The sequence below is a fragment of the Rhipicephalus sanguineus genome, chromosome 2 (assembly GCF_013339695.2).
Source record: "Rhipicephalus sanguineus isolate Rsan-2018 chromosome 2, BIME_Rsan_1.4, whole genome shotgun sequence".
NCBI lineage: Eukaryota > Metazoa > Arthropoda > Arachnida > Ixodida > Ixodidae > Rhipicephalus > Rhipicephalus sanguineus.
This window is the reverse complement of record NC_051177.1, coordinates 197,120,788-197,248,511: the sequence shown is the minus strand read 5'-3', so window position 1 is coordinate 197,248,511 and position 127,724 is coordinate 197,120,788. Positions and strand designations below refer to the sequence as shown.

Sequence of the window (127,724 nt, the reverse complement as noted above, 5' to 3'; positions counted from 1 at the left end):
TGCAAATTTGAATGACGAATGCATCTTGGTGTCGCCATGCGAGTTGCAGAGGCATATGCTGTGTGTCTGCTGTGGAGTTGGGAGATTTTAGACTGGGCTTGCTTCACACGGACAAGGACTACAGTAGAGATGCCAAATGTTTATAAAGAAGAGCTGCCATATACTTGCTGTTGGTCTTAAAGGGACAGTAATGTGAAACATTAAATCAGCTTAGACAGATAAGCTTTTCTCTAAGAATTGTCATTAATTTTGCCATAATGGGTTAATTATTAGAAAAAGAAATGAAGGTCAAACTTTCATTCTTCAATTTTGCACCAAAACTTCAGCACGTAAACGTCAATGTGATGCCACAAATTCCAAAGTCTTGTTGCTTATTTTGGCCAAAGTGATTCAATGAAGTTTTCTGAAACTTGTTATTTCGGGGCTTTTTGTCCCTTAAAAGGCAATGCAAATCATTTTCAGTGACAAACCATTACGTAGGCCCTTGTAGAGACCATCAAAGGCTATGGCATCGCAGGGAGCTGATGTGGGAGCTTCAAGGCGGTGTGTCGCTACCATATTTTTTTTTTGCACGTTTTGCATCCTTTCATGGTAAGAGTGGTGCTTTCAGTATTGCGAAATTGTCATTTACTGGTACCAGAAAAATCCTTTTTCTCTTTAGTGTCCCTCTGGGTATGCCAACAACTGTATCCAAGAAAATGGCACATTTCTGGGCAGTTGGGATTGTAGTTGGTAAAACCACACATCGTGTAGCTTGCACATACTAGCTTGCACATCAAGACAACAGGTTGCATACTGAGGCCAGCATAAATATTCAGGCCTTTGTGAGGGCCCGTGATGTATAAACAGGTATGTACAGTGGGGATGGAAAGAAATGCGAACAGTGCGCCATCTACATTATCTGCTGTTTTGAATTCCTTTTCAAGCAGTTGTGGCCTGAATGATAAAAAGCCGCTAGAGTCATCCATAATGCAATCAACAACCATCTAGCATCTTTTCATTGCCACCAAGGTCAGAGCACATTAAAAACAGTGCACTTCACTGTTCACGTTTCTTTCCATCCCCCCCCCCCTGTATGTCGACTACGTGTTGCATATTGCATACAACAGAATCAATTCAAATGTGAACATATTTATACCCACTGAGATTCCTTAGTGTAATTCTCTTATTTTCCCCTGATTGAGTAAATGTGGACTAATTCTGGCTACATAACACGTTCGGAATCTTTGTGCAAGAGAATGGTGCATCTGCACCATTCTCTTGCAAGACGAAGCAAGACGAATTATCGCAAGACGAAGCACATCGCGACTTCCATCATGTGATTTTTTTTTGCACACCTACGACTGTTTGGGTAAACAGCTGGCTTGAGTCATAAGAATGGTCATGGCGTGAAAGCAAAGCAATGCACGTGTAGTCACATGCAGCTGTTACCTTGAGTGATGACACACACAATCATATAAAACTGGCTTCACATCAGTGGCATGCACACAAGTTCTTAATTATGCATTATGAAAATGCATTCAAAAACTTATTTCAAACCTAGCCCTCCATTAAATTAATTACACAATCAATAAACAAAAAAAAAAATGTTAGGTAATACTGTCACTGGCCTTGCATGCTTTCGAGCGCTGCATCGTTCTTGCTGATAATACATATCAAGTAGTTGTTTCTTTCTGCTAGTGTTTTTGGTTTTGCTGTAGTATTGTTTAAGTTTCATTTCCTGACAAACTTTTCTAAGGTGAGTGCATCTTTCGTTGCTGTCTTGCTTAATTGTCTGTCATTTCCTGGATAGTTGCAAGACAGCATTACTGTCATTGATTCTCTTGTTAATACAACTGCCTCGTGCTGTTATATCTTATCATGCATCAATGTCCTGTAAGAACACCTTACAGTGAGCGAGGCAGCTTCAAGAAAGATATCACTAAAGAAAGCCCAAAGAAACAATACCAAGTCCATTAATTCAAGATGGTTGACTGATTCAATGTCCATAGCAACATTGAAGAAAAAAATTCAAGGATTTTTAAGGCCTTTCAAGCACCTAACGTCAAATTTTCAAGGACTTGAAACAACACTTGTTCAGATCGTAGAAAAAGGCAACACCAGCTTTTACAGCATGAATCACATCTTTCACTGCACACAAGCCACTATAATAATAATAATATTATCTGGGGTTTAACGTCCCAAAACCATTGTATGGTTATGAGGGACGCCGTAGTGAAGGGCTCCGGAAATGTTCGACCACCTGGGGTTGTTTAACGTGCACCTAAATCTAAGTGCACGGGTCTCGAACATTTTCGTCTCCATCGAAAATGCAGCCGCGGTGGCCGGAATTCGATCCCACGACTTCACACAAGCCACAGCAGGTACTTTTTCACAATTAATAGCTAACTAAAGGAGTTTTCACAGTTCATTTCTTCGCTCATATTTTGTTCACTGCAGGTTTTATTGCATTATACTGTTTTCCACAGGTTTTCGGTATTCTTCTGCTAGTTTGCTTAAACTGATTCACCTCGCAATATGGCTGTCTGACGTGAGCATGCACACACGTGCACACACATACAAAATGTGCATCGCCAGCCTTAGAATTCTTTCAACTCATATGAATATATAGATGACATAATTGCCGCTAATATAACACAAAAGCGCAGGAAAGAAACAAACATGACAGCACGGGCAGCAGTTCCAACTTGCTTTGTGTCATTTTAGGGGCAATTATGTCACATAGCAAGTACCAACTAGGCCATGAACACGTTCAGCTGATGAGTATACATGCACACACACTCACACATTTACAAAGGGGTCGGGCACCCTTCCCTCTCCCATTGCCACAAAATAAAATCCTCGTTAACCTTCTGATCAAAAGTAGGCTCGCGCGAATGTAACTTTCTCAATAACATCAATGAAAAATGTCAGGATATTCATATACAAATGACTCATTTTTCATTCTCTTAGTCACTTGAACACATTGTATTGTTCAAATTCATGTCCCGTGAATAAGAGTTGATAGGAAGCCCTTGAATATCCATGTCATCCGAAAAGCGTCTGCAGCTACTTGCGTGGGTGGATCACGCGCTCATGCACCAGACGCAATCTCAGAAACGAGACACCAGCAACTGCGCCAGCCTTCAGACAGATAAACTTTATCGTGACATCTGTCAAACAAACAAAGATTGCCTAGAAGTTTCAGTTCAGTCAGATTAAATGTAGATAATGCTACGGGTAAACATAGGTATCAAACTTACAAAAATTATCTCTGATAAGATGGGAAGAAAGTGGAAATCGTAAAGCAACTTAGACTGGGCTTTGCCGGGGCACTTAAATGCAGGCACTCTGGCAAGTCTGACCCTAGGGCACTGGCCCGGTGACTGAAACAGTCCGGTGACTGAGGCAATGTGGTTTAGTCAATGCAGGCAGGTAGTATACGTGTCGGAAGCCTTCTGCTTATGTCAAATTTTGGTGGCTACATTCCATACACATGTCAAATAACGTGCACTGGCCAAAGAAAACATATGGTACCAACACCGATAAGCATATGTTGACAAATATTTCTTTTGTGTGCTTAAAGCTTACACAAAGGTATACTGGGAGTGGTTGTTGTCCAGCAGGCACTGGTGCAAATAAAGGTAGGTCTAGTTCTGGACAAAACAAAGGGGTTTCTTAGAGAAAGTTAATTCCAGTGTTTGGTGTGCAGAACTGTAACACACTAAATATGGGGCATGCGAGAGAGTGGATTCTGACCACCATGGGTTCTCCAATGTGAAACTAAAGAGAAGTATGTGACTGTTTTTGCATTTCGTCACCATCTAAGTGCAACTACTGTGGCCAGGAATTGAGCTCAGCAGTGCAAGCCACCTTGGCAGGCAAAATGAGTCGCTCAAATGACTCAAATCATCAGTGATCAAACGAGGATTGTCGCCCTAGATTCGTCTCCACAAGGGCACTTGGATTTTTTCATGCAATGGCCACTTCTCTGAAAAGGTGTTTTATACAGACTTCCTCTTGCCCAAGGATCGAAGAATTCAAGGACAGGAAGACATTTGCTTTTACTAGTTGCAATCTGTTAAAAGGCCCTATAATCTACCTAAAACAATTAAAAAAAAGCATGTTCCTCTTCTGCTTTTTTTATTCTTTCTTCACGCGTTGTGATGCCAACAGGATCACGCATGCAACGTCACAAGTGTAAAGCGATGTCACTTGGTTGATGTACAGGAGACACCAGTTCCGATTGGTCTGCTATACGCCTTTGCTCTAAGACGTGCTTGCTCCCTTTGAGATTCATCTTGTCTCTAAACAATAAGCGTAAACTATCTTGCATTTTGTTGAATGCTGCACACAAGGTATTTCCGGGTCAGGAACATTATCAGCATGGCATGGCATTCTTGACGGGAAAGTAGCAAGCACAAAGTTAAAAAAAAAAGGCAATTAATGATAAGCAAGAGAGCAATTATTATTATTGGAAAGAGCATAAGCACCAAAGGATCTGGACATTTATCAGCATGTTTGCCATGCAGCCGCTTGCCCACCATTCTTCATATTGCATGTTGTGCACAGTGCAAAGTCAACAGAGCTTTTCTTGTGCAGCGCATTTTCCACTGCACGTGCAACACACCCACCAAGAAGTGGTGGGGTCTTGATATGCGGAAGTTGGTGGGCTTTTCAAACATGAAGAAAGTGCCAAAGTGTTATACATTCACATATTAAGCTTAATGTAACTTCTAGAAAAGTATATGGCAAGGACAAAAGAGTATCCGCAAGGAGAGTAGAAACAGAAAAGAAAGCACCAGCTCTCCTTCAAGCACATTGGCGTCTAGGTCAACATTTATTTATCTTCAGTGAACCTTGGTATTGTTTAATAAATATGGTGTACTCATTCACACCTTTTACTCGGAGCCTGACGCCTTTTGATATTCCCTTCAAGCTTTTTTCTCTTTCATTCTACCACGTTTTCCAACCGTTTGGAATGCCCCCACCTTCTGGCAAAATTGAATGCACAGCTTCTACTTACCCTACATACATTCATGTCTAAATTATCATTTCCCTGCTGCTGCTTTGCTTTCTTCCTTCAATAAAGCACGTTAGACCACAATCACCTGAGAAGCACCCACCTTTGGTATCGCGACTGACTTCAGTTCCTCCAGTATCAAGATGCTAAAGCACCATCATTCTTCTGGGGTTCAGAAGAGGCTCCAGAAATGCATCCTGACAATGCGATGTGACCAAGTAGTGAAAGCACAGAAGACTGCAGGGTCCCATAAACCACACAAAACATTCATTTTATGCTTTCTGCTATTATGACCGATGAGTGGGGTTCAATGAATCTTTCTTTGCACATGACTAAGACACAGCTTTTCCAGTGAAAATTAACAACTGATGTGCCGTATTTTCTCGCATATAACCCACCCCTGCACATAACACGCACCCTTAACTCTACAAAAAGAAAAACAAAAAACATGCATATAACCCCCGCATATAACCCGCACCCCCACTTTTTATTTTAAGCACATTTTCCAATTTTTTTTCTTCAGCTTATATGCAAGAAAATACGGTAACTTTTATCAGTGACCAAAAATAAGATACTGTACTTAAAGTATTAGCAGAGGTGTTGGCAAAAGCAAGTCTTCAAGGGACCCTGAAATGGCATTGACAATTTTGTAAAAACACTCTAAATTAGTAAAGCAAATACATTGAATGGTTAGTTTACAGTGCAGTGCACAAAGTAGGTATTTCATAACAAGGTTTTAAATACACTGGTACAGATCACAGAAGCTAAGCGACTCCACACCTGCGACTGACGTCGCAGGTAATTTTTCCAACCTAATTCTGAACAAAAGTTGTACAAGTAACAACTTGATGCTTGTACGATGGTCTTCATTCCTTTGTTGTCCTTGTTCTAATTGCGCTATTTCATCCACGGCTCTAAAAGTTGTACGTAGTAGTTAAAACAGCTTTGACTTCTTGTATTTACAAAAACAGTAACTGAAGGGAGTGCGCTATCACAAGTTACTACAACACATGGGAATGTCTGGTGGACAGCGAGCACAGTCTGCTATGTTACGTGCTCCACACTGATGTAAGCTACGAGACCAGTGCTGATCTCGAGGTTTATTTTCTGTGGAACCACGAACCTCCCTCGCTGCGTAATGGGCTGCAAAATAAGCGATTGGTGACATACCACCAAGTTTCAAAATCGTGCGCCTTTGCTAGGCAACCAAAAAGCGAAGTGACTGCAGCGCCTCAGTACACCGACCATCAGGTCGAGTCTGATCGACACAAGAATCAGTGCATCGGTAGCCGCAAATTCACCCCGGAACGCTATTGTCGTGATTCCCATGTTTATGCTTACAAGTGATCGTAGTCACTTTAGATCGTCTGCAAAAATTCTTAGCTTTCATGGTTTGTCGGCTCATTGGAGAAACATGGCCGTTTGGCCGTGTTGGTAAGCCTTGACTAATAATCTTGAAACGTGCAACTAGATGAGGTGTCTCATGTTGCCTTATATATTCAGCCTTGCAGGTCTCAATGAAGTGTTGTAGGTTAGCACCTGCGTCCTTGGTCTCCACCGTCCTTGTATGGTTGTGCGCGTAAAGATGATTAGTTACTGGAGAGGAAAATGTGAGTGGTCAGGATTATTTGTGGCACCTGGCGGTGCAGAGCTTGACTACGTACAGGCCGACAGCTGTAGGAGGCAGAGCTTAGCCCCGACCCATTGATCTCCAGTGAACCCAACCACTCGGCTAGCTCTGCAAATAAAGTGAGGAAAAGCAGTGCAGAAAGAATAACGGCTAAATGCTTTGAGCTCCTTTGATGCAAGCTTATGGTGTAAATGCTTTGATAACTTATCTTAACCGCTTACACAAGCTTAAAAAAAAAGAAAAGAAAACGCTTCAGGGATCCTTTCAGCTTCCATTCAATCTGGCATTTATTGCACAGTGCACTCCATAAAGATGTTTCAATGTCTAAACACAGTTGTATGATGACTTATGTAGCAGTGAGTCCAGAGAACTTAGGTACTCTTCAAGCTTTTTATGACTGCCTTTTACATTACTGCCATATAAGATGGCTGCCGGCCTGTTGGTATGCTCACAACATACTGCAAACTGTAGACGTCTCGCATAAATGTTCTAGGATGTGCTACGCTGTATTGCACAGAACTGGAATACAGTGAATAGAAAAGTGAACTGCCACTGGCACAGACAGTACATCACCGATACGATCAATGGTGGCTTCAACCGACCACTACTCTAGCAGTCCTTCTGGATGCCACTTTACTGATATGTTTCGAAATGCAATCACGTTATTGGTTCTCGTACATCTTACAAATGAACTCAAATGTCAGCACTACGTACACTTTCCAATTGCTTTCAGTTTAAAGACTCACTGGGCACACACCTGGTACACAGTCAGCAGCAGTAATAATGACTAGAGACCAGATTTTAGGCAAATGCCTATTTTGTTCCTTGCGTTCCTATCTCCCCACTTTGATATATGAGCATGAATTAGAGGTTAAGAAGGGCTTTTATAGCGTTTTTATAGTGCCTATAAATGCCCCTTTTTGGTGTTTGTGCCTATACGCCTATAAATGCCTATTTTCAAAATCGGCGCCTACGCGAATGCTATTTAGCCTCAAATTTCTCTTTCGAGTGCAGTTCGAGACCGTTATTCATGTTATTGAGCAACGTGGACTCTTCGGAGCTCTATGGTGTTCAACCTAGTTCTCTAGTTCAATCAACTTCAGGAAAACAACTGCTAGCAGCAGTGAAATGGGACGCACCAGCCACCATACGGCGCCGCGCTGACCTGGCGTGAGTGGTTGGCGAATGCGAAACGGTGGAGAGCCGTCAGGGGGAAAGTAAAGAGCAAAAGAAAGAAAAAAAAATATGGCAGCTTTGCACTAGTGCTGCCAACCCTGAAAGGAAAGCGGAGCTGGGCGGCCTTCCTTGTGTCTCTCTATGCGGAGCTGGGCGGCCTTCCTTGTGTGTCTCTATTTTTCTCTTTTTCTTCTTCTCCGTTTCTTGTATCTGTTTCTTTCTCTCTCTCTCTACTTATCACTTCCTCTTTGTCTTTCTCTCTCTCTCTATGTCTGTTTTTCTGTCCTTTTTTCTTTTTCTGTCTTTAATCCCTTTATTTTTCCCTTCCTCTTTCTTTCTCTCTATATTCGATCTCTTTTTCTCTCTTTTTCATGTGTTCCTTTTCGTTTGACACTCGCACATGCTGTAGACTGTAGTGGGGCTTGCCCAATATCTGTGGCGCATACCCACCTGAGAAGTTTTGCACAACGAAGCACAAGCTACCAACAGCTCAAACAGCTTTGCTGTTAAAATGTGATGTGCACGTGGCTCTTGTTTTGTTTGCGATTTACTTCTTAAGGTGTTCACCGGTGGGAGAAATTGGCCCTACGTAATTAGACCCAGCCAATGCGAGGCATCCCTCCCTTATGGTCTTTTAGCGGTCTGTATCTGCTTCTGTGCTGCTCTTCTCAGCCATGCCAAAAGAGAGAGAGGCCTAAAATGTTGTTTTGCCTGCCTATTTTTTGGCGCCTAAAACAGCCTTTTTTTAATGCCTAAAAATCCAGCCTCTAGTAATGACACACCCATTACAGCTTAATGCTACTCATGATTGTGCGTTAGTTTCAGCCTGGCCACACACTGCCACACAAAACAAAGGTATGACAGAGGTGGCTGTCACCTACGTTAAGAACACAGAAAATGAAGGCTTTTGAAGATCGACAAAGCATGTGAAGCTGCTTTAGCCAAAAGATGACAAGCAAAGCCTCACTTGGTTCATCTTCATGGGTGTATATGCAAAACTTTCACTTCTCTTTGGTAGCTCTTAAACATAAGCTGAAAGCACCAAGGAAACAGGCTTTCTCGAATAATCACTTCTCGTAACAGTTGTACAGGAGGGAAGTTACAACATTCGCAAACTCATGCTCAAGTTGCACACTAGCCTATCCATATCAGCGGCTCATGTGAGTCAGTGCAGAAGTTGAAAAGAATCTCTCGAAACCAGCAGTGACGTCCCGGTGCACTAAAAAGATTTAAACAGCTCCTTCAAAGAGTAAGGTGATCACATTCAACAATTATAGAGACGAAGGTCAAATTGAAGAGAGAAACGGACCAGCAGCTATGGTGTCGTCGACAATCGGTACGCTTTAATTTAAAAATGGGCAACAAGAGGAATGTACATTGGTGTAAAAACAACCTAACAAGTATGGAACATTTCAACATTTTAACACCTTAACACCCTAAAATAAAATAAATCTCAGACTCATAAAAACCACTTTCCAGAGAATAAAACATCAACCACAGATTCACCGGTATGCGGAACAGTTGAAGAGCATCTAAACTGGGCCACTCTTGAGCCTCATGAAAGACTCTTTCCGAAGATGCGCAAGCCTTGTCCGACATTTGAGCTACATTTTCATGCCACGCAGATCATTTACGCCACGTGACACGAGAATCTGTAAACGTGAGTGAAGCACCGTGTAACAACAGTGGAAGTACTGGAGATTTGAAAGCACCACGCATCAGTTGACTGCTGTCATTGGAAAAAGAAAAAGAAAAAAAAAGAAATAGAAAACACACGATACTTGCAAGGCATTAGCGATAAAAACACATCCAAATATTACCAGGAATTCGCATCACCCCACTCTTTGTTCCATGTTTGTGCAAACCCATAACAGAACGCACTCCACCGATCAACTTGTAATGCCGCATACGCTAGAAACTCAACAACCTATTGTGTTTCAGGGTTTATGTTTTCTGCACAAAGGATTAGTCAAACAAAAACGGTACACTTGATCTTTCGTGGTCCCACACCATAGAATGCGATACATTTAGGGGGACAGGGTGTAGCAAACGCTTTTACTTTCTTGGAGTATTTTCTCAAAGCAAGATAATTTGTTGGTTTAAGAAAGTTTCCCCATTTTTTCACTTGCCTTGACAACTGAGGGCATTACTGCAAGTTCACATCTCACACTGCCAAGCAACCAAATCAACTATGATACTACAGAGTCCACAACAATTCTATGGAATCATCAAACTGGGCAGTTTTCTCCATATGTCACTCCTAAATTAATGTGCAAATTGTGCTGGATCACTGGGATAAAAAATAAAACGAAATAAAGAAAGATTAGGTGGGATGTACAATGAGACACCTTGACTGACGAGATGTGCGGTGACAGCGGTGTGCATCGCAGAAGAGGAACCAAGTCTGTCGGTGTTGGACTGCCAGCTAGCCAGGCAGTAGACATGTCGTCATGCTGAGAGCCAGATAAGGACGCCTTCGGTTCGCTCCACTAAACATTTCGTATACCTTTCCTGCAAGCTTAATGTTGCAATATGACATGTCTAACCAGCCGGCTAGCTGCAGTTAACTAGCAAGACCGAGCACGATTTGTGCAGTGTTCTTAGAAACTTCCATGACATGGGAAGAATCCAGATTGCCACGTGTGCGACGTCGCGTTGGTGCATCACAGGAGGCCTTCGCACGCTGACTATAAATAGTGCGTTGCAGGTATTCACCGGTTTGTAACAACACATGTGAGGAGAACTCGCACGTGACAACGTGCATCACAGGGTGCAATCACATTAGGTGCATCTCGGCAGCCACGGCGTGGAAGTCCTCGGGCTCTTCTTCCGAGTCTGACTCCGGGTGTGGGAAGCTCATCAGGCTGTTCTTCTTGGTGGGTGCCACACCCCACTCTTCCACTTTGGCAGAGCCAAACAGCACGAAGCTCACCGCACCACAAGTGTAGATGGCCGATGCCAGCAGAAATAGCTTGCGCCACTGTGCCAGGCTCTCCTGCATTTGAACGCGTGATTCAAGTATGGCTCTACTTCCAGCGATCAGACTCGCATAAAATCCGATTACCGTATTTACCCGCATAATTTGTGCCCTCGCATAATTTGCGCACCCCTAATATTTAGCCAGCTTTGCTAAAAAAAAATATTTACTCGCATATTTTGCGCTCCCCGCCCCGCTCGAGCCAGCTCACCGGCGTGCGCGCACGGGGAAACTTTGGACGGCCGCGCCCCCGCGGCCCTCACCGAGCAGGCGAGCGCAGTCATACACAAGACAGGCTGCGAGTGCAAAGTCCCTTCTTCCGATTACTTCGTTCTATTCTCCAGAAACCGCCGAGACCGCACCAACCGTACCAGAACACCCAAACCTTCACGGGTTGTCGGAACTGTTCGAGCGTTCTCCCGCCGTGAGATTGCATGCACGCGACACGGCACGGACTACTTTCTGCATCGGAGGCGTGCGAGGGCCAGTCGCGCCAACATTTCCCCTCGCTGACCCTCCTCAGCCTTCGTTGATTTCGGAAGTTTAGGTTTCACGATCAGCCAGTTGCGTTTTCACTGTTCTCTTGCGCTGGACTAGGCTGGGCTACAATAACTATTCGGCAAAATTCAAGCTCACTGTTATAGAATTTGCCTAAGGAAATGGGAACCGTGCCGCAGAAGAGTTCGCTTTTTAATACAAGACCGGGAAGGAAACCGTTCCGAGGACCGAAGCATGGAAAGTTTCCTGCCGTTGAAGAATACCTTTTCAAATATGTGTGAGAGCTTAGGCCCACCGGTATCGCCGTGCCGTGGCACCTTGTTACTCTCAGCATTGTCCCGAAGAGCTTCAAGAAGACGCCTCAACGCACTCGACGGGACCAAGGACGACGTGCTTTGGGAGGGCGTTGACAGCGGCCGCGGCGATGATTCTCAGTCGGACTTCTCAACCAGTGATTCTGACTAGACCGTGCATGACCGAATCTGGCTAGTTAAAGTACGTGCTAATTCTATTAAAAACCCTTCGTTTGCGCTATAATTTATTTTCTTCTTTAATGTATTATATCGCGCGTGTTAGGACTATATATTGTGCGTTCTTTCAGAGGTGCTCGCGAAATCTCCGCGTAATTTGCGCACCCCCTTTTCGGAGCTTCAAATTCGCGGAAAAAAGTGCGCAAATAATGCGAGTAAATACGGTAAGTCAGGTGTTGTGTCAAAACAAACAAACGAAAGAAACTGCGAACTGGGAAAAAGTGCACTGTGCTCTGAACCTGATTTATACCTCCAATAAAAAAAACTGCCAGGCCTGCGCAGAAAGCACAGCACAGTCACAGCGAAAGCTGAAAGAGCGGCATTTGTAGAGCCCGTTGTAAACTCTCTTGTGGCTACTAATTCAAGTGCACTAGCAATGTACCCACTACGCCACAAATAACTTTTGTGACGTTGGGAAGCACCCACCATGACATTATTCGTCATTCTGCGGAGAAGCGATGTACCATCTTTAAGGCATTATGTGCACTTTGTTGATGCTACGGTTCATGACGATGAAGAATTATGGCTGAGCCCTTTGTAATGGGTTGAAAGCTTCAAACAACCCACCACTTATGTAATTCACATTGTGTGAAGCCCGCTCATTATTCAACTCTATATAGCTTTATGACATACGTTAATGTGAGAAAGAGAGAGAGAAAATTAACTTTATTGAGACCCCGAGGAAATGGATCATGGGAGCCTTATGGGCTTCCTTGGCAACCAATAGAAGTGCACTTGCGACGAACCCACTACACTATAAATCATCATAATTTTTTTGAAGTAGGAAAGCAGCCACTACGCAATTTTTTGTCATTCTGCGAAGGACCGCGGCATCTGCTAAACACCTGTAAGGCATTATGTGCACTTTGTTGATGCTGTGGCTGATGGATGATGGATGGATGAATAAACTTTATTTCGGTCCCTCGGAACGCGCCCTAGCACATTGCGGGCCGCTCCCACGTCGGAACAGAAAGACCAAGTCTCTCTGCTGCGTCGCGGGCCCGTTGGACTGCCCATAGTTGTGCTTAGAGTCCGGAGCTTGTATAGCATCTTCCCATTTTAACGGCGTGATGACTTCGCTGCCGTGTAACGCGGGGCACCGCCAGAGCATATGTTCGAGATTAGCAATATCCGCACATAATGAACATGCATTAGTTGGCTGTATTTCAGGATAGATCTTGTGCAATAGTGCGAGGTTAGGGTACGCCCCGACCTGAAGTAGCCTGAGTGTCAGTGCCTGTGGTCTGCTTAATTTTCTGTGTGGCTGATGACAATAAATAATTATGGCAGATAGCTTTGTAATGGGTTGAAAGCATTCAACAACCCGCTCCTTGTGCAGTTTGCATTGTTTGATGCCTGGTTACTGAATTCGCGTTGTGTGACGCCTGGTTGTTATTTTATACTCTTCTACCACACTACATTACATATGTTAATGTGGTTCCTTCCCGGTATGAAGCCTGTACAGGGTCTTTTTGCAAAGCAGTTTCAAGCAACGGCATGACTCTGAGGTAAATTACTGGACTCTCACACAGAGGGCCCAGGTTCGAACCTCGTTCCATCCCAGATATTTTTTAAAGATGATAATCTTTCTTGGGGAACTTAAACGCAGAAATTCTGGTCTGTCTGTCTGTCTGTCACCCGATTCAGCCACCCGGCCAAAGTTGAACCACTTGCCCAAGGGCCAGCCAAATTGAACTAATGTGTGGGTTCATACTTGTGTACATTGTCGATCAAAAAGCAAACATTACGCATATCTGAGGCGCAACATCACTACGTAACTATTAGGTGGTGTGTTCCTTTATGAGAAAACACATAGATACGTAATTCTAAAGACCCTAGTTTCTTAATTAAGCTGCGCTGAAAATGCGGCTGCATTGAAAATACAACGCTATGATGGTGACGAACGCCCTCTGCCACGAAAGAAGGAAACCCTTTGCACAAGCTCGTGTTTCCCGATGTATGCCAGATGGTGCTCATATCTCACGTAGCGCTCATATCTCACGTAGCGCTCATCTATCGTCTTTCGGTGGGATTTGCAGCGTAGCACGCAGATAGGCGGCCAATTTTTTATTTAGCTTTTTTTTTTCTTATTTCGCGCGATAGTGGTTACGGACATCGGCGGTGGAGGCGGCAGCGGCAGACAACTACAGCGCCAAAAATGACCCTTGTTGTGATCTCAGAGCAGCTTTCACTGTAATAACACAGAGGTCGTGCCAGCATTCAAGACCCTTGGTGTTTGGTTTACAGGAGGGAAGCTGTGGGATGAGCATGTTGGCCATGTGTGCTTAGCTGTCTAATGTTTTACTGGTCTCGTATTTTAATAATTTAGTTCTCCCTACTCATGTCAAATTCCTGCTTTTGGAATTTTTGTTTATGTCACAGGTGAATTACTGCTAACTCATATGGGGCACTCGCACAACCTAAGGTTCACGAACACCAAAACAAAGCTTTAGGCATCATTTACAACTTATCCAGAGGTCATCCTTCTATACAGCTCTTCCAAACTGCTGAAATTTCAAAGGTTTTTAATATTTATAAATTATACCTAGTTATTCAACACAAATACGAAATAAAGGATAATATCTCAATGCTTACAGAGATGGCAGAGTTATGAATACACTTCTGTGTGTGTCCCTTGTGGCTCATTAAAACACTCAAAACATGAGCACCATGCATGAATTACGGAGCCCAAATGCTAAGAATAGCTCTGCTCTCTGTATGAAATGTTTTAAGACAAAATGGTTCTGATATTACTTTATGTTGCAGGTTCATGCTTTCTTCATGTTGCAAGATTTGGCTGAGCTGTTCAAAGTGGTGCCTGCTTTCCGCTGTAAGGGTTTTTTCACCAAGCAAGAGGGGTGGTTCAGGTCAAAACACTGGAAATGCATCAAAGCTCAAATACGGAAAATGTTTTAGGTGTAGCGTCTTCCTTTTAAGTAGTTTCTTTCTCTCCTTCACTGATTTGCCTGTACGCTGGTCATTGTTTTGGTGATTGCATACAAGCATAATATAGTATGTCTATTTCTTGTGCTTATTTTTATGTGCACAAGCTATGTATGCTGCCACTGCATACAGCTAAATTGTGATTTCCTGGAAAGCCTAGTCAAAATCACCACAGCATTTTCTTTTCTATGCCCTCCGCTCTCTGAAGTAATAAATAAAATGATCAACTGATTGACTGAAACTGTGGGTCTCATGCCTGAGCCTATGCTTGACAGACTGCACAGACTAGCGCTTTTTAACATACAGTTTGACCTTGTTATGACGAACACTGATATAGCAAACTAAATAGCAACTTCGGTTCGTCACACTTTATTTCAGTGGCAATTATTCTTGTTGTAACGAAACTGAAAGCATGAGAGCCGCTGCAGTATCGGCTGTAACGAAGAAATATTTGGTTTGCATGAGACTCAAAACTAGGAAGGTAGCATAAAAAGCAAAATAAATGTTGAAAGACAATTCACAACCACATTTTTTTTAATCAATTAAAAAAGTTACGAAAATTTTGGTAAGCAAGTGCAAAAAGAAGTGCATTTGACTGGTTGCGCTACTCTATGAACGCAATGGGAAAACTTTGGACGCTCATCTGACAACGAAGGGTGACGCCACTTGTACAGCGTTGAAGAAAGGCACATGCAGTCACAAGGAGAAAGGTAAGGTAAGGACCTCGTTTGTAGTGGGTTTGAAGCATAGAATAATGCACTTTTATTACTAGTAGTATTTTTTTCCACAAGCCAGATTGCCGATTTGTTATAGCTGATTTCTACGTCTAATTTTGCAATGGATATTGGATGTAACAAACTAATTTGGTATCCTGATGCTAATTCGTGATACTGAGGTTTGGCTGTATGTGCTTCTATGTAAACATGTAATCGAGACTACCTCATCACAATTATAAGGGCTTTGAAACTGATCAGCACAAAGTATTGTACCACTGATCTCAAAGGCCATGCTGTTTACAAAAAGGTTTTATTCGCACCTTTTCGTGGTTGTCATATCTGTGTGGGGTGGAGAATATTTAGCAGTCTTTAAGACTATGTAGATTTTTCCAACAGTAAACGTTTCCTCTGCAAAGGTTGGCCTTAAGAGAGTATATTGCAGAGCAATCCGTGATGGTTTCTAATTCGTATGGATATCAGCTGCAAGTGCCACTGTGTTTCATTTTTGCCAGCTATTTTGCAATTATGAGCTTATACATGGCTGTGCACTTCCCAAAGAAATGTTTACATGAAGCACAGAGCTTGTCTCGTGTTTTTCGTGCACCGATGTCAGATGCAGTGTTATGAACAGCTGAGTCAATATTTTTCTAATATGCTCAAAACTTTATCAACAAAAAGGAGCTGTATCACTCCTACCATTGAAACACAAAGGTTGTAGAAATGCTTAACCAATTCAATGCGTAGCAGCAGCACTGCAAGAAACAGGTTCTGTGGCCTAAAAATTTTTCCAAATATCTAAAATGTATAATTTTGTTGAGGTGGGATTATTTTCTGCTATGATGAAATAATTAGCAACTATAATTATGAAAGAAATACAGTTAAACGTGCCTATAACGAACCTCCATACAACGAATTCGATATTACGAAGTTTTTCTATTGCCTGCCGTTACTCCATAGGAGCACATGTATTTGCGACCTCTATGTAACAAAGTGGCAACGAGAGACGCTCTTGATATAACGAATTTTTTGCCGTTGACAACCCACAGATTTTGCCCCGAAGTTTGTCATTTTGTAATGAGCAGAAGCTGCATGCATCTTCTGCAGTTGCCCCGCCGCCAATGGAGCGTGAAGTGGTGGCGGCACGCATGGTGCGCTTGAAGCCTCGGCGACTGCAAGGCGAGAGTGAGCGCTCGTTTGTGCGTGCGGGTGTGCGCGAGGCGGGCCTGCGCCCCTCGAGCCAGCTAACTTGCCACCGTGGGCGCATGTGCGGACGTGCCCCCCTTCTCCCCTCCTTTCAAACCTCATCCAGCCGCTCGCGGGTGCTGCCACGCTGGCTTTATTAAAAAACAAAAACAAAAACAAAAATGGGCTTTTGCGTTGGCAGTGCCACTCTTTGGTTGTTGCAGTAGTCTCTGCACTTCATTAACGTGACACCAAATGACGTCACTAAAAAGAAAAAAGAATCTTGCTCCGTGTTGTTACGCTTCTGAGTTCACGCCGCATATGTAGGGCCGCGCCACTATGGAGAACGCTTTTCCGAATATTTTGTGGTATCCGTATTTTGTTGTGACGCCGTGTGCGTGTGCGTGGTTTCACTGCGTGCGCATGGAGCAGCCCAACAACGTGCAGCTTTTGCGATATTTTTTAATGCCGACAACTGTGTCGTCACTGCCGAGAAGATGTCAGATTAGGCGCTGGTGGAAACTGTCTGCGACCACGGTGACAACAACGGATCTTCGAAGGTCGACTCGTCACTGTTCTCACACATTTTGCCGTCTTGCGCCGCACCGTGGATTCGCGAGACTGTGGCGTCCGAGATTGGCTCCAGCAATGCGCAGTTGTGTTGCTGTATTGCCATCCCTCACAAACAAGCAATAGAGCAAGATAACACAGTTTTTTGCCGCTAAATAAATGTTTTGGGTGAGCTCTGCCTTCAATCCCCCTTGTGTTTAATTTGTGCGTTTTTGTTTTTTCAAATTTTCGTGCTGAAATTGGATATAACGAAAACATGTTTATAACGTATTTTTGCGGTAATTTGTCAATTTCGTTATATCCAGGTTTAACTGTACACAATTCACAGATTTTGTGCAGAGGATTGTGGTGACGCTGAGGCCAGTTGTCACAGTGTAATTTCTTTTGTTTTTTTAGACGTATATTTTAATTAGGTAAATAGCTTGCTGTTCTGTTTAGTTCAGTCAACTTGTTGCCAACATAGATAGAAATGGTCAGCAAACCAGTTAGCGTCCACAAGTGCAGAAATGAAGGGTGTTGTTTAAAACAGAATGATAAGTGATGAATACCCGATTGCAACTACACTGAAGTGGACTGGCACTGCATTGATTTCCTACTGTTTCTATTTGTCAAGTACAAGTTGACTCTAGACCAGCGGGAAAGCTGCTACAAAGGTGTTTGACACCTGCACACAAGTTAGTGAGTGATGCAGCTGCCAGAAAGGAGCAGCAAGTGACTCACATCGTGCTCGATGATGTAGCCAGTCACCAGGGGTGCCAGCATGCCTGACAGGTTGCCCATGCAGTTCACGATGCCCATCACCGTGCCTGCATAAAAAGGTGACACCGCTCTTGGTGATGCAAACACTAGAAGCACAACACACACACTTTTGTAGCCCTCCTTCGAGAACAGTGCGCACCGTATTTTCTCATGGATAACCTGCCCCTGCATATAACCCATACTCTTAACTACAAACCATGAAAAAATAAAAATAAAAAAAAAGCAAACAAACAAAATAAAACATGCATTGACATGAAGCCACTTTCATTGCATTATCTGGAAACAGTTCCGTGAAGCCAACTTGCACAACGAAATTCACGTATAACCCGCGTCCTGACTTTAGCTCCAAAGTTTCTGTATATATTTTGTGCAGGTTATAAGTAATAAAATATGCACTGGTGCCATGCCGGTACTGCAGAGAAGAATGCATTGCCATCATTACCGCTTATTTGTACTGCAGCTATGCTTGGCTGGTGTTAGGTGGCAGATAACAGAAGTATGAATTAAATCTGGCAACCCAAATTCAGTTAGAATCTACAATTACGGAAAAACACTTTTCCAGTATAAGCTGCTGCTTTTTATTTCTGTTTACCTAGCACAGTTTAGCAAGCTGAAAAAAAAAAAAATCTATGAACTTGTCACATTATCACCAGAAAAAAAAAAAAGGTAATGTGGCCGCATATTCTTTCAATCAAATCAGTCCCAATGAGAACCCACCTGCAAAATCTGGTGCAATGTCCAGGGCTAGTGGGCTCTGTCCTCCGACAGTGAACCCGTACAGGGCCATGCCAGAGACCAGGCACACGATTGCTGCCCTTGCATCGCAGCCCACCAGGGGAACCAGTGAGAGGCACACCGCTGGGCCCAGTAAGCCTGCATGGGTGAGTATGCCCCTTAGCAGCCACCACTTTACACCTTTCTATGGCATAGAATTCCGATTCAAAAACGTTCTCTGTGTGAAAACCATGCATGAGCTGATGGACGAACATACTGCTTTTGTGTATCAGTGAGGGCTTGCATTCGTTTCGTAGCAGGCACCACAGTACACATGCCGACACGGCTTAGTGACTCGTTAATTCATCAATTCATGCTTTACTATAGCTACAATGAAATTTCGCAGCTAGTTAGTTGCAGCCCATGTCTCTGCAATGCTGCTGTGCAAAAAAGAGATACTAATTCAAGCCACGAAGAGGTGGTGTGCTCTCCTTTCAACACTGTTCTTTGATCAATGCCTAGCCACTTGAACGAGACCATTCAACCCTACCAACAGGATCAAGCTTGCTACAACAATAAAAAATTTATTTCAACACATTGGCTATGTGATGACGTTTGCTCTCACAGTCAAGTCCACTTATGACGATACTGATTTAGACAATGTACTGAACATAACAGTGAAGAGCCGCTACATCTTAAAATCTTGTGTCTTGTACGGTGAAAAACTGCTTACTACATTGTTCAGATGCTGTGTTATGGGCCATAAGAATTATTTCTGACTCCTGGGTGTCTGTGCAAAAAAGGAAAAGCTTGTGTGTGAAATGCCAGAAAGGGATAAACAAACAAACAAAAACAAACAAACAAACAAACAAACAAACAAACAAACAAACAAACAAACAAACAAACAAACAAAGCAACGCTAGCAGCCACCACACCCATCTGTGGCATAAAATGCACAACACACTCTTAGAATAGAGCATGTTTTTGAGCCTTCTCTGCACCACCAACCTCACGTGCCTGTCTCCCTTCCACCCCTCAAAATGCAAATGAACTCCGCTGTCGACATTCTGCTAAAAAAATCTAATCATTTCCCATGAGCTACAAGTACTGGGTGCAACAAAAAGCATGCGAGATTGAGCTGGGAAACATGCTAACAACAAGCACCTAGGAATATTTGAAGAAAGCATTTTTGACACAAACTAAACATGGACGAAGGAACACAATCAACAGGATAGGTGCCACCTCCAACAGAGTTATTCCACACGCGATTAAACTGTGCATGCATCACGATAATGTCCAACCAACTGTGCATAATAATCAAAGAATGCGTAGTCTGTTTCTGAGAAAACCACGTTTCTTATTTTGAAGGGATGAAGACTGTAAACTGACATCACCCGTTTGCTTTATGTAGAATGCTTCTGCGACTTCCCTCTCTCACTCTGGCTACCAAAGCCACTCTGAACATGGAGGAGGTGCTGTCTGTCTAAATCACTGGCCAGTCTGTCCTATAATGCATACATGCTAATCTTTGAACTTCTAAGTTTGTGAAAAGTCTGTGTACAGTGCTCGTACAGTCAAGCATGAGGTCACACACTAAATACAGCTGAACCTCTTTACAAGAGACACGCACCAGGAAGCGGTTCATGCCCCTATATGAGGGGTCTTTAAAAGCAGGTTACTGTGTTCTCATTTTCTCATCAACCTGCATTTCAAATTAAGCATGCTATGACTAAAATAAGCATAAAAGAAAGGCCCATTGTGAAAGTTTAGTACTTTAATGATATTTATATGCCAAAAGTTCTGCTATTATGCGATTTGCTTGGTGGACTGCTTCACGGAGAACACAATGTTTTCTCGAGCACAGCTTTTCTGCACTACTTGACTGTTGTGCCGCTTTCTTGGCAGTAGGCACAATGGTCTGTTTTTGCTAGTAATGATGATGCCGATTGCTTTGCATGCATTTTCAGCCTTGCAGACACACACATGTTGCACTTGGGGTATGCGCAGACAGTTCCGTTCATACCCTTGGCAAGCTTGAAGTGCTTCTCTTCATTGCACTGCCATCACAGGGACTTCTCGTCAATGTTTTATAGCCCACTCTGCATTCGCTGAAGTTATAGTAAATAGTGAGTGCATGCGGAGGCATGGGTTTTCCATTTGCGCCAGGAGGAAAGGGGGAGAGCAGGGGCAATACAGCCAGACTAAATGTGCAACTGGGATTGATGTACACAAAAAAAACCCGTCACTGTTGTCATAAAAATTCATGATGTCACCCAGCTGACGTTATGAACCACCTATGATGTCACTTGGCTGTGACGTCATAGGCGGTTGCTAGGCAACATGAAGTGAGGTGCAGCCGGGCTGAGTTTCTGTTCTCACTACCCGGTGCAACAGAATGCTTTAACAGCTCCGCTGCTAAAAGCATGCTTTAACAGCTCCGCTGCTAAAAGCATGCTTTAGAGTACAGTTATTGTATTTTGCCAGCACCAACACACGGAACAGCAACTTGGAGGATAACGAAGAAACCAGAGGCGAAGTTAAGAACTATGCTGCATGTGACAGAATAGAAAATTAGAATGGTCTAGCATTAAGACATAGGAATAGAAAGCAGTGAATCAGAAAACAAACAGCGGTGGCTGATATCCTAACTGACGTTTAAAAAAAAAAAAAGAACCTGTTTAGGTCATGTAATCTGTAGGACAGATAACCAATGGTCAGTTAGAACGACAGGATGGTCATCAATGGATGGAAAACACAGCTGAGAACAGCAGAGGGTTAAGTGAAATGATGAAATTAAGAAATTTGATGGCATACAACGGAGTCAGTGGGATGGAGCTCACTCAAAAGGACCTTCACGCGACAGTGGTCTTAAAGTAGGCTGATGACGATGATGATGAAATGACACAGAATAATGTGTGCACACCTACCAAAGGTCTGGAACAGCTTGCGAATAACAGTGACAGAAAGCGTCTGGCGCTTGCGAAGCAGGTCGGCTATGGGGGCACACAGCAACATGCTCACAGCACCAGCTATGTGCACAGCTGCATTCTCGTAGCCATTCTGCAAAGGAAACAAAATGCCCTCTCGTAGTGGTTGCTTTCCAGAGCTGCTAGCAGGTGGGGCGATAAATCTGTGCAAGCACCATCTTTGCAGCAGACATTTTCTTTTGTTAACAGATGTAAGTACACATTTATTTTCTTCAAAACAAGGCAAGTAACTGCCCAAGTGTCACACTGAATGATAGCTACAATAGAATATGAGCCTTCTGCAAAGCTAGAGAAAGGATAGAGCAGTGGTATTTGTGAAATCTTCTTTATCGTAACATTGTAAGTGTAATATGCATGCACAGCTGCTACTTTCAGGATTGCTCTGTAGTGTCTTCCCACTGCTTTTCACTGCTGCTATATGCAAAGCGAAAGGTTCGCGCTAATGTTGGCAACATGTTATGCTTTATTTCCTCCCCCCCCCACAATAGGTAAAGCAGAACTGGCTAAAAACTAAAATCCTGTCCATCTCGTCCCGACTAGTTTACTGCAATGTGTATAAAGCCACACAACATTCACAGCTATTCCTCAGAGAAAATGGCACATAAGGTCAGTGTTGCCAGATCCCCAGGCATCTTAATTACACCTGTACTAAGGAAGAACTTTTTGTAATGGCTTGCACAAGGCTTTTTATGCCGTGTATATGTGTTTTGCGCTCCATGCTTAGACCACATGCCTGTAGCACTCATTCATTCATTCAATAAGTTAGCTTTTAATTAAGAACTATTGTTAAGTGTCTGCATAATGTTGTCAAGTTACAAAAAAGTGAAAATGGTGCAAAAGCTTTTACTTTTGCAGCATAAAACTCTCTGCAAAACAACCCACTGTCAATTTCGCTAAGCTCTTCGTCCACAAGTAAGTCCACTCCTGGGTAAGCTGGCTTGATCAAACCTACCCCTGGATTTAGCTAAAATCAGCCCATATTCACAAGAATGTTCTCACTGGGCTACAACTGTCTGAAATAGCAGGATCGTGCCAATGATGGCACCTGCATTGGTGAATGTGATTGGCAGCCACCATAGTAGCTTAGCAGGCAAGCTATGTTTGAGGACGTGGGCTCTCTTCCCAGACACAGTGGCCACATTTCAACAAAGGGGAAATGCAAAAACATCCGTGTACACCCCAGGTGAACAAAATTAAGCCAGAGTGCTGCACTATGGTGTGCCTCATAATCATATTATAGTTTTGGCTGTTTTCACATGATTTTGGCAGAACTTGGCTTAGAGTGGTTGGCTGATTGCAAACCGTTTGCACGAATGAAAACCTTTGCGAACTTGACTCCTCGTTGTTCAAAATGCGGGTGCAACGTGCAAAAAGAGAACTGTTGATGTTGCAACCTACGCTTCCAATGGGCCGGTGCAGGACTCCACGAAGGTAGTTTGGCAAATCTATGAGCAGCAGGTAGAAGCCCCAGTTGCCACAGAACATGGTCACACCCAGGGCCCAGACACTGCGCGACCTCAAAAGGCGGCCCCATGGTACTCCATGCGGCTGCAACAACGACAGCACACAAGGCACTTCAAGACAAACCTGGGTGATTTTCGCAAGTGACAAGGCAAACTCGAACATCAAAATACAAACTCATCTACACAAGGAACTGTCGGCAAATCAGTTCTGCAGAAGCCTGCAGCACGTTTCCATATCATAAAAGGCACAGCAGCAAAATGTCCAGTCAGTGTCACCTGCGAGAGAGTCGAGTGACCTGAGCAGAAACGTTGCGTATGATGTCACTGGTAGAGTGGCATGCCGCTGTCGACTCTGGATCGGGCAGCAGTGATTCTGGCAAAATAGTGAGAACCATGAAACAGCACGGCGTAGGTTTCTGGCCCCTCAGTGACAGTGGCCAACCACTCACACTGGCAAAAAAGCGACACTTATGCAATGCCAGGCAGAACCTTTTCCTTTCATTCAAACTTTGGCAGTGGTGCGACATCATATGCAACGTTTCTGCGTCTTGAAAGGGAAAAGCTGTCATCCATCCATTCAAACTACGAATTGCAAAGAAAATCCATACAGATTTCTTAGTTGACAAAAAATTCATACTGTCCAGGATTCAAACCCAGGACCAACAACATTCTGGGTCAGTTGCTTTACAGCATGAACTAATGTGGAGACTAGCAGATCACAGCATGAAAGTGAATTAACCGACCACTTGATTCACGGGCACATTGAGTATCGCAAATCAGTTCTGTGTAAACCTGCAAGATGGAGGACTACACGACTTCTTCACAATATTAGCACGCATGTCCATAATGAATATACGATACAGTGAAGATATTTTAATGCCAAGCGGAGCTTAACTCTTGTGTACGGCGTGCAGGAATAAGGCACTGCACTGTCATGCAGCAGAACAATGCAAGAACTGTGACAAATTTTATAATTACACCACAGGATGGCACAGCAATTAACTACAGTAAAACCTCGTTAATTCAAAGTTGCTGGGACCGTGAAAAATCTTCGAAATAAACGGATTTTCGAATGAACCAAAAACACAAAAAGAGGTATGCAAGGAACTTTGAATTACTGAAAGTAATCAGTGGTGGTCGTTTGCTGTGCCTGCTAGTTTGCGGCTCCAAGGGTTATGTTATCCAGCAATACCCGGTCCCAATTTTAGCGCCAGACCAGGGAAACGGCGGGCCCCACTGCTGGTAACACAAAGGGGGAAAAAAAAGTCAGTTTCGCTGCAAGGGTGAAGCAATCAATGCGACAGCAAGAAAAGCGGCTCGTGATGAACGCGCTGCTATGCTGCAGAAACACCTACCCCCCTGCAGCAACTACCGCGCGAGCAGACAGCGGAAGGGCACGGTTCTAAGCGAGCGAGCTGGCCGACGACTTTTAAATGCGCCCGTTGCACTCCTCGCGCCATCTCGCTGGTAATGAAGAAACACTTACCGTATTTATTCGAATCTAGGCCGATAGTTTTTCCGGAATTTCTTTGTATAAAACTCCAGGGTCGGCTTAGATTCGAGGATTTTGAAAAACGCGCCATTTTTCACCGAGAAAAGTGTTGCAAAACTAGCGCCACCTAGACAGTGTTGTAGCCGTTAGTAGCCGAGCCAACACCTGGCTTAAGTACGCACGCGAGGCCGCCATTTTTATCTTTGTGGCGAGTGTTGAGGCGAGCCGTTCGTCAGTTCGAGTCTTGCTTCGAGTGGGCTGTGTGTGGCGTAACTCAATGGCGCCAAACGAGCGTAGTCATTATAGTGCGGCGTATAAAAGGAAAGTTGTGCTAGCCACGGAGTCGTCCTCCAACGTTCAAGCCGGGCAGGACTTTGGAGTGGACGAAAAGAATGTTCGTCGCTGGAGGGGCCAACGGGAGAAGCTCTTCGCGTGCGCCACAACGAGGATGGCTTTTACCGGTCCACGGAAAGGCCGTCACCCTGAAATGGAGACGGCATTGGCAGACTTCGTTCGGACGCAGCGAGCAGCTGCCCTTCCAGTGACAACGGAAGTGCTCCAGGCGACGGCGAGGGCGCTTTCAAGGGAGCAAGGTGTTTCGGCGGCAGACTTCAAAGCCAGACGAGGCTGGCTGCAGAAATTCATGAAGCGCTTTGGCTTCAGCCTCCGTCGTCGCAGCTCAATCGCCCAAAAGTTACCGGCTGACTATGAAGAGAAGTTGCTGGAGTTCCAGCGTTTCGTGCTTCGGAAGAGAGAAGCGAGAGTGTATCTGCTAGGCCAAATCGGCAACGCGGACCAAACGCCGGTGTATTTTGATATGCCGGTGGCGTACACAGTCTCAGAAAAAGGGGCCAAGGAAGTGAAGGTGCGCTCTGCGGGCTATGAAAAGCAGCGCGCGACTGTGATGCTGTGCTGCACAGCGGACGGGCACAAGCTCCCTCCTTATATCATTTTTAAGAGGAAGACGCTGCCCGCCAAAGAGGCCTTCCCGCGAAATGTCATTGTGCGGGCCAACGAGAACGGCTGGATGACCAGCGCCATGGTCGAGGAGTGGCTGAATATCGTATGGTGGCGACGTCCAGGCGCCCTTCTGTGCAAGCATTCTCTCCATGTGCTGGACTCGTACCGCGGGCACTTGACCGACAGCGTCAAGGCTGCGCTGGCTGAAATGGACACCGACCTCGCCGTGATACCGGGTGGTATGACGGGCCAATTGCAGCCACTCGATGTTTGCATCAACAAGCCGTTCAAGGATCGCCTGCGGGGATTATACACGGACTGGTTAAGCACCGAGGACCACCAGCTGACGCCGACGGGCCGCATCAAGCGGGCATCACTGTCTCAGTTGGCAGGCTGGGTGGCTGCAGCGTGGGACGACATCCCAGGAACTTTGATCGTGCGCTCTTTCAAGAAGTGCGGCATATCAAATGCGCTTGATGGCACCGAGGATTGCGCACTGTTTGAGGACAGTGACAAAGAGATCAGCGACGACGACTCGGAATGAGCGCGGCATCTTGATGATGAACTAACTGCTCCGTTTCATTTTCATATTTTCAATAAATGTTTTCTCTGTGAATTTAACCCGGCCTACATTCAAGGTAAGTTTTTTTTTTCGGGCTTCGGACTTTAGGGGGTCGGCTTAGAATCGGGGTCGGCCTAGATTAGAGTACAGTAAGAGCTCGTTAATTCGACACCCGTTAATTCGGAAATTCGGATAATTCGGACGGCTCTATTGGTCCCGGCCAAAGTGCATGTTAATCTATGGGACCAAACCTTCGTTAATTCGTCAGAATTGGGCTCTGCACCGCTTAATTCGGACAAATTCTGACGGCTGCCGCTACACAAATGTGTGGTAAAGCAGCGCTGGCACCACTGGGGCGAAACCGAAACTTGAGTGACATCGCCATCGTCATCAACTAGTGGGGGCGATCGCGGCGTCACCGAACGTCGGCGTCTTCTTTCTTCGCTCCACTGCGCCTCCGACGCCATTTTCCCTTGTGTTGTGTCGGCACCCATAGAGTTTCCTACAATACTTACTAGAGGGAACTCTGGCGCTAGTGTCTATGGGAGCTGCAATGCAACGCGCTTCAGCCAGCATGGGAATCATGGGTAGTACACGGATTTGTCTAAACTTCGTTCTTTCGGCTCCGTTTGGCTTCGCGTCGCCTGCATCCGCTTTGTCGCAAAACGAAGTTCAGCAAAAATCAGCAGTTTCACTTCACCACTTTAACTTCTTTAGGCTAACCGATTCAAATCTGGTCACGAAGTTCACAACGATCCATTCTTTTATCCGAAAGAAAACCAAAACATAGCAATAAACAAAGCCACAAGTGCGTTCGAAGCCCACAAGCACGAAGACTAGGCAAATCCGTGTACTACCCATCATTCCCATGGTGGCTGAACGATCGCAGCGCCAGAGTTCCTTCTAGGTCATTTTAGGAAACTCTATGTCGGCACCGTCTCTTCTTGCGGAGTTCTTGTTTTTTCCCGTTGTGACCGTGTTTACATGTGAGGCCCGAGCATGCGGCAGTAGCCGAGTCCACCGACGGTGACCGCCCGACCTTCGATGCTGTCCTTCCCACAGATATGACCCTTCAGGACTACATCGCGATTGATGATTGTGTCGCCACGACTGGTCTCCTGCCCGATCAAGAAATTATTAATGATGTCACGACCTCATCGCACCTCACGGGAAGTCTCGGAGGCGCTTTTGATATTAGAGGGCGTTTGCCTGAGCACTTCCGACAGTTTGCGTGCTGTTGGCCATCTGGAAAAGTTAAGAAAAATTGTAATGTAAGCCGGAATCTGCGTGAAAACGCAGACGACCATTACAAAATACTTCTGCAAATAAAGGTATGCTTCTCCAACTTGATTTAATTGTTGTTTTTCCTGTTTATTCGTTAATTCGGCATTCGGTTAATTCGGACATTTTTTCCGGTCCCGTGAAATCCGAATTAACGAGCTTTTACTGTAATTACGGTATAAGCAGTCTCTGAGTCCTGCCAGCGGTAGTGTGTATATAATGCTCGCCGTTAGCTACCTGAAGGATCTGCGCTTTGTGGCGTAGTAGTTAGCACCACGCGCTGTGAAGCGAGAAGTCGCTGGTTCGATTCCGCGCTTCGGAAGCATTTTTCTGAAGTATTTTTCTTCGGGACTTTTATATATATATATATATACATACTTATATATATATATATACAGTGCATGATGGCGGCGGGAAAAACCAGCCGAGACTGTCCATATAATTGCTATCGCAATAAAAAAAAAGCAGTGTCGTGGGAAACTGAAATGCGTGCCTGCAGAAAAGAAGATGTGCTTCACTGCTACACAGCGGTGACACGTGGGCAGCATGTCGCCTACTCCTCGCAGAGTCAGCGCGTCATGATGCGACCATTCGCATCATGTGTTCTGGATCGAAAACATGATCACTGAAGTTTTCGAAGAGGTGTTGCAGGCGAGTACTCCACCAGCAGTGCAAGCGCACTAACTGCCGGAGCAACCGCCAATCAGATGTTCGCATACAAAGCAAATTCCGTCAGACTCTCCTTTATTTATTCTTTGTTTTCCCAAAAAGAATGGGTAAATCATGACGCGCTGACGTAGCGAGAAGCATGCGTCATGCTGCCCACATGTCACCGCTGTGTTGCAGTGAAACACGTCTTCTTTTCCGCAGGCGCACATTTCGGCTGACCACGATGCCGCATTTCTTTTCTTTCTTGCGCTGGCAGCAGCGAGGCTGTTGTGCTTCACCTGTCACTCATCAGTATCGCTACACTGCATTGCCTTGTGGCTCCTAAAGGCCATCATTTCTGCAGATTTGCGGCGTAATCGGGATTGGGAATTGGCACATGGCACCCAAAGTTTTCGAATTAACCGGGCTGGTACTGACCGCTGCTTCAAATTATCCACTCAAGTTTACATTGCAAAATACGGGACCACAGAAACCCTTCGAATGAAGTGGGATTTCTAAATAACCGAGTTCGAATTAATGAGGTTTTGCCGTAGTGTGCTTTGTGCATAAACTTATAATCTGTCTTTATAAACCAAAGCTCCACCAAACATAATTAAGGTTACTATAACAAGAATAAATAAGCAAAACAATCTCTCACAATACATTAATGAATAAATAAAGCGGAATGTATGCCCTCTATGATTCGGCGACTACAAAATCAAATTGGACTTCCTAAGCCAGCCAGTGCTTGTCTGATCGTTCCGTTCATATATGTGCATGTTTTCCTTGCCAAAGTTAAAATACATTGGAATTATGATATGAATAACGTAAGTAGGATTCAGAAGGAATGTCCTGACTGTCATATGGGCTGTTCGGGCATCATTTTGTCTATGAAGAAACAGCTCACCAGGACGAGATGTCAACATTGAATGTTTGCCGGAACCTCATTGCAAGCCTTGTCACGCTTGTGTGTATGCCACAAACTACATGTCTTAATTTGCTTCTTCCTCTTGTGTGAGCTATTTGTGGACTCCTAAGAGAAGGCTGCTACACGACCCACCGCCTAGAGATGTCAAAATGGAGAGTGCAACAAGACGACAGGGTTGCCAACCGTAGGGTAATTACCCTACTTGTAGGGTATTTTCGCAATATTTTGGCCAGTGTAGGGTCGTAGGGCGGTAATACGGTTTTCTTATAAGACGTAGGGTAATTTCTACATTTTGCTTGTCATCGATCAGCAAAAAATGTAGACGATACATGTGACATAGCTGAGGGTGACATTCCTAAAGAGATCCGAAAGTGAAATCTTTGAATGAAAGTGGAACTGTCTTAGTTCACATGTCACCAGCATAGGGCAGGGACAAAAGATATATAGTATACGTCACACATCCCCATATGAGCATTGTTTTTTTTTTTTCTTAGAGATAGCTTTTCCCTCTCAGTCTCCTATTCATTCGTTGCCTGGAGGAGCCTTTAAATTGTGCGATGGCGGTAGGTTTCAGTTATTAAGGCGAAAGCCTTACGTGCCTCACAAAATACGAAAAGCAACCGTCGGCATCGACGCGAGTGATGAAAAAAATCATGCTACAACGACGTCAACTCATGACGTCACAGATCGCCAGAATTTGCGACGTCATCATGAAGTCATACATAGTGACGTCACTGTGACACCGCTATGTGACATCAAATAGTGACGCCATCACATGACGTCGTAACTTGGTCATAGGTGGGCCGATTCCGGAGGCCCGTGAGGTGTAGAAAGTTTGCAAAGCCTCCGATCCTGGAGGCAATGCAAAACCACGCTAGGCGCAGAAATCTTTTGAGGGCTGAGAAGAATATCGACCGAGAAGACGAAGAAAAGAAAGAAAATGGCTTTTGCCTTCCAGTCATGTAAGGCAAATGCATAAGGGACCATGCGAGTTTTTTCAATGGCAGTGGATGGACGGATGAAAAAACATCCCTTTTATAGCAGGGCGGTGGCCTGCGCTCCACCAAGCTCAAAGTTCTGTTGTTATTATTATTATGATTACAGTGCAGACCACTTATAACGTAACCGCATATAGTGCAGGACCGGTTATAATGCGGTCTTTTTCGACTCCCGTTTACCCTCCCGTAGAACCGCATGTATACGCATACCGCCTATTGTGCAGTCTCCCAAGATGAAATACCATTTATAATGCGGTTGCGGGAAAATATTTCCGGCAAACGCGGTAGCGAGTGCGGTTCTCAAAGGAGGTACGCCGCTGGGGAGGGAGCGACGAGGTCGTTACGAAGGGCGAGGGCACTCACAGTGAACGAACGAGGGGTGGAGGGAGGAAAAAGACCGCGGCAGCGCTGTGCGGGCTCACCGAGTGGTGAAGGATGGTGGTTGCCTAGGCGACGGAGTAGCCTTTGCACCGGCGGCGGCAAGGCTCCGCGGCCGCTTGCTGGCAGCGCGTTCCGCGTGGAACGTACGATCGCACCCTCATCAAGTGCGCTTTAAAGTAAGTTTCTTGTTGGGAAAAGCGTCGTCGTCATCACACTTGCTACAGATATCGCGTTTGCTACCTGGTCCGCAAATTGAAAAGTTTTGCGGCTTCATGACGCGAGCTTTCGCCTTTTGTCGCCGTTGATCTCCCGGTCGCGAACACAAACTTCGTATCACGCGCGCTGTTCTTGGGTTAGTGCTTGAGTACGATCTTTTTGATGTCCGATCTTCATGTTGTCTTGGACAAACTTCCCGCGACAACATGCTGAACCGCAGGTAGGCTTAATCAGCGTTGGTTGCTTTTCAGTAGCGGTCGCGGGCGATAAAAGTTGTGGTTTGGTGCGGAATCAACGAAACTTTTTGCGATGGCTGCATTTGAAGGGAAGGGAATCATATCGTTAATGAAAACGAGGGCATGGTTGGCACATGCAACTCTCGAATGGTGGTTCTGGATTCGATTGCAATGTCTTGAACATCGCATGCGCGCCCGTGAAATCGAATGATCGGTACCGCTCAGCACGTGAAATTTCGGTCGCGATTTGACATGGTTTCTGTGTAATGCGCATACCTCGAGGTGGCCTGAAACGTAGTCGGCGAATTTCCGCGATGGCACTTTGTTTTGTTTGCTTTTTTCCCCCGTGTTCATTTCGTTGGCAATGCGGATCTTTGGCGGTTAATTTTTGAACATTTGGAGATTTAAGTGGTTGTAAGCGCCCCAAATCGCGTATGTCGATTATCGGACACGCGAGGCTACATGCTCAACACGTTTTGCGCAAGTGCAGCCTTTGAAGAAGGTTGTTTTGGTTGTAGTGCGGTACCGCTTATAGTGCGGATATTCGCGACTCCGGCGACATACGTTATAAGCGGTCTATACTGTATCATTATTAAATTACGACCTAATCTTGTCCAGCTTGATTAATGTTATCTTCCTATAAAAAAAGAACTTATAAATTTACAGCCCAACTTTCTGCACTTTATCGCAGATTAACTTTAGCTTTCCTGCTTTCTTTTCTTTCTGCTAACATCTCCGCCACCAATCTTCCAGTAGTCTTTTACCTATCTCTATCGCCAACCTGTTCACCTTTGCAATGATGTTCCTAAAACCCAAGGCTTCGTGTTGGCTAGTCCCCTAACACACAACCGAGTGTACATCTTCACATTCCATTAAAGCATGCTCCGTCGTTTCCTTACCTTCCCCATGCATGTGCATTTCTCTTCTTTATTTAATCTCAATTAATAACACATTCTAATGCAACCAGATCTTGCTTCAAACACTTCCCCTTGAATTATAGTAAAACATATCCTTACTTATTTCGTCTTTACCCTTTCGGTAGTTGCTCAAAGTCGGTTTTCTTTCCATCACTGCAATCCAATACATCTTTACCGCCTTTATGACATTTCGCTTAACGCTCCGTAATTATTTAGACACAGCTATGGTTAGAATGGTTAGACAAGGCTATGGAAAAAGTTTACCTGCTGAGCAGCACAGGAGCTGCCCCGGTAGCGTTGGATATGTTGCAGCTCGCGATTGGAGATGCCTGGGTGCATCTCGGGCCACTCATACACCAAGTACATCCACAGCAGGAACCACACACAGCCAAGCACACCTGCAGAGACGGGACACATGGCTGACATCACAAACTAAGCAAGCATTTCTTTCACATAAGACAAGTGCAGTTCTGTTAATTTTCTGAACATGCATAGCATGGATATTTACAGCATTAGTGCAATGAAACAATGTAGCAATGTAGTGACAGTGAAAATAACATCTACAGTGCGAATTAGGAATGTAATCCTTTTTTTGGTTGAACTTATGCCCAGAGAGACTTCTTTTTTCTTTTTATTTGCAATGACTTGCCTTAAAGGCACAATGCTTGGTTTTCATATGTTATGGGCATGTCGCCACAGGGACACTGTGGAAGAGAAAAAGAAACGAAGAAGACAAAGAGCACAAGTGTTGCGGAGCTTGTGCTGGTGGCCGACTCTCGGAGGGACGCTGCTGGGTGCAGCTGGGACTTGCGGCACGGCTGTCACTGTGGGCCAGGACTGTGCAGACACAGCCATCTCCCACAATTTACGAGATGTTTGCTGTAAGGACTGTGTCGTGTATGAATTGAAGTGGTGTTGTCTGCAATCTCTTATGTATCCAATTGTTATAGCTGGTAGTGCCGCTGTACCCTCTAGAAGCCAACTTGAAATAGAAGACTGAAGTGTTCTATTTGTAAGCATGGACATGTCCGTGTCAGGTAGTGCGCATCTGCCTCCATCGTTGGAACGGAGCAGTATGGACACATAGAGCCCAGTGGTAAATGCAACCTGCTCCACATTGAGATCACAGCCGGTGTAACAGCCACTGTGGCCCTAATTCTCCGATGCACAACTTCCTCCGCCATAGTAAGATGAAAGCGGAGGGAGCAGACACACACTGAAAAAAGAGTACGTGTGTCCTAATGGAAAAACATTTTTACAGGCTCGGAGTGAGTTGAGACGTTGAGATGGGACGGGCAGACACGGAAAATTTGCATTAGGAGGGCAGTGTACCTGAAGATCACCAGCAAAATTGTGGGAGTTTGCAGTATGACCTTGAATCCAGTGGACTCTGATGCAAGCAGCTGTTCTATGATTAACGGTGTGTATTGTCTCGTAGATTTCGATAGCCCTGTTGAACCTTCTTGAGTGCTTGAATGGCTGCTAAAAAATTGGTGAAAATGTTGAGTTGTTCGACTGCAGGCAGCTCAGAGGTGGCCTCTTGCACCTATAAGTTCTGTTACTAGCACACTGGCTTCCGCAGATAAATAGTGCTGGTAATCACTGATGAAACTTTTTGCAATATTGAGGAACGATGTCTTCTCACTGTCTGGTAGGATAACAGCGTCTCTATAGACTGTGCAACTATTAGTGCATGATGCAATGATGGCGTTGTGTGCATGTCAATGCACACAACGCCATCATGTTGAATAGCTGCGCCGTAACTTTGTTGGCTTATTAGTTGTGATCGTGGTGAATTCACTGCAAGGCATTGGACTGGGTCAGCTGTCAATCAGACAGCTGCACTAAAAATGAGTGGGCAATGCAGTGACAGTCGAAATAAGTTGCTTTTTTATTTCATGTGCTCTTTCAATCACCTCTGCAACACTGTTGAGCTGGGCATGTTCCTGTAAGGTTGGTATTGGAGCGATGCGGGGTAGTGCTGTAACTGGACGCAGAGTATCGTGGTTATTTCTCTCCAACTGTGCCAAATTGAGCCACTGAAATTGCGTCTGGTATACAATTCATGGCTGCAAGCCATGAATTGTACAAGCCATCGAGCTTCTTCAGCAGAAGCTCTTAGCTCCTTTCTGATGTAATGTGATGAATAATGTGGAGTGTTTTTGTGGAACTCTGATTTTATGGAGCCCTTGTGCACCACTGCCAACTGGTGAATACAGTAGAACCCCGCTGATACGTTTTTGAAGGGACCGTAGGAAATAAACGTAAGAGACGGGAAACGTAAGAGCCGAAAAACAGGAAAAACGGCAAAATATTTAGTGGTACAGAATTTTATTTCAATTCTTACGAGCAGCACGAAAATTGGCGCGCTCAGCCACGATCTAGTCGATGGATAGAAACGCGGAGCTTTGGACGGCCTCATCCACAGAAATGTAATCAACGTATGTGATTTTTTTAACACCAACAGCTGTAGACATGAAAGAACTAAGCACACGCAATCACGACCGGCGCGGCGAGACCGACCGCGAACCGCACGCACAACCATGCAAGCACCAACCAGCTGGAACTCCTCCCGTTCTCCGACATATAACAATGATGATGAGTCTACGCCAACGCGATGGCAGAAGTGAATGCCAATCTCGAAGGCCTTGCTTTCGCAAGCAATTACGTCATACACGCCATGTTTGTGCAATACAAATCTCAAAGGCTATGGTTTTGTCAATAGTAAAATCTCGAAGGCCTTGCTTTCGCGAGCAGTTACGTCATAGACGCCATCTTTGCAATTTGAATCTCGAAGGCCATGCTTTTGTTTGCATCAATTGAAAGATTCTGTTGCTTGCGCCTCTCATGCGGCTAATATTACGGTCAAACGAGGCCAAGCTGCGTGAAAATGCATCATGGCCGCTCTCTTGGTAGTCACTCGGTCGGCTCCGAGCGCACTTCGCGACGTATCATATGGGAACGGTCCGACAGTTACGACGTAACAGCGGGGTTCCCAATACATTGTATCCTATGGGAGCTATGCTGGGACTGGCGGAAAACGACGTAACAGCCGGGAAAACGCAGCAGTGAGGAACGTAACAGCGGGGTTCCACTGTATGAAGACCAAGTATACACACCTCAGAAGCATCAGGGATTGTCGCTGCACTAAGTTAAAAATTATAAGGCACTCCGTGATCTCAGAGTGTCATCCAATCTCAAAAACAGCAGCAAGCAGCATTTGGAATAGTATCAAGGTTTCAAACGATTTGCATTTCAGCATTTTTGGGTGGCTGCCATGAGCATAACCAAAGATGGTGGTGGTGGTGATGATGTTGCCACGGGAAGACCTGGGCGGCAATTGCTACACCTGAGCGACTCTTTCCATGTAGTATGTCTCACCATACATCACTTAAACCTGTCTCTCGTAGAAAACGTAAAAGTATGGTGGACTTGCGAATCAATTGCACACCTGCCGGGAAGACAACGTCTTCGCAGAAACCGTGGGGAAACCCTCTTTTCTTCGTACTGTCCATTAGTCTCTCCCTTTCAGAGCAAGAACACTTACACGACCAGATGTAGTGATGTATATCTACAACTTCATTGCATTCAGTGCACAGCGGGGAAGGAGCGCCCCTTACTTTAAATAACCATGCAGCAGCATAGGCCAATCGTGTGGTTATTCTGTACAGCAGGGTTGACTCGGTGCAACTAAGTCCTCTTGTGACACAGGGCTGATGGGGCGAATTCCATAAGGAGCGAAAATGGCATCGAATTGTCTCTTTTGGTAGTTGCCGATTCTCTTGAAAATGCTTCGTTGGCTAGGATATCTGCTCTTTCATTGCTGCTGACACCAACATGTGAAGGTATCCACTGGAAAGCCATACCAGAATAATCACCTTAGCTCACACTACACCTACCCTGGCATAGCCGAGCTAAGCTACTACGATTTTCGGTTTTCCATTCCAACACTGTTTATGTTGTGGGAATCGAGTGTGCCCTCCCCTTTGGTGCCTCGTTCCCCGGCTAACGTGTGCGCTGGCCCCGCGCGGCTCGAGCGCCAGGAACCTCCGTTATTTGGTGACATGGCTACCGTGGCTACGCCGCCAGGCCCTGTTTGCTCGGTGCGAGCCATGCTTCGGTCTTCCCCGCACGAGCCACACATCCGGACATGTCTGGAGAATGCTCGCGCTACCACGCTAGCTTACGTCACTGTGCAACGCCTGTCCTCATTGGCCGCCAGTGATAACCCCCCTTCCCCATGAGCCCGCTTCTGTCTGGCGTTGGCTTGCCCGCAAGAGATGCTCTCAGGCCTGCACAAGAGGTTGGCGCACTGCTCTGGCAGGCGGCTTCTTCGTCTGTGCGCTCGACTGCTGCCCTTTGTGTGATAGTCGTAGCGCAGCTGGCAAGCGTACTCGATTGGTCTTGCAGAGTTACCCTGACGGACCACAAACCCGTGATTGTCGCACTGTGCTGCATCTTGGGTTAATAAACCCGCGTTTGTTGACAACCTGCCTCGAGTGCTTTTTCTGCGCCGTGTCGGAGAGTCGACAAAACCGGCCACAGCGCCTTTGTTCGCTGCGGCAGTGGAGAATGTCGCGTCTTTTCTCGGTTGCCTCTTTGGGTAAGCTTCTCGCAAACCTATCTCCAGCAATGTATAATGTCAGCATATAAAAAAAAAAATTTGATTACAGCCAGCTTGATGAAATTTGCTGTGCATACAGGTCTTCCAATTGGCTGTTGCTACAGCAACTTGTGCACCAACAGTGCCGGCAGAGTTCTTGCTTGCTGGGCCTGCTTTGAATGCATTGCTAATTTGCCATTTCTTTGATGAATCACTTCGTGATTGTAAACAATGGTGAATAGTGAATCAATGCTCATTATAAAGTTTGGAACAGAATCACTTGAGAAAAGGAAAGCGCAATCCTTATGCGACGACCATACCATGAAAAAAGAGGAAGCACTTATCACAAGGATCAGATGAGCTGGTTGTGAGGTCGTGTCAGACCAAAAAAGTCAAATGTGTCATGCAATGCCACACTGCACAGGTAATTTGCGATGGCAAAGCAAAGCAAAGCAATGCACTGTGTCATTGAGTCATGCACTATGTATGATGATATTCATGTCGTGCAGGTACCATTGCACCTAGGTCACTGTAGTGTGGACAATGCGTTGGTGTTTCCTTCCCACACCTGCAGCCGTGCATTCTCGCTGTCTACATCCCATTTCCAGATATGATGCATCTAATGCCAGGGTGCAGTGTCCATCTCACAAAATAGCAAACATGTAGCATCGTCACTGCTGCCATCACTGCTTGCCGTGGCAGTAAGTTTGAGGTGTGATCATTATGTGGAGGTAATGAAGGGGGGGAAGGGGAAGAGGGGGGCGGGAAGGAAAATCAAGTCTGCATGACAAAATTCCATGGTACGATCATAATAAAAGTAAACAAGGTATTTTCGTGTTGGGTACGACTTCGTTAAAATTTGACTGAACCAAAAAGAATAGTGAAATCAACATATAATAACAAAATTTTCCAAATAATGAAGCATTTAACTTCTTTAACTTCATGCTCATCAGGCACCATGCAAGTTAAACCACAATATAATGAACTCAGCACTATAATGAAATTCTTTATATAATGAAGTATTGAACTTTTCATAACTTCATGTTCAGAGAACACCATCTATTTCTTACTTCAATACAACGAAGCATAAAGTTTTACTGCTGCCGAAGAAGAAGACCGAAGCAACTGAATGTTACATCAAGGTTTAATTGTATTTTAAGCTTCAAGTATGGTGAGGTCTGTGTACTTACAATTTTTATCTAACAAGGTTTTACTGCTGCTGCCAAGAATGACTGAGCAATAAATTAACGTTGCTGCTGGCACCAGTAATCAACCCTTTGACTTGAATGTGGTTGCTTGTGAATTCACCTTTCAAATCCCAATCAATAGTGTTCAGTGCAGTTGCACTATGGGAAACATAACAGGATATGGTGGCAAGCTGCAGTGGCCGAATGGGTGCAAAATTTCCCTAGATTGCCGTAGCGTGCTGGAGCTGCACTTTTTCGATTTTGACATGTGGCATGAGGCTACTGTGAAGTGCACTACGTCAGCGGAGCATGAACCGTAGTTATGGTCACTGGCTCTGAGGTTCACTAATATTAACTTTATTATTATTATTATTTTTCGGGTACGAGAAAAAGGTTATAAAAATTTGTTCTCACATAAAAGAACGAAAATGTTACGGTAAACTGAACATCACACATTTGCACGGTTAGAAGCATCCTTATCCCTTTCAATTTGTAGCAGCAGCAGCACAGGGCAGATGCTCAAATCCTCACAAGTGCTGGTGATGGCGCACTGTCAAAAAGAAATCGGGCACAGCTGACGCGCCTTGTCTTTTCTCTTCGGAGGCCTACTAAGGCATGTGGGCCGGTGCTGCCTCTAGTCACTACAAACTGCTCTGGGCATGTCGTCTCTGATGGCCACTGCAGCATTTAAGGTACTGTGTTTTTTAAATGCCCTGCAGACCATGACAGCCTAACAATAGCATCGAGAATACACAAGCTTAGAGCCTAAGAAACTCATGAAACAGGCACGAAGCAGCTGCAGCTTTTACAGCAGCCGCGACACGTGAACTGAAACTTTTGATCCCAATAATGGCAGAGTATCACTATTGTAGTTTTTGTTTTGTACCCTTTTCATGAGAAAGAGAATGTTTGCCTTAGAAGTAGATAAACACGGCATGCATATGCAATGGCCCAAGGAGTGATAAACGCACCAAGGAGGTAGAAAATGCCAGGCCAGCCCCAGGTACTCGCACAGAGCTGGGCGGTGAGTGGCAGGGTGACCACGGTTCCCACCGCAGTGCCCACCGTGTTCAGGCTCACCAGCCGACTCCGCTCGTGCGCTGGTGACCAGTGCGACAGCAATGCCAGAGACGAGGGAAACACCACACCCTGCACGTATAACCGGTCATGTGCGTGGGTGCAACTAGTGTGGCATCCTGTCGTCTATAAAATCGTTACACGTTTGAATTATGAATGTACACTCTACAGTGCATCGGAGGCAAAACTCTTCCCGTTGCTTATTTCACATTTGCAAAAGAGAAGCGGGCAAGATGCAAAAAAGTATACATACTGCTGAGAGCACTTGATAGTTTGTATTGCTCAAGAAAACACTTGTCATTTGGTTTGTCACGCAACCTAGTAGTGAGAAGCAGAGACAGAGACAGCAGTCCGTGTCTGCAACAGATCGCTTCCTTACTTGGCCAATGCTAAGGTGTGTTCCCATTGGTGGTGTTTGATTTTATAGTAAGGTTGCACAGGCACCAAGGAAGTCTCACAATAGTTTTCCCATGGAAGCAGCAATGCTTGGCACATTCTTTGGCATCAAGGTAGCTCAGCTGACTTGTACAAAGCGGAGCCAGTGCAGTAGCACATGCGTAGAACATGCATAGAATATTGGGGGCAAGGAGTTATGGAGTCACTTTATATTCGATGCACCTTGTCCTGCATGCTATAAAGGATAACACCAGCGCACTCCTCATAGGTTTGACTGTCAGCACTGAATGAAAACACCTCGTGGCAGCCCACTAGACATTTCTGTAGATACAGTGGAATTTCAGTAAACGGAAATATCTTAATTAAATGGAATCTCTGCTTAAATGGAACAACTGCCTCTAGTATGATTGGTTTCAAATTTAAATTCGGCACCCCTATCCATCTCTTAGTAAAGAGAACTCCTGTTAGATGGAACATATTTTCCCATTCCCTTCAGGTTCCGTTTAAGGGAAGTATTTCTATTCATAATAATAATCTTTGACAAAAATTTCACCATCTCCCACTAACGGGAACCATATGGCGATGCGAAGGAGCGCATGGGTCGACTTAAAGTTTGGTTCATCATGGGCACCTTGCCCGATGTTAACGCGTCCTTGCATGTGGAACACTCCATGAATTCACTGTAGTTGCTGTTGCTGTTACTCGTCCCGAACTGTTGTTGGAGCATGCTACGCAGGTTCATCGCGCGTCTGCAGAAGCTCGTTCCCCGATGCCATCACGTGATTGCTGAGAGAGTGTAAGGGGGAGAGGCCACAGCATCTTTCCCAGCACCTTCCACAGGCCCTAAAAACACACTAGCGCGTGCCAGCGCATTCTGACTAGGATACAACGCGTTGGTTCATCGCGCGTCTGCAGAATCTCGTTCGCTGACGCCATCACATGATTGCTGAGAGTGTAAGGGGGACAGGCCACAGCGTATTAACCAGCCCCTTACACAGGTCCGAACGCGCTAGTGCGTGCCAGCACACATGGTTTTGTCTGCGTTACACCAAGCTAGGACAGCATACGGCAGCCCAGGCCCCTAAAGTGCTCTGCACGTATCATCATCAAGGCGGTCGAAGAACGAGACGAAGAAGACTTCTCCTTGGCGTGAGCGCGCGCTGAACATGTTACAGATGGCTATGATAGGTTTTAGAAAGTGGACGGTCGCCAATGGAAATACGGACAAAGTCCAGCGCAAAAGCTGCTTCGCATCTAAAAGACAGCACAGAATTGTTTACAAATGCCACCTGTTTGCTGATTACGTATGGTGAGCGCACACTGCGTGAGGTGGCCGCAACGGAGTATCCCCGAACTGGCTTCTTGTGTGAAATACTACAGGCAAGTGCTCGGTGCAAACTATGTGACATTCCCTTTAACAGTGGTCTATCTGTAAAAATAAATGAAGCACACCAGAATGAAGCCTCAATTCAGCGATTGCACAGCCACAGCATATAAGCGTTTAACTGCATACAAGCACAACTGCTGTTGCATGGGCGTTAAAACTTTAGGGACATCGGTGCCCATGGTGAATTGTGTGCACTGTCAGGAAGATTAATATTTTTTTTAATAAGCTCCTCTTGTTTCATTACCATTACTTCCAGAGTGGTGTCACATTCTATGTTTATCGGCCTCCTCAGCGAGAAATTTTTCGCTGCTTCTTTTTTTTAAATCCAGTATGTTAATTGGTTGGGGCTAAGATAAATATGAGTACATGCCGTGCCTTCCTTTTAAAGCAAAAGCTTTACTGGCCTAGTAGAGTGAGTTTCGCTGTGTATCTCCACGTGGCCTTGAAGCGAAGAACGGTTACCCCATGACAAGCCGCGCTCCACCGCCGCCGCTTCTCCGACTACTGATATTGATATGCACCAAAATTGGTATGAAGTGACAAGAGTGTATGGCGAACACAAGTGACAGGTGGTAATATGACAACCATGACATGCATTTTATGTACAGCATGATTTACATGCCACACTCATGGCGCGCTCGCGGCCAGTTCGCTCACTTGATATACACCGAAACTCGTATTGCGCGACATGACTGTATGACGAACATAAGTGACAGTGGTAACATGACAATCATGGCGTGCATTTCATGTACAGCATGATTTACAAGCCATGCTCATGGTGCGCTCGCGGCCGTTTCGCTAGCTTGATATACACCAAATGACATTACGTGACGCAACCGTATGATGATCATAAATGACAGGTGGTAACATGAAAATCACGACTTGCATGTCACATAGGGCATTATTTACATGCCACGTTCATGGTGCGCTCACGGCTGTTTCGCTTGCTTGATATACACCAATACTGGCATTCTGTGACGTGACTGTACAACAAACATAAATGGCGGGTGGCAACATGACAATCATGACATGCATTTCATGTGCAGCATGATTTACATGCAACGCTCATGGTCAGCTCACGGCTGTTTCGCCAGCTTGACATACACCAAAATTGGTATTGCGTGACTTGACTGTTCAACGAACATAAATGACAGGTGACAACATGAAAATCATTATATGCATGTCGTTTAGGTCATGATTTACATGCCATGCTCATGGTGCGCTTGCGGCTGTTTCGCTTGCTTGATATACACCAATATTAGCATTCTGTGACGTGACTGTACGACAAAGATAAATGACAGTTCCTAACATGCGAATCATGACATTCATGTCATGTATGGTATGATTTACATGACACTGTCTTGTCACCCTTCCTGCGGTTTTGTTAAGTGGATATATACAAAATTGGTATGGCACGACATGAGTGCGTGACGAACATAAATGACAGGTCATGCACTGTGTATACCAGAATATACGTTTCATTAGCATTGTATGTACCACATTGTACATGCATGCATGACAAACATGCGATGTATAGTGCACTAGATGTCATGATATGAATGACTTCATTCGTCTCAAAGACAAACAAGGTGATGTATGCAGCTCTTTGCTGGCTGCTTCACATTACATCAATTCCCACAGTGCATGGGATCTGGCTTTTTCTACTTTTATTTTTGCAAAAGCAGCCAGTCAGAAATGGCAAGTGCTTCAAGAAATTACATAGGCCAAAACATGCAATCTTGTCACAAAGCATGACTGAGACAAGATTGACAGAGTGGAGAATTTACAAAGATATGCTAGTTACTGTATGCAATGAGCTAAAGAAATGGCTGTACAAAGGGAGTTGAGTAAGACTAACACACCTCAGAGATGCCCTCACCAAAGCGCAGCACCATGAGAGCCGCTGGACTGATGTGTGCAGCGAATGGTGTGAGCAGGGTGAGCAACGAGGTCACCAGGATGCCTGCGCCAAGTAGCCTCTTGGCGCCGAAGCGGTCAGCCAGCCGACCACCGGGAATTTGGGTGAGCACATACCCATAGAAGAAGGAACCCAGAACGACACCTTGCGTCCGTTCGTCCCAGTTAAACTCACCACCGGCCTGCACACAGCGAGAACATTTGGTTTGGCTCGGCTCAGCTCACCTACTGTAAATGTGAGCCTGCAATCAAGACACCTCTCCCAAGAACAATGTGCCCTCAAACACAACAACAGAATTTCTAGACATGCAGCATTTTACTTTTGCAGAACGCGTTGTGGGCGCATTACTGCTGAAGGCCTTGTAAGTCCCCCCCCACCAGCACATTCACCAACAAATCCCAAGTCTGTTTAACCAGCTGTCACCACCAAGCAGCAAAAGTTTATGGTACGTGGGCTCTGCTGCAAATGTGAATTTCTGCTGCGTTAGTGGGTGACGCTTCTAATCTAGCGGGTAACTGCGTAGGTCGCAAGAGCTACTATCGGCTGGAACGCTTAATTGGAAGGTACGTTTTTCGACAAAGTCCATATATAGTTTTCTGAAAAATTTCGCAAGTAAACTTTTGCAGCAGGGTGTACCTGCCATGCCCAGGGTGAGTACAATTCCGATTTGTTTGTACAGAAAAGTAAGGAGTACAGACAGAAAAAAAAGAGAAAGGAAAACAGAAAACCGTGCCATCTGTTTGCCCTTCTCTTGTGTTTGCATTTGCAAGCTTTGTTTTTTTCTATGACGAACTTCTACAAACAAGCTCAATGTTCTACAGTTCCAGTTCTTTTAATCCCCGCAGGCTTTAAATAGCCTCAACAATTTAGCACGGTGAGAAGGAATGTGTTTACATTCACTGCACGTCTCACCGTTTCTGGGTCGGCAGTGGCATTGTACAAGGAGCCATCGGGGGCGGGACAGTCGGCGCCGTGGGATGTGGTCCCGGCTGCTAGCACGGCCGTGCCATTGACCATGGCCACGATGGCCACGCTGAGGTTGACACGCAGAGCGTAGAGAAGGAAGAAGCCCCAGAAGAGCAGCAGGCTGAGCACATATCGAGACGGGAATCGGCCTGCACAGACAGACCGCCACACCTTTGTACGTAACGAATGAAGAGACGAGGGACTGACCACATGTGTGCCTCATTAGTTTAGCATGGCAGCCACATGCCCAGACATCAAATAGCTTAGTTGCAGTGCTTCTGCACATAGTTCGAGTGTGTTTAACTAACACAGCTACAACAAAGCTCTGCTTTGTATAGGTGAAAAAAAAAGTTAGGCAGTGAAGGAAAGCACCTTCTCAGAATAGGAGATATGACAAGCAACATGCAGAAACACCGACTACTAGCTGTAACTGGAACAAAATGATGGTTGATCCCTCCTTTGCAGAAATTGTTTATAACACGAAAGTGAAACATGTCTTCATAGATGTAGTTGCAGCTGTGTTGCATGTCAAGAAATGCAATTAGAAAAGTCTGCATTGCTATTGGGCTTGCACGACACCCTTCAACATGGAAGCACCCATATCGATGCTAGTTGCCACGCCTCAGCCGAGCATTCTTGTGAAACTTCGTACTGTTTTTGGCAATCTGGTATGTCGCGACGAGCTCAGATACCCAAATTTGAGAAGCACAGTTCATACTGCGCCCCCGAAACAAGCGAAAGCATCGTGTTTCCTGCTCGTGCATGTCTCGCTGGGCCAAAGAAGTGATGACTGCGCTGAGATGCTCCCTCAGTGCTTCGGTGTAGTTACTACTTTGCTGCACTGCTCCTTGATGACAGTTCCATCCCTGCCAAAGCAAGGAGCATACATGACGCATTCACGCCATGAAATGTGTTTGCATTTGTGGCAGTCAGCACAGCCAGCTACTGTGTAAAAATTTATGGAGTCAGAGCTTTGATTCCTCAGCCGGGTAACTCGGTGAAAGGTTTTTTCTTTTCTGAATTTCTTTCTGAGCTGTGAGCTTCTACTGACGTCTGCTGCATGATGGAAATGAAGTATGCTGATTCTTGGTGGGCCCCAGCATAAAACCCTTTCATGCTAATAAAAACTGTATACGTGTGATGAAATTTGTGTAATGTGTGCTTACCCTTAAGTGCAAGAAACAAATTAATCCAATGACATGCAGACCACCAATCTTTTCTCACTGAACCGAATGGTGATTAGCACAAATATTCCCACAAATTTTTTGCCATTGCATAGGCTCCAAAAAGGTTTTGCATTTGGTCATCTTTGCCCTCTGGTTATTTAAAGTACATGTACTTACAAAAGGTATTGACTTTTTTGATAATGGTAATCTGGCAACAATTTAAAATTCTTGTGCAAGAATCCATTATGGACATGATGCAAGAACAGCCCAAATTATGCAGCAATAAAGCGAGGTTTAATATGGCTACGTGAAAGAAAAATCCGGCGGTCTGATGAATGCAAAAAGCTATCGTCATCACGAACGGGCGTGTGCCACAGAAATTGGGCAAGTGCCACTACTCACCACTGGTCCACTAAAAATGAAGAAGGGAACGTACGGGCGCCAAACACCAACTATGAGTTCTGGACAGATGTAACCGATAATTGAGAAAGACTTTCATGAACCGTCAGGATTAACCTAGTGATAAACACTGGGGCTGCGTATTTCAGCTTCGCTGGTTAACTATCTGTACGGAGTGCTTGGGTGGTCATTTTTAACTTAAGCATTAGCTAGAACAAACTGCCATCATGAAGTGATCGTTTGATCAATATCCATGTCATATCTGAGTGCAATGATGAACCTCTTCTAGCCGTGTGATGCAAATTTATGACACACTGTTTGTGAGCTTTTGTATTTTGCTAGAATGGATTGACAAAAGCCGGCTAGTTTTAAAGGGCCCCTCACCAGGTTTGACAATTTTGAGCTAGCGAGCGCAATGCATGCACTGGGCGTTCGCGATCATGTCTGCCAAAATTTGGAACGCTAGGCGCCGCGGAAATGGGTCAAATTTCAAGCTGAACGCTGCTTGTCCTTCCTCTCGCGGGTGCGCGCTTTAGAGAATGAGGGGATGACGTACATGAGAAAATGGCCCTACGTAGATGGTAGTGCTGTGACGTCGCTCCTCTACGTAGACGACTGCGCTCTGACGTCGCCAACAGTAGCACGTGACACTGCGATAATTATTTGATACGACATGTGTAGTTTGTGTAATTTGTTGCTTGAATAGGTTAATAAAACTTAAAAGAAATAATGAGACACACAAAGGGAATGTGTGCGTCTTTTTCATTTTTTTTTTTCGTGAATTGCAGCGAGATGCGGGGCTAATGTGCCTCCCTTTCCCATGCGTTCGTGTCCCCGCGGTTAGCGCATCGAGCAGACGCCAGCCCTGGAAACGAAAGTGATGTTCTGGCACGTTCGAGCACTCATTATGCTCATTTATTCTACCGCGTCCAAGTAAACGTTAATGCGGCACTGGCTCATGACACCGCCACTCTCGTGCCCGTACAAATGTCTCAACTTTCATGCCCGTCCCGCAGAAACAGGCAGTACACCACAGAGAACGCCGAGAAAACGCCCATGGCCGCTACATAAAAAAAAATAAAGTAGCGGCCGTGCAACGCCGCTCGCGTGCTCGGGCTGGCTCGGGCACGTCATGCGCACGTGACCATGCATGCGCATGACGTGTTCATGCGTATGTGCCAAGTGAAGAGGGCAGGGAAGGGATTTGGCTTGCTAAGGCTACACGGGGTGAAGTGGCAAGGGTTTGAAATTCGCCTCCTCGCATTATGGTTTCGCGCCGCTACAAATTATTGTTTTTCTCAGCTCGTAACGAACCGATTTGAAAAATTCTTGCGGCATACTGCTCTTCATTCGGCACACAACAACTTCCAGCGTCTAACTAAAATTTGCTGTGTGGCCTGGTGAGGAGCCCTTTAAGACCCACTGGTAGGTGTCTGGCAACCACACAACAGCAATGTACCGAGAGATAGAGCTTCTCCTGTCTGTTCCTTCTTTTGTCTCTATCCTTTGTGCACGAGTTATTTGATGTCATTGATCCATACCAACCTACCGAACTTGTCACATGTGTCAGTGTGGTGACATCTTGTGTTTGAAATACGAAGTAGAAGGCATCGTTGTGTGTATGAAATAAACACGCAATTTATCTTCATCCATTATCGTTGCTGTCAAAGAGGCTATTTTCCCTTATTACCCAGAACAACAACAACAAAAAATACCAGTTTGTTTTCATCTATATAACAGCGTCATTTAAAACGAAATGGTAGTGTGGTAGCATGTCTCCGAATTATGCCAGGTACGGCATACTGTTCTTTGTTTTCTTATGTTTACTTATATTCTATTAGTGTTTGATGTCACTGCCCTCTGGAATGCTTTGGCCCTGAAGGTACAGTAGATGAAATGAAACGTGTGTATTGCCATCAGCAGGCTGTAAGGGATTTTTAGGTGAGATTTCTTCACTACCTGAATCTGCATGCAAAATAAACAGAAAAAAAAAATATCTAGTTACAATCAGCAATATAATGTATAAGCAATAGGTTGGATGCCTTGGATGCCCTGGGTTACCACACATACCAATTCTTCACATATTTTTCAGAATATGCATGCATGCTGATATTAGCATTTTTTTCCTATTGATCTGGTATTGATGTGCAGATTTTCAGTTGAATCCCTTAATAAGAGGCACTGATGTATCTGACAATTGTGTATCACCCACATTGGTTGGCTGCCTCGTGTCTCCCATTAATTTCATCTCCTTTGTAACAGACACTGGATGAATCCGACAAATGGTTGTAAAGGACAAGTTATTCTTCGATTTGGGTCAACAATCTTGCTTGCAACAGGCAATTTAATTTCAAGTGCATGACCATTGGCTGCTAATCGCAGCTGCATTCATTGTGGAAACAGAGGTAATCAACAGACAAGTGCACTCTCTGTTTACTATAGCTTAAGCAAATGCAGAGTGGGGCGAGTCAGCTATAAAATTAAGAAAAGTTTCTGCAATGGGAATGAATTGTAGAAAAGTAATTCAACCTTTCCAAGGGTACAAGTGTGACAGCATTTGTGGGTGTCTGTCAAGCCAAGAATAACTGGAAGTGTGTGGTGTGCTCTCCCATTAGCGCTACCCTCAATCAAAAAGCATTGTGTATGTAGTGTTCGCAAAATAAATTGAAGAGTGCACTGCAGACGCTGTCTCTTGTACCATGTTCCATTAACAACAAATCTACCTGGCAACTACGAGCAAAGCAGTCAGCTGCATCTTGGCTGGTGTCAACAAGCCATCACACCAAGTTCCAAGAAAGTGAGACACAAGCCAAGTAGTGTGAGGGAGTTGTGCTGGAAAAACAAGGTTTGTGTTCTCTGTGTAAAAATCCACTCAGCAAATTGTGTAGCATTGAAACAAATAGCATATGATAGACATATTACAAAAAGCCTTCTTTGGTGCTTATTTTAGTTGCAGTGTGCCTACATCAAAACAGGATTGATCAAAAAATGAGAACATGGTACCCTGCTTGTAAGATATATCTCATATATAAGGGACAAGAATTGTTCCACGCTGTGTGTCTCTTATAAAGAAGTTCAGCTGTATTTGTGTATGCTGGCACTTACTTTTCTTATAACACAGTGCACAACTGTGAGTGTCATTCTTTCCTGTTTCTGTAATTCTTTCTGTGTTGTCACTTCTTTTCTTTCGCCACAAGGAGAACATCTTAGCTAACCAGCGATTGTTGCAGTTATCGGCGTGGCACGACCTTTGCCCTGGCACTGGCTCAAGAAAGACTGGATCCCTCCGGCATATGACCACAATGATTTTGTGAAGTAGTGTTATATTGGCTCACCAGTACTTTCTTCACATTGACAGATGGACCCAAAAACCATTTATGAAATGAAAGTGTAAATGCAATTTTCACCTCAGATGCCTGTTGTTGCTTTTTCGTCACAAAGCCACAAATTGCCATTCAGTTAATTCCTACGTCTCTCTCCTTCCTTCCCACATGTGTCTATATATATAGACACATATATACAGACACACACAAAACAGGCATATATGTGTGTGTAGAGAGATGAAGAGAGCTGCAGCCCATCGGGTCCTGAACTTGGCCTCCGCCTACAACAGAGGCCTTCCAGCAGGAAGAACCCCTTTGCCAGGGGCGGCGCCAGTGGGGGGTATGGGGGGGGGGAGGCTGGAGCCCCCCTTTGCCCCCCCCCCCTCCCCAAGTGCAAGCATAGTCAAAACACAATGCATATGTTCCCAGCCTCCCTGCCCCCCCTGAAGGAACTCACTTGTTGTGGGTGCCCCCCCAGTAAAAAAATCCTGGCACTGCCCCTGCCCTGTGAACTTAAATAAGGTTTCTTGATAACTTATGTTTAACTTACTTTTAAAATATATGAGCCAAACAGGCATTCTGGTGGAAGTTATAACAGAGCTATGCGATAGCTCCCACCTTTGCCTTCTGCTGAAAAGTTATCACTACAAGATGTTTGCAACAGTGAATTAGAATGAGAGCAAAAAATCTTCTCGATCTGTCATTAGTCATACAGTGGGCACATGATACTCTTCTGTATTGCCCGAGTATAGTTACTATAGTTTAAGGTTACTTAAATCCAAAAAAACGGCAGGCAGGAAAACATGGACGCTCGCGATGAAAAAATCCGTAAACAGGTGGTGTGTGCTCGAGCCGAGGTTTCGACAAGTGGACTTGTCCTCTTCAAGGCAGGAGTTACAGCCTTGAAGGAAAGACAAGTCCCCATGTCGAAACTTCAGCTTGAGCGCCCACACCCTGTTTACGAATTCGTTTCAAGGTTACTGAAAGTAACATGAGAATAATTTTACTACAAACACTTCAAATGTCCGAAGTGGTATGAGTTAATAAGTGGAAGGCTTTGGCTACTCATCTGCCAGGACTAGCCCTTTCCATGGATGTAAATTGCCAACATGCCAAAAGCTTGCCAAGCTTTACAGGAGCAATACGTGAAGTGTGCTCAGGTGGTCTGAATGAATGCTAACTCGCGGAAGCTAGCAAGACACCCCTCTCTGCGTCTGAAGTTGTGCGTGAGAAGGTGTAACGTAGGTCTACTCATTGAGGAGAGGCCCGAATATTTGCAAAGAAGCACTAGGCACTCCAGTGGCAGCGCTCAGCCAGCTATTCTCATAACGTTCAGAGTAGGAGCGTGTCAAGCGCTACTTCTGAGGCACAATATAATGCGAATTTAACAGCACTAGAAGTGCCTCAAATGAAATATAAAACAATCTTTTGAATAGTTTTAAAATAACAAAACGTCATTTTCACAATCAATATAGATGATGCTGACATCTTATGCATGATGTAGGAAGTTTCTGACATTATACTGCACAGTAAATGCATTATTTTTGAAAGCACAAATGGAGCATTCAGAACAAATAACGAGTCCTCGAACACATGCAGGACTTTTTTCAAAGTGCAAATTACTCATTGAAGTTTCCTTCCCCAAGCAACATAAGCTGCTCTATTATGCATGTTCTCAAAGGTTATGCCTTTACTTTGCCAGCGGAGATAACATTCATTTCATGTTTGCACAAATTTTATGCTCGAATGCACCCTCTTTAAGTCGTGAAATACATGAAAACTATAATCAATGGTGACTATTCTAGATTCAAATATCAAGTTGAATAGAACAATATGCGATTCATTACTTTAAATCCCCTACTTGAAAGAGTCGGTAGCAGTGCACGAACAATACAAAAGTGAATGGTAGGCTACAAAAAGACCCCTGGAGTGGCAGTACCTGCAGCAGCCCGTGAAGGCAGGCACAAGCGTTTCTATCTTTAGAGGGTATATTACTGGCTAACAGAAAAAGAGGTGGGATGTTACTTCATTTGTGCGTGGTTTTCGTGATCACATTGGCTAACTTTATCTGTATGTGAAAATCTATTATGCCATACTATATCGCATGTCGTAGAACCCCGCTTATACGTTCCTCACTTATATGTTTTCCCATGTATAAGAATGGGCGAATATTCGGGCGTTTCGAATATTCGAACGAATATTAAAGTATTCGAATCCGCTTTGATACGAATTTAGATTATTCGAAATTTCCAAGTATTCGAAATGAACGAATATATGTATACATTTGACCGCACATCACCCCCTGTAAAGGTGGTTTCACTGCAGCATCTCGTTGCTGTGCCGTGAAACAACCCATCTAGGGGAAATCTGCACTGCCGTGAAGCCACACTTCAAGATTAAATGTACATATTTTCTAAAGTTTAAAAGCGTGTTATATGGGCTTATATGCGCTACGTATAGTAATTTTTAAACTGTAACGTATTGCACCACTTATAACCCTACTGCTATTCAATTCTTGATACTATTCAAGGCTGCTTTATTTCAAACCAAAAAAGTGACATTCACGCATACCTATTTCCAATCTTTAAAAATATTGTGCAAAGGTCATGACAAAAATGCTCATTTTTCCTAATAATATGTGGTGAGTACTGTTCGAACTATTCGATTCGAAATTATTCGACCAAATCACTATTCGCTTCAGATTCGCTTCGAACCTCAAATTCACTACTCTTCCATCCCTATCCATGTATAATATTTCTGGCGTCCAACCCCAGCAGCTTCATGACTGTTTGTGCTGCCAGGAACTAGACAAAAGGACAACTGAAGAAAGACACGTACAGGGTGATGCGCATACTAACAACTGGTTCGTTTCCGTGCCATCCTTACATACGACACGAAAGAAGAAGAGAGAAAGAAAGGAAAAACAAAAGAACAACAAAAACCAAGAAGCACATGTTGCACGTCAGTTAAACACGTCACATCCATAATAAACAGTCATGAAGTTGCACCAACTAGCCCCCATAGCAGCTTTACTTGCAATCCCAGCAAAGAATCTACAGATACCCATGTATTAGAATTCTCACACAACATTCCTGCCTGATATGTTGCAAACTCCCACTGTGCTGGATGTGTTGAGGAGGTGTGTCAATGAATACTGCGATGTGGACTGCCGCAAGGGTGTCCAAGTGCTCGAAAAAGGTCCGATTCTGGCAGAGGTGCGACAGAGATGCCAGACTTGCGTCAAGGACTTCTTTAAGGCATAAACTGATGAATAAATTCTTGTGCGTGAAACGTGTCCGTTTTATTATTTACACCATTTTTTTCTCAATCTTAACCACACGTTCACATTATACATTTCCTGACTTCAGCATTGCTTTTTTTTTTTGTGGTCCCATGAAAAATGTATCACAGGGGTTCTGCATTAAGCAAAGGTAACAGGAGTAGTGTGTAAAAGAAAAAGTGTGTAAAGAATAAAGTTAAACACTGCTTGCTGGTAGTTTTTAGCAGGCCCGTAACTAAGGGGGGGGGGGTTGAGGGGGTTCTGACACCCCCCGAAATGTTTTCATGCTTGAACTTTTCAGGCAACACTAAAATACTTGCATGCCTTCACAGTGACCACCAGTTGCCCAAAGTTAGCTGTTCTACACACAAACACCCCCCAAAAAAATTGCTGAGTACAGCCCTGGTTTTTAGCCTTCACTGCCCCCGACAAGGGGACGTTGTCCTAGTTTCAGTCTCAGGTGATCCATTTCAGAAGCACCATTCAAGCTTTTGCATTAAAATATTGACTGCCATCCCAGTCCTGTGAATCTGTTTAAAACTGCCCCTCCAACTTCTGAAAGGAGTATTCACTGCTTTATTGCTTTAGAGTAACGGTAGTGACAATTGCTTTGTATGGTCTGTGTGGTACACCATAATGGGTTCCTCGATCATTTTTGCTACATGCATGGCCAAGACCACATCCAAACGCAATCTGTGCCCCACTGACGGCGATTGGGAGGGTTGTTGGCGAGACCGATTGGATGAACACGAGAGTCCAAAGTTGTGTTCCTATTGTTCCAAAGTTGTTCCCCATTTATTTCATGGTGTATTTGTTTTGTAGAGTGTTAGTTTATTTCAAGGTTCCTTCTCTCCTACTTCAAACGATGACCTCGTGCTTCACGGCGAGGGAGTGAGGCGCCTGCATAGTGGGAGCAAGCCTGTGAAAGTGAGCTGCCCAGTTGACCAACTACCTTCTCTCTCTTTTTTTCTTTTTTGAGATTTCATACGGGTTGAAACTGGCAATGAAGTGAACTCGCGCAGGTATGCACAGCCGCTAAGTAAACACATCTACCTCCTATATACTATACACGATTTTATTTTCGATTCATGGGCGCCGCCATCTTGGGCTGATAAGGGATTGTTTTGCCGGGTTTCTACGTCGTAATATGAAATGATCGTGGTCATGAAACATTGAATGTACCGGCCTAAGCATTTTCGTGGGTGCTAGTTCATCGTGGCACTGTTTGTTTATTTGATACGGATGCAAAACTGCAACGTTATCAGTCCAAGATGGCGGCGCTTGAGCGCGTCCGGAAAATGGTGTATAGAGGCAACGTATTCCCATAACAAAAAGAAAGAGCAATAAAGAACAGTGTGGCAGCCAACTATGGAACTTCAGCAGCTTTAATTAGAACTTCTTAAAGTATCTGACTCCCAAACAGCACTTTTTTTTCAACTCTGGTTACAGAAGGACCGTGGATGCTCGTTGATCTGCTGATTACATTCACAGATACCAAGTGACCATCAGTAACTTAACTTCGTGTGCTGTTCACGCGGCATGGAAACAGAGATAAGAGAGAAAAAAAAGCACAAGTGCTCGAGGCAAAGTCGCGTAATCAGGAGGCAAGTTGAGAGAAAGAAAGTGGGAGAAGGCATATTGACAGGTGGGAAAATGAAACAAATGATTGGACAAGGCATGAAAAAGGCAGCATAAGCACGGGTGGGGAGTCATCACCGAATGCCAGCACATGTTCTTGGTTGTATACACAGTGAAGTTTCGAGTTGTGGCATGGAAAGTGGGACATGAGCAGTCATGCTGGAGTATTGTTTCTAAACCGGGCAGTTTGCCAGATGAATGCTTATCAAACACAGAAAACAGGTCTCATTGACAATATTAGGCGGCATTTGTCAAGAAATTCGAGGGTTTACAAAGAAAGCAATATATTCCAGTGTTTCAAGAGCTTTAAAATTGTACTTCTCAATTTCAAGGGTTTCAAGGACTCGTACGCACCCTGATTCCCTGCTTCACTTTGAAAGGCTATGAGTGAGTGCAACTGCAGGCAAGAACAGAGCACCATCGAACTTATGGCACAAGCTACACTGACAAAACAGCTTGCTCAGCATAAAGGCAGAGGACACTTATAGGGCCATGCATGTGAACCACAACCTGATGAAACACAAGTTCTATTGCCATTAGAATCCTTGCCTAAATTCTCCTTAAGGTTCAACACAAGAACACCTTTCAATGCAAACAAAAAGAAATAAGCTGCAAAATGCCAAAGGCACACCAAGCCTACTCAGCAAAACGATGAGATAAAGTGATAATTGCCAGAATCGCAGTTTTTCAGTTGCGGTTATCATGAATCGATGCTGTACTATGAACAAAGAGGCCATAAAAGTTTGAGTAAAATACAAACTTTCACTCGCCACACGATACCCAAATCCATCACTGACATAAAAAGAGTTAGCCTGAAATACTATGGCACAATGAACATGATCTTTCGGTAAACCCTGCGGGGATAGCCCAGCAAGTCCTGGAGTGCATCTGTCCACATGGGCTTTCAAGTGCAAGCGGCGGCAAAGATAACGCCCTCAAGATGCACAACAGCAAGAAAAAGAGATAATCCTTTTCCCATGCAAAGACTGCAGCAGCACAGCCAAAGAAAACTTGATAGTATCACTGACACATATTCTTGAAGTAGAAACTGTTACATTTTTCCCGCATGCAAGGAAAGGATGACACATGGCAAGCTTCGAAGTGCATGCCTGCCCAACAAAGCATGACTGACTTTTGCATACTGATTGTCACTTAACTGTCAAAAAATTTTTTTTCTTTTGTATGTTGTTCTTTTCCCCTGCTTACTTTCATTTGTGTTTCCACATTTACATGTGCACATGTGACCGATTAAAATCAGTCAGAAGTTAGTGACTGTTTGTACTGCTTGTTCTTCCATTCACTAAATCTATAGAGGTGCAGAATATGTCCTAAAAGCCGAAAATTGTCATCACCTCTAAAAATAGCATAATTTAGATTGGAGGACTTTCTTTCTCTGGGCCCTACATGATGTTCCTATTGCCACGCACCCTCCTTTTTGTGTTTCTATGTAACCGGTCTGTTACACGTATAACCACTGCCTTTGACAAACTGCACCCGAATGTCTGGGAACCTTCCACATTATTTTAGAATCTTCTGATAGGCTTGAGTATGCAAACACGAACAGTTGAGTTTATTCTGGAACTAGCACGGCCACCAGCAATAAGACTCGAATGTTCGACGCCGCATGTATAAATGCCGACGCACCTATCCGCAGATCAGATTACTCGATGGCCGACGACTGTTTTAGACGCTCTCAGTGTGCAGCGTGTGTTGCTTGTACTGTAAGCTTTCATTTTCCAGGCACAGGTTTGCCCAAATAAAGAGTTCTTTATTTCCCAGTCTTCTTGCTGCCTTCATCAACATCACATGACACTATAAAGGAACAAACAAAGTTTAGCAGTTGAACAACGTGAAAGAGAGTGCTGACTAAAATTTTGTGTGCCACTTTTTCTTTCTGTATTTTAGGTACCTGTCAACTCTGCAGCTGTCACACAAAGCCTAAGTTTTTTGAGAGGTTGAGAAAGCTTCTACAACTGACATCACCAAAAGCAGAGTCACTAACAACTCAAGAGATGGCATTCAGTTGGTTTGGTGGCCAAACACCATAGAACGATCACATCATCACATATTTCAGTAAACATCATCGAAGGCTGCTAAATCTGCCACCTTTTTTAAAAATGCGAAGAAACCTATCTTCTGTTTTGGCCGATTGTGTGATAATGGTTCAAATGAGCATGTGCTCTCATTGGTACTGCCTGGTGCTGCAAGACTACCACATCAGGTTTTAATGATGTGAATAGTCTCACTTTTCATGTCCAAAGCAGCACTGCACTTGATACGTGTTCTGAACTTGTTGCCTTAAAATGTTCCAACATGAATTATTTCTTACATTCTCGAAGAACTGGGCCTCCGTAGCATAATTACTGGGCCAACAGCTATCCAAAAGAGAAATAAAAACTGTGTTACAGAAGGATGCACAGTTAGGGGAGTTGGTGATCACACATGCTGTAAAGTCATAGTGCGGAAAAGAAAGAAGGGATAACACAGGATGGGCGATGACTATCAGCTGAAACGTTACTGGAAAAAAACTGCAACTTTTATTCAGAATCAACATTTGCTTACGCACAGAGATAACCATGAATCTACATGAACTTGTTAAGGCGGATTATACACGAGCTTGTGCCTGCATTTATTAGCAATCAAGAAACATATTTCTAGCCATGCAATTAAAAAAAAAAAAGGAGGATGACCTTATTTCTAGCTTTGGTGGTCCCGTGCTGCCAAGGGACTATGTACTTTGTCCTGCCGAGCACCTGGCCAGAAGCACACCTGTACCTATTTTACCAGTAGGTACCCAACGACAACAATTCCCTGCCTCCCACAGCAGCAGCGGATGCTCGACTGTTGCACCAAGGCGATAGCAAGTTAAGGTGCACACAGACGCCTTTGCAGAGCCTCATGGGGCCACGATTCGAGACGAGTGCCATTGTGGGCCCCCTCTTTCATTTGTCCACACTAATAATCTGCACTAAATCTTTCCACCATATAAACTTTCTGTCCCCTTGACATTTCTTTCCCCTTGTGTATATTTCCATACAATTTATTTGGTCATGCCAGGTTTGCTTGGATATGAGTTTGTGCGGTAAATTTTCACCCTACAATCTGCTAGCGTTACAGTCAACTCAAGTGGTACAGCAACTGCTTCAGGAAGGCAGTACTACTGGGTACAAACACTTGGACCAGGACAAAGACTCACTTAACTGCCAAGTCATGCGAGGAGTCGGAATAGGTTTCCTCTGTAGCATTGTGCTACCTTCAGGGCCCAGGCTGCTATTCTCTGTTTCCCAATTGTGCGAATTCTCTGTCCCACACCTGTCATACAGATTTCAATGCTGAACAATACAAAGACTCTCAGGAACACGGAAGCTAGCAAGAGATCCACAGCAGGTGAATAACAGATATTTTGGGCTTGAGCCGACGTCACGACTTATGAACGTACCTTAGTCACACAAACAATCGTTTTCCTCATCATGTTTATACAGATCACTAACCCTCAGCGCAAGAGGTGAAAAGGTGTCTCTTCAAAGGCGTGTCTAAAGAGAGTCAAAAGAAACGAGTAGGCTATTGTTATAGCAAGGCAATTGGGGCAGTGGGTATGGTTTGCAATGCCAATAACACTTTGCCATGGGCGAGTTGGTATATACTTGGATACATGCAGCACGACTTGGACAAAGACAGGAGACACATAAAACACAGGCAAGTGTTGTAATGCCAGTTCTTTGAAGTACAGAAGACAGAAACAAATATAGGCAGAAAGGAAGAGGAAGGGATGCTAATCAAAACTTTACAAACCTACAGTAGAGAAAGGGCAAAATATAAACATGAAAAATTTAAGATGAGAATAATTATAAAGGGGCTTTCACGTGAACACGCTCACAGAGGTTAATGCAGAAACAGGCTCATGCAGGTAGCGGCGCCGAGCATTCGTCTGCAAGAAATACAAAAACGGCCTTGTGGCATTGTGCACGCAGAAGAGCCAAGGCCAAGGTCGTGGGATGTTTGGACAATCTGTCGTCCAAGCGGCTGAGACTTCAGAGAGCCGAGCATTAGGCATGGAAGCATAGGCAGTGGCACAGAAGATGCTCTACTGTCCCGTCACACAAATAAAAACTGCACACTGCGCTGTTGGTCATTCTTGTTGTAAATGAATGGGCATTTGTAAATTCAACACCTAACGAGATGCAACACAATAAGCGTGCCTTCCAAGTCAACAGCAAAACACATGACAAATCACTAACAAAGATTACAAAGAGTAAAGGACCAAGCATGCTGCCTTGAGTAACGTAGAAGAGTGCGGGTGTAGGCCAGTTGGTGATTCGTGGTTAGCAAAGGTAACCACAAGACCACAGTGGCAACGTGGACCACTTCGTGTTGTCTCTTTCTGTGTCCCGTATGGTCTGCGGTCCCCTCTGCTAATCATGGCCAAAGTAACATTATCAATGACGCACAAGCACAAGGCAAGTCATAACTGCTTACAGAAGGACGATTGTTTGTTCAAGTTTCAACCCATATAAAATGAAGGTGGGCTTATGGTATAAATCGATTATGGAATAAGGGCTGTGCAATAGGCAATGAGAAAGAAAGAAGACAGCTTCCGTGCACACAATCTAAACAATGATGAACAAGCACTTTCAGATTTTTTTACTAGTCAATCGTTACAGTTTTCAGTGGGTGAAATCGCCATCCAAGTGTCAAGAGCTATCTTTAAGGGATGGAGGCAGGAACGTGGCATGACCTCATTGCTGCTAAGAAACATTGCATGTGCACTGAAAATGTTTTACGCATAAAAAGAAAAATAGCACAGACAGGGGAACGAAAGAATGCAAATGATTTATAACAATGCATTATCTTGATGTACCCCTTTGATTCATATAGTTACTAGAATTTACATGACCTGAAACCTGTGCACAGCATAGCCATCAAGCCATCTTGGCCATGCTTATTGAGAGGGTGTCGAGTTCAAATCCGAGCAGTCTTTTTTTTTGTTTTTCCAACATGGATAGTTGGGGTTGTAACCTTTTGATTGGGTGGCAGCTCACACCACCTAACCGTAACTCATAATGAAGTATAACTCTGTGTAGTGAAAGACCAAGTTTCACTACTGCTTTGATTTTATCCAGCAATCAGATAACCTCCTCTTCGTTATTTCTACCTACTTAAAGTCTATTTTGCCTTCACTGTCTTTAAACCTCGATGCTTCGAAAAATTCAGCTCCATTGCCTTGGACTGCTCTTTACAGATAAGTATCAGGTGTTCAGCCGTTCCCTTCTCCTCTCCGTATGCACTGCATAGTGTGTCCAGAGCCGTATATTCCTTCGGGAATATACGGCTCTGAGTGTGTCCATCCCTTCATATTCTGCTCGGTACGTCTTAGTCCGCAATGCTTCCATCCTGGCTTCAAACAACAGAGAGTTTCCCCGAGTGTTATTGTAGACCTTTCATTGGCAATTTCCTGCTTGAAAGTCCTGTACATTTCCAGTGCTGATTTCGTAAACAGCTATTTCGAAAAAGCGTCCCCTGGTGGATGGACTGGCAAGACATCTGAAGGGACACTCTTTGCTTCTTATCTACGAATCATGCGCACCGGAATTGGGCACCCTGGTGCAATCTCTGGCCACTACCTCCCACATGAATCCAACCCTGGCCCTAAGACTCCAGCAGCTGTAGAGCATCTGACCATGGCGATTAGTAAAGCAGCAGAAGGCACTGATAACCTCTGGACTAGAACCAAGGGGAACTGAAGCTGGGAATGTTTAATCCTAGGACCCTGTCAAATGAAGCTTGATTAGCAGAGTTATTAGAGGAGCTAAAAGACTGAAACTGACATATCATCGGCCTTAGTGGGGCTAGGAGAAGTGGGGAAGCTTACAAGGTACTGAACAATGGGCATGTCTCTGTTACAGAGGGATTTCTAGTTATTGCAGGGACCAACCGTCTCTTGACTCCCGGCATTGAAGACTATTGTCCCATGTCCTGCTAGAGATACGAAAATCTTCAAAAATGTCTTGCATTTTGTGGTGTCATGCGAAGCCAGTGTGACGTCACGCTGATAGCGCCGGTGCTTCATGGCTATATAAGCGCTGTGAACCGGGCGCTCAGTGTTCTTTTGTGCTCAGTATTCATGTAGTAATAAACCATCTTACTGTTCTCGTTCACGGCCACTCTGGCTCTGCTCGTCCCTCGAGGCTACAACAGACTGGCGACGAAGATGGGATCCGAATTCCACTGGGCTACAAGACACCATTAGCGGCGGTTCCGAAGCGCTGCGAAGATACAGGCAGGATGACGACGTTGGGAAGGTTCGATCAGTTCATCGAGGACGGTGACGAAGATTTTCAGTCCTACGTGGAGCGGTTCGACCACTTCCTGAAGGCCTCCCAGGTGAGCGACGACCTGAAGGTGTCAGTGTTCATAACAGCAATAGGAAAGAAGGCCTACAAAACTCTGAAAACGTTGCTGGAGCCAGAAAAGCCAGAAAACAAGACGTACGCACAGTTAGTACAGACACTGAAAGAGCAGTACGTTCCCAAAACTTCCGTGATTGCCGAGCGTTTCAAATTCAATCGTTGTTTCCAACAAGATGGGCAAGCGGTGACAGCCTTCGCTGTAGAGCTGAAGCGGTTGGCGACATCCTGTGATTTCGGAACGTTTCTGGACGACGCTCTGCGCAACCGGTTTGTGGCAGGGCTTTGTGACAAAGAAACACAAGCAGAGCTGCTAAAGACAAGCAAGCTGGCTTTTAAAGAGGCCTGCGATATCGCTAGGAGTATCGAGTTGGCCCGGAAAGAAAGCCAGGATTTTCAGCCCAAGTCGGCGCAAGGAATGATCAGCGCCCTTAACCGCAAAACAGATAGCGGGAAACGCCCACCACGCTGGAGAGAAGAAACTTCGGGGATGCCTGCTGGCACCAGGGGGGCGGAACCACTGCACTGTTTCCGATGCGGCTCAGAGCATGAAGCATCTATCTGCAAATTTCGCAAGTACCGTTGTCGGGTGTGTAAACGGGTTGGACACTTAGCGAAGATGTGTAGGGACAGAGGTAGAGACGCTGCGAACGTGATAGACGAGGAAAGTGACGCGGGTGAACATGTGCTGTACAATATCTATTCCTGTGAGGGGCGCACCAGACTCTAAGAAATTTGCCTGAAGCTAGATCAGAAAAGTGTGCGCATGCAGATTGACACAGGGGCGTCTGTGTCAATTGTACCAGAGTCACTGTACAAGAAATACTGGCCCAGCCTACCTTTAGAGCCATGCAGTCTTAAGCTAAAAACCTACGGAGGCACTCCGCTGACGGTAAAAGGGAAGCTAAACGTTTCCGTAGAGCACAATGGTCAGCACAAGCAACTTCCGCTAATTGTCGTGAAAACAAACGAGAGTACTAACACTATGCTGTTGGGGCGAGACTGGCTGTCAGCACTGAAGTTAGACTGGGCTAGTGTGCATGGGGTTTGCTTGGACAAAGTGGCGTTGTTGCTTGAAAAATATGCTAAGATTTTTGAGCCTACCTTGGGTCTAATTAAGAACAGGGCCATTAAGTTAGTGCTTAAAGAGAATAGCACACCCGTTTTTTGTAAAGCGCGGTCGGTACCTTTTGCAGTTAAAGAAGCAGTGTCTTCGGAACTGCAGAACCTCGTGAAAACCGGAGTGTTAGTACCTGTTCAGCAGAGTGAATGGGCGACGCCACTAGTAGTGGTGCCTAAACCAAACAACCAGGTCAGGGTGTGTGGGGATTTCAAGGTGACACTAAACCCATGCCTAAGAACTGATCATTACCCCCTTCCCGTGATTGAGGATCTGTTTGTAAAGCTGGCCGGTTGCAAATATTTCACGGTGTTGGATTTGTGCACTGCATACCAGCAGCTGGAATTGCATCCCCAAGCGCAGTCGCTAGTCGTGATCAACACGCATTTGGGTTTATTCAAGTATACGCGCTTACCCTATGGCATAACGAGTGCACCTTCGATTTTCCAGGCAGTTATGGATGAGGAGTTGAAAGGACTTGATCGGGTAGCGTGCTATCTAGACGACGTGCTGATAGCAGGAGCTACCTTTGAGGAATGTTTCCAGAAAGTGGAAATTGTGCTGTCCCGGTTTCTAGAAAGAGGCATTCGACTGAAAAATGAGAAATGTAAGTTCTTTCAAACTTCTGTCTTGTATTTGGGGCACGTTCTGGACGAAAAGGGCATACGCCCGTCAGAGGAAAAAGTAAAAGCTATAACGGAGGCTCCTGCACCTGCGAATGAGGCACAGTTAAGAGCTTACTTAGGGTTGATAAACTATTATGCAAAGTTCGTTCCCCACGTGGCCACGAGACTCAGACCACTGTATGACGTGTTGAACCAAGAAAAAGGCTTCGAGTGGTCCCGTGAGGCAGAGCAAGTGTTCCAGCAAAGTAAAACGTGGTTGACGGAAGGAAACGTTTTGACATACTACGACCCAACGAAAGAGATAGGGCTGGTGTGTGACGCATCCATGTATGGCGTGGGCGCCATTCTGTTTCATAGGATCGATAAGGTGGAAAAACCTATTGCTTATGCGTCTAGGGCACTGAGCAAAGCAGAGAAAGGTTATGCCCACATTGAAAAAGAGGCTCTCGCCGTGGTCTTTGGGCTGAAGAAGTTCCACAAATACCTATTTGGGCGTAGTTTTGTCATTTATTCGGACCACCAGCCATTAGCCAGCCTTCTGGGGCACGGCAGACCAGTTCCAGTAATGTTTGCAGCGCGCATGCAACGATGGGCTTTGTTACTGGCGGCGTACAATTACAGATGGGTGTACCGTAAAGGCAGCAACATGGGAAACGCTGACGCGCTTTCGCGGTTGCCGTTGGCGAATGAGCGAGATGTCTCAGATCACGTACAATTTTTCTCTGTGGTCAATGAACTTCCACTGTCTGCTGACATAATCAGCAAGAAAACGAGTACTGATAGAGTGCTATCGAAAGTGTTGTGGTACACGAGAAATGGCTGGCCTGCGCATGTCACTGATAGTGAATTGGAACCGTACTTTGTTCGCCGGTATGAACTATCGGTAGATCAGCAGTGTGTTACGTGGGGAAATCGGGTAATTGTTCCGCACTGTTTGCGTAACCAAGTATTGGCACTTTGTCATGAAGGTCACCCCGGAGTTACGCGCATGAAAATGCTCGCGCGCAGCTATGTCTGGTGGCCTCAGTTAACCCAAGATATTGAAAATGTTGTTAAAAGTTGCTGTACTTGTCAGCTGACGCAGAACGCTTCACCTAAGGCCCCACTACAAACTTGGGGTTGGCCGAGCCGCAGATGGCAGCGAATCCACCTGGATTTTGCATTCGCAGACAACAAGTGGCTCCTCGTGCTGGTGGATGCCCACTCCAAGTGGGTGGAGGTGTTTGTGATGAATTCAACAACGACCGAGAAGACCGTCGAGAGGCTGCGTGGGGTGTTCGCATCGTATGGCCTTCCAGAGGAGGTTGTTACGGACAACGGGCCTCAGTTCACGGCAAAGAGTTTCACAGAGTTCCTGCTTAAGAACGGAGTGCGGCACACCAGAACACCTCCCTACCACCCCGCATCCAATGGAAGCGCCGAGAGATGCCTCCAGACGGTGAAACGGGATCTTACGCGACAGCTTCTCGACGAAAGGTCATCGGGCCAGAGTAAGACCCTACAGCACCGCATAGATCTCTTTCTGTTCAGGTACCGGAACACACCGACCACAACCACGGGGCAGACACCAGCAGAACTGTTTTTGTCGTGGTCGCCCCGCACTCGCCTGACTATGCTACAGCCAGACCTGGAGAGACGGATGGAAGAACGGTTCTCCAAAGTAAAGGCCCAAGTTGACGAAAGAAGAGGGTCGGAAAGAGCTTACAAAGAGGGGGAAAGCGTTCTGGGCCTTCGTCCAGGTGATCCCAAGTGGCTGATAGGTGTCATCGAAAGAAGGTGCAGTGCCGTTACGTACCTTGTGCGCGTAGGATCCGAAAACAGGTTCACGCATGTAGACAATTTACGTCCGCGCTACTTTGAGAGTGTCGAAGAAGGCCCCAGTGAGCGTCCCTGTTTCGTGCCCAGCTCAATTCCAGACCCTGGGTCCGAAGCCCCTCCTACGAGCCCCCTTCCGGTTCGTGAGCCTCCCAGGTCTGCTACCGCACCGCCGGAGCCACCCGGAGACTCAGCTCCCTCGGAACAACCAAATGCAAGTCCACATCAAGGCTCTGCCCCGGCAGCGTCCCCTCTGCGAATACCTGCGTCTCCTCTGGGTGCTCAGACTCTTCGACGCAGTGCTCGTACAAGAAAACCTCCCGATTGGTATAGGCCATAAACATTGTAGGAAGGAGTGTGGTGTCATGCGAAGCCAGTGTGACGTCACGCTGATAGCGCCGGTGCTTCATGGCTATATAAGCGCTGTGAACCGGGTGCTCAGTGTTCTTTTGTGCTCAGTATTCATGTAGTAATAAACCATCTTACTGTTCTCGTTCACGGCCACTCTGGCTCTGCTCGTCCCTCGAGGCTACAACACATTTCACACTTTATTATTACTGTTTAGCAGTGCCTTTTCAGCTGCATCTGGCCAACCAGTTCCAGGATATGTGTTATCTGCAAGCACACCAAGCTAATATGAATTGAAGTGACTTCGAAAATATGACTCTGACTTCCAGAAACTAAACCAAGCAGTGTGGAGTACTTCGCAGGCGTCGAGTACTTCTTAAGTGTGTGTGGAAACTAAGCCAGAGGTGTTTTGCAAGTTGCCAAATTTTTACGTTGATATTACTGACTTTTTTTGAGTGTCGGAGCATATTACAGTGATGAATAAAATAGTTTTGTCAGTATGCAGATGTATATTTCAACTTCACGATTTGCAGCAGCTACTCAATTAACAAAATATTGCAAGACAAAAATGTCTCATCAAAAGTAAAAAAAATAAATAAATTATAAAGTAGTTTACATCAATTACCCCCCTCCCCCTCCCTCAGCTTGTCCCACATTCAGCTAGTCGGAAGGCAACCACCTTAAAGGGAACCTCCAACACTTTTTCAGCGCCCACTTTTTGTCTGTGGATTGCGTACACTGCTAGCTGGGGATAACTTTAGCATAGGTCGAAGCACTTATATCAATAGATTTAATATTTTAATTACGCAATGAAACCACTACATCGCTGCTGACCACAGGAACATGTAGTGGCGCTCGCCATAACTATTGCGGGTGGAAGCCCTGAGGAGATCAAGACTGACCACTAATAAAGACGCCAACCTAGACATAGTCAGATTGAAAACAGACAATTTTAGAATTACCCTCAAGAACAAATCTGAAGCTTTAAAACAAAACGAAAGTACTGACACAGAGGGGATGAATGAAACCATATGAAGGCATTAAGTGAGCACTCTCTCCCAAACAACAAAATACTTAATAAAGAAACAACAAATGAAAGTGACTAAGCCAAGATCAAAAACAAGATTTGATGAGCTAACAAGGCTGATCAAGAAAAAGAAAGTCAGCGACATAATGAACATGAAAGACATAGAGGCAACAGTAAGTTACTCTATGTACTCAGTAAGCTACCCTGCTTCTCCACAAGAACAGCAATAAAATTACGGTAAAAAAAGAAGTCAGACAAGGAGATACAATTTCCCCAATGCCGTTCACTGCGAGCATAGAAGTATTTAAACGACTGGACTAATTGGAAGAAACAAGAATAAAGGATAATGGAGAGTATCTCGGCAACCCAAGATTTGCAGACGACAGAGTGCTCTTCAGCAACGACAGCGACGAATTGCTAAAAATAATTTCAAGCGAGAAATAATTAAAGTATGTATATATCTTGGTCAACTACTAACACGGGAGCCTACCCATGGAAAAGATCCACCAGAGGATAAGGATGGTCTGGAGTGCATACGGCACGCATTACCAAATACAGATGGGTAGACTGCCTCTCTCCCTGAAACAAAAAGTATACAATCATTGCGCACATCCAGTTCCAACATATGAGGCTGAAGCTTGTAGAATAACAAAACAAAACAAAAAAACCTGAGAAAAAGTTAAGGACCACGCAGTGTGCAATGAAACGGAAAATGGTGGGGGTAACATCAAGAGATCGGAAGACTGTAAAATGGGTCAGACAACCTAGCAGCTGTAGCTGATATTCTAGCCTTAACCAGTTGCATGATGCTTAAGACTGACAGCCAGTGGTCAGTTCAAGCAACGAAGTGGGTACCAAGGGAAGAGAAACCGAGGACAGCAGTGTGTTAGGTGGAGCGATCAAGTCTCCAGGGATAAATCAGCTCGCACAGGCCAGGGACACAAACTGAAGGCAATTGGGAGAGGCCTTCCGCCTTACAGCTGAGAATGATGACACGACTTATGAAATGCCTCAAGAAACGGGCTAACTGCTTGAAGAAGCTCGACGTTCTTTGCTTGAACCAACAGATTTGCGAAGGAAAGACTGGCACGAGACAGACGCACTTGCGTCCTCTGCCAGTGTTATGTTCTTCACTTTGTTCAGTGCATCTCTAGTTTCGCACAAAGAAGCTTGGAAAAGATTGATCTACGCATTGACAGCTTACAATAGTATGCCTGCTGTGTATTCGACAACAAGGACAGTAGTGAGGAAATATGCTCGAGACAGTGAAACAGCTGACGTATCACCGTCGCACACGTCCCAAATATTCTGGGCGCGGTCTAGAGAACACCGATATCTGCACAACAAGCGTAATCGGAGCTTGACCAGGCCATTGACATCGTGACTTAGCACTACGAGAAGACGTCGCGATTTTGTGCCCCTGCTACATTCAGACTTGAGCGAAGTGCAAAAAAAAAACAAAAAAAAAAACACTAGTGTAGATGCAGAATGCAAGTCCAAACTGCAGCTTTAATGGGCTCGTAAGACCAGTACAATTTATGACTCGGGTATTTATGGCGTGCAAACGTATGCTGTCCAGATGCAGCGCACGTTTTGCTTAAGTAATCACTTGCATAACGCGACTGTCAAATGACAACCAGTGCATGCAACCGGGATAGGCCTGCAACCACAATAATTACATTTTTTCATACGTAGTACAACGTCACACAGAAGCTCGCAGACGAACAGGTTATTGGCAGATGAAGCGACGGTACCGGAAAAGCGCAGGTTGGGCACCCATGCTTTAGATGCGCACACAGCGCCGGAATTCCCCGAGCATATGGTGGCTGTGCTGAGTAGTTGCGGCCTGTCGGTATTGCGCAAAGCACAGTACCCAGAGCGGCAACGTGCGTACCGATTGCAGTAAGCGTACTGGTCGAGGGCAAGGAGTAGTGTCAGTAGTGTGTGCTCGCAACTTCCGAGTGAAACAACAGACGGTCGCGGCACAGAACGTGGCATGTGCGTCGGTGCGCGCAAGAATCTTATTACCCGCAGTATGCGCTCGAGAAGACGCGCGATGGCAGTGTACTCCTTCGGTCATTGCCTGAGCTAACGCACTACGTACACGGAACGACCACTGAGCACGGATTTCATCGTCGAGAGGGAACAAGCGCGCGCACGACAGCGCGAAAAGTTGGGCGCGTGCTTACGGCATGTGCTCCTCTTTCGTCCCGTCGGGTTCTGGCCGCCGGCCAAGGGGGCGTAGTGGACACGCTTGCTGTCCGCTTTCTTCTTCTCCGACACATCGCAGGCCAAGGTAGCGGTCATCGCACGGCCGCATAGCCCGTCCCGCGACACCCGAAAGCTGCTGTCATACACGCACAGCTGTCACCAAAGTACAATCACGTGACAATCCGACAGCCCTAGCTAGCCTTGGCCTAGCTCTGCCAGCTCCATGAACTCCGGATAAACCGCGCTATTGCATGCGTGCGTACCAAACGCCGCCATGTTTAAAGGTCTGGCTTTGTCATTGGCCACAGGCGGCCCAATAGCGCGCGGCGAAATGCAATTGGTGGGCGGGGCCGGAGCGAAGCAGACGACGCTTGTCAGAGTCGTCGAGCCTGAAATGAAAGCTGTTGTTGCTGTCACATTAATAAATATACGAAAATTTTCTCAGTAACGGCCTGTCGTAGCTCACGGTGTCAGAAAGACTTCGTAATTTTACAAGCAGGCGTCGTTCAGATGATTAAAAGAGTTTTAGTAGTGACAACAGCGGCGGTCTGCTCCGCGGTTCCTACCGCAGTCTGGATTATTCGATGAAATAGTCAAAATATATCGCATCGAAGTTTGATTCCAGTAGCGAGCAGAGCAAATTAGGCAATGCTTTTCAAAATGCCACGAAAATTCTACACGAATACGATGTTCTGGAGCGTTTTGGGAGCAAGATGCGACGAACCGTGCATCGCAACCTGCCTCAACCCTCTGGCGGGAATATTTTCGCGCGAAATACGACGAGAGCGCGCGTCTTTGTACGCGGCGCTTTTTTTGCGCGAAACGGCCGAGCGTTATACCCTCCGTAGTGGACATTTAAATCGAAGTCATCCGGTCCATTTAATCGATCGTTTTAGTTCCGGATTGCGTTGGATCGACTCCTTAATCCATCTAGTTGAGCAATCATGGCACAGTTTTGATCGCAGGTTCGCGTAATATTCGTTTGGAGGGGGATTTTTCGAGGTCTACTATGTCCGCGTAGCGGAAGCCTACTTTGTGCTGGGCGCCGGCTGCTGGCGGTGGGGTCCGCATCGCGTCGAGGGATGATGATCTCCACGCGTCAGGTGGACTTGGTTCACCCGGAGATGGCCAGCGGAAGCTTCAAGACACCCACGGCCAAGGAACCGGGAGGATCGCGGCACTCGCTCGTCAAGCCGGGCCAGCTGCCGGCGGCTGCCATTGTGATGGACGAGTACGGACAGACCCCCGACCACTTCTACCTGGCCCGCAATCCGGCCAAGCCGCCTGCGGAGAGGAACCAGGTGGGTCACCACGACTCCCCTCGGACCTCGGGCTTGACCCGGGGCTCTTTAAATGTTGACCGGATGCGGTCGCGGAAAGACATTTTGCGGACGCTCTGCCCTTTGGCTTCCTTTGTTTACAAACGACTTCCGCGATTGGGCCCGGGGACCTCGGGCACCGGCTACCCCCCAGGGGGGTTCGGACTCCACTTTACGGTGGCCCCTTGCCCCATAGTGTATTCCAAATGCCACGGAGACCCGTACGAACTGCTCGGCACGGAAAAAGACTGGTCCTTATTTTCGATCGCCCTGCCTCAATCATGACCGGGGCCGTGGCTACCACGAACCACCGGGCGACCGTTGAAGTCCGGTGTCGGTTGTGTGCTTCGATGACCGAAAGGAACGTCCCTTGTTCCATCTTTCGTTTACTCCAGCTTTTCGCGATTCTGTTCCCGAAGCGCGAGAGCAATGCCTGCCCCGGAAGAACAATGCGAGCAGAGCGCACGCCGTGTACGTGTCCCCCCCTCGCCATCTCGCCCAGCGGGCACCTCGCCTCCCGCGGTTTCGAGCTGGTCATCTGCGCCACTCGGTGTTGCCTGCCTGGCCAGCTTGCCTAATTAGCGTCACGGTGGCGGGAACGCACGCCCCGAGCTCGCGATCGAAACCGTTGTCGTGTCACCGCAGTGGTGGCGTGCGGCTTGTCACCCCTAAAGGGGCAGGTGTGCGTCCGGCCACCGCGGCTACGCGTTTTCGTGCGCATGGTGCCCGTGCGGACGATCGGGCGGCACAAACCTGCTCGACAAAATCCCAGCCCACGGCCCCTGTGACTGCGGTGGCTGATGCAGCTGGTCCCGCGAAACGACGCGCATTTCATTGTTAAATGGGCGAAGCGGACAACGTGTATGCGTGGCGGGGGGACTCTCGGGAGCACACTGCGCAGATTCATGCGGCTGGCGATTGCGTGGCTTCATCAGCTGCTGTGGTTAGCGATTTTCGACAGCCTCGAGAGATTATTTACGCCGATTACACCGACTGCGGCGTAGTCCTTCCTTAAAGCGCCTTTCTTTATTTGTATTTACTTTGGCCACTGTCGACATGGTCGGGCGCCGACGGCTGCTCGCGTTTTTTTTCCCACGCCCTCCGGCGCGGTATTTTTTTTCGGGACCTCGATGGCGCGCACATGTGTACCCGCGTGGCCACTAAGCCAGCTCGGTTAGCGATGCGCTTTAGAACCGTGGTCGCTCGATGCGGCTTCTAGAATCATGACGACCGTGTTGTTGGGCCGGTATGTCGTTTTCCAACGTCAGCGGGAATAAAGCGTTACTTTCGTCATCGCGTATTCTGACAGAAGGTGTTAATTGTGTGTGTATTTAAACGCATCCGTGTGTCGCGATGATTAAGGTGCTGTGTCCAGATCTGACTGGCACCAGTCATTGGGTAGAGCATAGCAGTCGTCATTTAGCAGTTGATTCCCCCTGTGGTGCTTTCAGGTCAAGCGCCGGCTAGACATGGAGTCCCCCGAGCCGTTTGCCTTCAAGGCACCAGCGACTAAGAAGGGGCGTCTGGCCACCTCAGCAGGAGGTCAACTTCGCAAAAGTACGTTCAACGCGATAGTTTGTGTCACTTGTAGAGCATGAAACGGCCCTTACAGGCATATCAGAAGGAAGCAGCATGAGAGTTCTGCATTGTGGACATTATCTAGTAGTCAAAAGCATTAGAACATTTCAATGTCAATGCACGTGTAAAGCTAGCAGCGGCCCATCTCACGTTGGGTTCTGCAAGGCAGCACTGTTGGGCTTCTGCAAATTCTCCCCATAAAATTTTTTTCCTAAGTTAAAGCAGTGTACGCAACTAGCTCGTAATAGTTCATTCTAGTTTCTAGTAAGGAATAGACACACCATCGCAATCTTCCAATTTCTTTAGCATTGTCAGAGTACTCAGCATGGGCAGGCAAAGCCACACATTTTATTTTTGTCCATTTCCTGTGTAGGCGGGGAACGCAATCGGTATGACACGTCCCTTGGTCTGCTTACAAAAAAGTTCATCCAGCTGCTGAAAGGTGCATCAGACGGGGTAAGATGCCTGTTTCTCATTAATTTGCCTTGTACAGGTGCTAGACAGTTGTGTTCTGTTAGTGTTGTATTTTTAGCTGCAGAGTTGCCGCTTTCAACATTAGTGTATCTTGCGACTGTTTAGCTTCGCTGAACCTCCACATTTAAAAAAAAAGAAAGCTGCTTGAAGTCGCACCGTCGAACCATTTCGTGACTGGGCGAAAAGTGAGTTCCCAGAAATCTGCATTTCTGATTATCTGTGTAAATTTTCTTCTCTTCTTGGTTGTGCTTGTACAAGTCATCAGAGTTTGGTCTCCTGTGAGTTAAGCTTCCACGCAGGCATGTGTGCTATGTGGTGAAGCATACTTGCTCTCTTGAAGGCTGGCATCTAAAAAAATAAAAAGGTCATTTGTGAATCTTACAATTGTAGGGATTCAAGAAAATGAACTTTTCTGCACGAATTCTTTGCCCACTGAAACATGAGGTGGTAACAGTAAGTCAGAGGTCATAGACACGCGCGGTCAGGTCAGGTTAACAGGAAGAGAGAAACAGTGTCGACAAGAGTCTTCTTTTAATGCAACTACTTTTCTGTTGTAATGGTTAGTGCAGCCTAATCTCTGGCACATTTACGAACTGCGATCAATAGGTTAGGGGACAATAGACACATTTTGTAAAGGTTAAGGTCAAGGTCATTAAGAGGACAAACCTTGAGAGACAAAAAAGGTAATACTGTACAGGGATGGCATGTTGAAACAGTTGGTAGAGAAGGGCTGAATCATGCTACAATGGACAAAAGAGCCAGGATTGTCCAAACCTGGATTTGTAGAATGACAGGATTATATTGTATTGGGTGAATTGTCTTTTATGCATACAACAGGCATTTGTGAACTATGTTTTGTTACTGTCTGGCCTGGTTAGTGCTTCAAATGCTTGTCAACCTCTGCTCATTTGCATGAAAGTTCAGGTTTATTTATTTGCTGCAAACCCCCTTGTCATGCCTTTCAGAAAGGTTTCTTATCCACATCACTAACGTAGTTATGATGTTGAATAACTCCAAGCTTACATCCCAAGCTTGAATAACTGATTACATTTCTGGTGAAGGTTGTAGTAGACATTACAGGCATTGCTTGTTAAGTGCACCCATAGTTGCACTTTCTCTAATTTTCAATGCTATTATCTCACTGGGCATTAACATGGCTATATTCAGTTTGTGCTGGCAAGAAGTATTTAGGAGGCTAGGAGCACAGCTGTGGTTTGCAGATATCCCGTTCAGGAAAGCTGGAGATGAGCTGCGGCTTATAGGAAAACACTATAATGAACCTGAGCTGGCCAAGTGTTTTTATGCAGAAGACTGGTGCAGCATTCGATAGCTTGGCAATGAATTGTAGTCAAACTTTTGAACAAGTCAATGTTTATGTTGGCGAAGTAGTTGAAGGGGAATGACATCATGAGCAAGGAATGTTATGATAAACAAAGATAGATTGGAGCAGATATGGTGAAAGTCAGGAAAAACACCTTAGTAGTGTCCTTGAAAAAACGAGTATGCAATTGGCACATTCTCTCCTCCCAACTGTGAGAGTAATGAAGGAGCTTGAATAATATTTGATTAATTGGAAAGCATTTAAAAATGTTCAATATGTATGTTGCATGTAAATATGTAAAACGTAAAAGTTTTGTGAGAGGTCTCACATGTACATGTTCTGGTGGAATGTGTAATGTAATGATTTGTAGACATTTCTTTAATGCAAGGTCCGTGTCTGCTGAGCAAGTACGGTGTGGAATTGATGTCTGGTGAATAAGAGACCTCGTGGAGATTCTGTCAAGCAGCCAAGACACTGCTCAGTTTGATGGTGACGTGTATACTAGTAGGTTTCATTTTAAACTAGCAAGAACACTGTTTTGTTTAACGCATTAATGAATGAAGGGACTGCGTATGATTAAAGTTTTATTAAACAGGTGGCTAGATAACCATTGCGACTTGTGCATGACACCTTCAGCATCGTGTACTGAAGCAATCTTTAAATATTATATTGATGTCGTTGGAGATGAAAAAAAAAAATCCACGAGAAGATGCTTGATACACATAGCTGGCATGTTTCGTAATTTCTGTACACTTGTTTCTGGATTTGGTGGCACATTTACACTATGTGGACAAATGCATTGTGGTTAAACTTATGTGTCCACGTTGGCACCTGGAGTGATCCTCACTGTTTTCGTGGCGATAACTTGGTATGAAACCGTTAACTGTCTTGTAATCTCAGTCTAATTATCCTCAAACAAATACAAAGTGACTGGAATCTTGTCATTCTTTTGTGAGTGGATGCCTGTCAGCAAGATAAAAAAAAATTAAGTGCCTCTACTTGGAAAACCATGGTGACGCTTTATTTTTAATTGCATACCTTGCAAGCATGTTCAGTTCATTCTCTTGTCTTTAGCTGTTTCTTCATCAGTGAACAGAGGAGAATCGATATTGGCTTTCTCGTCCACATTTTCTGCACAAGCACCCCTGTCACGGCAGCTGGCCTATTTGCAGACTGATTTCCCACTAGTTTTGATGCATGGAACTTTCTGGTTTGTAGCTGCTGCCTAGTAGATTAAATGGATCGGCGCTGAGTCCATGCAATTGCCCTTGAAAAGCCTTGGCGGTCTTCCCGAAAATGTGTCGAAAGTGTGCTCATTGTATCAAAATAAAGACTCTTCCTTGTATGTTTGAGTGATTGACACATGGTGTAATATGTAGGGACTCCTCACAGGCTTGTTATGAAGTGTGCATCATGAGTTCAGTTGATGGGACTTCATATTTCATGTGCTTTAATCATGCCTGATACAAACTAGATAATCTTTCGCATATGGGCTTTGCATGCTGACATTGGATCTCAGTGTTTGGCAGGCTGTAAAAATCATTGTGAAGGAAAATGGGCGAGGACTAAGGAAGACACGACACAGTCCTTGTCTGTTTTTAGCACTGTTTTTCCTTTGCAGTAATGAACCACCGGCTAGCCCAAGTTTCTCTTCTAGTGCTGTAAAAATGTGTTCACTAGCTGCTTCTTTCCTGTTTTACCATTTTTCTGGATGGGGTGCGCTGCAACAGCATAGATAACCCTCTTGAATAGAAAAATGCATGCACAACGCTGGTACATATACCTTTAATGATGGTGGTCTGGCAGCATTCAGTGGTTCATTGAAATTAAGGATTGTCATACTGTGATTTCAAACTGCAATCATTAGTGGTGCAAGCTGTCTGTATATTCTCAATACTCTAAAGGAACACTAAAGAGAAACAATGAATTGGTTTAAATTGATAAAGTGTGCTTGGAGAACTCTTGTGTAGTTTATTTCACCACCATAGGTTTATTATTAGAGGAGAAAACCAAGTTCAAAGTTTCATTTTTAAATTTCGCGTCGAACTTTGTAATTCGTGACGAAAAAGATTTACAAGAGCATTTAACGCATTTTGGCGCCACTGGCTCGACGAAATTTCCAGAAACTCGTTATGTAAAGTCTCTGGCCCCCTCAGAGGACAATGTACTTCGATTTAACCGATTAGGAACTACGTAGGCCCAAGCAGGCGCCGTCAAAAATATGTGACGTCATGGCAAATGGTGCGGAAATTCCAAGGTGGCGTCGCCACCTGTATTTTCTTTTTGCGCGTTTTCTCACTTATTGAGCGTCTTCACGCAGAAAGCGTGGTGTTTTTGGTATCGTGGAAGACTACTTTACTAATGCGAGAAAAATCGTTTTGCTCTTTAGTGTCCCTTTAAGGTATTGCCAGTTACTGTTCTAAGTTTCTGTTTATGAAAAGCAGCCACATTGATAGATTCACGAAACTATGGGATAATGTAATCTGCAGGCAGCCAATTGTGAAATATTAGAGTAGGCGTAAAGTTATTGCGTCACTTAGGAACACATGCAAAAAAAAAAAAAAAACCCAAGCACTTGGTATCCTAGTGTACATCTGGGATACTGCTTTGTAAAAAGAAAGAGTGGTTATTGATGTGAATAAATAGCTGATGCTTAGGTATTTAGCATCTTACGAGTTCCATCAAAGGATGATGGGATTGGTGTTTAAAATTTTAAATAATAGTCATTGGCACTTTTTTTAACAAGGAGGATAGCATCTGTGGATGCACTGATATGTAGACTCTTGTTACATTCTTAAAAAATTATGCAGTGCACCCCAGGTGGTTAGAATTAATCCAGAGACCCCCCGCACGCCTCATAATCGTATTGTCGTTAGCACATCAGACTCCAGAATTTCATTTTTTTTTTGTTTTATTAAACTGTGCCAGATAAATGGCATGTGGATTCACAGTTTCAAAATAAACTGTGTTTATAAGGTGTCGTAGCGGTCCTTGAAAACCCTGGAATTTAAAATAGCATTTTCAAGGCCTTGAAAACCCTTAAATTTCTTGAGGTCCCTAAATTTTCTAGAATTTCGTCAGTACACTTTCGTTCCGTCAGTTTTTGCCAGGTGCCTATTCAATAGGCCTGTGCCAATATTTGAGCGCTTCAGATGTTGCAACGACTATTGCAGTAGTCAGATTTGCTTCGACATGACTTTAAAATTTCCGAAATTTCGAAGTATTTGAACGAATTAATAAACTTGTTTTTCCGCATGTAATCCAGCTAAAAAGGTGGCTTCACTGCAGTGTGCAACTGCTATACTGTGAAACCAGCTATTCAGGAAAAATCTGCACGGCCGTGAAGCCACACTTCAAGGTTAGGTGTGCATATTACCTGCATCCCGCTGAATTTTAAAAGCGTCTTGTATGGGCTTACGTGGGCTAAATATGGCAAAACCTAAAACTTAACAAACTTTACCGCTTAGATGTTGCACCCTACATTAAAGTTGTGCTATTATTTGAATTCACTTGAAAGTTATTTGATGCTAATTACCATTCGCTTCGAACTAAAAAAGTAATATGCACGCAAGCCTACTTTTGAACGGAGGCATAACCAGGATTTCATTTTTGTGGAGGGAAGGGCTTTCAAAGAGCTGTGCGAATAGCAAAATTTTGGGTGCGAAGCGAATTCGAATAATAAAGTTTCAGTGCGAATCGAATAATTTTTGAGTAATTTTCGAATATTTCTCAAACATCTTTCGAATACTTCGAAGCGAAATTGCAGAAAAAAAAGTTAGAGAGGATTCCTAAGCATATCCTTATGAGATAGCAACATGAAAGTGTTTCTTTTTGCTAGGTTGATGAAGCGCTCGCACGGGGTGGTGTTTCATAGTTGTCTTATCAAGAATGAGGCAATGTAGAGGCCGAATTGTATTTATGTACATGATTTGGTGCAACCAAAGTGTTGCTGACAACGCTACACGTGATAGGCAAAGATACCATTTCCTCAGCCTCTCCTCTTCTTCCAACTTCTGTGGAAGTCCAACTGATGTGGCAGTCAAGGGTGTGCTCCCTTCAAGTCCGGAGTTCCAAAGCTGCTTCGTAGACGTCGATATATAAGAACATCTGAAATTTCGGATGCTAAAAAGCTTTGGTGTCCGATTTTTTCGAACTTCCTGCCCAAATTTCAGGTGCAAAACAGCACTAATTGAGCCCCCACCTCTGCCACATCTTTCATCTCCATGCTGGAACCAGCGTTTTCTTGAGTTAATCCATTTGCAACCATAGCGGAGCTTGAAAGGCAGCTTTGCTGCAATACGGGGATGTGATCAGGTGAAGCATATTAAAAATCTAGGGACCACTTCGAATCTGACGTTGACTGTGTCTTGACTAAGTTCGTCCGTAACGGAGTTTAAAGGGACCGACAACTGGCCAGAACGGGTGATTAGATCCTGGTGGAAATGAAAAGGCCGTGAATTATAGCGACAGATTCCAGGATACTTTTCGCGATCTGAGTAGGATTTATATTTTTAAATCTCGTTTAAAAGTAACAAAAACCGGTATGTCGCGCAGCCTAGCGCGAGCACCATGAACCAGACGTATGCAGTCTTAAGCACTTTGTTGTACCTAGTCTAATGCTTTTACACGCACCAGAACGAGGGCTGAAAATTTGAATATATATGTTATCGTCAATTCCCGTTTGTTTCTAAGGTAAAAGAAGTAAAGCATGAGATGCGGCGCTGCTTTCGTGGCTTCCAGTGAAACAGAGGCTGCGGCGCATGCGCGCGGCGTCCGGCGGCGTTTCCCGCGTAGCTCGACTCTCGTCTGCTCTCGTCGTATCGGACTTTTGAAGAGTAGCACGCGAGTTTGCGCTGCTGCTCGCAAAATGCCATTGACTTACTGTTCTGTGGAGGATTGCTACCACATCATGAACAGCACTGCTGGTGTATCCTATCACTTGTTTCGTTTTCGAAGGCTTAGCTTGGCTTGACTAAAATGTGATAAAGCGACCTGTGTACGGCCAAAGTACTTCTATAAGAAGCCCCAGAAAAACGCTATAACTATTGTAAAATAATTTAATAGGCTAGAAAGGAGTAGTCACGGCACCGCAGGCTTTGCAAACGTAACATTGCCTTTTCATACTTAGGGCGTAACTTGTCACCACTGCTGGCGTATAATCGCTATCGCGCTCACCTCTCACTGTTTGCAGCATGTGATATTAAGACTGCATAATCGCTGCAGATCGAAAAAACTCTGATTACAAATGTTTTACGGCGTTCTCCGCGTTACCACTCCGTGATTAGAAGCTCTGACCGGAAAGCTTCCCATTGCACTCAAGAAAACGGGTACCACAAAAGTTGGTTGTCGGTCCCTTTAAAGGCAGCTTTGCTGCAATGCGAGAGTGTAATGAGGTGAAGCACATTGAAAATCTGTAGGGGTCACTTCGAATCTGACCTTGACTGCGTCTTGGCTAAGTTAGACCGTAACAGAGCTTGAAAGGCAGCTTTGCCGCAATACGGGGGTGTGATGAGGTGAAGCATATTGAAAATCTGTAGGGGTCACTTTCAATCGGACGTTGACTGTAATTGTTTTTGGGAAGTTCGAATAGTAAAATTTCAGTGCGAATCGAATCGAATAGCAAACACTATTAGAAAAATATTCGAAATTTCAAATATTCGCACACCCCTACTTTCAATCCCTTTATAGGTGTGTGCATATGTGAGTTTGTATGCGTGCATATACACCCATAAAAGTTGAAAAAATTTCAGAGGGGGCGGGGGTCTGGGATTGTTGAATCCCCTAAGTTAGACTTAGGGGATTCAACAAGACTTCTGGCTATGCCTATTCTCTCGAACGACGGGCAACCGCGTACCCGAGCCAACAAGGCTTCCTGTCAAATCACTTCCTGTAGCCACAATGCAGTAGCATGGCTAGGGTTGTAGCCACAGTTGCAGCAGCAGCACCAACCAAAGCTGGGCATGCTTTCATTGTGGGAAACATGGCAAGGCTGGTGGCATCTGGAACTTCACAACAACAAAAAGGTTGCGTAGATCTGTCTCAGCCACACAACAGCCGCCGGGCCTACGTGCGGTGTAAAGAAACAAGTGATGGAGCAGACAAAGGTGTCAATGAAAAGCCACATCGTAGAAGAGACGCATGATGTCATGACAAAGAGGAGGTTGGAAGGAGCAATTGCCAATTCAGCAGCTTGTGCTGACAGCTATGCCGAGCAGGCAAAAGTCGCAAGCAACATCTTGTCAAGTGAAACAGCTTAAGAAAAAAACAGCGGAAGACAAGACTCTGGAGTTTGTGGAAATGGATGACAATGTGTGCAATGTGTCTGTATTGTGAGGTGAGTCAGTTCAAGCACACCAGCAGACGGACACTGAAACCTGCAAAAAACAACGCAGTGCAATAAAACCAGCAACAATTATTTAAAAAACATGGCTGATGAAAAAGAAATGTGCAAAAACTTTTTTCAGGACACTATTGATTGTAAAAAATGTGCCTGCTTTTGCTTGTGCTCAGTAAAAGATGTGCTTCCATGCTGTAAAATACGGGCTTGTCTTTCTCTATCATCTCGAAAAGTGTTATTATAAGTCATTGAAGATTCTTCGTTAGGGCCTTGAAAGTCCTTAAAAACCTTTGAATTTTTTTTTTCACATTTGCTATGAGCCCTGCAAGATGGATGAAGTAATTTAAAGGCCCTAACAATATTGGGTGTGTTCCAATACTCACCGTAGACTGCTAAATAGACAGCTAAGTGGACAGCGGCCATCTTAAGTCCCATTCCAATTCTCACATAGCCGGCAAAATAGACAGCTTCGAGAAAGACAAAAACGATGCAGGCTACTTTGCTGTCCAAACAAGATGGCGGCTCAGCGAACTGCTCGGATAGCTCGGATCTCGCCGGTATGATCGTCTGTACACCAGTAGACGCTTTTCCAGGCGCTCAATGTAAGCTACGTTAATTTTTTCATAAGTTTGAACACGAAATAGGCTAAAGAAAGAACATTTACGTTTGTTTTTCTTAGCTTTCTCTTCTCAGCGCGAGGTGGCATCACCGTCGCGTAGACGTCTTCTAGACGCGTTCCATTTCTCGGGCAATATGGGCTCAATGCTGTCTTCTAAGCTGTCAGCGTAGACTGTCTACGATGCTGTCCAGAATTGGAACACAGCCATTATTGTTCCAAAGCTAAAATCACTCGTTTTAGAGCGTAGAAGCTTCTACAACGTCTGACTTCTAGCATGATATGTTTAATCTGTTTTAAGCAATACATCCAGTGAGGTAAACTGGGAGGGTGAATTCCAAAAGGAGCTGCCGCCAGTGGTCGCTTTCTTTTTCCGAGGGGAGACTCATTCCTTGCAATCCTAGCACATCAAGGAGATGCTGGGTAACGTCAATCATTCGGCAGGAACACTGTCTGCATGCCCGTAATAGTGCCAAAAGTGCATATGACCACAGCTACGCCTCAAGGCGTCCCACGCCCAAAGAAGGAGCTGGTCGGTCTCCGAAGCATTGGCATTTTAAAGTTAATCTTGATTTGAGTTTTCCTTCTCTCCAATTGAGTTCTCGACCAGGCAGATATCTTTTCTTGCACTTGTCTTATCTTATGCTTATCTTTTTCTTGCACTTGTACATACCCCAAGTCAAGAGCACTTATGCTTTGTTGGCTTAGTTGTTACAGTCACATAGTAAAATGGAAACTTGACACTCCTGTCAACATAGTTGCAAATTGTACAGGAAACTCACATTGGTCACTCATTAAGACTTGCTGTGGAATGAGTGTTGAATAAAGTTGCAATATCTTCCTGGGGCAGTTGTTCTTCCAGCAGAGCAGGCTGGGAGATAACTTGTAGGCGAAATGGTTGCGTTGTATTATTGTTTAGGTTGTGAAAGTTTACGTGAATTGTCAGCTGTGTTTAAAGGAGGAACAGTCCTTGTAACTATCCTTGCATATCTTGTGGTGACGTCTATCAAAATCGGTGCTGTAAGCGAAACTTTCCTGAGCTTATGCTTTTGCAATGACCTCGGTGGCCTGTTGCACAGAGATTGCATGATTCTCAGTGACAGAACATTCAAACCAGAAGGGGTTGTAATAAAGCGATGGAACACCAAAGCCAGACGGGCAAGCCAAATAACACGAAACGAAAAGCCGTCTCTTCAAGAACCTGTGACTGCGAACATGGAACCGTCGACAGACATGAGCTAGGTGCACCGTGGAGTGCGAACCCAGACAGGGGAGAGTGCGCTGTCTTCTCCCCATGGAAAGAAGTTGGTTGGGTGGGGCAGTCTGGACACTGAACTTAACCAAAGAAGACGTGTGTTCTTTTGTATGTGTGCGTGTAATACAGTTTTTTTCATTATATCCTTATTCACATGTAGACCTCAATTATTTGAACTAGTAAATCAGTTTAAAATAGATAACATAATGGTGCCGAAACCCGGGAAGAAAGTATTAAAGTAGAGAGGTCCTAAAGGTCGCGGGTAGGGACAAAGATGATGGAAAAGCTGAAAGTGAAGTGACGCTCCCGACGACGACAGAACACCATCATCATCAATGAGGCAAAATCTGCTCTGGAAGGCGCTAGTGTTGGACAGCTCAGTGCCACTCTGCAAAGGCTGGAGGTGAACAACGGCGATCTTCGAAAGATCAACGACGAAATGGAAGCCCGCCTGCCAGACGACGCCTTCGAGGAGGAGAGTGAAGAGATCCTTCAGTACGACGATAGGGCTAACCAAGCCATCGGCCTCCTCAAGGCAAAGATAGTGTCAGCGCAGGCGAGTGCCATCACCTCAAGCCGCGTAGTAACACCTCATCTGCTGCCCTCCCAGACTCACCATCATGGCGTCAGGCTACCGAAGCTGCGCCTGGAACTGTTCAACGGTGAGCTTTCCACATGGCAATCCTTCTGGGAATGCTACCGTAAAGCAGTACACGAGAACAAAGGGCCCTGGAAGACCGAGAAGTTCCAATACCTAAGATCACTGCTCACGGGACCAGCTATCACAGCTGCAGGTAGACGGAAGCTTGCTACGACGACACCATAGAGATATTGCAGAGACAATTCGGCGACAAAGAACGAATTCAACAAGAACACATTGCAAAATTAAGATCTCTTCCCAGCGTTGCTTCACGGGAGGACGCACGTGGGCTACGGCGCTTATACGATCACGTGCAAGCACACATTCGTGGACTGAAGGGACTGGGACTCAATGCGTCATCGTATTCGGCAATGTTAATGACGTGATCCTTTCTGAGATGCCCAAAGAAATGGTTGTGGATTTCCACAAAGAACTACGTCGAGCCAACAGCGCAACGTCGGCGAGTCAGTCACCACATGATTCAGATGTCTCCTCGTCGAGACAGAAAGCAGAGAAAGATGCGCCGAAAGCGTCCGTGCCACGAAGGAGAGCAAAGCCGAACGGAGCGGGGGAAAAAGTAAACGGAACCATACACCTAGCGCCGCGGTACTTCACATACAGCCGGTGCAGGCGAGGAGGTGTTTCTTCTGCGAGTCGACGAAACACGAGACACAGTCCTGTTCGGCTCCCCTCCCGCCGGAAGAAAAGACGAACAAATTGGCACGAGCCGGGCGCTGCTTTCGTTGTACATCGTGGGGGCACCAGTCAAAAGAATGCAGAAGAAAAGTAAAGTGCATCCACTGCGGCAAACGCCATGTATCTTCCTTGTGCAACCTCGACAGGAAGAAAGCAAAGAATGATCGTCCGCAAGAAGCTGTGAAAGAAGTTACCACAACTAACGTACGTGTGACCTCTGAAAAAGAAACAAACCAAGAAGTTGCTCTGCAGACTTTCTGCACTTGGGCCGTGGGTGGTAACAAATGTGGATACATCCGTGGTGTACTAGATGGCGGAAGTCAAAAGACATTTATTAGAGAAGACGTCTCTAAAACGCTTAACCTGCGTGTTTTGGGACACAAGGACTTTCACCTCAACACTTTCGGATTGACAGCTGCGAAAACGGAAGCATTCCGAATCGTTGAACTGCGCTTGCGGAGTCAATACAGCGACAGTGAAACAACCATTGAGGCCATCGAGGTTTCATTCATATGCAAAGACATTGCACCTGTTCCAGTTGACCATGCTTTCGTACAGGAAATTGAGAGTAATGGAGGACTTATCGCTGACAAGCTCATTTATCCAGCAATGTCAGCAGTTCCAGGAATTGCACTGTTGATTGGAGCGGATCATTTGTGGAACTTACTGTCAGCAGTTCCAGGAATTGCACTGTTGATTGGAGCGGATCATTTGTGGAACTTACTATCAGGGCAGGTCCGCCGCTGTGCAGACAACAACGGTTTAGCAGCTATCGATACAAAGTTTGGTTGGACATTTCAGGGTCCGTTCAGTCTCAACAGCTCTCTGACCATGGTGACAAATGTCTGCATTTTAAAGATTGGTCTGGAAAGCGACGCCAAAGAGCAAACTATCCTGCAAAAGTTTTGGGAACTGGGCGCCATTGGAGTCTCCAATGAACAGAGCATGAAGCAAGAAAGCATCAACCACGCTCTGAGCAGCGTGGAAAGAAAAGGTGAACGCTATGAAGTGTCACATCCGTGGGAAGAAACTTCTAGTGACCTGGCAGATAACCGAGAAATGGCTATGAAACGGCTGAAAAGTCTCACAAAGAGGTTGTGCCGCAGCAAAGAGCTTGTGGAAGAATACGACACGGCCATCGGAAGCTACGTGAACGAAGGGCATGCAGAAAGAGTAAAAAATGAAGTAGCATCTGAGCACGTATATTACATGCCTCACCAGCCGGTCATCCGCACTCACTCAAAGACACTGAAACTTCGCGTAATGTTCGATGGTTCTTCTCATGCACCAGAACAGTCGTCACTAAATGAACATTTGGATAAAGGGCCAAAGCTCATTAGCGACATGGTCTGCATTCTGCTGCGTTTTTGGCTACACCAGGTTGCTCTCGCAGCAGACATTGAGAAAGCCTTCCTTCAAATCAGCATGCGACCTGAGGACAGGGATGCTCTAAGATTCCTTTGGTGCAGCGAAGCACACCACAACCCTGACACCCTTCCAGACATAGAGGAATGGAGAATGCAAAGGGGGTGCCATTCGGCACTACGGCGAGCCCATACCTGTTAAACGCCGTTCTTCTTCTCCACTTGGAAAGTCAGGGCGACGGTCTTCAGAAAACGGCGAGCATACTCAAAGATTCTTTTTACGTCGACGACTTGGTGACGGGAGCAACTACAGAGGACGAGGCCTTGAAGATAGCTGCAGAAGTGAACAAGATAATGACCGATGCTGGAATGTGCCTGAGAAAGTGGTCATCCAATTCCGAAAAAGTTAGAATGACATTGAGCGACCAACAAAGCAGCGCTCCGGATGAAACGCAAAATGTACTGGGGCTTTTGTGGACACCTACTAAAGATGAGATGTCCATATTGGCCGCGGCTGTATTGGTCACAGCATGCACAGGAGTCAGCACAAAACGCACGGTGCTGCAGGCATCAACGAGGATCTTTGACCCTTTGGGGCTGGTAGCGCCCTTTCTGGTATGAGCCAAAGTGCTCTTTCAGCGCCTTTGGGAGAGAAGAGTTGGCTGGGATAAGCTAGAGGCAGAGTGGAGAAGCTGGTGCTCAGATCTGACTAGCTTGAAACAGCTCTCATTTCCCCGTTGCGTACTGACAGACTACGAGGTTAACTGTCAGCTGCACATATTTTGCGATTCAAGCCCGAAAGCTTACGGCATCTGCGCGTACCTACGGACGCAAGATGAGAGCGAAGTAGTGAACACAAACCTCATCTTCGCGAAGTCCCGAGTGGCCCCGTTGAAAGCGATGTCTCTGCCCTGGTTGGAGTTGATGGCTGCCCTTATTGGAGTACGAATGGCTAAATATCTTCATAGTGTCCTTGATCTAACAACTGCAGTGTATTTTTGGTCAGATTCTACGATCACCCTCTGTTGGGTAAGGGGCACAGCCAGGCAATGGAAGCCATTTGTTGAAACTAGGGTGAAGAGATACAGAGTTTAAGCAGCCCAGAAAGTTGGAGGCATTGCCCAGGCACCGATAACCCCGCTGACTGCCTGACACGAGGGATGCGTGCAAAGTCCCTAAGAGACAACACACTTTGGTGGAAAGGCCCAAGTTGGCTGCAACAGAACTCTCAATTCTGGCCACCAAAAGAATTTGATAATGCGTGTCACAGCCATGAAGTGGACAACGAAAAGAGGAAGAACGCAGTTCAGCTGCTTACAGGAATAACTGAAATGACCCCTTTGCTACAAGCATAAAAGTTTAGCAGTTACACACGTCTGATAAGAGTAACTGCGTGGGTCATGAGGTTTGTAAGAAACTGCCGACGTCACAGTGGGAGTAACCCAGCATATCTCGCAGCGGACGAGATTCAAGAGGCCAGCAACCACTGGATTCGACATGCGCAACGCAGGCTATGAGCAAGAGATTGGAACAGTTTCTCGGGGAGAGAGCCCGACGGTGAACTCGCCAATTGCACAGTTTCAGGCTTTCCTTGACGCACAGGGACTGTTGCGCGTGAAAGGTCGTCTTCAATTTTCAAAGGTATCTGAAGACGTCAAGCATCCAACCCTTCTTCCGAAATATCATGTAGTAATCAAACTTATAGTAGTCGCAGCTTCATCTTCGAACTCTTCACGGAGGCGCTCTCAGCACTGTCTGAACTGCGCGAATGTTACTGGATTCCGTGCTGTCGGCAGCTAGTGAGGAAAGTGATATCACGATGCTCTCTGTGTGCCAAGCACCGTCTCAAACCGGCCGCAGCACCTACAGCTCCCCTTCCAGGTGACAGAGTGAACCGGAGCGAACCTTTTCAAGTTGTGGGCATCGACCTTGCCGGCCCTCTTTTCACCAAAAGTAAAACATCAAGCGCAAATAGTTACATCGCCTTGTTCACGTGCACAACAACGAGAGCAGTGCGCAGGGGTCTACCGCAGACTATTTACAGCAATAGCGCTTTGACCTTTAAGAAGGCATCGAGGGAAGTGCAAAGCCTCTGGAAAATTCTTCGCAGTCGTGACGTTCAAGACTACTGCGGCTCTCAGCGCATCACGTGGAAATTCATAATAGAAAAGGCAGCTTGGTGGGGAGGCTGGTGGGAGCAAATGGTAAAGTCCGTCGAGGTTTCCCTGCGAAAAGTTCTCGGACGTCAAAGCCTGTCTTTTGAAGAGCTCATTACAGTCTTGGCGGATGTAGAAGCATCGATAAACTCCCGCCCAATCACTTATGTCCTAGAGGAGCAAGGTGAGGTGTCAGTGCTGACTCCATCCCATCTGTTGACAGGAAAGAGACTAATAGCTTTACCTGCCTCCAAGTTAAGTGCTGTTCCCACTTCTACAGCAGCTGACATTAACCGACGCTGGAGGTACCGACGATCACTTGTCAACGCCTTTTGGAACCGATGGCAAAAGGAATACCTGCTACAGTTGCGCTCAGCGCACCTAATACCGTCAAGACAGGACAATTCCCTTACGGTAGACGACATTGTGATTGTCCACGAAGACCATACAAAGCTACATATGTGGAAAACAGGAAGAGTTGTCAAGATTTTCAAAGGCCGTGACGGAGCAGTGTGTTCTTCTGCCTTAAAGTTGTCCACTGGAATCACTCTGCGGCATCTGGTACAACTGCTCTACGCTTTGGAGACAGAAGTAAAATGATCAAGGCTCATTTTGGCCGGGGGGGAGGGAGGGATGTAATAAAATGATAGAACACCATAGCCAGACGGGCAAGCCAAATAACACCAAACGAAAAGCCATCTCTTCAAGAACCTGCGACTGCGAACATGGAACCGTCGACAGACGGGAGAGAGTGAACCCTCTTCTCCCCATGGAAAGAAGTTGGTTGGGTGGGACAGTCTGGACACTGAACTTAACCAAAGAAGACGTGTGTTCTGATATAGCTTAAGGCATTATCATAATAACTCCCTTATGCATTCACCTAAGGCGACTTGAAGGCAAACGCCTTCTTCTTTTTCTTGTCGGTTGATGTATCGATCCTCCCCCTTACTAAAGCTCTCTGCACCTCACCTGGTTTTGCATTGCCTTCGTGATCGGCCCAGCTTTTACCAAGCAACAGTGTCATGAGATAACGTCACAAAGCCTGGCAATCTGTGATGTCGTAATAACGTCATATGGTGATGTCATCACTATCGCTCGTGTTGCATCACTCGTGTTGATGCCGACGGTCAGTTTTCGTGTTTGATGAGGCATCTGAGGCTTTTGCCTTAATAATTTGAGAGTAATTTTATGCACAGGAATGATGGTTCTGTGACAAAGTATTGATTCTTCTCTGTTGCATTTGTGATGCGCATTTGCAAAAATGTATGCTATCACTTAGCAGTAGAATAGGCAATCAGTTAAACATATGAGCGTAACTGTTGCTGTTTAATTAGTTACTTTTGTATTACCTTTGGTATCACACCTTCACACACTATACCTTGCATTTTGCATTTTTATGTTCATGATTTCAGTTGCATCTTCTGTACTAACCTATCTTTTACCAATGTATATTTGTCACTATTATGTATTTGCTGTATTGCTACCCCCACAAGGGCCCTGTGAGGTACTGATAGGCAGGCAGGGCAGGCAGGGCAGGGCAGGGCAGGCAGGGCAGGGCAGGGCAGGGCATTTATTTATTTATTTATTTATTGTTGAATTTTAACTTGTTTCTGGTCTTGATATGAATAAGTGTTCCTATTATGTGCTTTACTTCGGCATGATATTTAGTCAAGCATGCTGTCAAGTGTGTCCTTTTATTTAATACTGAGTCTGCATGCATGGAAGCTGGAAACTAAACCTGGCAATGTTAAACGCAAGGACCCTCTCTAGTGTAGCTAGGTTGGTGGAGCTGCTCGAGGAGTTGGTAGTTGTTAAACAGGTTATCGTTGGCCTCTGCTAGATAAGAACTGGGGAAGCATATTCAGTGGAGACTAAATGTGGTGTAGCTTTTCTAATCCATAAAGACATTGCAGGTAACGCTGATGAATTCTACAGCATCAATGAAAAGGTAGCATACGTCACAATAAGTCCGAACAGAGATACAAAATTAGAATAGTACAAGCATACGCTACAACATCCAGGCATAACAATGAATAGGTGCATATCAATAGGTCGCCTTTTCCGTGTTCCACCTAGCAGTCGCAGTCCTTCTTTTTCTCGAACATTACTGCATGGCATCTTGGAGTGCTGTGCAGCTTAGTTGAACAAGTGCAATCACTACTGGATAGTTACAAGAGGTGTGAACGGTGATTTCTTCATTCATGTGGCATGCACCTTCTAACACGCACATGTTGTTTCGCACTGGAGTTTGTTTTCCTTGCATGTTTTGTGCATTATATGAAGATTTGTTGTGCGTCATAGTGTCATGAAATGTCACAGCGTCAAACATAACACTTTTACTGTTTTCATCTTTCAAACTCGTGAATTTATTTACTTTTGTGTTGCAAAGATAACATCTCTGGTTCGATGTGGAGAATAGTGCGAGTAAAATATGCCTTGGTAAAAGTGAGCAGGCTTCGTAGCTTCCTTATTTTTGCTTTTACGCCTCTGAATATTGCTTTACTTGAGAGTTGCGTGGCTCCTTCGCGGCACTCGAACTTACGAAATTTCAAGGCAGCGATCGAAACACTGCACGCATAACAAACATTTTTCTTTCAAGTTGAACCCGATAGTATCAACAGTGCACGCTTGAAAGTCTGTGAAATAGCGGAGACGCCTTATCATGATGTCATGCGTCATTTCAAAAGCAACGTTGATCATTTTATGTCCTAGCCGATCCACAGACTGAGCGGCTGTTTCATTCCATTGGCCTATTTTCCACTCAGCATTTTTCATACGGAAAGTAGGCAATGCACTGTGTTAAATGCAAGTTCACGGAATCAGTGCACTTCATTGAGCAGAGCACCTGTAATGTTATCAGAGGTCCTTAGCTACTTGGGAATGTATGTTGACATCTGGCACCAGCTGCTCATGTGAGCGGTTGCGAGGTAGTCACCATTGGTTCTCGAAAATAAAAAATCAAGCTTATTTGGCAAAATACATCTGTGTTTCAAAACGTAACCGCCATCCACCAAGGTGGATCAGTGGTGACGGTGCTCGGCTGCCAACCCGAAGGTCACGGTTGTGATTTGCGGTTGTCACGCATTTCGGTGGAGGTGAAATCATAGAGGCCCACGTACTGTGCGATGTCAGTGCATGTTAAAGAATAAGAATACCAGATGGTTGAAATTTCCGGAGTCCTCCACTACAGCATCCCTCATAATCGTATCATGGTATTTGGACGTAAAACCCCATATATTATTATTATTATTTAAAGCATAACTGCTACGTATATTGGCTGCTACACTCGAGACCCATACCTCAAAGTTGTCTGTGTTTAATTCACAACGGCCACACAACTAAGCTTCACTCTGTGAAATTTGAGACATTTTCCATTCATTCGCAAAAGAATTCAAGGACACGATCACTGGACAAGCGGTAATAACAGTGTTGTGGAAGTGTATGTATACCCTCCCTTGCTACACAGAACAGCATGCGCCTTGAAGTAGCAAAGAGCTAGGCCTTGAAGTGCCTTAGCAGACGACACGCTGCCTTGCTGTCCACCTATTAGAACAGTTCTATGAGGCTGTAGAATTGTCAGTTCAAAAGGTACAAACTCAGTACATTGTAGTCATAGGAAACTCCGATGCAGGAAGAAGGGGAACAAGCAGTCGAGAACCATGGCATCAACTTTAGGAATAAAGAACCGAAGAATAAGGTTGGGATTAGTGCACATACTGCAGACATTGCCAAATCATGACAGACCATGGTACAACCATTGTATATTGCCAGTAATAACATAAGGGGTTGAAACTTGATGCAAGTCGTGGTGGCAGAACAGGTGCGATGGCTTCACTGGTTCATGTAGTGCATTGGACCTGCGTTTCTTTCAGCTTTATGAGTGATATAAAGCCACCACTGAAAAGGACTTCGTGATCGCAGGATTTCAGGTTCAACAAAATAGTTTTTTTATGTTATTGGAACTAGTTTCTTTTCTGTACTGCCATATTATTCAAATATCTTTATGGCACCTTCCATGTAAAAAAGGATCTGTCGACGGCTATTCACTTTGCATAAGGGGTGGAATTTTTGGTATAGCGAAGTTTCGATGTGTAGAAGCGAGTTGCCAATTTTACCAACATCGTTATGCCGAGGTTTAACTGTACGCAAGTGAAGCAGCACAAGCTACTCTAGTAGTGCGGTCATGGAGGTCTGACTCCGTGCATGTCTTAGTGCAGTTGTTTATCTGAGACACTTTCTATATATTGCTCACTATTTGATGCTCAATAACTATTTAATCTGTAACTTGTGCGTGTAAGGTTACTTCAAGTCGCATATTATTTGTGCTCATTAGTGGTTCCAATATGCACCATACCGTGTTTTGGTTTTGGGCACAAGTGGCTGCTTATTGCAGAAATGTCACTTCACTTGTTTGCTGGTAAAGTGACTCCAATCTAAAACATTTTTTATCTAACAGTTATGCCATGTTTGCAGCATAAAAGTGGAAAACCCAAGTGTTGCATTGAATTACATGTCTTGTACCCATAGTTTTCTTTTGTATGGGAAGCAATAGGTTTTGGCTGCATATGTGAGCTACGAAGTCTCTGGGACATTTTCGTGCTTTTGTCTTCTGTATGTGGTAATGCAGGAAATCGCTGCTAGGGTACGTGAGTCATGAGAAGATGAGCAATAGAAAGTATGGTCCATATTTTGTGTGATTTCGCTGCATATGTGTTGTACTTTATGACATGTCATAAGTGTGGCAGTAGTTGGTTGTAAAGAAACCAGTCTAAAGAGGGAGATGTCATTCAGGCATGTTTTCATTGTAGCTTGCATGGCAGTCCTCTGATAACATTGCAGTGCAATGCTGACGGAGGCAGTGCACTGTTATTTTTTTTACGCAGGTGGTGGATTTAAATAAAGCATCGGAGCTGCTAGGCGTACAGAAGCGGCGCATCTACGACATCACAAACGTCCTCGAGGGCGTCGGCCTCATCGAGAAGAAGTCCAAAAACAACATCCGGTGGAGGGAGGGACGGGGGGCGGCCACTCTGAACGGAACCAGGCAGCGCATTCTGCAGCAAGAGGTTGACGAGTACATCAAGGTGGAACGCGAGCTGGACGAGCTGCTCGAAGGCGCAGTGTCTGACCTGCGAGGGATTGCTGAGAACGTAGATCGAAGATATCCTTTGCAGCTGTTGATCATGAGTGCTGATATTCCGTTCCTTAGGTGGCTGTTCAAAAGATGAAAATTGTGCAAACAGTTCTCTAGTGGCAGCAGCCATAGTAGCACGTAAGCACAGTTTCAGCTTCACACATTTTCATTTGCAATGCGGCTCCATGCTAGCACTAGTCTGTGTTTAGAAGGCCAAACCTTTGTACCTGTCGGCCTTCTTGGATGCCTGTCAGGATGTACAGGTCTGTTTGCCCCACATATTCTGGAAGATGGGTTCACACACCCACATGCTACGGTGTTTGTGGAGAAAGCTGTTGAAAAACCATGGTTGAGGCCAGCAGGGTGGTGGGCAGTGGTGCTAGTTTACGGATGTTTGTGGTATCTGGTATAGTAGTAGGCCTATGCAGGATAAAGGTCACATGTTAGGGCCACTGGGCATAATGGATGATGATATAATAGCCCACTGCTTACACGTAGGGAGTATGGAATGTTGCCAGACCTCGAATGCTCCTTATCTCATCCCAAACGCGCCCCATATTTATCATATCAACCAGGACGTCAGGTTGCTGTTCTTCCTTCTCGTTGAAATTTTCTTTCTGCCTTTGCTGCAAGATAAACTTCTCTTGCATGGCATGGCTTGTAGCGTCTACTGTCACTGCTGCTGCTGAAGTTTCTTCGCTCAGCCGACGCTCAGTAGCAAGGTAAACTGATGGTAGAGAGTTCTCGTATCGCATGGCACTTTGCTGAGGCAGTGTGTGCATTAGGCCTTGACTCATATGTGCACGTATGCCTATGTGACGTATCGTGACCTGCGGAGCATCAGCAGCCTGGCTGACCAGACCGTGATAGCAGTCAAGGCACCTCCTGAGACACGGCTAGAAGTGCCTGATCCCCACAAGGTAAACCTCCTGGAGCCCTTTTCAAGAGAATATGCATGAAAATTTTGCTGAATATCCATTATCTCATCTGCTAGAAGAAAAATCAATGCACTGAGGAAGCTTAGCAGGTGAGGTGTTGCAGCGTTAAGCCTGAGGCATTCGGTTCTATTTTCAGCCATGACAGCTGCACTTTGATGGAAACGGAATGCAAAAAATGCCTGCATACTTCATTATTCGTGTGCAATAAAGAGCCCCAGGTGGTCAAAGTTAAACTGAAGTCCCCCGCTGTGGTGTGCCTCATAATCATTGTGGTTCTGGCATGTAAAACTACACAGCTTAACTTAATTATAATGTTTAATATTGTGTGCTGCCTTTGTGAAGATGCTTTGGTAACAGCTTGGGTTCCTTTTCTTTTGAAGAAATGGTCTGCTGCTTCATAGTCTGCAGACTGCAACATCAAACTACAACTTGTACAAGTTTCCTGGAAAGATTGGCTCAGAATATTCTTCCACCTGGCTAAATTTCGACCTTTGGATGATTTAGGGACCCTTTAAAGGGGTACTGACACAAAATTTCGCGGCCGAGAAAGCCTGCTGGATCGATTCCTGTGTACGTGTGTGTACCATCTGCAAAATATCGACAACGAATAAAGCTTGGAAGGTATTTTATATGAATTTTGAAGTTCGCGAGCGCGATCCAGCATTATAGGCCGCACCTAGTGCAATGACACCCTCGGAGGTGACTCGAGGTGACCCCCCTACTTCCCCTACGTAAACGTTTCAGCCGGTACAAGTTATGATGACGTCGTGGCCGCCATTTCTGTTTTGACGCGCTTCCCGACTAATCACTCCTCGCCAGCGGGTCAAACCTGAAGTGATTCGCCACGTCGAAAATTCCTTCCATCCCCGCCGCAAGAAAATCGTCGCCATCAGACGACGATGAGCCCGACGACGACAGATCGCGCGGAAAGGCGTCACTGTTCTGTGTGCTCACGTGACCGAGCGTTTCACTCGCTAGGTGGTGATAGTTGCACCCGGCGGCTTGTCGTTTTTGGAGCTCTGTCAAACCGAAACAGGCTGTGTCGGTAATGAGGAGCTTGTAATTAATTATCTGTCACGCGCTGCAGCAAACCATGTGCCGTGTTATGACTAACAGGCCCCCAGCAACACATTGCAGCAAAAAAACGCGGGGCGAAAAGTTTTGTGTCAGGACTCCTTTAAGGCAATGAATGGATGACATTAAGATCCTTTGTTGTTTATAAAAAATGCCTTAATAATCTCTCTTAATAACCTTTCAGGGTTTTCTTGTTAGATAGTGGATAAGGATATTCTGCTATCCCGTGCCTAGTATCCTGGTTACGTTTTACTTTTGCTGTCTGTATGTCTACTATGATGACAATGCTTAGTTGTGCAGAGTATTTGGAGTTTATTGGCTATGAAGGGCCCAGGCTGGGTTGGTCACCACATGCTCGGTTTGTGTATTTATTTTATGTTCTCGTTTTCTTCGGTTAAACTTAATTTGAAAAGTAAGCGCTGTGCCATGCGCTCCCTTGCTTTCCTCTTCTGTGTTAGTCGCGCTGTTAGCCATGATGAAAAATACAAAATCTGGCTGCCATGTTCAGACCTTTTTCTTTCTTTTTTTCTGAATGTGTGGAGCCGACTAGATGGCAGATGTGCTTTTGAGTTCCAGCTTAGTGATCTCCTGTTGCAGGAACTTACTTTACAGGTGCACTACAATATAACTCAAGCAGTGATTGCTTTTCAAGAAAAAGAAAAAAAAAATCGTGAATTTTTCTCAAAGGTTGTGGTTCCAGCCTTGTGTTTGTCACTTTTGTGAGCTTGAATTGCGTTTAATTCTATTTTAGCGCACATCACCCCGAGGTATGCATTAACGTGCTTTTTCTCTACAGCTTTTAAATACCAGTTGTGTAAGAGTGCAGTGTATGAACAAAGCAAAATGTCCGTGTGAACTGGGCAACTTCGGGCTTTCAATACTCTCCTCTGTTAGGTTTTTGAGGGTCAATATTCTTCAGAAGATGCATCTTCTAGAGCGGATTTTTTTATGGCAGTTTTAAAATCCTCAGCAAATGATGTATGAGAAAAAAATCTGTAACAATTCCTTTGTTGCAAAAAGAAAGTTGTAAAATATTTTTGTTTGCAGTGTGCAGGACTTATTCTTGAATATATGGGGAAAATCTCCCGAGTATTTCATCATCACTGCCATCCATTGTTAGGCCATATTTAAGTCCACTGCGAGACAAAAGAATTGTCCAGTGATTGATAATGACGCCCCTGTCTGATGCCATCACACTCCATCTTATGCCTCTGAATTGCAACAATTTTCTCACACCACCAATCTCGTTCCATCCCTGAGTGGCACCTTCCTTCTATTACCACCGATTCTCTTCTCTGGGTTAGTTGAGTATAACCCTCACGCTTATAAATTTTGTGTTTGACCTTTTTCAGAATGCAAGCAGCTTGTGTACAAAATAATTTATCTTTTTTGCGACCAATACTTAGTGGGGTGCTTCAAGGAAGGACCGCCGCCTTTTAACTTCCAGATTAAGAACGTTCGTCATGAAAGAAGGTAAAGCCTGCAGACATGAACATAAGAGAAGAGAGCCATACAACGCAAACACCAATTATCGACTGAAAGGGTGTAGAATTTGTACACTGAGAAATAGACACAAAGCCTTAAGGAGTACTGACAAAAAAATTCTGCATTTTGTTTTTTCTGTTGTAATAAGTAGCTAATGGCCCCCTTATCCCGGCTGGAAACATTATTTGCTCGAGTGCATGACAGGTAATTATTTCGAGACTGGTACGAAAGAAGAAACAGCTAATACAATCCTTTGTAATAAGTCTGATCATATAAATAGCAGCCTTCCACAATTGCTTTGCACATGAAAAAACCGAAATTGACCGCCTAGTGAAAGAGGTATACAAACTAGTACTAGGGACTCCCATAGGTACGAGCATGGAGCTCTTCCTAGTGTTAGGACTCCGCAGTACTCTGGATGACCTCATAGAAGCATAGCAAATATCTCACGTGGGATGATTAACCAAAATCAAAATGGGGCGGCCTATACTACGCAAGCTAGGAATGTATTACCACACTCAGTATGGGGAAAAGAGGACGATAATGAGAGAAATTCACGACAAAGTTCTAGTACCAAATCTACCCAAAAACATGCATCCAGGTTACAAGGGCAGACGCACGAGTAGAGCAGAGAAAATGGTCCAAAGCTGTGGGTCAGATGAAAGAGCAACATTTGTAGAGGCAGCGCAGTACCCAAACAGAAATAGCTGTGTGGCAGTAGTCGTATATCACCCCCAAAAACTCCTTACAAGCATGTCAGTTAATACCAAACATTTCGAGACAGCAGAGGAGGTAGCCATTGCACAAGCATTGGTCTCCACAAATGCTTGGTACATCATTAGCGATTCTCAGGCGGCCATTAGAAGCTATGCTAAGGGTAGGATCTCCCCTGAGGTGTGGCACATCATCAGTCAACGAAGCAGAATTCTTAATTCAGAGAAAAACGATAGGCAATTGCTCTGGTGCGCAGTGCGTACGACTCCAGGCATTCCTGCAATCAATCCTAACGAGGTAGCACACCGCGAAGCTTGAGGTCTTGCTCGCGGAGCTGAGCAGAGAGTGACTTCCATCAGTTAGGGGAATGGAGATCTGGAGAGGAAAAGAGAGGTGAACAGGATTTAGTGATATTACCAAATTCTCTCGAAATAGGAAGTTAATATTACCACCGCCTCACACTGAGCTTAACAGAGCAGTCTGTTGCTTGGAGGTGTTTAAAACAGAAACCTATCTAAATCCCTTGCAGTTAAAGACTTTGTAGCTCGAGATATACGAGAGCGATATATGCAAGCTATGCAAGTCTGCTGGAGCCACCCTTCAACGCATGTTGTAGGGATTTAAAATATATCAAGATAAAATGGCAGTCTCCCTTGAAAATCTGCGTGCGTGGTGGCTGGCCGCGCTGCTCAGACCAGCTGTGGCCAGTCCAGCGAGCCATGGAGGCCATCTCGGTGGCCCCAGGCCAGGGCCTTTCAATTGCTGGATTCCGAATGAAGTTATTTCACTCACTCATTCATGTTTTTTACCGTCCAGTAGCATTTTCGGTTTCGGAGAGCAGCGAGAGAGGTGGTACCTGGATGGCTTGTTTGTATACACAGCTGGCCACTAGACCACACAAAACAATGACATGCATCGCAGCACTTGCACGTGCGCGCCGCATTGACAACTGTGGCAGAGAGCACACGCAAAGGGCGTAGCAGCCAACACTAACTTGTGACATATAGCTGGTTGTTGGTTGTTTATAGTCAAACCTTGTTGGTGTCAATGTCACAAGGTGCTCCATTTGTACTCAGTTGTGGGGCATACATTTCAAAATTGATTTTAAATATCTTCGAGGCTATACAGTCAAATCTCGTTACAACGAACACCACATTAACGAACATTTCAAATTAACGAACTTTTAAGAAATCCCGTGCCGACTGCTTATAGTTTCAATGTAAAAATATTTCACTACTACGAACTTCAGAATAACGAACATTTCAGAATAACGATCGTTATTTAATTCCCGTGTAATCTTAACAACACCTCAGTACTACGAACTTATATCCCGAAATGCGAGGATTCTTAGATTTCAGTGTATCGGTCATGGCAGTCGGAGCTGTAAGGTAGCAGACGACGCAGCGCGAAGAGCGGACGCCCTCCCGCTAAAACCTGAGATGGCGCGGGAGGAGAAAGACGCGGACTGAGAACTTTTTTTTTTTTCCCCTCTGTTGAGGAGGCGACAACGCATCAGGTTTTGTAAAGGCTCAACCGCATGCGTAGCACGCGACTTTCGAGCGAATGCGACTGCGACAAACCAACACCTCCTACAAACGGGCTCCGTCGCGCTGCTCGATTGAAAACTATTGCGCGCACTCAGGCAAATTACGAAAAAGAATTACAGAGTAGATGAATGACAACATGCCAAATTTATTATTGTCTTGTTTGAGATAAAGATGCCATAAAAGCGTTTCGGGACTTCCTTTTTTCGCAATCTTATGTTTAACCGCGGCAGTAGTATCTGCTGTGATCCCATGGGGCGCCCGGAAGCGTACGCTGCCTACGCTACGTCGCACTTTGCAAACTGCGTTATGTTGGGGTTAGTCCACGAGGCGCATCTCGACAACGTTTCCTCTTGCTGTCATAGAACGTTTAAGAAAAGCCGCAGCGCCTCACATCGTTGCTTCGCAGGGAGAAGGGCTACCTCACACGACGACGATGTTGACATTGCAGCAAGCTACCACCAATGCAGCAAGCTACCACCGAAACATCAAAACGAACCGTCGATCATAAATAACGACAAAATACGGCCGCTGCCTCGCTCTCCGCGTGAGATGGGGCTGTAAATAAGGTAGTCTATAACTTGCATTCCTTGAAGTACGCGCCGATTGGAAGCATCACGAGCGAATTGCAACCGAAGCAAGGGTCAGAGATGCTGCCATGTTGTTGGATATCGTCATGCTCACTTCCGGGCGACAAGCGATGTTTTCTGGCTTTCCAGAAACCTGGGATGCTATCGCGGAACGATTCTATTTCAGATTCCAATGCCTTTCGTGCTTTTCGCGCTTGGCCAGTGGTCAGAACGACGGTCCGTCCGCGTTATCAGCGCGATCAGCCAGCCGTGTGGAATCGGAAATAGCATCGTTTCGCGATTGCACCCCTGCGACAAGCGACGGCGATGGATGGCCCTCCGCGACAGCAAATCCTGTCGGCCGTCGCTCAAAACTCGCGTGCATGCAGTTGGGCCTTAAAGGATTGCAGCGATGACATGGACGACGATGTCACGGTAGCACCCGAAGATCGCGACGAGTCCGTGTCGGCCACAGATGCGTTGGACTACTTGAGGAAACTCCGCATATTCATAGAAAAAAGAGGAACAGCGACCGAAGCGGCGGATAAAAATGCGGACGGTCTAGAATCGTTCGTGACGCAGAGTTTGTGCTGCACCCGTCAAAAAAAAAACGATCACGGACTATTTCAAATAAACGTGCCTTGTCTGACGTTCACGTGTGCATTGTTGTGAGAAACGAGTTCAAGGACGTACCGTTGCAAAGGTAGGACGTTTGCGTTACTGAAATTCTATTGTTATGGTAAATTTTTGGGCTTTCACTATAACGACCTTTCAGAATAACGAACATTTTTCCGCGGTCCCCTGAAGTTCGTTATACCGAGATTTCACTGTATTAGTCATTGATATTTTTTAGATGGTGTGTGTCCACACAAGTCTATCTCGCAAGTGCTATCACCTTCAAAACTTTATGTTGGTACTCCTGTCAGTGACACAAAACATGCCAGTTATGTGTAGGCATTTGTGTTGTCTGGTTCCTTCGTCTGTGTCTGCATATCTTGCCTTCTTTAATGATGAATTCCTACCAACAATCTCAACTTTCTGTTGTTTTAACAACACTGTTGATGTAATTGAATGCATAATTTATGCTGATGGTACACTGCTACCTTGTTATTTGAAACTCATACATGTGATTCATTTTTGTAAAGATTAATATGGCACTTGCAGTAAAAGCTCGTTCATTCGAACTTACAGCTAATTTGAACTGACTCCCTGGCCCCGGCACAGCCTTGTGTATTTCTATGGAGGGAAACTCCCGATAATTCGAATCTGTCGGTATCCACAACGGTTAATTCGAACTGGGAGCCCCTGGTTTTCATTATGAAGACAGTTCTTCACCTATGAAGAACTGTCTGTAAATGTGTCATATCGATACAACGTTATTTCAAGGCACTCACTATTCTATTGCAACAAAAATAATATGTTAATTTATGTGTGTTATAGTAACTAATCCTACTTAAGTTTTAATTAAATATATATTTATCCTGATGTCATTGATGCTCTGTTTTGGCATAAATAGAATGAATTATCAGGCTAGAAATATAGTGCAAGTTCCATTTTTGGTTATGTCCATTTTGTGCAAAGAAAAATTATACTTTTCACATGGTTCGCAGGAAGCGGCACATCGGACGTGGTAGCGCCTTCAGCAAAGTGATCATGTGCAACAGTACACTGCAGAATGAAGTTAAATACAGACAAATGTATTATGCAGGAGGGTAAATTTATCCAAAGCTCGATATACTATCTCGCTCTTTCTTAGCCCCTAGTCGATACAAATAGCAAAAACAAGTGGTGTACGCAATTGTGTACATAGCGTCTCAAAGGTTTAAGGCTCACTGCTCACATGAATACATGTCGGTGCTTGTTTCTGGCATATCACTGACAGATCAATTAATTCTGTTTGCTGTTAGAGTTCCATAAACTTAATTTACGAAATCACCTGCCACGAATGTGTAGTAGCGCTTAATTTGTAATACGAGTCCGGAGGTGGCTTCTTTGGGTTCTGCCAGCGCGGTGTGGTGCGATGTTCTTTCATTCTAGGGCCCGCCCGCTAATTCGAACTCCGCTTAATTGGAACAATTTTAGAGTCCCCTTTGAGTTCAAATTAAGGAGCTTTCACTGTATAAATATCTGTAGAACAATAAATATATTAGACAACAACTGTCACAAAAAAAAAGTATATGAGACGACGTCTGGTACAGTAATCGAAAAGTTATATTTAGGCTTGTGCGAATAGTAAATTTTAGGTTCGAAGCGAATAGTGATTTTGGTCGAATGATTTCGAATCAAATTCAAATAGTATATATCGCATATTATAAAGAACAATGAGCATATTTGTCATGACCCAACGAACGTGCACAATATTTTTTCTAAATTGTAACAAGCCATGTGCAAATGTCATTCTTTTTGGTTTAAAGAAAGTGGAAGCTACTTTGAATATAGCAGGATTTGAATTTTGGTAGAATGCAAGCGATAACCTGTAAAATACGTTAAGTTTTAAAATTTACTATACTTGGAGCATATGAGCTGGTATAATATGATGCTTTTAAACTTAAAAAATTGATGAATCGATGTGACGGTAATATGTTCATTTAACCTAGAAGTGGGGCTTTGCGGCAGTGCGGATTTTTCCTGGAAAGTTGTATTCACGGTGTAGCACCCCTCCACTGCAGTAAAGCCACCTTTACAGGGGGGTTACAAGCAGACTAATATACACCTATTCATTCTTTCGAATAGTGTATTATTCGTTCGAATATTCGAAGTGCTCCATTATTCGCACAAGCCTAGTTATATTTCAATGTAGTCGCGGCGTGAGGCCAAAGCGGCGCAGCCCGTGTGACAAATGAAGATTATGATTACAATGGTTTCTATACAGATGAAGATGAACTAAATAGTCAGTGCTCACAGTATATATATATATTTTTTTCTTGCTCCAAGACAGTCAGCAGCCATATTAACAAGTGCCTTTAGTTTTCATCAATCTATCGTTTTACCCACCACGGTGATCTAGTGGTTATGGTGCTCGACTGCTGACCTGCAGGTCGCAGGATCGAATCCTGGCCGCGGCGGCCGCATTTTCAATAGAGGCGAAAATGCTGCAGGCCTGTGTGCTTATATTGAGGTGCACGTTAAAGAACCCCAGGTGGTTGAAATCATATCGTGGATTTAGGATGTTAAACTCCAACAGTTATGATTAATCTATCATGAAAATAGCAGACACAGTTAAAGCCCTTGGTGTCCATAAACCTATGTCATGGAACAATCAAATGACCTGCGCAATTACATGTATATCACTGTCAGTCAGCATGCTTGACAATATTGAATTCTTTTGGCAAACAGCGGTTAAACTACTCACACCTAATGCCTCATTTTTATCTTAATTACTGCTTCGTTATGTGAGACAATGCTACACTAATGAATCTAACCCGCATGCATTACAAAAGAAAACGCTGGGTCAAGCGCATTCTTCTGTAATGCATGCATTCGGGTTAGATTCATTAGTGATGATGCGTCAAGCACGATTCGCCCGAAATGTTTGAACAACCAAACATCATTTCACTAGCAACACTTGCACAAAGTAGACAGGTGTATCACTCTAGATAGATCGTGTGAACCATGGAAAGTCCCATTCTTTTGTACAACATTTGGTGACCAAATGATTTTTCATTCCCTGCATTACTGAAAACACTTTGTGTTACAACTACCTAGAAATTGGCCAAGTTACTGACACAATATTAAACATCTTTCTGGTTTTGCAAAGTTACAATTTGATTCTCCAATGTTTAAGAATGTTTTTGAATTAGTGGTTTGTTTATTATAGGATGTGTAGTGTATACTACACTGCTGGGACAAAAGAAAAGTGTGACAATCACATTAAGGTATGAGGCCAAGTGTTGGAAAAAAAATTGTAAAAGGCAATAATCACTACATATTATAAGTCTACATTGTAAAGCAGACCTTTTAAGGAGGATGTTAGCATTATAAAGCAAGTCCTATTTTTGTCAATTTTTCATAATTAAAAATTCCATTAAAAGTGGGCCTCACACGAACAGTCCTAACTCAACTTCTATGCAACAAAAAAAAAAAATCTAATTTTTTGCAGAGACATAAAAGAAACTTTGGCCAGTGCAATGAACCAAAACAAATGAGATCAGATGAATACTAAAATTATAGTGATTAAATAACCAAGAAATTATGCACTAGCAGTAGGGGCACCTTCGTATAACAGGCAGCCATATTAAATCTTGTGGCACGATTTTGCTTATTGAGGTTCATTGCACACCCACTAATGTGATAAGGAAGTGTGCCAGGTTTTAATGAAAAATCTTTATTAGCAAAAGCGTTATGAATGTTCGCATGCGGAAAAATACCAAAAATGTTCTGAGAAAATCAACAAAAATGATTTGAAACATGTGCAGCGCTTACACAAGGTGACCTAGAGCCCTAAATCCTCGATATTTGTAGCTAGTTCCATCCTGGACCTTACTCTTGTGTGCCATTGCTCGAGTGGCAAATTTTCTTTTCTAGCTTGCTTTGCAGCATGAGTGCTGTGATAGGACGCTTTCGCGATGCAGTGCCGATCGTTTTTGAGGCAAGTTTTTGCAGTGTAGAGGCCAGGCTCGAAGCCAACTTGCTTCAAAATATCAAATGTGCTTCTGTTGCCATTATTAAAATGACGCAAATTTAATGATATTCAGGCTCACATATCTGTCCTTGAGGTGTACAACATTGCGCGTCCACCTGGAGAGATGTTTATTACTTTCATGATTAAAAAATGATGGGTTTACAACGCTATTAGAGCATTATTACATGTTTGCACTTGACATGAGATTGTTAAATAACCAACAATGTACTACATATCAAGCTAATTTTACGATGCACACAAAACTGGCACTTTTAGTTTTGGTTTCGTAGATGACGGGTGGTCTAATATTTTTGCTTGTATCTTTGGAAAGAAACTGCATAGACAGAAACTTTATGCAGCAAAATGATAGGCGATAAATTGCGCATTCAGCATGACCAAAAACAAAACAATGACATTTTTTTTTTAAATTCGCTTTTTCCACTTGGCCTCATACCTTAATGTGATTTTTGCACTTTTCTTTTGTCCCAGCAGTGTAAGTATGTTTTCTTGTGCTTTAATATTGGTGGACAGAACTTACGGTTTCAGAAGTTGTGAAAGTGTTGCCATGCTGCCTCGTAAATGATGCTTGAACTTCTCCAAGTTCTTTTTCTTTTTTTAAGGTGCCTCTTGTTTCTCGAATGAAAAAGTACAATTCTTCTTGTTGCTCTACTGTGAGCTCTGCGGAACTTGGATCAAACATTGGTGTGTGGATGAAGTTTTGAAGAAAGCTATGACAACATTTCTCATCCCACTGTAGGGTGATATAATTGTCAGCCACATGTCTGTCATTTTTTTAGAGGGGAAGTGACATCATTTTTAAAAAGATTTTGAGTTAACGCTAATGGCTAATCAGCCTTTTTATGTGTCACTTATGTGCTCCCAACATTACTTTCTGCTAATTATATCATTGTAAAATGCTCATAATGATTTGAATTCTTTTTTAACATTTTGTTCGCATTATGTCTACAAAACCTGAATCGGTGCTTGTGCAAGTTGCGCGGCTTTTATGTTTTTGTTTGGGCCTTTTCTGTTGTTTTCTTCTTCTTTTTTTGTGCCACACAGACAGGCTAACAGCTCTTTCGTGTGCCTCCTTGAACAGGGCCTGCAGATATGGCTCAAGAGTGAAAAAGGGGAGATTGAGGTGTACCTGTCCAACCCCGAAGATCCCGTGGGACTTGTCAACTGCGATGCAGAGGTCCCTGTGAACAGCCAGCCCTCGTCGTCCTCTTCAGGGGACTACGAGGAGGCACCAGCCCAGTCCGCTGTGGCCGGACCCTCCACGGGTGAGCAGCACTAGCCTGTCGGAGCATTGCCTGTGGTGTTGTTCGACACTGGTTGTAGATTCAGCTCCCAATATTAGATGGTGCCCACAATGTTTCATTGCTCATAGGTTTCTAGTGCGTACTGTCTCATGTCAGTGCCTGCTAAGGTAGTACTCCTGAATGCCTGGGTTCTTGGCTAACCACGTGTTTGATGTTCTAACTCAGATTTCGTATAACGAACTCGGGTGTCATTGTGCATTTTTGCTTGATGTCAGCACATTTCACCTGTCTTATGACGTGTGCAGTTACTTTGCACTGTATGGAAAGCACATCCTTCAAGATTATGGCAAAATGAACTGAGCAACCATTCAGACTGCGAATGGGGTGGGAGCAAAGCATACGTGGCAATAAGCCAACCGCAGCCCTTCAGGGAAAGCAGTCATGGGCACGTTACCAGTAAAAAGTAACAGTGTTACAGTTACAGTTACCTAAGCCAAAAAAGTAACTCTGTTACAGTTACATTTACGGAGTTTCCGAAAGTAACTTGTTACAGTTACAGTTACTGTGCAAAAGTAACGTCGTTACTTTTCCGTTAATGTATAAAATAATAGATCACAAATCAAATTATAGAATTTATTTAATAAGGGTTGCACGTTGTAAAACCCTAGACGAAGGAAACATAAAAGGGGGACCAACACCAGCAATCCTTTTGAACGCCTCTTACTTGAACTGGAAAACGTGGTTGATGTACTGGAACGGCGGCAGTATATCCTAAGACGTTTGTTAGAGAGTTTTAGTGCTGGGGACCCGCGGGCTTGGGGGCGCGTGGGTCCTTGTGCTCTTTTGCATTCTCAGTGGATGCGGCTGGGAGCACAAAGGAACGCAAGAGCGTGCGTACCCAGGTGGCTTTGGGTCCCCAGCACTAAAACTCTCTATTAACTGTACCCAGAAGCGCATGCGAAGAGCAGCGGGGAGTGCATCAAGAGTGGGTACGACGTCCATTGTGTCTGCTCCATATGTTTAAGGTGTGTCAGACTCTGTTCGAAGAGCTTCCGGTCCGCTGGGCATACAAACCGTTTTTAAGTCCCGTTATTATACCTTGGAACATGACAACGTGTGTTCACGAAATCCTAAGACTGCACACCTGCGGATGATCATTGCGGTATCTAAAAGTGCGATGCGGGGATCGGCGAAACGGGCAGGAAATGATCAACGAGGCCTAAAGAACTCAAGCGGAATGTCGCTAAAGCAACCCATGCAAAGCGTTCTAAGACCGAGCTTGTTGAGCACTGCTGTGTGACCGGACATAGCTTTGACCTAAACAATGCGACGACGCCGGTTTGTGAACGAAGGTGGGGGAAAAGCAACTCTTGGAATCGCGGTTCATTCGCCGCGGCTTGCAAAAACAACCGCGGCCCCCCACTGGATATTTACAAGGACATGTGGACTGGTTGACCTCGGCTCATTTTTTTTTTTTGTTTGTTTTTTAGGATGCCACCTGCATAGGGGGCGAAACGTCTGTCATTTTGTTAATAATCGTTGCATTAAGTCGGAGTAAACATTTTACAATCAGTTACAAAGAAGTTTTAAAAAAATCACTTCGCTAGTTCACGGAATTTCTGGCCTTAGCTGTTTCACGTTCTGCTGTTTTCTAGCCACCTGTCAAACACGATTAGCTCGGAGCCTCAGACGAGGGAAACTATAAACATGGCATCCTAATGCTCCTCCACCTGTACACCAAGAACAGAGCTATAGATACTCAAGTGACGAAAAGGATATATATGCTGAAAAGAAAACGGACGCGAACTTAGCAGGCTGTTCAGTTGAACTACGATTGATTTACATGTTGCGTTAATGACAGACCTCCAACCTCGGTCTTCTGCAGGGAAGATAATCCGCATTGTCACCTCCTCTCCTAAACTGCGAGGGGAGCCCTATTCTGGAAAGTTGAGGGGTGGAGAGGATATATGGTAAAGAAGAAAGTTCGAAAAATGTTGCGGTTGGATAATTTTTCATAAAGACAGAAGTAACTGTAACGGTATTTTCCGTTACAGTTACTGCGAAAAAAGTAACAGCGTTACAGTTACAAGTTCCTCTAACTTAAAAGTAACTAGTTACAGTTACAAGTTACTGAAAAAAGTAACTAGTTACCGGTAACGCGTTACTAGTAACTAGTTACTGCACAAGACTGAGGGAAAGGAGCTGGTGTTCTTGGAGAAAGGCAACGTATGAGACAGGAAGCATTGGTGTCACACGCGTACTGTTCATGCGTGTATTTAATTTTCTGAATAGGAATACTTTTCTAGTTGCTGTTGTAATTGAATTTCATATTTGCATGCCCCTAGTTTTCATACGTTGCTGCAAGGTGGTGCAAATTGTTTTGAGCTGTGCATTTCTGTGCTACCTACGATAGATCTTTTAAAAAAAAAATAGATTTGAACCTCAGTGTAAAGAGCATTGCAGGGGAAGCAAGTGTGAGTTGAATCGAATATTTTAAAAATATTTTCAAGCATGAAGACTACTGACTTTTGCAAAAAAAAAAAAAATCTTTTTTTTTTTTCACTAACCAGACATGAAAGCGTAAGCTTGTTGTGCAGCAAATACTAATATATACTGCAGGAAATGTAGTCATCGTACAGCGCTATTTCTTGACAGTACCACATAAGCAGTTACTTAATGCCATGAAGGAAGGGTAGCTGCTTGGTGTGTACAGGAAGCGGTGACAGTGTTGTGCATGTCACTGTTCCTCCAGACAACGAAACCAGCTGCTCGCTAGACACACTAGTGCCGATGTGTCAGTCTTGTCATCATAGTTTAATCCTCTAAGCATGCTTTCGCAATTGGGAGGAGCAATTAAAACTGATCGCACGATGTTCATTGCAGGCATTATCTGGGTTACCTTAGGATAACCCAGAAAAATGCTAGGTTTCCTTATTTTGAGACATTTCTTTTTAATTTTGGAATATTAGATCCCCATTTGTTTCGGTGGATCTGTACAATATAATTTTGGTGCCCTATCACAACAACGTGCTTGGCCTCGTACACAATGCCATGCTCTGGCCACTACACTTGAATACTGACATCACATTTGCAATTTACCACAAGTATGTCATTGTTTGTGCTGGTTTCAATACTTGTTATGAAGTCTTGTGGTGTTTGCATATTTTGAATAGTAAAAGTGCCTTGCAAATCGAATAGAATTTTCGCACTCCCTTAATGTAAACACATTATGCTCTCACTCTCCGTGGCTTTTGCAATCTGCGCATGCTGGAAAAATGGCGGCAGCCACTAACTTGCATATCCAAAGTTCTAGCCCCGTTTTGGCATTGTTAAAGAAAACTTAGTGCTGTGAATTTTGTGCTTTGCATGGAAAATACTGTCTAGAATGCAAAATTCTGATTATTTGTTATGTAGTCACAAGTATACAGTAGAGTCCCACTGATACGTTTTTGAAGGGACCGTAGAAAATAAATGTAAGAGACGGGAAACGCAAGAGCCGAAAAACAGAAAAAGCGACAAAATATTTAGTGGTACAGAATTTTATTTCAGTGCTTACGCGTGCAAAAACCGTGCAACGTTGCCTGGTGCTTTTACTCACGTCCGAGCAGCACGAAAAGTTTTTCGAGCACCTGCAGTCTCACATCCTTTTCATAAATCTAGTGCCACTACGGCCTACACCTGACAAGCGATCGCTTATGGCGATACCTTCGCGAGATTGTCGCCGGTTGTGTCCGCGTCGCTGAGCGATACTGTAGGACCATGAGCATAGTGTCGGACCATCGTGGCTTGCAGTAAACGGTCAAACGCCTTGCGAAAATAGAAGTACACCCAAAAGCGGCTCCACCAACTCCTAAATTTTTTCACTGGTGCACACATTGATGCACTCAGCCACGGTCTAGTTGACGGATAGAAACGCAGAGCTGGGGATGGCGTCATCCACAGAAATGTAATCAATGTATGTGATTTTTGTTTTAGCATGAACAGCTGTAGGCGTGGAAGAACTAAGCACACACAAGCACGACCATGTGAACTACAACAAGCTCGAACAACTCCGACAAATAAATGCCAACGTGGTGGCAGAAGTAAATGCCTATCTCGAAGGCCTTGCTTTCGCAAGTATGTCATAGACGCCATCTTTGCAATACGAATCTCAAAGGCTATGCTTTTGTCATAAGTAAATCCCAATCTCGAAGGCCTTGCTTTCGTGAGCACTTACGTCATAGACGCCATCTTTGCAATACGAATCTCGAAGGCTATGCTTTTGTTTGCGTCAACCGAAAGTATCTGTCGCTTGCGCCTCTCATGCGGCTAATGTTACGGTCAAACCAGGCCAAGCTGCGTGAAAAGTCACCATGGCCGCTCTCTTAGGTACTCACTCGGTCTGCTCGGAGCGCACTTCGCGACGTACCGTATAGTGCGGAATATAGGTCGAGATTTTTTCCAAAAAATGTCACTAAAAAGTCGCCCCTCGACCTATATACCGGCCCTTGGCACAAACCGAGTGATCGTCTGGCAACAGGGAGCGTCGCATGCTTCTTGGGCATCAGCATCGACATCGCCTCCATGAGCCGATGAGCCGACGCCCGACGCCATTTTTCTTTTCTTGTTCATCTGGTGTTCCTAGCGAGTGGCGACCTTCCTCTGCGGCCAGCTATGAATACCGGGACGCGGCGCCAGTTCACCGCCGCGTTTAAAAGAAAAGTAATTGAATTCGCGGAAGCGAATGGCAACATGTCGGCGCAGCGGCAGTTTGGAGTATCTGAGAAAAGCGTCAGGTACTGGCGCAACCAGAAATCCAAACTGTCGGTGTGTAACGCGCGGAAGACGTCGTTTCGCGGTCGCCGAGCTGTGCACCCGGAACTCGAGGACAAAGTGGCGGATTTCGTCCGCGAGTACCGTGCCAGGTCCCTGCCAGTGAGTGCGGAGCTCATTCGCACAAAAGCCGTCGAGCTCGCCCGTGAAGCCGGTCTGTCGAGAGAAGACTTCAAGGGGTCCATTTATTGGGTCCGCCGCTTCATGCGACGCAAAGGGTTTGCCCTTCGACGGCGCACGTCAATCTGCCAGAAGCTGCCGGAGGAGTACGAGGACAAGTTGATAGAGTTTCAACTCTACGTGAATAGCCTCCGGCGGCAGCATGGCTACATGTTAGGCCAGATCGGCAACGCCGACGAAACGCCGGTGTGGTTCGACATGCCGTCGTCCACAACCGTCTGTGAACGCGGGGCAAAGGAGGTGAAGCTGCTGTCGACCGGAAGCGAGCATTCGCGCTTCACCGTGATGCTTTCCTGCACGGCCGACGGCAGAAAGTTGCCCCCGTTCATCATCTTTAAGCGGAAGACGCTGCCGAAGGAGGCCTTCCCGCGGGATGTCGTCGTCCGCGTGAACGAGAAGGGGTACATGGACGAGGCCCTAATGCGCGAGTGGATCCGCACAGTGTGGAACCGGCGGCCCGGAGCCCTCCTGCAGCACCGGAACATGCTCGTGTTGGATGCATTTCGCGGGCATTTGACGGCATCGGTGAAGGAGGCACTTCGCGACGGGAAGACTGATCTCGTCGTCATTCCGGGAGGGATGACGTCAACGCTGCAACCGCTGGACGTCGTCCTCAACAAGCCCTTTAAGGACCGTGTGCGTGCGTTGTACAGTGAATGGATGGCTGGCGACAACCCGCGGACCCCGACAGGCCGGCTGCGCAGGCCACCTCTCGCGACAGTTTCCGGTTGGGTCTCCGAGGCATGGAGGTCTCTGCCTGAGGAAATGGTGGTGCGCGCATTCAAGAAGTGCTGCATAAGCAACGCTCTCGACGGCACCGAGGACGACATGCTGTGGGAGGCGGCTAGCGAGAGGCAGTCGTCCTCGGAGGAGAGCTCCGACAGTTCGGAGGACTGAATAAAGTGCTTCAGTCAACAGTTCCGTGTTTTTTTTTTTTTTTTTTGCCGGTCATGGTAAGGGGGTCGACCTATATTCCGCCTCGACCTATATTCCGCATTATACGGTATCATACGGGAACAGTCCCACAGTTAAGACGTAACAGCGGGGTTCCCAATACATTGTACCCTATGGGAGCTGTGCCGGGACCGGCGGAAAACGATGTAACAGCCGGGAAAATGCATAAGAAAGGAACGTAACAGCGGGGTTGTGCTGTATTGTAATAGATAATTTTCTTCTCATAGCCTTGCCGCACATGTTGATACTCTTAAGTCAACTTTAATTTTATAACAGATATGTATACCCCTACATGTGTCATCGTTATAAGTGGACTGCACTGACAGCAGTTTCACAAGTTCACTGATGCTGTACATTTTTGTACAGCATCTGCAGCCCAAGCATCGAGACAGTAGGTGACACCTTATTCGCTTGATCCTGTGGCATCATATTTTGCATGTCTGCATTCTCCAGAATGCAAGAAAAACAGCTACCGTAAAATCCAAAGCAAGTGTGCCCCCTGTGGTGAAAGATAATCCGACAAGATTTGGAGGAGGGCCCTTGCTTGGTCACGGGTCAAAATTCAAGGTGGCGGTGGAAGAGCCGCGCGTGCTTTTAGTGAAATGCTTTATTGAATACTGTGGTAGCCTCGATACTCACCGGAATCGAAGACCACCATGGGTTCAGGCTTAACGAGCCACAGGGCCGCGTCCACTGTCGCCTGCTCACGTGTAGCGCACCGCTCCGCACGCACTCGGCTAGCAAAGGCATTGAGCGCCGCGCGGCAAAAACAGAGTGCTCGATATGACAACACACACACAGTGTGTACTGAAGAAATGTCAGATGCGGCGCTTGTTGAAATGGTGCAAGATCAAGGTCACGACGAAGGTGCATCGGAGAAAAATCCACTGTTTGCCGCGCCTGCCGTGAAGGAAGTGATGGGCGCATAGGACGTCTTGCGTCGTGCCGCAGCGCGCAGGATGATGACGCTGCATTGCATGAATTAACTTCCTTCGAGTGCCGCTTGATGTCATCATATATAAAGAAAACACAAGCCAAAATCACGCAGTTTCTTCTTCTGAATAAATGTGAGGGGTGAGGTCTCCTGAAGTGTTGTCCGTCTCGTTTTGGTTTTGTTTTACATGATACTTGCCGATTTTCACGTGAGACTGCATGTAACAAAAACCCGTGTATAGCAAAATATTGCCAACATTCGTCAATTTTGTTACATCCAGGACCAACTGTATCTCTCAGTCGCATTGAATTAAATGCCACATACTGAAGCATTACACTGTGTAAATTAAACCTGGAGGCAGTGTGGTAGTAGCGCAAACTGTACAGGCTCCACTATGTGCCAGTGAACTGCAGTGAACACTGCAGCAGCTTCAGCTTCTCCACCAGCATGACCCAGCTCTTTTCCAGCCACATCACTGAAGTGCCAGCGAATCCCAGCATGCACCAGCACTCCCGATGTAATCCAGAGTCAAAAATCTTATTGGTTCACACTGGATGCTCTAGAATGACGTTGCTCGTTTTGCAGTAGCGTCTGAATTAATCATACGAGATTTCTTGGCAAAAAATGGTGGCTGCAGCCACAGGACTTCTTGAGATGCTGAGCGAACGCGGTCACGTCATCTTCGATGGGCGCGTCATTGGCAACATCAAAGCATGGCCTTTGCGATCAGTTTCACCAACGCGCACAGCCAGAACTAATCACAGAGGCCACGGTTGGAGATACGACAGTGCTGCGTGGCTTCCCGATGATGACGTAGTTCCGGTTAGTTCGTTTCCATGCCCACACTTTCAACAGGTTCGTGTGGGCGGAGCAAGACGAACTTTTCTTTTGTGTATTTTAAAGCTCCTGCTGCCACAACAGCGGAAAAAATTACGCCATCGTCAACAATAATGTTGGTCCTTGTTAACAACAAAGTTTTACCGAATTCTAAAACCACTTCAGCTTCCCTTTAATGTTAAAACTTTAGCGCAAAACGAGCACAGCGGACAAAGAAACGACGAGGACAAGCGCTAACCTTCACTTTCGGAAGCGCGTTTCTTTGTCCGCTGTGCTCGTTTTGCGCTAAAGTTTTAACATTATGGAATACCAACTAGCCCGCTCCCACACCTTGCTTCCCTTTAAAGATTTTTTTGCCATCTCATTTCAGTGCAGCAGTAAGATAAGTACAACCATGTAACACCTCTTCTAAAGGTTTAGGTGTGCTGGTGCTATTTTTTTTTCGCACATGGAGTAACCAAACCGGGTCCCTTTATCACTGCAGAGGAGGTGGTGCTAAAGCGGGCCCTCATCTCGGAAGAGGACGACCTTGGACCGATGGGCGGCCGGCAGTTGCTGGTGCAAACTGAGGACCAGCTTCTAGCGGACAGCTTTGTGCAGCTGGAGCCCCCCCTCTCGGAGGAGGACTATGCCTTCACTCTGGATCAGGCCGAGGGCATTGCCGACCTGTTCGACGACTACGACTTCTCCGACCTCTGCCCCCCATCTAAGTGATGGCTGTCTTCTCGATTCCAATCCCTCTCACTGTCTGTCTGTGCCGACAAGTACAAAAAAACAGGCGCCGTGCCGTTGCCGGCTCTTCCCCCGGTGACGCCCTTCCTCCCTCCTCCTCCACGTAGCACTGCCACCGCACGCACGTGTGTACGCACCGTTTCCTACTCGTGCGCGAGTGCAGGTGGCCAACATAACTGTACAGTACTGGCCGTGGGAAATCAAACATGTTGAGCCTATGTTATTAGGGTATCTATGTGATTCTGCACCACACGTCTGTGTCCTTGTCCTCTCCTGGAATGTGTTGTGCGTGTCTGTCTGTGTTGAGCCCTTCTGTTGTTTGTTTGTTTCGTTCATTTTCTATTCTGCTGTTTTGTATTTATGCTTTTGACAGATAGCTTTTAGACTGTGTCCTCTCCTGCTTGAGGATAGACTCTGAGGGGCTATTGTGGGGTGCACATCAGGAGAAAGATTAACATTATTTGTCTGCTTGCTGGTGCTGCCCCTGGAACGAGGTTTTACGATGTGTATTTTAGTCGCGCTTGAGGAATCTGTTCACTGTTGGTGTAGCACTGCAGCACCAAATGTTGCAGCTTGGTGGAAGCTTTCATATGTGTGTGTTTGCTTTGAAGAAGTCTTACCGTTGTTGCCTTTGAAAGCACACAAGCTCACACAGCCCACACACTTAGTTATAAACTAGCTGGGCTGCAGCAGGAAGCATGGACTTTATCATAGTGGCATGTTTGTGCAATTTTGCGTTATTTGTGCTTTTATTTAGCTTTCTTTGGCCACATTAGGGGCATTATGAAGGAGGTTGCCATCTGCTCTCTGGTGATGGTTGCAGAGCCGGGTTGACTCAGTCATTTTAGTCTTATATTTGTGCCATTAGCATGGCATCGAAGCAGAGGAGTTTTGAAAGCTGCGGGTCGTGCTGTTTGGATGTATTATTTTCCATTCAGGGTGCTAATTTGACAGTGTAGTCAGCTTAGCAAGACAATGAACTGTTTTTCAACAGTGATTTCAGATTATTTTTTAATGGCGTGGACATCTGAGTAGGCAACGTAGACTTCGGGTTACTGCTGCTTTAATTGTATAAAGTTCTATTTATCGCTTTGTTGCTTTAGGACTGATAGATGACAGTGCTGCTTCCATGTTGAAAGATTAGAAGCTTGTTTGTGTGGGCAACGTCTCCGTCTTAAGAAGCAGCGACTAACTCGTCTGCTATAGCTCCATCAGTGCCATCAGCTTAGTGCTAAGAAAGAAACAGAGTTTACTATGTTTGATCCCAAAGGCACAGTACTTTTTGACAGTTGGCACTGTTAGTACCTTTGGAAGGGCTCTGCTTTGAGCCGGCAGCACTGAAAAGGTGAGTCAGACTGTAAAAAGGGCCAATAGGCATTAATTGTGCAGTGCTAAGAAGCATAAGTCACCCTTTGTAGATTACTTCATGGAGAAAGGAAAAAGCAATGTGTAGGGGGGGTTGTCCTTTTCTTCTTTAGGCTGACTAGTTCAGATGGGAATGGTGCTGATGGGGCCGATACCAGTTCAGCATTGGTACCAGTTACAGTTTGTCACTACAAAGGTCAAATCTACCTTGAGGCTGCCTGTAGACATGAACAGTGCTGTGGTTCTTGAGGCAGAGATTCTTCACATGTACGCTGTAAAATTAATAAGCTTCGAAACTTCACCGGAGGTCGTTATTTTTCAGTTCAGCTGTGTAATGTTTGCGTGCGAAGAGTCCAATTCTAAGTCAGGCCTTGTGTGCCATCGTGACCACATGTGGCAGCAGTGCGGAGAGTCGTTCCATTGGGCATGCGGTAACTTGTTCAGCCAACTTGCAGGCATCAAGCTTTAACTGCAGCAACAGGCCAAGGATGGAAGTTTTGTTCATCCGAAAAGAGTAGTGACACAAAAGATTTGAAGGCAAGATCATCTGCGAGATCGATTTGTGGGGACACATGCGTCTACAAAATATCAACGAAGCGTAAACATTGGAACACATTTAAAATTGATTTCAGGGCGTGTGCTGCGTAACGGAGTGCAGCACATCATGAGATCATCGACTTGGCTGGAATGTACGCACACAACGACCTACCCGAGTCACATATCTCCAAGTCTCTGGATGAGGACGATGTGGAGACATTGTAAAAGCACGTGCAAGCATAACTGTCAATGTGATGCTTATGTTCATGTGTTACTGTGCAAGGCATGCATGTGACAGTTCTGTGTTGGTCACGTGACCTGCTGTATTCACATTCCAGCCGTCCTACTTTTCTCAGTGCTCCCTAAAACCAAAACTCTGACTTGGCACTGTAGAAATGGCACTAAACAAGTAATTGTTGTGCACTGGAGCTATCCAGCCGTGACAGCTATGTCAGTATTTAGTGTTTAATAGAAAGACAAACTACAAAACTTATGTGTCAGTGTAATGGAGTCTTTAGGGCTCTCTTAAATAACATCTTGGCTTTGTGCTTCAAAACTAATACTAGTTTGGTTAATTGGTTGAAGTGAAGCGAGTTCTATATTTCTGCTTAACACCTAGGAGTATGCAGCGATTTCTTTTCGCGTAGCCATGCTTTGCATGTTGTGAAGTAGCTTGGGCTGTATGTGAGCTGCTTGCACAATTATAACCAGAGCGCGTAAATTTAACGTCACTTTGCTGCACATGCACTAGGTGCATACCAAAACTGTTGGTCACATAGTAGGGTGTGAGGAATACTGTACAAGTGCAGGAGAAAAAAAAATGTTACGTAAGTGTACACGTAACACACATAAGCCTTGCTTGCTTCACCTGGCAAACCTAAGTGCTCAGTGCCCGCGACATGCTGAAGGAATGGCGACAGTGTTTTCACACGCTGCCCCTCAACAAGTGTCCTTTTGTCGGAGTCCATTCAGTGTGCCATCATGCCCTTGAAGTCTGCCTTAGTTGCTTCCCTGTTTTTGCATTCAGAGGGCTGTCGGCACTGACAGTTCACTTCAGTAGTTGAAGACAGCTTGTCACATGAAAGCTCTTTCATTTTGCACATGCAGTGTGCAGGAGGAATCGGTAGTGACGTAGCTGGAGGTTGTGACGGCCTCCTACATTCCTCAGTTTTGGATGAATTGAGACGTTGTCAACGTGGAAATAACATTCTCGTGGAAGCCTTGTCGGCTGGGCTGCGTGGCCTTTGTGCCAACTACAGCATGGTAATGGGCCTGTGTGGAGCATAAGGTGTGAGTGCTTGCGGGTGTGCTAGGAGGTACTTGTTCCCTGTTTATATTCAGGGACGGTGGCACCTTTCGGAGCGTTCCTTTTAGACTGTGTGATTTAAGAAAGTATTCCTCGTGCCTGCCCTCTTACCCATGTGACGTGTGTGTCGAACTTTCAGTCAACACTGTCGTAGAGGAGAAACTGCAAACATGGGAAAGAGGCTTGCCTATTTTTATGCGAGGCCTGTTGTCTGACTAGGACAATACCTCCAGCGCACTTGTTCTGGTGTGCGATGCGAACTGCCATTACGAAGCAAGGTATTATATTTTGCAACAAGAACTGGTGTTCACTGTACATAGTGTGTAACATATATTTTTCACTTTTTGTAGGTATTTTGTGTATGTGTTTGCTATGAAATGTTGACAGGTTCTTTTTTTTTTAGAAGGTTGAATTTGGGTCGTGTGACGCTACACAAGCAGCTGCATGGGCTAGCTTGTTGCTGTTGCCAAATAAAAACTTCGTTTTATATACAATAGCTGATTGTACTTTCTTGTCTGATAAGTTTCACCTACAGTGCAAGCTTGCATGTGAAATTGTGCCTAAACTGCTGATTATAGTACTGTGTTGGACTTTTTTTTGGCTCGGGCCCTTGCACCTTAGCATAGGGCCACAACCGTATGGGAGTGGGCCCGCTGGAAGAGCTCTGCATGTGTTTTCACTGGTATAATAATTGTACCAGTCAAATGCACCCCAGCCTACCAACTTCTTGTGTCCAAATTTGTAGTAGGGCCTGGTGAGGGATCCTTTAATTAAAGGCATAATTGCTTAGGTGGAAAATTGGCAGCAACATTATCAGGTGTAGTGCTTGAGGTCATTGCATCCAGGGCTGGGCACTGTGGGCAGTATGGGCTTCGATGCTTCCTAAGGAAACCGGTAATACAAAGTCACACGTTGAGCAGTATCTGCCGGAAAATTTGGAAGAAAAAAAAATTCCTTTTCGCTAAACGGTAGTAACGCTTTATTGTGCCTCTACTAAGAGGACCGCTGCAGCCGCCATCTTTTGGGGGGCACAGCTTCACTCTTGCACAATTTCCACTCCAGCAATCGTTTTTAAACCTCCTTGATTGCAACCACATCCTGCATCGTGCCGCCGCGCCTTTACTTGACGCGCGAAGTAAGTTCGCACCACTCCGGCCTTTAGGCGTCTCTTCGTAAGAGCTCGCATTCAAGATCCGTCCAGTCGAAGGGGCACATCGTTCCTGAGATCTCTTATTTCTCGACATCACGACATACTACATCCCGGACCTGCCCAGCTGGCTGCATTTTAAGGAGCACGACCTGCTGGAACTACTGGCCTGCACTGATAGCCGGGCTCCTACGGGAGCGCGTGCGCTACCTCTCGTTCAACCTCACACCGTTGGTGTCGCTTCTATAAGCCGTTTTAACCCGTTAGAATGACCATATACATGATTGACCTTGACGGATACACAGATACCAATGGGAAGTTATTGCTATATATCTGCGAGCGGCATAATCTTGCGATAGCTAGCACGGGCCCTATATATACGTGGTGGGCAGATAACGTGGGAAATCGGAAACAGGCACATGAACATTGATTGTCTCGTGACAGAAGGAATATATGACAAACTGAGAGAAATGAGAACAAGCGAGAAAGGGATTAGCAGCTTGGGTAGTGATCATAAACACATAACGCTATAAATGGGATCATGGGCGTGCGCCCGAGGAGGGCAGAGCCGCCCCCAAACGTTTGCTCAGTCGGACATGTCCCGTCATTCTTTAAAGAGCAGGGTGCTGGGCAAGCAAGTTTTTGACGATAATGGCGGCCGAAGGACCCTGATTACACCCTGATGTTGCATCCCAAGAGCTGTTTACTTCCTGTCTTCAGGAATGCCATGGAACGAAGGCAGGCCATTGTGAGAAGCACGTCATCCCTTTTAAGACCCCCCACCTGGCTACGCCCCTGTGAAGCATCACGGGAGCATAGACAGGCAAAAAAGGCGAAGCGGCCGCAGGACAGTCAGTGAAAGATGGGAAATATATTCAGAAAAAAAATGTCAGTTTTGCCGCAACGGCGAAGCAACGAATGCGATAGCAACAAATTAGGATGTCAGAAGAAGAACTGCAAGCAGCTCGACACTTGCAGCGCGCCGCTGAAACGCAAAGGACTCACAAAAAGAAAACACCCAGGACGACCGCGACCTAACAACGGTCACAGCTCGACCCGTGCAGCGCACTGCTCAAACACAAGAAAGGACGCTCGAAAAGAACGTACAGATATACACAGGACGAGCGCGAACTAAGAACTGTCACAGTGGTTACTTCGTGTTTGAGCAGCGCGCTACAACCCAATGCTCTTACCTTTTTTTTTTCTTGAAAACTGCGGCGCGTGGAGTGACCCCTCCACGTCTCCCGCAACGTGGTGGCGTTCGACGCATTGTACATTTACCGACTTTATGTTTACTTAAAGGGCCCCTCACCAGGTTTGACAGTTTTGAGCTAACGAGCGCAATGCATACACTGGGCGTTCACTATCACGTCTGCCAAAATTTGCAACGCTACGCGTCGCGGAAATGGGTCAAATTTCAAGGTGAACGCTGCCTGCCCTTCCTCTCGCGGGCGCGTGCTTTAGAGAATGAGGGGATGACGTACATGAGAAAATGGCCCTACGTAGATGGTAGTGCTGTGACGTCGCTCCTCTACGTAGACGACTGTGCTCTGACGTCGTCAACAGTAGCACGTGCCACTGTGGTAATTATTTGACACATGTTTAGTTTGTGTAATTTCTTGCTTGAATAGATTAATAAAACTTGAGAGAAATAATGAGACACGCAAAAGGAATGTGTGCGTCTTTTTTCATTTTTTTTTTGTGAATTGCAGCGAGATGCGGGGCTAATGTACCTCCCTTTCCCATGCGTTCGTGTCCCCGCGGTTAGCGCATCGAGCAGACGCCAGCCGTGGAAACAAAAGTAATGTTCTGGCGCGTTCGAGCACTCATTATGCTCATTTATTCTACCGCGTCCAAGTAAACATTAATGCGGCACTGGCTCACGATACCGCCACTCTCATGCCCGTTCAAATGTCTCAACTTTCATGCCCGTCCCGCAGAAACAGGCAGTACACCACAGAGAACGCCGACAAAACGCCCACGGCCGCTACATAAAAAAAAAAGGTAGCGGCCGTGCAACGCTGCTCGCGTGCTCGGGCCAGAGCCGTATATTCCTTCGGCTCTGGCTGGCTCGGGCACGTCATGCGCACGTGACCATGCATGCGCATGACGTGTTCATGCGTATGTGTCAAGTGAAGAGGGCAGGGAAGGGATTTGGCTTGCTAAGGCTACACGGGGCGACTGGCAAGGGTTTGAATCTCGCCTCCTCGCATCATGGTTTCGCGCCGCTTCAAATTATTGTTTTTCTCAGCTCGTAATGAACCGATTTGAAAAATTCTTGCCGCATACTGCTCTTCATTTGGCACACAACAACTTCCAGCGTCTAACTAAAATTTGCTATGTGGCCTGGTGAGGGGCCCTTTAAAGTCCCTGAAAAATGTTTACCCGGCGTTCCACATCGCGAGTGGGTACAGAAGTGGGCCACTGACAGTTTTCAAACTGAAGGAAAACGTAGGAGCGTTGCTTTAAAGCGTGCCCTTCGGACAATCTCGCGGGTTATACTGCACACGCTGAAGCACCTCCGAAACCTGCGCGCCGCTAGCGTTAAATGCTGTATATACATGGCTTGCACCTACGTCACTTGACGTCACTGCTCGGAGCGACTCGGCCATATTGGTGAACAGCGGTTAGACCTTGTTCAGCGCTGCTTTGCCGCACCGGCGAGTTCCTCCCTCCACTATTGTTGTTTGCGCAGTTGTAGGCTGCTTTAATCGTAGCGACAGCTGCGGAAGAAATAAGCAGCCTACTAGTATGACCTTCTTTCGAATACCAAAGGTTATTGAAGGCCAGTGCGAGCGTACGAAAATGCTCAGCGCCAACCGTCGGAGGACCTGGCTGGCGCACATAAGGCGTGCAAATTTCAACCAAGAAAACCCCAACGTTCGTGTGTGTAAAGCGCACTTTGTAGTAGGCAGGCGAGAAAAAGGGGAGATATGAAGACACTAATTAACGCGGGTGCTCTCGTGTTCGTAGGAAAGCCCTCCGCGTTGTTCGACGAGACGAACCCAGACTGGGAGCCGTCTCTACGACTCGGCTAAAGCTTCAAGCATACAGGCACTGCGCAACATGAGCGCGCCGGAGGAGGAGGAGGAGGAATAAACTTTTATTGAGACCAGCAGTTTGTTTGGCTGGGCCTAGGCCTCCCACGTGTGGACGTCGAGGTCTTGCCTCTCCGCCGCCTCGCGGGCCTGCTGGGTCGCCCAAAGCTGGTCGTCGAAGTGGGAGCTGCCAGGGCGGCATGCCATCTCGACGAGAGGGTCTCGGTGTTAACGGACGGGTACTGGTGTTTACACTCCCACAGCATATGCGGGAGCGAGGCGATCTGGGTCTTGCATACCTTACAGGTGTGGTTAGGATAAATGTCTGGGTATATCTTGTGGTATCGATGTAGTGACGGGTACGTGTTTGTCTGTAACAGGCGGAGGGTGGTTGCCTGCGCTCTGTTTAGCTTGTGATGAGGGGTGGGGAAGGTTCTTCTTTCAAGGTAAAATGCTTTGGTGATGTCGTTGTAGCTGGTGAGGCGATCGCGTTCCGCGGGTACACCTGCGCTGTCTCCGGCACGGTTGACCAGGCCTCGTGCTACGGAGTGTGCGACCTCGTTAAGGTTGGTGAGGTGCGGATGAACGTCGCCGGCATGTGCTGGAATCCATACGAGCGTGATTTGGTTATCTGCTGAGTGAGGGGCGTGGTGTAGGATGCGTAATGCTTGCTGTGAGATGCGGCCTTTTATATAGTTGTTGATTGCCGTGCGGGAGTCGCTCACGATGGTGTCGCAGTCTGGGTCGAGGGCGGCCAGGGCGATAGCCACCTCTTCGGCAGTCTCAGCGTTCTGGGTTACGATGCTGGCAGCGTGTCTGAGCGAGCCGCCTTGGGTGGTAGCCGCTGCGAAGCGGTGCCCATCTTGATATTCAGCTGCATCGACAAAGGTGACGCCTGTGGTGTCGCCGTAAGCTTTGATGAGGGAGGCGGCCCGTGCCTTCCGCCGTTCCTTGTTGTATTCAGGGTGCATGTTTTTGGGGATGGGGTCGGCATGTAGCCAAGCCTGGATACGTCCTGGGATTGGGTGTTTGTCTCCGTGCTGGCGGTGGTAGGTGATGCCGAGTTTAGTCAGAATGTGCCGACCCGTTTCTGTGAGGGTGAGGCGCTCCAGACGAGCCTGACGCTGCGCTTCGATTAATTCGTCGAGGGTGTTATGGAGTCCTAATTGGAGAAGAAGTTCTGTGCTGGTGTTGTTTGGTAGTCCGAGGGCAAGCTCGTAGGCTCCGCGAATGATGATGTCCAGCTTAGTTTTTTCTGCTTTGTACCAGGTATGGAAGGCGGCGACGTACGTGATGTGGCAGATAACGAACGAGTGAACGAGGCGGATGAGGCTTTCTTCCTTCATGCCCTGCCTTCGGTTTGTCACCCGCTTTAACAGCCGCGACGTGTTGGCCGTCTGTCGGAGGATCTTGGAGTGAGCGCGCCGAAAAAAAAAAAAAAACAGCGTCATGAAAAGCGGCAAGCGAAGGCCGAACGGCGCCGAGCACAGGCCGATGCGTGCTGATGAAGTCGAATGCGACTCGCTCGATGACGGTCCGCAAGCAGTGACAAAACCATCAGTACTACGTTCACACACACGTACTACATGCATCCCTCTATGTTTGTGACAAAACGGACAGCAAAGGGGACGAGCGATCGAAAAACGCGCTTCCGCGTGAGCACCTCGCTGCACTCGCATGAGAACTAAGCGCAAGCATCAGCATTCGTTCATTTAGCAGCGTTCATGCATCGCTACTTGGTAACTCGGGGCTGGCGAATGGGTCACTTTGACGAACCATTCAACTTACCTCTGCAGGCACGATCAAATTTACGGTCGCGAAGCTCTTTTGCAGACAGGCTCTTTACCCAGCCGCTGGTAAAGTAGTAGTGCGATTCCATTCATTTGTACGCCTTTATTTCGCCCAGAGTAACAAGGCTGGTGCTGAAAACCAAATAGTTCACGATGTCGCCGTGCGAAACTTCTGGGAACGCGGAGGTGTTCGAAGTCGTGTCCGTTCCGAGTCGAAGCGTGTAGGGATCCACTCCGTCGCCCAACCACACCTTTTCTTCATTCCGAGAACACGCTTGCCTTATCAATTCTGAATAGTACGCCGCATTTAACGGCTGCCTTGCGCCAACCGGCAGCATGATGCACAATAAACGGCTCGCGAAGAAAGTGACCGTGGCAATGCGGCTCCGTCAGCTCCATCGTACGGCTAGTACGTACGGCTTGTCTGCGCGGCTCTGGCGCGGCTGTTCACCAATATGGCCGCCGCAGTAGGACCGCAGCAATGGTGACGTCACGTGCAAGCCATGTATAAATAGCTCGCCGTTAGCACCCCCCCCCTCCCCAAAATAACCGGAGGCGCGTGGCCGAGTTGTAGCGGCACGCTTTGGAGCGAGGGGTCGCAGGTTCTACTTCCGGTGGCGCGCTTCGGAACGGCTCTTCCTTCTGATTTATTTTTCTTTGTGGCTTTTATTTATATATACATACACATACATATGCGGGACATGCCGGCGACGGTGACGCAAAAACCAGCCGATAGTGTCCATATAATTTCTATCGCAATAAAAAAAAAACGCGTGCGTATATTGGGCGAAGCAAAGATTGCACAGAACTGGACACAAGACTATAGCGAAACCACTACGTCACGTGGTTATTGTATTATTGTATATACGCATATCTCTTTCCTCTCCCCATCATCACCCCTCATCACTCCTTTTTTCCCCTTTCCCTTTTCCCCTGTGCAGAGTAGCAGGCTAGAGCGCACTAGCTCAGGCCGACCTCTCTGCCTTCAAATAAAATTCTCTCTCTCTCTCTCTTGAAGGGACACCAAAAGGCAAATATTGACCCATATATGCCCATACCCAGAAAAATTGAGCAAACAAATATTTTTATTTACGAATAGTGGATTTTCGCCCACAAAAAAAGGTATACAAAATATTTACTGTCAGGTAAGTGCAACACAGTTTTGCAGCGCTTTTTGCACCGAGTTTTTTTCTCGTGGCACTGAGCTCAAGTTGTGTATTTGCAATTACGGGCAATAGTATGGTCACTGCTACGAAACTACTTTTAGCACGAATGGTGGAATGGCGGGATTTTTGCAATAATTTGAAGAAAAAGAAAGCGTCATAACTCAGGCTATCCTCCGCTCCAGGGCCTCTCCCGTACAGAGTACACGTTCGCTCAGATGAAGTAGTCCGTACGTGGTAATATTAAGGGCAAGCAATGTGTAGGCTATAGCACATGTTTCGGCAGACACCTCCTTCATTTGCTATAATTGGCTCCAATCTCCACCTAAAGAAGTAGCGATTTTAAAGCACATCAAAGAAAATTACAGCATATCCACGGGTGAATGATGAAGAGCTTGGGCGAAGCTCCTGAAGCAATCATGGTTACACCGTGAAATGTTCAGTGGTTTCGCCCAGCAGTAATCAAAGCGATACGCCGCTTTGATTACTGCACGCCATCTAGCGTGCAGGGTGCCGCTGCATTTTTTCCTTTCCTTTCTTTTTTTCTTCTTCTTTTTTTTCTTTTTTTGCACACATATTGCACACATCTCTATGGGACAGCGCCATCTAGTATGTCGTCACCCAACTGCAATTTGCATGTATCTCTATGGGACAGCGCCATCTACTGAATGATACGGGAGACGCGACGGCGGGGGAACGCCGGATGGAGCGACGACCGACCAGGTGATGCTATAAGGAGCTTCGCCCCTAAAATGTCCTGCATGTAGGACACTGGGCATATATGGGTTAAGTCGACGTGGATTGTTGAAACAGCGTTCAAGAAATCTCGTGGTGCTTGTTCCATGCCAAGGAAATGTTTAGTTTGAAAGAAAATCACCTTTTCGTTGTCGGCATACCGTTTACGCAATTCAAACCGAACGGCCTTCTGACGTAGCATCCACCATACCCACACTGCCCGACAGCTAGCGCAGCGGTGCAAGGGTCTTTAGCGGAGCACAGCCCGGCAAAGACGGAGCTTGCGTCGTTCTCGAGGCTAAGATCGAGTTATCTTTTGCATGAGTCGTACTGTAATGATGCAAAAGTTTCATTTTATTTCGTCTTGTAATGCAATGAAATGTTCTTTTTAAATGCGAAGCATTTCTTAGCGAACTTCTGCGACTTTTCTATCTATCTATCTATCTATCTATCTATCTATCTATCTATCTATCTATCTATCTATCTATCTATCTATCTATCTATCTATCTATCTATCTATCTATCTATCTATCTATCTATCTATCTATCTATCTATCTATCTATCTAGCCGCCTACGACTTTGTGCTCTCCTGGCCGTTTCGTTAATGGGATGCATACCAAAATCGGTATGACACAACATGACCGTATTACGAACATAAATGACAGGTCATAGCATGAAAATCATGACACGCATGTCATAAACAGCATGATTTACATGCCACGGCCTTGAGGCTCTTGTGGCCGTCTCGTTAATTTGGTATGTACCAAAATTGGTATGGCGTGACAAGAGTGTATGACTAACATAATGACAGGTCCTAAAGTGCAAATCATGACACGCATGTCATGTACAGCATGATTTACATTGCATGGTCCCGGGGCGCTTGCGGCCGTTTACATGAATGGATACATACCAAAACTGGTAAGACGAGACATTTATATGTGATAAACATAACTGACACATGGTAACATGTTTACATGACATGCATCTCATCTGCGACATGATTTACATGCCATGCTCATGGTGCACTCGCGGCCACTTCGCTCGCTTGATATACACCAAAACTGGTATTACGCGACGAGACTGTATGATGAACGTAAATCAGAGGTGGTAACGTGAAAATCATGACATGCAAGTCATGTACGACATGATTGACATACCACACTCATGGTGCCCTCGCGGCCATTTGACTCGCTTGATATACACTAAAATTGGTATTGCGCGACGGTACTGTGTGATGAACGTAAATCAGTGGTGGTAACGTGAAAATCATGACATGCAAGCCATGTACGACATGATTTACATACCACGCTCATTGTCCAATCGCTGCCATTTCGCTCGCTTGATATACATCAAAATTGGTATTGCGTGACGAGACTATTATGAAAGTAAATCGGAGGTGGTAACCTGAAAATCAACATGCAAGTCATGTACGACATGATTTACATGCCACGCTCATGGGGCTCTCATGGCCATTTCGCTCGCTTGATTTACACCAACATTGTTATTGCGCGACGATACTGGATGATGAACGTAAATCAGTGGTGGTAACTTGAAAATCATGATATGCATATAATTTACGGCATGATCTACATGCCATGCTCATTGTCCGATCGCTGCCGTTTCGCTCGCGTGATATACACCAAAATAGGTATTGCGCGACACGACAGCATGACGAAAGTAAATGAGAGATGGCAACATGAAAACCATGACACGCATGTCATGTACGACATGACATACATGCCACGCTCATAGTGCGCTTCCGGCCGGTTTGTTAACTGGATATATACCGAAACTGGTATGGCATCACACGAGTGCGTGATGAACACAAATGACAGGTCATGCATCGTATATTCCAGAATGCACGTTTCATTAGCATAGTATATACGGTAATATACCGGATTGGACATGTATGCATGCATGGCAAACATGCGATATACAGTGAACTAGATGCCATGGCATGAATGACTTCATTTGCCTCAAAGACGAACAAGGCCATGTAGCAGCTCTTTGCCGGCTGCTTCGCATTACATCGATTCCCACAGTGCGTGGGATCTGCCGTATTTTTTTTTTGTCATGGGTTCTTTGAGTACTTGTAATTAATATGGGCGCTAGAACGTCGTCGGGCTTGTGTTCCAGAATGTCCCACTGGTGGCGCAAATCGTTTCCTACACTTACCTTAATTCCTCAATTACTAAAGAACTACTGGGTGTAATATCACGTGGTCGTGACGTTGACGAAGGCAGCAGTCGGCGTGTTCAAGAAGAAACTCTTTATTTGGGTGAACCTGTGCCCGGGAAACGAAAAGTCAAACTACAAGCAATAGACGCTGTACACTGATAACGGCCAACAGAGCATCGGCCGTCGTTAATCTGATCTACGGTAAGGCGCGTCGACGTTTATACATGCGGCATCGAACATTCGAGCCTTATTGATGGTGGCCGCGTTAGTTCGAGAATAAACTCAACTGTTCACGTTTGCGCGCTCACGCCTATCAGAAAATTTTGAAATAATCTAGTACAGTGGTTCTCAAATGGGGTACCGCGACGCCATCGCCCGCGAAAAAAAAAAAGTTTTCGGAGGTGAGTTTTCACCTATTCCCAGTTCCAGGTCCTGCTCCAGGAACTGCAGCAACGTTCTAAACAAGATCACATCGGCTGCCTCAACGCCTCACTTAAAAACCAATGTCGCAAACGTGGTTGAGTTAAAGTCACTGGAACGGGAAAAGTACCGCGTTCTTTTTCTCTTCGCCGCCGCGCCCTTTCGGCGGCTTCACCACATCAATGGTCCAGCTCGCTCGCCTCGCCAGTGTCTCCCGGCCGCCGAACACGGCGCTTTGAAGGGAGATTGTTTTTGTAGCTTCAGAAAAGCGTGCGGGAACATTACAACATCTCGTATCGTTTTGACACTTCATCGCAAGCTTGTTGATGCATCGAAGAAAGCCTGGGTGCAGCAACCGGCGGGAAACAGGCAAAGCCGTCTTTGCTATTCCGAGTGGGAAAAAGGTTGCCATGCGACGGGCTGTGTGGCTGCACAGAATACGGCGCGAAAAATTTGTTCCCACGACTGATACCCGCCTTTCTGAGGCAAGCGTTTCATTGAGAATTCGCAAATGTTGTTTCGCGTAATGTTGGCGTCTCCGCTGCACTAGTGCAACTTGTTTCGCGTGGTTGCCGCAGAAGGTTCATGCACAATAACATTGCCGGGCAGCTTTTAATTATGTTTGGCGTAAAATTCACGCCTTTGACCTCACATATCAGTGCGCAATGAAACGTGACTGCTACAGATTGGTAGTGCGTAGCGTGACTGTATGACGAACATAAATAACAGTGTGTATCATGAAAATAATGGCACGCATGTAATTTAAGGCATCATTTACATGCCATGCTCATGGTGCCCTCGCGGCCGGTTCGCTGGCTTGATATGCACCAAAATCGGTATTGCGTGACGTGACTGTATGACGAACATAAATACCAGGTGATAACATGAAAAAATGGCACGCATGTAATGTAAGGCATGATTTACATGCCATGCTCATGGTGCACCCGCGGCCGGTTCGCTGGCTTGATATTCACGAAGATTGGAAGCGCGTGACGTGATTGTATAATTGTGCCTTGTGTGTCAATCCGGCAGATCCCACGCATTGTGGGAATCAGTCTAATGCGAAGTAGCCAGAAATGAGCTGCATATATCCCCTTGTTCGTCTTTGAGGCAGATGAAGCCATTCATGTCATGACATCTAGTTCACTATATATCGCATGTTTGTCATGCATGCATGCATGTAGAATCTGGTATATACAACGCATGACCTGTAATTTATGTTCGTCACGTACCGATGTCATGCCATACCAAATTTGGTATACATCCAGTTAACAAAACGGCCAGAAGTGCACAACGACAGTGTGATGTAAACCATGCCGTACATGTCATGCATGTAATGGTTTTCACGTTACCACCTGTCATTCATGTTCGTCATACAGTCACCTCGCGCTATGCCAATTTTGGTGTATAATAAGCTACCGAACCGGCTGCGAGCGCACCGTGAGCGTGGCAAGTAAGTTATGCTGTACATGACATGCAAGTCATGATTTTCATGTTACCACCTGTCATTAACGTTCGTCATACAGAATATCTCGTCATATCAATTTTGGTATATATGCATTTCCCTAAACGACCGCGAGCGCCCCGAGACCATGTCATGTAAATCATGTTTTACATGGCATGCCTGCCATGATTTGCACGTTATGACGAGTAACTTATGTTCGTCTAAACTCTTGTCACGCCATATCAATTTTGGTGTGTATCAAGCTAGCGAAGCGGCCGCAAGCGCACCATAAGCGTGGCATGTAAATCATGCCGTACATGGCGTACATGTCATTATTTTCATGTTACCACCTGCAGTTTACATTCACCATACAGTCATGTTATCCCATACCAAATTTGGTATACATCCCATTAACGAAACGGCCAGGAGAGCTGGGCGGATAGATAGATAGATAGATAGATAGATAGATAGATAGATAGATAGATAGATAGATAGATAGATAGATAGATAGATAGATAGATAGATAGATAGATAGATAGATAGATAGATAGATAGATAGATACTACGTTCAAACTCGCAGAAGTTCGCTAAGGAATGATTCGCAGTTAATAAATGCCGACAGCCGAGCGCGTAAATGCCGCGAAGTTCGCATTTCTTTATCGGGTTAGTACGCGTGCGCGCGCGTGTAGGCAAGTGAAAACTGCTACTATTTCTTTCCTAATAAGTTAGCGAACAACGGTATGCTTCATCCGGGGCTGCAAAACCGCACGCAATGCGTAAAACATGCGTTACTCCGCGTGAAATCAACACCGCGCCGCCCCAGCTTCGGCCGCGCTGGACCAAATATGGCGGCGGGCAGGACGGTCGCGGTACTTTTCCCGTTCCAGTGACTTTAGGTTGAGTGACCCCAGTGTCAGGAACCGTCGCCTACACAAGCTAGACCCATCGAGGAAGCTCCAAGTTCCATCGCACCTCTCCCGCTGTGACGCAACTTTACTGTGCCGCCTGTCGTTAGGAGTCGCATGCACGAAGGCGTATTCCTTTCGCAGATACCTCCAGATGTTACTCGTGTAACAGTGACGAAACGATAGAACATCTACTGTGTTTCTGTAATCGCTTTGTGAACGAACGCAACGTTCTACGCAATGCGCTGAACAAGCTAGACGACAGACCATTTTCCGAAGATCCTCGGATCGTGCCCCTACACGTCGCAGGCAAGCAAAGCGACACGAGCATTGCTACTGTTTTTGATGCGAAGCAGCTTTTGCTCGGGGCTGTGTCCGTCGTCGGTGGTGGCGTCCGCGCTCCGCTGCTCATGCGCCTACTCTCTCTCCCACTCTCCTCCTTTACGCAGGTGTTCGGTCGCCTTCTCTCCTCTCCTCCCCCGCGCTGCAGCCGCGGCGCAGCCCAACACCCTCTAGACTTTAAGGCCTGAAGGCTGCCACCGTGACGTCACGAAGCGGCGGCGGCGGTTGCTCGCCACACAGCGAAGGCTTGCGTAGGGACGTCTGCTGTGCGCTTGTCTTGGCCTTTTCTTTCGTCAGTGTTCCCGTTTGGTGCTTAGGAATTCCCTCCTCGGGAGTAAAGGAATTGCGTGTAAATATTTACGGTCAAATGAGCCTCACAAATTTTGACATATTTCTTTCTTTTGTGAATAAGTAAAAGACGTGTGTTTGCTCTGAGGAGTATCAAGCACTTAAACCGAGTTTTGCTGAGCTTATGCCCTGTCTTTCACCTCGGTAGTAAACAGAAATAGATATATCAAATGTCCAGGAACTTCGCATAATTTTGTTCATCGGTTCTTGGTTATACAGCCGGCTGGTAGCACAAACTTGCGACTGATTGATACATCGGCCACAAAAGAGCCCGAACACGTAGTCACACCTTGAAGAAAATTATCTTCGCGTAATGCATTCAGGGAAGTTCGAATAAAAAAAAAGATTCATAGGAACAAGCTACCCTTCGACCTTAAGTAAAACTGAAAGGTTAACTGTTCGTGCGAAAATACGTAGGCTCCATACATTTGCCTTCTCGAGTTGCGCTTGCCAGTGATAGGGAAACTTATGGGCAGTTAATAAATGAAACAGAGCAAATCTTACACCAGGTCGCAAGCGTGCTTTATAAGCGAGAACGGGAGACTAATGGCATTTTGTCTGAACAACTTTATTTACAGCGGGGCCAAAGGCACTTCGAGAGCTATTTCTAGCTGAGCGTTTCCAGCTTTCCCTTCTTTGATTTCGATTCAGCTTCTAAAACCATTTCTTGCGGCTAAAGACTTGTATGAGAGGATTCGTGCTGCACTGCAACTCTTGCTTCAGAACCAGCTGTCAAGCATGTCCATCGTCGCAGGTATTAAAATATGACGACTCGTCGTTGGTTAGGAGCTCCACGGTGAGA

General features: G+C 45.5%; 3 protein-coding genes across 3 annotated transcripts; 2 read left to right on the top strand and 1 right to left on the bottom strand.

Annotated features, from left to right (window-relative positions):
• Positions 1-9,124: 9,124 nt before the first annotated feature.
• LOC119383973 (sialin) lies at positions 9,125-66,908 on the bottom strand. The gene is made up of 10 exons (XM_037652255.2): positions 66,636-66,908; positions 43,247-43,449; positions 42,279-42,515; positions 38,528-38,705; positions 32,031-32,164; positions 23,083-23,232; positions 21,625-21,757; positions 18,701-18,856; positions 17,945-18,030; positions 9,125-10,803 (listed from the first exon to the last, which is right to left on the bottom strand). The coding sequence occupies exons 1-10, from the start codon at positions 66,751-66,753 to the stop codon at positions 10,585-10,587; spliced, it is 1,614 nt and encodes a 537-aa protein (XP_037508183.1). The 5' UTR covers positions 66,754-66,908; the 3' UTR covers positions 9,125-10,584.
• LOC119383974 (uncharacterized) lies at positions 59,125-62,866 on the top strand. The gene is made up of 2 exons (XM_037652256.2): positions 59,125-60,082; positions 62,787-62,866. Exons 1-2 carry the CDS (start codon positions 59,389-59,391, stop codon positions 62,864-62,866), a joined length of 774 nt encoding a protein of 257 aa, XP_037508184.2. The 5' UTR covers positions 59,125-59,388.
• A 536-nt stretch (positions 66,909-67,444) lies between the features above and the next one.
• LOC119383971 (transcription factor E2F2) lies at positions 67,445-113,903 on the top strand. The gene is made up of 7 exons (XM_037652254.2): positions 67,445-67,958; positions 69,428-69,533; positions 69,928-70,010; positions 89,297-89,574; positions 90,353-90,467; positions 101,592-101,775; positions 109,956-113,903. Exons 1-7 carry the CDS (start codon positions 67,740-67,742, stop codon positions 110,183-110,185), a joined length of 1,215 nt encoding a protein of 404 aa, XP_037508182.1. The 5' UTR covers positions 67,445-67,739; the 3' UTR covers positions 110,186-113,903.
• The last annotated feature ends 13,821 nt before the right edge of the window (positions 113,904-127,724 follow it).

Bases quoted from the DNA above. Each gene is read 5' to 3' on its own strand.
- LOC119383974 (XM_037652256.2), top strand. From the start codon at position 59,389: ATGACGACGTTGGGAAGGTTCGATCAGTTCATCGAGGACGGTGACGAA. The intron at 60,083-62,786 runs GCAAGTACCGTT...CTTTCTGTTCAG, and splicing joins AGCATCTATCTGCAAATTTC to GTACCGGAACACACCGACCA.
- LOC119383973 (XM_037652255.2), bottom strand. From the start codon at position 66,753: ATGACCGCTACCTTGGCCTGCGATGTGTCGGAGAAGAAGAAAGCGGAC. The intron at 38,706-42,278 runs GTGTGTTAGTCT...TTATACGTGCAG, and splicing joins TTGGTGAGGGCATCTCTGAG to GGTGTGGTGTTTCCCTCGTC. The intron at 18,031-18,700 runs GTGGGTTCTCAT...CTTTTTATGCAG, and splicing joins CATTGCACCAGATTTTGCAG to GCACGGTGATGGGCATCGTG.
- LOC119383971 (XM_037652254.2), top strand. From the start codon at position 67,740: ATGATGATCTCCACGCGTCAGGTGGACTTGGTTCACCCGGAGATGGCC. The intron at 69,534-69,927 runs GTACGTTCAACG...TTTCCTGTGTAG, and splicing joins AGGAGGTCAACTTCGCAAAA to GCGGGGAACGCAATCGGTAT. The intron at 90,468-101,591 runs GTAAACCTCCTG...CTCCTTGAACAG, and splicing joins AAGTGCCTGATCCCCACAAG to GGCCTGCAGATATGGCTCAA.